A 144,179-nucleotide genomic window follows, 5' to 3' on the forward strand; every position below is an offset into this window, starting at 1 on the left:
GCACTGAAACCAATATGTAAAATATAACTCTGTTTACAGATGCTAGTAAAACGTGCAACAAAGTTTTTTTGTTTTATTCTGCAATATATGTTGTTGATGTTTTTTAAAATGCCATTAATTAAAGAAACATACACTGTAATGCTTTTATAATTTTTAGCAAAACTTAACTGGAATCCGAATGCCTGATTTTATAAAACACAGCCACAAGCTTTTCACTAATTTTGTACAGCAATCAAGACTGTAGTCATTTTGCATTCACTAAATGACTATAATTGCCAAAGTGAGCTTTTGTTTCAATAGGGAAAACAAGTGTAAACAAACATATTTGAGTATTGTTGAGTGAAAGACTAACTAACCAGCCAAAAGGGATAGCAGTGTTGTCAGCTAACATTATTAACAGCACTATCAGTGAGCATACTGATTGAAATGTTGACAAGCTCAGAAACTTAAATTCTTGAGAATTTCGCTGTCAAGATTGTCTCAAGTTTTGGTATGTTTACGTATTTTCGAAGTTTTCAGGTTTTTTATACTCCTCACCTTCTTCTGCCTTTAAGTTCATAAACTTATTAAAATAATTCTAAACGTGTTAAATTATTTACACATACTGTAGAGGTACGTGTATAAAATAAGATTGAAATACCTATCGTCAAATAACTACGCGTAACACTTTGTTTTGTTCTACCCCCACCCTAAAATCTAAAATTATCTTTCACTTGCTATGTTTGGTAATGTGATCTGATTGTCAGAGTAATTATGATACTCTCTCTACTGATGGTTTATGAAGAAATCCTCAAAGAAAGTTTAGCATAAACTACATGCTTTTGCTATAAAGTAGTCACTTGTGTAGCCTGAACATTTCCTAATTTTTACTGTAATATCACCTACATGCATGTCCATATGTCCGAAGACACAGTTAAAGGTTGGAATAAAAGTTTGCTGTTTTCTTGATTTGAACTGATGAAATTTGGTTTGTCAGCCTGACTAGTCATTTTACTAGTCTACAGCCTTTCAACAATTCCAAATAGTTGTGCACATACTTATTATATATGCTTTATCAGCACACCTGATGATTTCTCACACTGAAGCGCAAGGGTATTAGTTTTTACCATAATACTTAGGAGCTTGGTCGATTTGTCTATATGGAGTCAGGGTAATAGGTTGGGTAAACATTGCGTTATACAAAGGTGTAGCTGATGATACTTAGTATGTTAGCTTGAGAAAAACCCTTATTTATCAAACACTTTAAAGTTAAGCTTACAAAAAAATCTGTAGGATTTATCAAAATGTTTTAGTATTTTCATCGTCAACATTTGTTTTTGATGTTTTGGTGATCTGATGGTCAGGTTGCTTCAGGTTTACAATTGATAAAACGCTAGATATATCTCTATTGAAATGCTCACATAAAAAGTAAATGCATAATAATGTCGCTAGTTGTTATTGTTGCTATAACGGATGTCGTCTATTATGATAAATATGTATTATTACACATCTTTATTTTATGCGTATTTTTGTAAAGAAAATTATGTCAAAATTGCATTTTTTCTTGATCTGAGGGGTTTAAGCCGGATCAAGTTGTGTTGACTTTAATCTTGAAGCATCCTGGCAATAAGATAACCTCAAACATCAAAATTTCAGACAAATGATAGAAAAATACTGATATTTTCTGATAAAAATAGCTAAAAACTTTGTGCAAGTTTTTCTTTAAGAAGATTTGTCCCATTTATGATAGATTGATATTCTCACTAGTTTATTGACGTGGCTTACAGTCCTTTATGGCACACTTGAACTGCCACGGTATTAAAGCTTATTAAGATTTTGCGTCACAGCTTTTTTTCGGTTGACAAACTACTAATACTGGACGATTATTAATCGGCATGTTCCCCAATTAAAGCAAAACCGACCCATTTCTCTAAAATTTAAAGGAGACTCTGCTTATAATCCAAATCCTTCATGCAAACCCAACCCCACACATTTTAGAGGTGCAACTTGAAATTAGAAAACTTTTGCATTGGAAAATTAAAGGAAATCAAATGAATCCTTACTCACAAACTTAATTTGCATACCAGCTTGCTATGATGAAATCACTACTTATGTATTTATCGTGCACTTGCGTTTTTTTATGCTCAATGAGCAATAATATAAGTACTTGTTACACCTCCCACACAGCCTGTCATCGATTTCATACTACATCAATAAATCTATATGAAACAGGCAGTTTTAATGTTACAGAAGCTAGTAACTAGCTACTCTGTTAAGAGCATCCATCATACATGAAAAGTAATCTCTTAATCTTAGAAGTGATTGCATTCAAGACCCCAGCCTCAAATTCAAAACTATATTTTTCAAATATGGGCTCTAATTTCGAAATTTAAACAAACTAAATAGCTGTGTTGCCATTTACTGTACTGACTCTTCAATTTGTTTATTAAAAAACATGATGAAACCTGCTAAATATGCACGTCATTTGATTATATTTAAAGGAGACAAAAAATCTAATTTTCTCCAATCAACACAATACAACAAAGCTGTTATAATAAATTCCACACAAATTAGATTGCCGAACTTTTTACTTTCCAAGTATTTGGAAACTTTTTAATTCATTTTTTTCTAGCTGAAAGAGTAACTTTTAATACAATTAAGAAGATACCACATGTTTAAAAAAAGAAGTAGCCGATGGTCAACATTTTGAAGTATTGACTATCTTAATTGCAACATCAACTTGACTTTGCTAGACAGTGTCTGCATCAGCGAATAGAGTTGCTTTTATCCAGCAAAAATGATCCTTATTTAACAAGAGCTTTTAGACTTGTTGTAACTAATGATTTCATTTGACTAGCGAACACTATTGCAGCTGTGTCCAACCATAATCATCAAAATAGCTTGTTTGCTAACAGTGCTTCGCTTGATGGCTGTTTGCGCTTAGATTACCCTAGTTGTTGTCTGATCTCTAGTTTGTTATGTAAAATTTTAGAAAGCTAGACGATGGTTTAGTTTCATTCCGGCTCTTTTAACCGGGGTTCTTCAATTGGTTGCAAAATGGGCAGTAATCTCACACAGTAAAACGCTTGAGCCATTAAGCTCAACGGCTATTGTTCACATAAAATTGTGTCGCTGATGATTGCAAAAGATTTCCTGTTTAAGATACAATTTCTAAAGTACTGACCTCTAGATGTATGGTGTATTTTTGTAAAGTTTTGCTTGCCTCTCATTGCAAAACTTGACTTGAGCTGAACTCTTGCGTTGATCACCGGCAACTACCAGCGGTACATGGCGCATAGGTTTTCATTTCACCGTCAATAGCCCTGCCATCTTCCAACCAATGCTTGCAGCGTACATGTATATGAAAACCAGACTTTACAGGTAGTTTAACATTTATTAAAATATGCTGGTTTTACCCTTTACATCTGTTACATTTTATTCTGCCTAACATAGATAAAAAAATATTATTATGAACTCTTTATTGGACAGGTGACCGAAGTAAATTTTAACACATTATTAATATAATTTGCTTTAGTAATTCTTGTTTTAAGCTGAAGTTGCTACCGCTTCATTTCTATGAACCATTGTAACGTTTTATTAATAATTTCATTTTTGTCTCTGCATAGTGTTATACTTACATCTTTTTTGGCATTGCAGTTTTACGTTTTCAGTAAAAGGAGGTTTATCAAGGCATGAACTATTAGTGAATAAATAAAAATTGGTTTACTGCACTATCCCAACAATAGTTAGAACCTTCACTGTATTATTATGAGGTAGGAGACATTATAACTACATGTATGTCATCTATAAAATTGGCAAAAAGGAAAGATAATTATTTCATTGGAGAGTTTTTGTTGTTTGCATATCAATTAACAAATGGTTTAGTAATTTAAAACTTCACCGTAAGCAGGCAAAGTTTAAAACTCTAATGTTGCTATAAAGACTGCTTAGCTTTTGTTTTCAAAAAATGTAGCTAAATGTCTACTGAATATGCTGAATCTCAAAACAATACCCTACTGCGGTTTGTTCTGAATCATGAACCAGTTAGTCCCATCAGTGAATCAGTGTGTGAATCAAAGCTCCTTTTTCTGTAACTAAACACTTTTTATTGACCATGAGACTTCTTCATTAGGTAATTATTATGCATTTGTGTTGCTTACTTTTTCATGATGGTTCAATGGTCATGAAGTTTAGTTTCTCACTCTTTAATTCAAAGTAACAGAGTTGATCAAGGTTGACTTACTAACATTTTTTGTAAATAGAAGGCTGCATGAATAGAAAAAATCATGTTTTTGATATTTCGGCAGTGGGTAGCTACTTCAAATTTTACAAAGTACTGCATTTTTTTCAAAAGAGCTTTTTACCATCTTATCATTAGTATAAATGTGTTACTATAGTTTAATTTAGAACTGCATCTATTGGTTACTATTAAACTGATTGGTTAAGAAACATAATCAAGCAGGAAAATATGATTTAGTAGCCCTTTAGGCAATCAAAAGATGATAAATATTTAGTATACCGCTGAATATCAAAACAATACCCTACTGCGGTTTGTTCTGAATCATGAACCAGTTAGTCCCATCAGTGAATCAGTGTGTGAACCAAAGCTCCTTTTTCTGTAACTAAACACTTTTTATTGACCATGAGACTCCTTCATCAGGTAATTATTATGCATTTGTGTTGCTTACTTTTTCATGATGGTTCAATGGTCATGAAGTTTAGTTTCTCACTCTTTAATTCAAAGTAACAGAGTTGATCAAGGTTGACTTAGGTACATCAGTAAAATTATATTGCACTATATCAGCAAACTTAAATTTTATATATTTAAAAAAGGTTGATATTGTAGATATTTCACAAAACTTATATGGTAGGTATATCAAAAAATTGTAATTGCATATATGTACGCAAGTTTTTTTGATGTTTCGATTTATCAATACAACGCAACGCTAAAGAGCTGTGTTTAAATACTTTCAATAAACGTTAAACAAACTTACACAGTCATACACTGAACCGTTAAACATAAAAATAGCATGCTATGAAGTAGTGATACATTTACAAATCCAAAACCTGAAAACCCATTCATGGCTATGGTGTGGTAATATCCGTGGTGTGGCAATGTCCGCGGTGTGAGTGTGCGTGCGTGCGTGTGTGCGTGTGGGCGTGTGGGCGTGTGAGCGTGTGGGTGTGTGGGTGTGTGGGTGTGTGGGTGTGTGGGTGTGTAGATGTGTGGGTGTGTGGGTGTGTGTGTGACTTATCTCATCAAATACATAGTATATACAATTGCACGCATATGAAAAAGAAATCAGGGAAAAGTTTCAAACAATTGTATTTCAACATTCAAACAAAGGTAGAGATGATGGGTCTAGTGCAAAATAGCAAATCTAAACCGGTCGCAGGCCCATTAATGTCAACAGCGTAAGGCGTAGACATTAATGTTCACCAAGCAGAGCTAAGATGGAACCTGATTTTTGTCATAAACTCACCAATAGGTTTTATTAATTTCAAAGACGCTGGCAATTTATTCCATAGTGCAGACATCCCAGTGCTATATGTTCATTGACCATCACATGAAGAATAAAAAGGAGTAGGAAGTGAGGATGATTGAAATCGGGTGTTATAATGTGAAGGTTTTTGAAGGGTTTGTGAATGATACAGTTTTTGTGCTCTAATAAGTGATTTGTAATGATACATTTTATCAGCAGTCAAAATCTTAAAGTAGTGAAATGAATCAAAAGTTTGGTAACCAAAAGGCTTTTTATAAATAATACACAATATTTTTTTGGGAACTTAGTTAATTTTTCAAGGTGAACTCAAAAAGCATTTTCTCACGATTCTATAGAGTAACATAATTTAGATTGAATAAAAGAGTAGTAAAGCATTATCAGGATCTTTTTTGGAACAGTAGTGCTTAATCGAAAAAAACAGTTCTGAAATAGGTTTCAAGTTAATCAGTAAATGGCGTGTGTGAGGACCAACTCAAATTCTTATCAATTGCAATGCCTAAAAATTAGGTTTCATCAACCTCAGCAATATTGGTGAGGTACATCTATGGTTTGGTCATAGTTTCTGATTTTAATATTAGTAGATCTAGGGCCTGTAGTAAAGAATTTCTAGCAATTCAGTAATATAGCTCTTGCTATTATAGGGCCAAACTTGGTGGTGTGTAAACTCAATCAGCTGCCTTTAGTTCTAATAGTTTAATTGATGCTATTAGGTACGCTTATTGCACTGTAGGTTTGAACTTAATGGAGTGCCTTCTCTTTCTGATAGCTTGAAATCTTACAGCTTTGTAAGCAATGATCCGGTTACCAACTATTCTATTCACTAGCGATGTGCAGCAGAAGTTGTTTAATTTGAAGTTGTTACAATGAATAGATTAGTTGATCCACCCATGCATTCATACACTCACATGACCAGCTTTCACCTTGATAACAAAGACTTTCCTTGCTCCTTACATTAATCAAGTAGGGCACAAGGAAGTTTGATGAGTCAATCAGTGTCTACCTATTTTAGTGTTGTTATTGAAAATCCTCTTACACAATTTTCATAGCCTAAGCAGCATTATTCTTTCAAACACCTAATCTATATTTCATTGTCCACAACATTTACCAAACAACGAAGGGTTTTATTCTACTTATGTCGTTGTATGTTGCTTTTTCAGTCTAGAAAGTATCAGCGCTATGCCATGCCATGGCAAACCTTCTGCCATGCCATGTTAAAGTGAAAAAAGTCTGAAATGTGCATATAATGTTCAACGGACCCAAAGTTGCAGTAGTTCGAAAGTTTGTGAACACAGAAGTGTATTGTTGATTTGGATTAATACAGATGCAGGTGGTATGACATTACACACAAACACTGATATTAACATAAAACGAAAGCAAGTTTATTTAACTCGCAACACGCCACATATGAGCCAAACTTTTCAATTTGTACTTCTTGGTGAGTCTTCAATTTTTCTTCACTTGAAAATGCAAAACCTTTAAATCATATATGTTCTTCAAAGTTCATAGTCAGTAATTTTTAGTACCTTAGCATGATCAAATTGATTAAAAGTTTTGACTTTATGGCTTGCTGAAGTAGCTAATAAACTAAGGTGAATTTGCCAGATTAAACTTTTAGTGTGAGTGTATAAATCATTATTCATCTAATGAGAGATAAAGCAAAACAATGCAATGTGTAGTTTTAGTAGTTACTATATGATTATGGAAATGATACTTATTACAAGAATAAAAAATATCACATTATTTAAATAAATAATAGTGGTCATACCTTAACAAAGGCTAACTTCATCTTGTTTGAAAATAATAATATGTATATAGTAATTAACAACATATCCTTTGGCTTTGTATGTTAAGGGTCAGGTTTGTGTTGTCACGATATCTCAACATTTTCTGTAGCCGCTGGACTGTCTGTCTCAATACTGCCAGCCTTTTTAGGGCATTCACATATTATTTGATGAAAGAGATTTTTTGTGTCCACCTGTTAACATAAAATAGATTTTATAATTTCAATATTCGTGCAATTCTTATGAATCTTTTGAAAACAAAGCAGTTTTCAACAGGAATTAAAGTTAAAAGTTAACTTGAAACAAAATTCACAAGAAAGTTATTTGGTATCAAAAGGATCACCATGTTTTTCTTTGCTGCGTTGTAAGGGAAAAATATGTAGAAATGTGATAACAAGCTTTTAAAAGCTCGAATACGAACAGTTAATCGCAGTCATCACGATAACGCTGTAGGTTGAAATCCCTCACTAAAATGGCTCAATCAGACTTAGTTGAACATGATGTGCTTCTGTTTACACTTTCATGCAATCTCTTTGTCAGGATATTTTCACAAGTATAATTCCCACATTCAATAAAACCGTGTCTATTGTCCTTACGCATCTATTTCATTATCATTGTAGCGCTGTCACTTTGAGCACTTATATCTAAAAACCTAGTCAAAAAAGTAAATCAATTTTTTAACCTTTGGTCTAAAGAATGCATTCCATTTTCTGACAAACATGAGAACCCTGTTGATCACTGTTATAGTTCAAAAATTCTGCAAAAATTGTTCGCGCTGTTTGGCAGGAATTATGGGTCACATGATCAGACTCCGACTAGATGATTGAACCAAGCTGAAATGAATCTGTAAAGTAGCAAGCATCTATATTTGATAAAGGCTTTTCGGTAAAACCCAAAGTGCTTGTCATAAATTAGTGCTACGAAACCTTTTATATTGAGTCTTTTATTGGAAAACAATGACCACATCGAGGTGAAGGCGTCATTGAAATAAAGGGATTCCAATCAACAGCAATTTTTGTGATGGCTACGAGTAACTGTTTGTCTTTTGAGCTTTTAAGAGTTTGTAATCACATTTCCTCACAATTTTTACCTACAACACAGCAGAGTAAGACATGGTGAATCTTTTAATACCAAATAACTGTAATGTGAATTTTGTTGCAAGTCAACCTTTTTAGGGAATGTCAACTAAACTTATTTGATTAAAAACTACACAAGTACTTCATAAGCATGGTTCAGCAATTTTAGTTTCAGCAAACGCTTAAATAAAATTATATTCACATTCTGTCGGGCCTGGTAAATAACAAATAAAAACAATAAATAAAATAATAATAAAATATAATAAATAATAAAATAAATATAAATAATAAATAAAAAATACAAATAAATGCATGTGGATGTTTGTCAACATATGTTAACTTATGGAAGCCTATTTTAATTATTAGCACATGCGTTAGTGAATATTTATCATACCCACTGCTGGTATTGTAAAGCATGCTTTAGGTTAAAAATATGACAAAAGTTAAACATATAATAATTAACCTGCAATCAACGTTTTTTTAAACTAAAAAAACTTTGCAATAGTAGTCACGATTATTTTAGTTGCTATCTGCCACTGTTAGTTATTTTGATCTTTTTTAATTATTGAACTATGGGTGCTGAAAAGAAAGCTACTTATATTTATTTTGGTAGTTACTAGCGGCAGACTCAAATAAAGACTTGGAATACAATGTTGATGAAACAGCAAACGGTTAGCCAATAAAGGGAAAGAAAATACATTACAGTCATTCTTACTTACCCTGAAGTTGGAATTGAAGACAAAGTAAATAATTGGTGTAGAGAAGGAATTCGTCGTTGATAGAGCGGAAAGAATTAGCTCCACCGAGCTAGTCCGGCCAATTGCTGCTTCATTATAGTACGCTTCTGGGTTACTAGATGTCTGGCTATTGTAGATATTGTATGGAAGCCATGTAGCAAGTGTGAGAGTAGCATCTAAGATCAACATCGCCAACAGCTGTAACAGAACAAATAATATGAAAGAGAGAAAACAAAACACTTTGATGAGCACAAACCTACTTATCGTAGTGCTCACTTATTCAAGCTTACCCCATTTTCACCAATCACATCACAAAATCTTTAACCAGTGTTCCTTGTTTCAAACACGCTCTTTTTGGCATTGTTGCAACAGGTGAAACTCTGCAAGAGATTGGCCCATTTTATCTTCATTTATTCTTCCACACATATGACAAACCCTGTTTTTGTTTTGTGACTCCAGCATACTGTATTCATCGTTGTATCTTTCAGTTGGTAAATTTTGCTGTTACTTCAGCCTGCAATTCACTATCTTGAATTGTTCACAATCTATATATTTTTCTTTTCAAATTGTGTCGTCTGTATGTATATATCTACACATTCCGGCTCTCGATTTTAAAACCTTGCAATAAAGAGTTTGCACCAAAAAAGATTTGATCTTGGACTCACCTGTTCACAAGTCCGACACCCTACCTAATAGGCCACAGAGATTAATAGAACAACTCCCCCATATATGTCACTATATTTGAGCTAATACCCAACAGTTTGGCGTATGACGCAGGGTCATAGCAAAACGTCACAATAATCTGTTGGCTGACATTATTAAACTTACTAAAATTTTAAATTGGCAATGTGCCAGGCTAATAGCAAGAAACTTCCATTATTTTTCTCATTGTTTATAAGACAAAACCTTTTTCTTATTATATCTAATTTGAAAGTCGGAATGGCAAATTTTGTTATATGTTAAATACAAATCAATTTTTTATTCAAAGACGTTTCTATTACCCAGGCAACGCTGGGTAGCACAGCCGGTACTATAATATTACCATTGTTTAAAACGCTTTTGGTCAACTCACTCTATGCTTCTTGATGACTGCCTTTTCATTTTGGTTTTGGCACATAATCAAAAACGCCAATTAGTTGAAGATAACTAATATTATCAAAAGCCTAACATACATATGCATACATATATATGCACACATACATACATACATACATACATACATACATACATACATACATACATACATACATACATACATACATACATACATACATACATACATACATACATACATACATACATACATACATACATACATACATACATACATACATACACACATACATGCATACATACATGCATACATGCATACATACATACATGCATATACACACATACATACATGCACATACATACATGCACATACATACATACACATAGATACATGCACATACATACATTTACATACATACATTTACATACATACAATCACATACATACATTTACATACATAAATACATGCACATACATACATAAATACGTACAAACTTGATACACTCCCACGTTGAAGGAATTTTGGGAAATCAAGTTTTTATGTAATTTCAAAACTATGTGATTCATTAAAAAGAAGCAGTAATGTCGAACAGAAGAAATGTGTTTTTGTAGCAGAACAACACTTTTTATGAAAAAAATGGCTTTCAGTAATAAGTTTGAAACCAAATGCTCCGCTTGATATGCTATAACTATACAAATGCATGTCAAATGTTTGAGCAAGAACCTATATTAATGCAATTAGGTTGCCCAGTTTTTATTTTGAAGGTTCAGACATGTCAATGATTTACTTTGGTTTGCAAATACGCGATTAGCAAGTTTTTTTTAGCCAAGCTCATACTTTTTTAAAATAGTAGCAACCAACTCATTTTTAAAATGTTATTGCGTTTAATAGGCTAACAAAAACCTTTCTAGGTGAATCTCAAAGCTACTTGTAGAGATGTGTATTGTTGCTATCAAAATATTGCTATATACTGAAAATTCCCCTGTCATACAGCCCACGACCAAAGTGATAATGAAAAACAGAAAAGGTACTGCTGGTTGTTGAAAAAGTAGTTACAAAAGGTCAGAATTCTACACAAGTAAAATTTTTTAGTTAGATGTATAAGGCTTTGCCTACAACATCTTCTAAAGAATTTTCCTAATCAGATGAGTTGTTGTTATTATTTTGAGTAGCGTGTTGTTAAACATTAGCATTTGATGTTGATGATTGCTGTGAGGACCTTCTATTTTTCCTCCTCCCTAATAATTGGGAAACACGTGGATGGCCAGTGCGACGACATGGTGTTCTGGGAGGTTGTATGTTTATGATAGTTGTCAAGTTGTTTTGAAATGAAATTCAAAAGGTCAGTTATGCAAAACAAAAGGTTGTATAAAAATCAGACCTAATCTACTACTATTTCAAACCTATTTTTTACAACAATAAATAAATATTAATTCAAGATGTAGGCCTACCTACTGTACGTAATATAACTACCAACAGCAATAATGAAATATGTATATTATATCTCTGAAATGCAATATTAAAAGTAAAATGGCAAGCTGCCGTGTACCGTACACAGTTTGAAAGCTAATTTGAAAAGTTGAAAGTTGGTGGTTTTGAATGTGGAATGGTTTTGACAGCGATATGTAACAGAAAGCAAGCATTAGCATTAACACGTCTGAAAGTTTTCTGCAAACTGGAGTAAAATAGAGAAACGTTCTTGTCACAAAAAGGCATTGTAGTTCGGCCCTAGCTAGTAGATAAGATGTAAAGAAATCTGGCTAATGTTATAGATAATTTATTGAAACCATCGGTAATTGGACAAAAACATAGGCTGATAAACATTTTCGTACCTGTAAATCGGTGTATGCCTCAAACGGTCTACGTTAATTAAAGAAACCTTCGGCAATTAGACAATGCAATCATTATATACTTTGATGTTGTAAATTCTAACAATTATTCTTATAATTAAATATCGTTATTTTTTTATAAAATCAAATAATTAATGTGAATAATAAAGTTGGCAAAAAATAAACGATAACTTTTCAGTACTTTTACGTTAATTACAGAAACCTTTGGCAATTATACAGTGCAATAGACTGGTGAAATGTGCACGTTTTTTTTGTAAAATGCGCACGACTTAATAGTTCTACTATTTTTTTCACGGCCTTATTGGCGTTTCATTGGCTGGTCTTAATTTTAATTAGAAAAAGGTTGTCAAGTTTTTATCGCAATTTTTGGCCAAATTAATCTGTTTATTTATGTATAATCCAATCAGATGGGTTAGTTTTAGGGTCTTACGGTAAACTTTCAAAGACTTGGTAGCATATTTAAATAGTTTTATATGTGTTTTGTATCGTTATTATATTTAAACGATTCTACACAAAAATGGTTAAATTTGTTGACGAGATTTCGGAACAAATGTATGCGACGGAAAATGAATAATTTTTGCGAGTTGTGTGCACATGTGCATTTATCATATATCTCCCAACCAATCGCTCCGCTCTTGTTTGGTCGTGGGAAAATCGAATAACTTTATTGTAACTTGATAAATCAATCAAATTTGTCAAACCCCTTTGGAATTGTCTAATGGGTTGAATCGCTTCAATTAGATCTTCTTTGAAAAATTGGAAATTGCAACAATGAAAGTTTTAGAGTAACATTAGAACTCTCTGCTTAGGTATGTTATAGCAGAAAGTATTTGTGCTAGATTTTAATTATGTAGAATGATTTTAGTAGAATGAGGCAGGGCAAACTAAAAGCTGTCCTTCATCTAATCTTTTCAACTGCAAGAAGTAATTGTTAACATTACTTAGACGGTTTAAAAATAAGCTCAGCGTACGCTAGGCTTTACCAGCTGTCCAAACTAAAACAGATTCATGAAACTCCAGTTCAAACAAGCACTACATGTGAAACTTACCACAGAGCAAAATAATTTTTGTTCATTTTTGGGGGTTTTTCCTCATTTTAAAGGTCTGTCAAATGAAAAGATGAGTATGATAAAAAACACATTATATGGTTTTCCTTGGTTCGTTTCAACACCGATTACAAGAATTTATGAGTAATATGAATATTTGTATGTAATACCAAAAGGTCCAATGCTGACAACTTCTATGCACATAAAAATGAAGTCACTAAGTTACTGTATGATAGCATGTAGACACTCTCACCTTATCGATGCTGGTTTTATATTTTGTTGTCATCCTCTTCACTAGAAAGCTTCTTCGTCGTTGTTCCAGTTTGATGATAATTATCAAATAAGAAACGATCATGATGGCAGCCGGAATAGAGTATTTTACGATTTGTCCCCAATAATAATTGGCGTTACTGTAGACTCTTTCACCTTTGCAGAAGTTTATCCCTTTATTTGGCAAACGTTCCACAACTACATAGTTTAGAATCTCTGGCAGTAAGGCACATATCCAAATAATTAGAATCACGACCAGCTTTTTTCTTCGAGTGTAACGTTTGTTGTAAAGCGGAAAAAACACTACAAATGCTCTTTCTAAGCTGATCGCTGCAGAACAAATAGGGCTTGCATGTAACGCAACTAATGCAAACATTCTGTAAAGCCGACAGAAGAAAACATTTTTGTTAAAATCAACGTGTAAAAGTTCGATAGCTGTCAGACCAGGATACAGAGCAGCAAGTAGAAAATTAGCAACGGCTAAATTGATCAGCTGTAATCGTAATGATTTGCCAAATTTTTTTCCAAACCCGATAATCAAGATAGTGAGGATATTGAGTATTACACCTAGCCCTGCTGCTGTGATGAAATATGGTCCCAAATAATGTTCAATCAGCGTCAAATGTTCTTCAAATCTACTGCCGACTGTCCCATTTTCAAATACAGATGTTGTAGTATTCTTGTCTCCAAATCTGACAGCAGTGAAGTTCATCGCTACCTACTGTGTTAGTTGAGTGTAGAAACAGTATTGGACATATTACAAGCAGAGCCAGTATACATGTAAATAGTATTAGATCTTTTCATCACTCTGGCCATTCAGAGTAAAACTGCATGCTTGAGTACACTTACGTAGATCTTGTTGCTAAGTTGGTGCCTATATTAAAGCTCATAATAAGCACTCGAAAGTGTTCGTTGAGTCATGTGTAGTGCAATCTGTTTTTGGCTCTGAGTTCGCAGAGGATATGCAGCAAAGTTCTTTGCTGAAAATCGTCTCTCTTTTAAAAAAATCTCAAAAATTCTTATTGAAAATAATAGTTTTTTATTTTTTCTCCACCAACAATAGTGCAATACCAAATTCTTGTTTTTAAATATAGAAATTTCCAGAACAATGTTTCAATTGTACATATATATATATGTATTTATATGCGTATTAAAAATGCATCAAATATTTATAGATTTAGGTTTGTAGTGACTAAAATGATTTGATCCAGCTACCAGGCTGTTTTGCGCATGGCACTCATCAGGCTGTTACTCAGCTCGACAGGCTGAGACCCAGCTCGACAGGCTGAGACCAAGCCACAGTCTAAAGAGCACCACGTGTCAAATAGCATTGTATGTGGTGCAATAATTACTATAGTCAAAATTTCCAAATTCAACCACTTAACTCACAGACTTTAGGTTTCTCTGTTTACATATATACATATATAAACAAATACATATAAAACTATGTGTACTAAATAACTACAAGTTTTGTTAAAACATTTTATTACTTAAAGTTTCGTGCATTAGGCTTGCACTCTTGAGATAAAATGTTAAAAATAAATATTCCACTAGCAGTAATGTTGCATAAAAGCTAAAAGCCAGTCTTAAGTAATACTGTTTTTAGCAGGTGTCAGGGTTTGAAACGATAGATGACCAATAAGTCAAAAGGAATAATAAATTGTGGGATAACGGAACACCACAACTGCTTCAAAGCATTGCACTAAGCACTGTGATGCATCAATAAGCAGACATGAAATATATAGCAATTGCTATGCTGCTGGAAATATCAAGCATGGGAGTTGTCCAACCATCACAGCTGATGCAGTGTGAATATATGGGACATCAATTGGATTGGGAGTTGCCTGACCATTATAATGAAGAGCTTAATGAATGAAAAACAGCATAAAATTGTTACTAAATCACGATTATTATTGATCAACACCACTTAATATGAAAGAGAATAACTGGTTACAACAATTATTAATGGATATTCAGCGAAGCAAACAACTCTACAGAGTATCAGGCAAAAATGGAGGTATATCGCCAATATTACAGGAGCCAGCCAAATTTATGACTTGTTGGAGCGAAGAAGCAGCCGGCGTGCACCAGATCAGCAACCAGCCATCAGTGAAAGAATCATTTACAACACTTTATTTAATATATTTAGTTATAGCTTATAATATCATTATAGTCTAGAAAATGTTGTATTGTAGAGCAGTAGAAAAATATAGCATAATTATTCATTAACTCAGATATTGTATTTTATGAGAAAATATTGACGAAATGGTTGTAAAAAAATGGCATAATATGATAATAGTTTCTCTTGCTTTATATAAATTAGCTAGCTAGTAGCGTCTTAGGACGAGGATTACTGTAAAATTAATTTTATAATGCTGCCACTGTTAGTTTTTGAGTTATGGCCAGTTTTGTACAATTTGTTACCGGACTTAGAATATTTTTCACTTCTCATTCGCTTGTCGTCATGGAATCCCAACCACAGTAAGGAATTTTAGCTCACCGCAAGGAATCTGAAATATAAATTAAACAAAAGCTTACGCAAAGACCGCATGTAAAACACAACCAACCAATGACATTCGACAATGGCTCAAGGACAAGTATAAAAGAGGGGCAAAATCAAGGGAAGAGCAGGAGAAGCTGGCAGCGAGCCAGGCAGGAGCGAGGAGAAGCTGGCAGCGAGCCAGGCAGGAGCGAGGAGAAGCTGGCAGCGAGCCAGGCAGGAGCGAGGAGAAGCTGGCAGCGAGCCAGGCAGGAGCTAGGAGAAGCTGGCAGCGAGCCAGACGGCAAAGGGGAGCCGCAAAGAAGAGCCAAGATAGGAGGATTAACAGAAGCCCAAGATAGCCAAGGAGCCAGCAGCAACCAGCTCGCCGAGGATAAATTCAACAAACATGATTCACCCAAAAAGATGTGGCAAGCCAGGAAGCCATAAAGCCCTGAGAGAAGAGAGTTAACTCAGCCGCCCCTGTTTACAGTAAGAGCTACTGCTACACACCTAACAGATACATACTCATTTAACCTAGTAAGGCCATAACAAATAGGGCTAAACATATTGTTATTTTTGCTTGAGCTAGTAAGCCTTGACAGAATAATTGTTATTTTGACCTTTGGAGGAAAATAGAGTTCACAGATGCTTAGAAACAAACCACTGGCGTGTTATTGTCAGTTATAAGATAATTACCTGCAGAGAGTTGCCCACAAGAGATAGTAGGCCTCATAATCTCAATAATACTTGATACTTGGGCTCATCGATACAGCAACGCCTTACTGTCAAAACAAATTGCAATGATAACTATAGTAGTGCCCATCTCAATTGATTGAGTTGCTATTTCAATTTTGCTTTATAGCAACGGTCTGATTTTTGTGGGGCAGAAGTGCCACTTTGTCTGCGGTCAAAATTTGTCCTGGGAGAAATTGAACTCAAGGTCCAGAGGCTAACCATTACACATAGAACCATAAAACCATAGAACCATTGTAGTATTTCACGCAAAGGAAACTCACAAAAACGATACATTTCATATTATTATTTAAATATCAAATTATTATTATTGGCTTACTTTTTATTTTCATTATTATAAATTTTAGATAAATATAATAAATTAAATTAAATAACAAATTTCTCCCTTGACACAGGTATTTACTGGCATGAGGGCAACTGGATAGCATTTTGTTGCGCTTATTTAAAGTGGCTAATTGAGGCTTTCATATTATGTAATACTTCTCCCATATACAGAGTTTGCATTTCTTATGGTGCGTTTACACTGGCCGATTTTGTCACCGATTTTGTCGTGCACAGACAAATTTGATGAGTCGGTGTCGGTAGGTGTGAACAGAAAGATCGGTGTCGGCACCGATCTGAAAGTCGGTGTCGGAGAAACCCAGCAGTGCCCGGTTGCACCGACCAATCGGACACTCATCAGCCAATCAGAAGCTAGGAGCCTCTGATTAAATGAGCCTAGGCTTTAATGACAGTGCTAAGTTAAAGAAACGAAACGGCTAGGTTTAATGAGAGGCTAGGAGACTGTCATTAAACTTTCTCTCGTTCTCCTTTTGATAGTGAACCAGCATGGCTAGCAACGATGTGAACGCGAGAGTACCAAAAAAAATCAAGCTAGTTCTTTAATTTAAATTAATTAAAAGTGAAAAGCCAGTTGTACGACTACTACTAGTACTACTACTAGTTCTACTACTAGTACTACTGTAAAGGAATTTGCCAGCCCTTACTTGACACGATCTAGATTATGTCATACAGAAATAAATTGCGTGTGATTTCATTCAATGTTTTATTAGCGAAGGAAATTCACTAGCCGAGGAGCGTACGGCCATTTGCTCTGTCTACTAAGTGAGCGTTGCTCCCTCATATACAATAAAATTGCTCGTTCCGGCTAACGGGACCGAGTGAGAACACCGACTAACAATGTTTAAATGGCCAATAATTAGGCCTGCTAGTGCGTTGATATGACAACATAAACGACGACAATTGATAGCATAACGAGTAACAAGGCCAACAATAAAAAGGGAATAAAAAGAGAATAAAATGGACAACCCATATAATAAAATATTTACAGACATATAAAATATATACAAACATATAATTACAAGAAGTGTAAAGTGTTGGCCCGGCGTCCACCACACTACTACTACCACAAATATACATTCACCATTCAATCTTCTTCATTATTCATTTTATTTATTATAATTACTCGGACGAAAGAACTGTACATACAGTTCTTTGCTCGGACTTTCATTGCCTCATTATTCATTCATTGCTTGGAATTTAGTACATGTAGTTGCTTCTAGCGGTAGTAGTAGGAGCAGTAGTAGTAGTGTAGAACTAGTATATAATTTTCCACATCAAGCGTGTTGATTTTTATGTGTACTCGTCTTCGCGTGGTCGGGTGAAGGTCAGAACGGCGAAGTGCTGTAATTGGCTGTTGGTACCGACAAAAATCGTTTGATCGTTGCAATGTAAAGGGGGAGTCGGTGTCGGCACCCATACGTGAAATGTCTGAGGTACCTGTCTGAGTCGGGGTATTGGCACCTAATCGGAGTCGGTGTCGGCCAGTGTAAACGCACCATTAGTGGTAGGGCTATAAGATCTTGCAGTTTTTAAGATTGACCATTTGATGTTGTAGTCTAGTCCACTATCCTTTAGTTGCCATATACATTTACTTAGCTCTGTGGCATTCCTTTTTGATCTATGGTTGAAGGAAGCCTTATGGTTGGTATATTTAGTCTTGAAAGTATTTTGTGTCAAGCCGACGGATGTCTCTTCTGTTCTGTTGTTGGTGGTGACTGATGCTTGGTATATGACATTCTCTGTTAGGCGCTTGCCTTCCATAGGGCAGCTGGTTCTATCTCTACAGTTACATGTCCTGGAGTTACCATCACCACGAGTAGGTAATAACAAAGCTTTTTTGTGAGCGTTGATATGGCTTTTAATATTGGACATGCACCTTAGCTTAGTTTGATTGTGTTGGCATTAAATAGTTTATGCAGTTTATGACCAGGTGGGAATTCTGTTCTTATGATGTTCAGGAACTGCTTTTCTATGTTAGAGGCAACATTCATACTATATGGCGGGTTATACCATATTATATTCCGTCTTCGCTTTTGCTCGTTATTGGTGGTCTGGGCGGATTCCGACAAATATGATAGTTTGTAGTCGTACCCACTTTGTTGGAGTGCTTGTTGGTATGTGGGAGCTATTCTTTGGCAACAATCCTTACTGGAGGAGAGTGTTGACAATCTCTCATTTATTGCTCTAGGTATGTTCTTCAATACGCATGGTGGGTGGTTTGACCTTGCATGTACATAGATGGGTTTATCTGAAGGCTTTATATATGGTCTATATTCTCCATTTGTCAGGTTAAGTGTAATATCCAAGAAATTTACAACTTTGGAGTTGGCTTCTGTTGTAATTTTCAGACCTTGTCGTTTGAATATGGAGCAAAGATCTTTCTTGATATTTTCTACGTTACGGGGCAAGTCTTGTATGGTTCCCAGTCCATCATTTCTATATAGACCGAATTTGTCTCCATATTTCTGCTTGATAAGATGTAATAAAAAGCAGCCTACCAGTTCACATGTTTCTGCACCATCATGGCTGCCCATGGTGACATCAAATAAGTTATCTGCACTTTATCTTTGCCAGTCTTCTCTGGAATGGTGTAATATCGATTTTTTAGAGTGCATAATGATATGACGTTCTTCATCTGTGATGGTGGTATATTCAGAGGCAAAATCTAAACTCTTCAGCAATAAATTGCTCTTTATGAAAGGGTAGAATTCAACTACAGCAAAAGTGATGAATGCACTCTGGCTATTTTTGTCAGTGCCAGTGAACCATTTCAAAACTGCTGAAGTGTTTCTCCACTAGTTGAGTTTTAGAGTATTGGCTACTTTTTCGTTGATTCGCTCTAGTATAATGTGGCTTATTTTACCTATTTCAGGTCTTGTGGGGTTGATTAGCCAACACGTAGGGTAACATATGCTTCTCTTTTAGCTGTTATATTTATTCTGTCATCTAAGTCTAGATCTTTCGCAATAGCTTTTGCTTCAGTTTTGATGTTGTCTGTCTCTGTGTTGTCAACTTTCGTATAGCATTGTGTGATGCTACTTCTAAGCATGTCGTTGTATTTGTCGGTGTCGAGTTGGTAGTAATTTGATGTTTGGTCAGCGCTAATTATGAGCTTGTTGGTTGATTGGAATTTCTGCCATATGTCTTTACGGAGCGTATTTTGAAATTTGCAATGTTTGTGGCAAAATTTTACGTTCCTAATTAAGTTAAACAGTTGTGTCTCAAAGCTCTGCAGGTCGAGTATGCTAAGTGGTGACTTTTTTTAATTAAATCTATGTCTCTTTATTTGCGGTGGTTATTTCTGGGTGTAGGAAGAAGAATGCTTGCCACCTTATACGTCTGCACAGTGACTCAGTTGCTGCGATTAATGATCTCATATAAACCTTTTGTGATATGAGATCTATATATATCACCAGTTCTTCGTCTATAGCCTGTGTTTTGACATGGTATATACAAACTGTGCAGCAGTAATGTGGTTGTGTTGATAAAATTTATTACCAATAAAATCTACTATATAAACTACATATATGGCCTCTCGCCTTTTCAACGTAAGGCATTACATTTGGAGCATTTTTAGACATTCGTCCAAAAGAAAAAGTTGGCCCTATAATGCGTTGCAAGACTGTAGTCAAGCGCGAAGTTTTCTGCCCATACACGGCGCCTGGTATCAGTTGTTGTAGTTAGTGCATCTTGCTATTGTCGTCGTTTTATTTGCTGTGAAAACTCAGTTTGCCGTGCAGCTGTTGTAGCTAGTGCATCATGTTCTTTTTGCCGCTGCATCTGCTCAGAGGTTTCCGCACATCTGGCCGCTGTAGCAACTGCTCTGAGCCATTTGAATTGCTGCTGGGTCAGCTCAGCAGTTTCTGCACTTTTAGAAGCTGCAGCATCTGTTTTGGCCTGCTCTCAATGTACCTGTTTTTGTTCAGAGGTTTCTGCTCTTTTAGCAGCTGCTATTCTGTTTTGTTGGAGGCGTAGCTGTGTTTGTTCTGTAGTTTCTGCTCGTCTAGCTGCTGCTTTGCGAATTCAGCTTTTTTCTCTACGGGAATCAATATGTTCTTGCGTTTGGGCAGTAGGCTTTTTGGGAGGCATTGTACTGCTTCAAGCGTTTTTAAAAGTGAATGAGATGGTGTGCTTTTTTGTAGTATACGCTGCTTGCTTTCTTCTCAATGTCGTCTACTGCAACACTTGGAGTGCCCTTACAAGTTCTGTAGTAGCTGTAGCTCTGTAGTACTCATAGCTGAAAAAAATTAAAAGTAACTCAGCTGCGAAGGAAGTGAACATGCTTACTATCATGAACAGTTGCATATCCAACGTTGTTAAGTAGTGGAGGTGTGGCAGTTCATAAGCAATAGAACATTGAATAAGAAGTACTAGCCTTTTGGATGTAGAAATTTAGTCGGTAAAACGCAGTAGCAGCTCGTGAAAGTTCTGTAGTAGCTGTAGTTCTGTAGAACTCGTAGCTGAAAAAAAAGTAAAAGTAATTCAGCTGCGGCAGGATATGAACATGTTTACTATCACAAACAGTGGCAAGTTCAACGTTTTTAACCCTTTCACTGAAGTAGACTCATTCATGCACTTTCTATGGTTGACCACCGCAGACACAATTTTGCGAATTTCCAAGCAGTTGCTGCTAACTGAATTTTAATATTAGTTGATAGCATAACCAACGACCTTTAGGACTTTTTTGGTAGTGACAGTGTTTTCCTAAGATTTCTCTATAAAATTAGCCTAAAGTTTAATTTTGAATCTTTGTTTGAGAATTTCCAACATAAAAATGAAGATTTTTTGGGCGAGTTCACTAAATGCGTCTAAGTTAGAAAACAAATAACTACTTATGTTGATGATATTATAGCCAATTCAAATTTTTGCAATTACGCAGATCATTAAAATAGCAATAGCAGCACTGACTTTGATGATGGTGAAAGTAATGGTTTTGTGAGAGTAAGGAACAATGTAGAGGATCGTTTTAGCTTTGTAGTTTCACATGGCTTTATCAATGCATAAAGTATAGATACAATGAATTTTTTGCATAACAGTGCTTATTAACATGTTTGCAAACTGAAATATATAACCAAAACAAACATTCTAGATTGAGTTTGAAATTGAAAATAATTGTATATATGTGAAGCAATATCGGAAAAATGGCTGGCAGTAGACCAGTAGCTAAATGTGTACATGGACGCAAATGAAAGGGTTCTGCATTGGAAGTGTAGCAATTCATAAACAATGCTACATTGAATAAGAAGTACCCACCTTTTTGTTGTAGAAATTTAGTAGGTGAGAACAGCGTTTTTCCAGTGACCGCAAAAAACAAACGCTTACGTGACCTTCTCTGTACACGTTGGCAGTAAGTATTAATTGTATGTAAATTACTACACATTAATTTATTTTATTTAATAAGTAGTATATTTGTATAGCTGTATAGGCACCTTTGTACAGGCATCAGAACTCAGAATACTGCTTTTTAACATGGCAGCAACTTTGCTGTCTAAAATGGAACAGTGTCGTTGGGCACCGGCAAGAAGCGCGCTAACCAGAGATCACGTGATTTTTGTGTAACAACGATGAACAGGTTATGTATAGAGGTGCACTAACCGGAGATTCCTGTTAATGCGCCCTAGATACTTAGTAGCGGCTAGTAGTCAGAAAAGTATGGTACTCTATATCTACATCCACAGTTACATCATTATCTGCATAAAAGCAATAATTTATTTCTTAGTGATTGGCAGCCACTTTGTTGAAACAATCACCAAATCAAACTTTTTTTTCAATTTTCAGCTTTCAAATTTGTGTAGGAATTAGTAAAACAGCATTTTGTTTTGTTTATTCCTTGTAAAAAATGATGAATTATGGGTCGACTCCTAGTATAATTATGTCAATCGATACCGCTTTTTCGTAATGACCCTTTGAGCAAATGCTAATAGCCGGATTTCCTACGAAATAAACGGTCTCACATGTTTCTAAAGTAGGGTGTCGTAGCGAATAAAAAAAGTTAACTTACAGTACTAACAATTAACTAGTTGTCAAGAGATCTTAGATATACTGACTTTTGATTCTAAAATAAATATATATTGATTTGCTCTTTGGTAATTTACAAGGAATTGCCATCTAACAACAGTGGTCGATGGTACAATGGTTGATACAGACCAATGCTTCTGACAACAGACCCTCTTAGCTGGTTTATTGCGTAAACTAACGTAAATTAGGGGGTTTTCGTACGCATAAGGAATACGACATTAGCTACTGTGAAGCAGTTGACGTCTGAGCAAATACCTTCACAAAATTTGGAAAATATGCAGTATTTTTTGTAAATTGTTGAGTACATTATGTTACCATGTGTCGAGTCAGATAGTATTCAATGAAAGCGGTGTGCCAGCAGTGTTTGGGCCTTCTTTCTGTACAAGTATATTTTTGCTATGATAACTAACTACTTGTTTTATAACAAATGCCTTTTTTTATGTCAGAATCATTTCAATAAACTTAGGTTTGTTTTCTCCATAGAGTAATTATGGTTTTAGGTGCATTGTACTGAAACCAATATGCAAAATAAAACAGATGCAAGTAAAATGGGTAAATTGGTTTTTTCGCTTTATTCTGTGATATATATGTTGTTGATAGTTTCAAAAGCACCACTAATTAAAAACCAATTACTGTAGTGCTATTTTAATCATTAGCAGAACTTAACTAGAATCCGAATGTCTGATTTTATAAAACCCAGATAAAAGCTATTCACTTCTTTTTTACTCCAATCACCAAGCTGTAGTCATTTTGCCTTCATAAAAAGACTATAATTGTCAAATTGAGCTTTTTTTGCAATAGGGAAAACAAGTGTAAACAAACATATTTGAGTAGTGTTGAGTGAAAGACTAACTAACCAGCCAAAAATGATAGCAGTGTTGTCAGCTAACATTAGTAACAGCATTACCTGTGATGCATACTGATTGAAATACTGACAAGCTCAGAAACTTAAGTTCTTCAGCGTTTTGCTGTCAAAATTGCCTTAAGTTTTGGAAGGTTTCTGTACTTTCAAAGTTTTTAGGCTCTTCATCCTCCTTACTTTCTTATGCCTTTAAGTTTATAAAGTTATTGAAATAATTCTAAACGTTTTGAATTATTTAAATATATACGGAGGTGCGTGTGTAAAATAGGATTGAAATATGTATTTTCAAATTACTACAATGTAAGACTTTGTTTTGTTCTACCTCTACCTTTACATTTAGAGTTGTCGTTCTCTTGCCAAGTTTGGTGATGTTATTGTCAAATTTATTAAGTACTCTACTGATGACTCGTGAATGAATCCTCAAAGAAAGTCTAGCATAAACCATACAATTTTGCTATAAAGTAGTCACTTGTGTAGCCGGAACATTTTCTAACCTTTAATATAATAAGTTGTATGTATATCTGCTCATAAACACAATTAAAGGTTGAAATAAAATATTGCTGTTTTCTGGATTTCCACTGATGAACTTTGGTTGTCAGCCTGATTAGCTAGCATTTTACTAGTTTGCAGCCTTTCAGTAATTCCAAATAGTTGTGCGCATACTTATTATATATGCTTTATCAGGACGTATGATGGTATCCCATACTGAATTGCAAGGGTATTAGTTTCTACTATAATACTTAAAAGCTTGGTCTATTCGTCTATATGGAGTCCGGCTAAGAGATTTGGTAAATATTGCTTTATACAAAATGGTAGCTTGTGACATTCAGATTGTTAGCCTGAGAAAAACCAACAATATTCAAACACCTTAAACATAAACACGCAAAATTTTTTTATAGATTTTATCAATAAGTATTGCTTTTTATCATTAGCAAATGTTTTTGATATATTAGACAAATATATTGTCAGGTTGCTTCAAGATTGAAATATATCAAACACGATCTTCATTAAAACGCTTAAAAGAAAAGCGCATGCGTAATGATGACAGTAGTGGTTATCGTTGCTATAATTGATGTCGGCTGTGCATTCAAGTTGCAATGTCACACACTTGTTTTTTTCAGTTTTTTTGGAAAAAAGAAATTTGTCATAACAGAATTTTGCTTGATCTGTGGGTTTTAAGCCAGATCAATTTGTACCAATTTTAATGTTGAAACATCATGGCAATCAGATAACGTCGAACATCAAAGTCAGTGGTAAATTATAGAAAAATACAGATATTTTTTTACTTTGTTAAAAACTTTGTGCAAGCTTTTTCTTTAAGATGATTTACCACAGTTACGATAGATTGATATTGATATTGATATTTTCAGTATTTCATTGGCACGGCCCACATTTCTTTATATGGCACACTAGACTGCCAAGGTATTGCAGCTTATTAGGATTATGAGTCACGCCTTTTTCCATTTACAAACTCTACCAAACTAGGCTATTATTTGTCATCATTTTTACAAATTAAGGCGAAACGATCACATTTCTCTAAATTTCAGATTGCTTTAATCTAAAGCCCTCGTGTGAATCTAATCCTACATCATTTAGAGGTGTATTCACTTGAATTTAGAAAACTTCTGTTGGAAAATTCAAAGAAATAAAATGCATCTTTACTCATAAATTTAATTTGCATATCAGCTTGCAATGATGAAATCACTACTTATGTATTTATCATGCACTGGCTTTTTCTTTTATCCTCAATGAGCAATAAAATAAGTACTTGTTACTCCCACGCACTTCCTCCCACGCAGCCCGTCGCCGCCGAGTGCATACTACGTCAATAAATCTGTATTAAACACACAGCTTTAAGGCTTACAGGAACTAGTAACTAGCTGCTCTGTTTAGAGCATTCGTCATACATTATTCTTAGAAGTGATTACTTTAAGTCCCTAGCTCCAACTTCGCAACTATATTTTTTAAAGAATGGGCTCTAATTTCAAAATTTTACAAAAACTAAATAGCTGTGTTGTCGTTTACTGTGCTGACTCTTCAGTTTGTTTATTAAAAAAACCCTATGAAAACTGCTAAATATGCACGTAAGTTGATTTTATTCGATGGAAACAAAAACTCAAGTTTCGACCAATCAACACAGTACAACAAAGCTGGTATGACAACTTCCACAAAAATTAGATTGCGGAACTTTTTACTTTCCAAATATTTGTACACTTTTGAATTCATTCCTTCATAATAAGTATTTCAGTTAATAATCAAAAACATATTTATTTGCAAAACATTGACCAACTGCCCAGTTGTCTGGTTTTATGAATCAATGTAACTATAATTGGTTAGCCATTTTTCAAAACCAACTAATTTAACAAGTTTTGAGAAAATATTTGTTGCATTTTAGAAGCATTTTTTTCTAGTAAACTAAAAGGGTGAGCGTGCAACACAAAAATGTTAACGTTTCTAAGTAGTGTTTTTCATCAAAGAGCAATATAGTATCGCAACAAATTCGATCACTTCAATCTCTCACATTAATAAGTCTCAGCCCAGTTTTTTTCAGCTGAAAGCTTAACTTTTAACACAATTAAGAAAATACTACATGTTTAAAAAAGAAGTAGCCGATGGTCAAAAATTATGAAGTATTGACTAGTTTTTAGTATTGACTAATGTCTACCCATAATTATCAAAATACGCTTGTTTGCCAACACTGCTGCAGCTTGATGGCTGTTGGCGCTTGGATTACCCTAGTTGTTGTTTGATCTTTAGTTTGTTATGGAACAGTTTAGAAAGCTAGAAAATGATTTAGTTTCAATTAGGTTTTTTCAAGCGTGGTTCTTCTGTTGGTTGCCACATGGGCAATAATATCACACAGCAAATTCTTAAGGCACTAGGCTCAGTGGCTAATGTTCACATAAAGCTGTGTCACTGATGATCACATGAAATTTGCTGTTTGCTATGCAATTTCAGAAGTACTGACCTTTATGTGTACAGTGTATTTTAAAAAGTATTGTTTGTAGCTCATAGCAAAACTTGACCTAGGCTGAACTTTTGCCTTGATCGTCGGTAACTACCAGCGACTTTCCAATAGCCCTGCCATCCTCCGACCAATGCTTGCAGCGTGTATGGGAACCAGACTACAGATAGGTTAATATGTATTCAAAGATGCTGGCCTTACCCTATACATCTGTTACATTTTATTCTGCCTAACATAGATAAAAGATTAATATGAACCCGGTCATAGACAGGTGACAGAAGTAAATTTTCACTCTTTGCTACCGCTTCATTTCTATGGACTATTGTAATGTTTTATCAATTAATTTTATTTTAGACAATGAATAATTTTATACTTGCATCTTTTTGGGCACGGAAGTTTTACACTTCATGTAACAGAAGGTTGAACAAGGCATAAACTATCGGTGAATAAATAAAATTTGGTTTAGCACACTATCCTAACAATAGTTGGAACTTTTACTGTATTATGATGAGGTGAGAAACGTTATAACTATTTTATTTATAAAAGTGGCAAAAAGGAGAAATAATCATTACACCACAGTGTTTGTTGTTTGCACATCAACTAACAAATGATTTAGTAATTTAAAACTTCATTTTAAGCAAGCAAAGCTTAACACTCTATCGTTGTTGTAAAGATTGCTTGGCTTTAGTTCTCAAAAAATGTAGCTAAATATCCACTGAATATGTTGATTAGCCAAACAATACCTTTCTGTGGTTTGCTCTGAAACATGAACCTGTTAGTCTAGTCAGTATGCGAATCAAAGTTCCTCTTACTGAAACTAAACACTCTTTATTGACAATGATACACCTTCATTAGGTAATTGTTATCCCTTTATGGTGCTTGCTTTTTCATTATGTTTTAGTGTTTATGAAGTTTAGTTTCTCACTCTTTAATGCAGAGTAACAGAATTAAATAAGTTTCACTCAACAACATATTTTGTAAATAGAAGGATGCATGAATAGAAAACCATGTTTTTGATATTTTGGCAGTAGCTAGTTACCTAACCTTTTTGCGAAATACTGCATTCTTGTCCAAAAGACCTTGTTACCATCTTACCATTGGTACAGATGTGTTACTATTAGTTTAATTTAATATATCGATTACTATTAAACTTATTGGTTAAGAAACATCATCAAGCAGGCAAATATAATTTAGTAGCCCTTTAAGCAATTAAAATATGATAAATATTTAGCTTTACATTTTTCCGTTACTTCATTTTGAGATTTTAGATTCTAGATACATCAGTAAAATTATGTTGCAGTGTATCAGCAAATTGAGATCTTATATATTTAAAAAAATTAATATAGTAGATATATCAGAAAACTTAGATTGAAGATATATCAAAAAAATTTAATTGCTCATATGTCGCAAGTTTTTTGGATGTTTCGATTTATTAATATAACGGTGCATTAAACAGCTGTGTTTAAATACTGTTAAGGTCAAGCGCCTTCCCTTAACGGGCTGCTGCAATCCACCCCTGTTTCAGTCAGAGAAAGAGTGTATGAGTTCAAGTTGAATAAGTTTGTATTTGGCTGTAAGCGCCACAATCAATGTACAACAGAGGCATTCACAACTCCACTGGGAGCCTGGCCCATCTTGTCAAGTCACCCGATTTACTACCATATAAAAGGAAGGTGGATATGTACAATAACAAGTAAAAACACGGTCGAAACTGAATATAATAATAATAATATAAAAAGAAGTATAAGTATGATTAAATAATTATTGGCGTCACCGATTAAAAACGTACAGAGTAATAAGAAATAAGCATATACAACAGACAGGGGAGACGAATCACGATATTTAAAAGGACAAGACAGTATAAGGCATATAGGAGTAAATAAAGTAAATGCAACGTCCGCCACAATACTTTCAATAAACGCTAAACAAACTTACACAGTCATACATTGAATCGTTAAACATAAAAATAGCACACTATAAAGTAGTGATACATTTACGAATCCAAACCGGAAAACCAATTTATGTCTATGATTAATGCGTATGGCAAAAACTGATGACATGATCTCTTTTCGTTTTGAGCCGTCTACTTGTCATAGTCATAGTTTCTGATTTTGGTATTTATGGATCTAATTCTTTTAGTAAAGCATTTTTAGCAAATCAGTAATAAAACTCTTGCTAGTATATGGCCACTTTTTATGGCCTGTAAACTCATTCAGCTGCATTCAGTTCTAATAGTTTAAATGATGCAATTAGGTACGCTTATTGAATTCTAGGGATGAGCCTAATGAAGTGCCCTCTTTCTGATAGTTTGAAATGTTACAGCTGTGTACGTAATGATCCGGTTACCAACTATTCTATTCACTAGCTATGCACAGCAGAGGTTGTTTCATTTGAAGTTGTTACAATGAATAGATTAGTCAATCCACCCAAGCATTCATACACTCACATGACTAGCTTTGACTTTGATAACAAAGACTTTTCCTTGTTCCTCTTACATTAATCAAGTAGGGCACAAGGAAGTTTGATGAGTCAATCAGTGTCTACCTATTTTGGTGTTGTTATTGAAAATCTTCTTACACAATTTGTGGAGCCTATGCAGCATTATTATTACAGACAACTAATCTATATTTCATTGTACACAACATCTACCAACTAACAAAGGGTTTTATTCTACCTATGTTGTTGAATGTTGCTTTTTCAGTCTAGAAAGTATCAGCACTTTGCCATGCCATTGCAAACCTTCTGCCATGTCATGTTAAAGTGAAAAACTCTGAAATTTGCTTATCATGTTCAACAGATCCACAGTTCCAGTAGTTCCAAAGTTTGTGAACACAGAGGTGTATTGTTTATTTGGTTTAATACCGTACACAGGTAGTATGACTTTACACACAGACACTGATATTAACATGAAATGAAAGCAGGTTTATTTAACTCACAACACGCCACGTTGACATCAAGTTTTTAATTCAAATTTCTGGGTGGGCCTCTTCATTTTTTTCTTCGCTAGAAGATGCAATACCTTAAATCATATATATTATTTAAAGATCATAGTCTGTAATTATTAGTAGTTTAGAGTGATCAAATTGATTAAAGTTTTTTACTCTTCGGCTTGATGAAGTTGTTAATAAACTAAAGTGAAATTTCGAGACTGAACTTTTAGTGTGAGTGTATAAATCATTATTCATCTAATGAGAGATAAAAGCAAACAAATGCAATATGTAGTTTTGGTATTTTTCAACCTGGAAACAATATTTATTGCAAGAAAATAACAAATAAATCATTATTTAAATAAATAGTATATGTCCTAACTTAACAAATGCTAGCTTCCCTTTGTTTAAAAATAAGAATAGTTATACAACAATTAACAACATATTCTTTGGCTTTGTATATTAAGGGTCAGGTTTGTGATGTCACGATATCTCGCCATTCTCTGTAGCCACCGGACTGTCTGCCTCAATACTGTCAGTCTTGTTAGGGCATTCACATATTATACGATGAAAGAAGTTTTTGGTGTCCGCCTGTTAATATAACAGAGATTTTATAATCTCAATCGTTGAGCTATAATTCTTATGAATCTTCTGAAAACAAAACAGTGTTCAACAGAAGTAATTAGTTAGTAGAAGGTCAACTAAACTCATATGATTGAAAGCTATTTTGTAAGCATAATTGAGCAGCTTCAGTTTTAGAAAATGTTTCAATGAAATGATATTCACTCGATGTCAGGCCTGACAACCAAAAAAAACATCTGCATGTGGGCAATTGTCAACATACGATAATAATAACAACGCTGCTAGAAGCCTATTGCAATTACTAACAAGTGTGTTAGTAAATATAGATCTTACCTACCACTTGTAAAGCATGCTTTAAATTAAAAATACAATAAAAGTTAACATATACTAAGTAACCCGCAACAAATGTTCTTTTTAAACTAATGTTTTTTTAAACTAATAAAACCCCGCAATAGCAGTCATGACTCTTTTTAGTGCTATCTGACATGTTTAGTTCTATATAACTTTTCAAAATATAGAACTATGAGTTTGCTAAAAAGAAAACTATTTATTCTGGTAGTAAATGGTGACAGATTCAGATACAGACTTGTAGAACCATTTTGATTAAACAAAAGACTGTTAGCTAATAAACTACATGTAAAATCAGATACAACGTAATCACTTCCACATCCTTTCTTACCCTGAAGTGAGAATTGAATACAAAGTAAACAATTGGTGTTGAGAAAGAATTTGTTGTAGATAGAGCTGCAAGAATTAGCTCTACGAAGCTAGTGTGGCCAATTGCTGCTTCATTATTGTACGCTTCTGGGTTACTAGAGGTCTGGCTATTGTAGATATTGTATGGAAGCCATGTAGCAAGTGTGAGGGTAGCATTTAAGGTCAACATCACCAACAGCTGTAAAAAAAAATATTAAAGAACCTGGGAACAGAATAACTTGGTGAACATGAACTTATTTGACATAGCTGTTAAATTATTCTAGTTTACCACATTTTTAATAATTATCTTGCAAAATCTGAAACCATTTTTAGTTGTTTCAAACATGATTATTATCCACAATTGTGCCACAGCTATAAAACCTGCATGAATTTTGAGCATATTATCTGTAATTATCCTTCCACACGTGTGTCAAGCACTATTATTCTTTCTAGACATGAGCATACTATAATCGCCACTGTATATTACAGTTTGGGAACTCTCTGTTACTTCAGCCTGCTATTTTTTATTTTATACTAATACATGTATATTAATAATTATGGTAGTAACATACTAATACTAATATATTACTAAACTTTTAAAAAAATTTGTCAACTAAGTGATCGCTTATTGATGTCTGTCGTTTCAATTTTGCCATAGTCAAAAACACAATTTTGTTGACAGCTACCATTACTAATAAAAGCTTATATATACTTGCATACTTACGTACATACATACGTAAGTACGTACATACGTACATACATACATACATATGTACATATGCATGTACATATGTACGTACATGCATACATATGTAAAAATGTATGTACATGTGTATGTATATATGTATGTACATACATACGTATGTACATACATACATACGTACGTACATACATACATATGTACTTATGTATGTACATACAAATGTACATACATATGTAAAAGTGTATGTACATAAGTACGTACATATATATGTACATATGTATGTACATATGTACGTGCATACATACACACGTACATACACACATACATACGTATGTACATACATACATACATACATATGAACGTACATATGTACGTACATAAGTACATACATTGTACACACATACGTGCATACATATGTATGTATGTACATACATATATATTTATATATGCACATACATATGTATGTATGTACGTACGTATGTATCTGAACTATGAACATACATAGTTTAGATTTGAGTGTTGTTCCTTATTATAAAACGTCTGTCAGTGATAAATTAAGTATGTTAAAAAACATATATGGTTTTCTCTTGGTTTCTTAAAACATGTATTACATGAATTTATGAGTAATATGAATTTTTTTGTTTTAAGCGTTACTAAAACTTCCATTGCTGACAATTTCCATTCACAGAGACGAGGAGTAACTAAGTTACTATTCACTTGGTGTAATAAACACATTCTCACCTTATCGATGCCGCTGTTATGTTTTGTTGCCATCTTTTTTACCACAAAGCTTCTTCGTCGTTGTTCCAGTTTGATGATAATCATCAAATAAGAAACGATCATGATGACAGCCGGAATGGAGTATTTTACTATTTGTCCCCAATGATAACTGGCGTTGCTGTAGACTCTCTCACCTTTGCAGAAGCTTATCCCTTTATTTGGCAAACGTTCCAAAACTACATAGTTTAGAATCTCTGGGAGTAAAGCGCACATCCAAATAATTAGAATCACGACCAGTTTTTTTCTTCGAGTGTAACGTTTGTTGTGAAGCGGAAAAAACACTACAAATGCTCTTTCTAAGCTGATCGCTGCAGAACAAATAGGGCTTGCATGTAGTGCCACTAATGCAAGCATTCTGTAAAGCCGACAGAAGAAGACATTTTTATTAAAATCAACGTGTAAAAGTTCGATAGCTGTCAGACCGGGATACAAGGCCGCAAGTAGAAAATTAGCAACAGCTAAATTGATCAGCTGTAATCGTAATGATTTGCCAAATTTTTTTCCGAACCCGATGATCAGGATAGTGAGGATGTTGAGTATTACTCCTAGCCCTGCTGCGGTGATGAAATATGGTCCTAAGTAATGTTCAATCAATGTCAACTGTTCTTCAAATCTATTGCTGACTGTCCCATTTTCAAATACAGACGTTGTAGTATTCTCGTCTCCATTTATGACAGCAGTGAAGTTCATTGCTACCTACTGTGTTAGTTGAGCGCAGAAACAATATTGCGCATATTGCAAGCAAAGCCAGTATAAATAGTATTAGATATTTTCATCACTCTAGCCATTTACGAGTAAAGTTGCATGCTTGAGTACATTTACGTAGATCTTGTTGCTAAATTAGTGCCTATATTATAGCTCATGATAAGCACTCGAAAGGGTCCAATGAGTCATGTGTAATGCAACCTTTTTTAGGCTCTAAGTTCGCAGGTGATATGCAGCAAAATTATTTGCGGAAATTCATCCCTCTTTTGAAAAGTCTTCAAAAGTTGTTATGGAAAAGAATAATTTTTATGTTTTTTTCCGCCAGCAATAGTGCAATACCAAATTATTGTGTTAAAATCTAACATTTTCCAGAATAATGTTTCAAATGTATATATATATGTACATCTATGAATATTAAATATACATTAAATATGTACAAAGTTAGGTGTGTATTGACTAACATGGTTTGACACAGCTAATAGCTACCAGGCTGTTTTGCGCATGATGCTCATCAGGTTATGACTCAGCTCGACAGGCGGAGACAGAGTCACAGCGTCAAGAGCGCCACATGTCAAACAGCGTTTTATGCGGTGCAGTAAATATTTTAGTCAGAAATCTCCAATTTTAATCACTGAGATCACAGACTTTAGGGTTCTTTTCGTAAAGCAAATTTCTTTGAAAATAAATATATTTACTTATGTATATATACTCATGCTACAGACAGTACTGTTTTGGCTATTGAAGCCTCATCAGTGCAGCTCAGAGCTTAGGCAAAGCCCTCAAATCCCATTACCAATGAGAGTTGACTTCCTGCCATGAAACAACAACGATGTCTCACAGGCTTTGAGAAAGTCAATGTGCTGGCACCAGAGTGCTCAAATTACAAAGGTGATGAGCTTTGCGCAAAGGCTAATAGTGCCGCACCTCTCACAGAGAGCTCAACCAAACCGAAGTGAGGGAGCATATACTCATGGTACAGACAGTACAGTTTCGGCTATTGAAGCCTCATCAGCGCAGCTCATATATATATATATATATATATATATATATATATATATATATATATATATATATATATATATATATATATATATATATGTGTGCAAAGCTCATCACTTTTGTGATTTGAGCACTCTGGTGCCAGCACATTGACTTTCTTAAAGTCTGTGAGGCAACCTAGTTGTTTCATGGCAGAAAGTCAACTCTCATTGGTAATGGGATTTGTGGCCCTTGCCTAAGCTCTGGGCTGCACTGATGAGGCTTCAATAGCTGAAACAGTACTGTCTGTAGCATGAGTATATGCTCCCTCACTTCGGTGTGGTTGAGCACTCTGCGAGAGGTGCGGCACTATTTGCTTTTGTGCAAAGCTCATCACTTTTGTGATTTGAGCACACTGGTGCCAGCACATTGACTTTCTTAAAGTCTGTGAGGCAACCTAGTTGTTTCATGGCAGGAAGTCTACTCTCATTGGTAATGGGATTTGTGTCCCTTGCCTAAGCTCTGAGCTGCACTGATGAGGCTTCAATAGCTGAAACAGTACTGTCTGTAGCATGAGTATATATATATATATATATATATATATATATATATATATATATATATATATATATATATGTATATATATATATATATATATATATATTTGTTTGTTTTTGCACATAAGCAAAAAGTAAAAAACAAATATATATAAAGATATATAAATATATATATATAGTTCTTTTTATATATTTACTTTTTGTTTATACGCATTATAAAAATATATATCGGTATATATGTAATAAAAAGAACTATACAAGCATGCTCTGATTTCTCTTTCTTACCCAAAATTCTGCAAACTAAGTAGAACACTACACATAACATTGGTAATAAATTGAACCAGTCCTAAAAACAGTATATTTCCATTTAAAACTTTTCAAGAAGCTGCTGCTATTTTCTGAAAATCCTTTGTTTCATCAAAATGATTTATTTAGCTACAAATATACGAGTATATAGTGAGAGTTAGGAAATGTTTTATGAGATGGCTGAAAGTTTCATTAATCTTTTGTAGTTGATACAAAGTCTACCAAATAAGCACACGGTTATCATATCGTGGGTTGAGCGCAAAACTTTTGTAACTTCTCTTATGTTCATTAAAAAGTTACAACATTTTTGCGCTCAACCCACGACATGTAAAGCATATATACCAATACTTTTGTAGACTGTTAGTAAAATTTGCTTACAGTAAGGTCTTTAAGATTATACTAGTGAAACTTTAAATTTCGATTTTTATTTTTGCTTCAAATATTTTTACCAAAATGAGTCAAGAAGCTAAACAAAATAGCGTTTTAAGATTATACTAACCAATCAGAATTCCTATTTCTATCCTATCTTTCTCACAAAGATGCTATTATCTTGTACAGGTTATAAAGCAAAGCCAAAATTCTGTGGCTTTGCGGTTACACCTGTTTCTATTCACAAACTTGCCACCTAATTTGTTTAGTGGGGCACTCCATGCAAAAAGTTTGGCATAGGATAATTTGCTGCATGCAAGGCCCTCGGCATTTTAATCCACACATAAATGTGTGTAGAGAATAGTACACTGAAAGCACTGACATTACACATAAATTCAGCTGGTGAACTTGGCTTCGTGTTAGTCTAAGACTCATTCAAAAGGTAGCAAGGACGAAGGCTTGTTAGCTACTCAGACGTTAGAAATTTAACTTATTTTAAAAAGTGCTCTTCTGACTGTTTAAGAATGGCAGTAATATCAACAGAGTGAGGTTTCCTCACATCAAGATATTCTTGTAATTAGATAAGGGTTCCCTTTAAAACAGTCCTAAAACGTATTTTAACTTTTAAAAACTGTTAACATATCAGCTAAATATAAACTACTTCATAAATATTTATTTACATATCCATCAACATATCCATGAGTATTGAACATCCACATATTCATCGGTATTAATCACTTTATTATTGATTAATTGATTATTGATTATTTATTAAAACATTAATTTTCCCTGATTATAAATAACTGATACAAACTATTGTAAACTCAACATATTTAAAAACTGTGCCAAAAGCATGTGTTTTGACCTGGCTAACTGCACTTAACCTAGATGTGTTACTTTGGCTAAAAGATACTCTACACTGTTTTCGTATGTTTGTGTCAATCACACAGTACTTTGGTGATTGTCTCAAATAACAATGTTCACACTATCGCAAACCTATCCACATTTACATCAACAATATTCTACTGTATGGTGTTCTCATTACATGATATGACCATCAAAACCAAAAATTACTAGTCTCGCAGTGACTGTCTTGAAAGAAATATAGATTGAGTGGCCCACTGTTACTAATCATCATTGCTGAAGTTATGTACATTACACAAGCTAACTGTCGATATAGTCTCACTCTCAATCATGAAGTCTCAGTGTCTGATAATGTTTTTTGACGTATTCAGGTTGATTCATTGATGCTGTACGTTTACATGTACATTTACAACTGCAATGCCTACAATTGATGAATAATCAGCTTGAGGTTAACACTAAAATATGGCGATATCGTGTGAACCAACCTTTAGGCCTGTTTGCTTGATCATTATCGGGAAATTCCTATTTGCTCTTTTGCCCTTTTACATCAGGGCATGTCACGGCTAGTGATGATGATCAGAAGGTAGTTGAATGCAAAAGGTTGACTTGCAACAAAATTCCCGTTAGAGTTATTTGATATCAAAAGATTCACAATGTCTTACTCTGTTGTGTTGTACGTAGGTGCCCAATATGTGGAAATGTGATTACAAGTTCTTAAAAGCTTGAAAACGAACAGTTAATCACAGCCATACGAGACCGCCGTAGTTTGGATTCTCTTTCCAAAACGGCTCAAATGTGACGTAGTTGTGAGAGATGGTTTCTGTTTACCCTTTCATGCAACCTTATTCGTCGAAATATTTTCACATATATACTTCACGCATTCAATAAATCCATGTCTATTGTTCTTACGCGCCTGTTTTATCGTCATTGTAATGCTGTCACTTTTATGAGTGATATCTTATAACTTACCGTAAAAATTCATTTAATTTTTTACCCTTATATTGTAGGAGTACATATCATTGTCTGATAACTATGACGAGCCCATTGTTCACCTGTGATAATCGAAAAGTGCTGCAAAAACTATTTTCAAAGTATTGGGTCACATGATCAGATTACGACTTGACGATTAGTTCAAGCTGAAAGAAAACTGTAAAGTAGCGAGTATCTATATTTGATATGGGGTCTTCGGTGAAACCCGAAGTGTTTGTCATTAACTAGTGCTACGATAAGTTTATATTGAGCTTTTTATATATAGGCCTTTCGATTTACGTGAGAACATCACGTGACAAGAAAATAACCAAACTATTATGGCTCTGTCAGAAAAATAAACGGATTCCAATCTCCAGCGGCTTTTCGTTTTTGAGCTTTCAAGAGCTTATAATCACATATCCACATATTTCGCACCTACAATACGCAGAGTAAGACATAGTGATTCTTTTGATACCAAATAACTGTAATGTGAATTTTTTTGCAAGTCAACTTTTCATAGATTTCTTGCTTTGGGTGCCAATCAGCAATTTTTTGATTTAACTGCCCACAGTCAAGTGGGGCAGCGATTAATTACTATGAATTTAGAGTTCAATGATAATTTTCAGGGGACACAAAGATTGATATCGCAAAAATATTTGTTAGTTAAACTCTATCAACTTTTTACTTATATCAGCTTTACTTCAACCTTGACCTTGACCTACACTTTTAATATTCATATTTTTATTTTTGTTCCTTTTTTTTTGTTTTGCTTCGAAATACCAGTAAAAAACTTATCTATACCTTTGCCTTTAGGCTTCACGATCTTCATGCAGTTTGTGAGAACTTAAAAAGGCGTCAAAACGCATTCACAATTTCATTTTACAGCCATGCACTTTCTTTGCAAAAAAATATACTGTAAGAGTTTAAAATATTTGTGCAGACTTCAAATTATTGCCCATCTCCAAGTATGCACTAATTAAAATGTATTCAGCTGTTTCAACTGCAGTAGTAAACAATTAGTCATTTATTGTTTTGAAGATAAATCGATATTTGATTGTAATGAGAATATTAATGAGATGGAGCCAATTCCCGCTGCTGCTATTAGAGTCAATCATTAAAAGCTAATTGAGTTTCTCTGATGAAAAGTAAACTTTCCATTTTTAAATGCCTTCAAATCTATATCGTCAACTATCAGAAAAAGAACTGCATTGCTGACCAACTTGGGCTTAAAATAAATCATATCTTTAAGTGATTTTTCCCAGCGTAGTTTGATTCACAGGGTGACTTGGCAGCAAAATGAGCATTTATCACCAGATATATTCAGCAGCGCTTACCTCATAGCACTATGACAATGTAGGGATTACGTTCGAGTGCCAAGTTTTACTTCCCTGTCATGAAATCTTTATTGATTACATGAGCATTTGTTCTTGCAACATATATATTGGGCAGAGACACGTGAGCCCGCAGCTCAACACAGGTTTTCCGGGGCCAATTAACCACTATTATTATGTGGTGCAAATCTGTCGTCAATTCGGCTAAAAAAATTTAATGCATGATTTTAGCAACTTTCATCAAAAATTATTGGTATTTTTCTATCTTTTGAACTTATTTTTTCAAAGGTTTGAAATGATCTAACTGCCATAAGGTTTTAAAAGCTAAAATCGGCAAAGCATCTTGTGATTAATACAATCAGGTTCTAGCAAAAGTATGACTACGCCATTTATAGTTGCACTTCGTCAAAGGCACCAACAGAGTAGAGACAATTAATGTGGCAATTTCAATGCAATAGAAGAAATCAATAACATGATACACAGGCAACCAAACAGCTAGCGGCATCATTTCTGAGCATTTCGTTTGGAATATGTTAACTAAAATCAAGTTTTGTTGATTTGATTTGCCAAGACTCCCAGTATTCAGATCAACTCTATAACATCACAAAAATTGTAAATGATAAAAAGTATCAACACTTTGTGATAAAAGCTACTAAAATGCTGAGTAGGTTCGTTTTTAAAAAGCCAGTAGAATGGGCAAAGACTTGGTTAAAGTCAAAGCATATAGCAGCAAATATGTTATAACACATTTATCACTTATACCGCATAACAACTTTGCATGCTTTGCATGCCTACATTTTTAATTTGTTGCTGTGCTAAGCCTGAGATAGACAAAGCTAACAGAATAATATGAGGCATGCAATGAAAATCCTTTCAGTGCCTTTGCGAACAGTGTGTGACATTTCAATTACAGGAATTAGACCAATTATTTGCAAAATATACTTTTAATATCAAAGTTTGTAGCAATACTGATAGTTCAAAAAAACAGAGTCTGGAATGTTCTTTTTGACAGCTCCAAATGAGTAATAGACTACTGGTCGACCACACGCCAAGCCAGTGAACTAACTACGCAGCAAATTGTTGCCAGATGGGAAATAATAAAAAATGCAATCTTTTCATGCACACTGAATGGTTAAATTGTTCTCTTTGTTCTTGATTATTAGACTTTTTTATTTAACTCTCAATTCAATTGTTGGCTTAAATGGGTATTTGCATTAAATTTACTGAGCATTTGCCGTTTCTTTTCTTAAAGTCGGCCTCCCCAGCAAGCACTCGATGCTCTACTAAAGCATGGAGATTAGCCATCTTAGGCGTAGTGTTTGATCTTTACTGTAATGAGACTCCTTATCATTCATTGCCACATTTGAAAATTATAAAATGTTCTTACTTTCAACAAGATTTCAACTCTTGGGCTTCAGTTTGATAGACCAAAACTAGCTCATTCGTCATTGGGCCCTTGGCACAATGCTGAATAGTTGTGCACTTAGTTACAGGGCTATCAGGTTACTAGTCTCGTGTAATTTGAGGCTAAATATCTTTTTAGACCTATTGAAAATCAGTTTGGCCTCTTGGCTATAAATAGACATATATCAAATAACTTCAAGCTCCGCTGACTGAGCTGTTTCTTTGAAATACCATTATCGTTTAACATTTTGCAGTCAGAAAAGAAGAATCTCTCTCAGTGCAGAAATATACCTATGAAATTACCTAACAATTTTAGAAATTTTTAAAAGTTGTGATATTTTTTTAATAAAGGGCCCATTATGTAAGATTGGTACAATGATACAGTTTAAACAACATGCTAAAATGCCAGTACTTTTTTTCCCATTAACCACCATCTTGAATATAATTTAATTAACTAGTAAATATATATGTTAAAAGTTTGGTTAATAATAGTGCTTAAAGATAAACACACACGCACGCACGCGCGCATGCGCGCACACAGATCTGTTGTAGTATTTATTAGAAGTTGTTGGTACTTTTTATCATCTGTAATTGTTTTTGCTATTCATGATGATCTGATTGCCAGGCTGTATCTAGATTACACCAATTGTACTTGGATGGTACTTACATGTAGATGGCTTACCTTGCCTATGTCCTTCAGGTTAGTATGAAATGATAGTTTTCCTTAGCCTTAGCACGGCAGCATTTTAAAGCCGAATGCTGCTCTTGACATCCAAAATGGGAAAGTCAAGTCACTGGCCTGCCTCACACCCAGTTAGTTTAATAACTCCTAGGTTGCAGGTAATCGCAAAAATAGAATTGGAAAACAATATAAGCTTTTTTATGGGCACTAAATAGTTAAATTATTTTTGCTATTTTTTATTTTTTATTTTTCTGATTATTATTTAGCTGTTTTAATTGTAAAACGACTTGACAATCAGATCCTTTAAAAAATCGAAAACAAATGCAAATGATACAAAAATATTGATACTTTCTGGGAAAATCTATGGAAAAAAGTTTTCAAGTTCGTTTTTAAAATTGTAACAACTTTTCCATTGCCTTAACTCATTCTACCAGAGGTGAATCTTTTATAATTTCTTATGGAAGCTATTCTTTTCTATTTGGTTTTGCTTTTTTCTAATTTTAGGTTTGATTGTTTGTAGCAGACCTTTAACCATGAGTTTGTTCCAAAAATATACAGAATGTTTTGTGTCAACATTGACTCCAATAAATGGGAAGAAAAACTCTTTCATTCTGCCTGATATATTTATATAAACATGTTGTTTCAATAGTCAAGAAAGAAGTGACATTCTATAGATGCGCTTTAGAGGCATGGTTTCTCTAAGCCAGCTTTCCATTTTTTGCCCAATTTTCCGCAATACAATTGAAACCTGCATTTACAGCGCAATATTTATCTTGGTCTAATTTTTAAAATTGAGTAGCCTACTATTTGATTAACGTAATCTATGAACATTGAAATTACAATTTTAGCTTATATTTATAGTGTAATTTTTGCTATACTTGTTATCTGCATATTTTTAGTTTAGGAAACCTTAATATTTATCTTTCGAGTATCATGTTTTAGTAAGTTTTTAAATGTTTTTGATTGAGCCGCAATTAATGATATGCAACTGGTTTTTCTGACGTAGATCAATTTTATACTATAATTTTAAGAATATTGATCAAATTTCTAAAAAAAAGCCATCAGCGAGCTTATTTTGCTATAATATGGTACTAGATAGGGTAACATTAACAAATTTAATTTTTGATAATAATATTTTCAATCACTTTGAAAATTTCTAGATAAAAGTCTTAAGAATTTCGCCGTAACATATTCCTTTCCTCTTTAGTTTTGTTAGAATTATTAGCTACAACAAAATCATAGTCACGGTGGATCATCAGACTCGGCGCTACCTTCACAACAGCTGAATGAATGCCAATTCTAATGCCAATGCTAATAGCCTCATTTCGTACAGAGTAAATGGGCTTGCATGGCCCTACAGTTGTCTGCCTTAGCGAAGGGGATGAGTTAGCATGCAGTATAAACATTTAAAGGTTGACTTGCAACAAAATTCACATTGCAGTTATTTGGTATCAAAAGACTCACCATGTCTTACTCTGCTGTATTGTAGGGGGATGATATGTTGAAATGTGATTACAAGCTCTTAAAAGCTCAAAAACGAACAGTTAATCGCAGCCACATGAGACCGCTAATGTTTGGATTCTCTTTCCAAAACGGCTCAAATGTTATGTAGCTGTGTTAGATGGTTTCTGTTTACACTTTCAAGCAACCTTATTCGTCGAAATATTTCACAAATATACTTTACGCATTCAATAAAACCATGTCTATGTTCTTATGCGTCTGTTTTATTGCCGTTTTAATGCTGTCACTTTTAGCAGTGATATCTTATAACTTACCGTAAAAATTCGTTTAATTTTTTAGCCTTAGCTTGAAAGAGTACATATCATTGTCTGATAATCATGACGAGCTTGTTGGTCGTTTGTGATAATCGAAAAGTGCTGCTGAAATTATTGGCAAAGTATTGGGTTACATGATCAGATTAAGACTTGCCGATTAGACCAAACCGAAACAAAACTGTAAAGTAGCAAGCATCTAAATGTATATTTGATACGGGGTTTTTGGCAGAACTCGAAGTGTTTGTCATAAACTAATGCTACGATAAGTTTTATATTGAGCTTTGTATTGCCGTTTCAATTTACGGGAGAACATCACGTGACAAGACGATAACCAAATTTCATGACTAAGTCAGAGAATTAAAGAGATTCCAATCTACGGTGGCTTTTCATTTTTGAGCTTTTAGGAGCTTGTAATCACATTTCCACATATTTTGCACCTACAACACAGCAGAGTAAGACATGGTGAATCTTTTGATACCAAATAACTGTAATAAGAATTTTGTTGCAAGTCAACCTTTAAAAATAGAGACCAAGAGATGCTCGACATACAATTTTTTTGATCTTAACAAAAGATAAATAAATCTTAGCGGATAATAAGATCAGCTAAGATTTATTGATTTTTTGTTACGAGAAAAGGAAATACACTAGTGGTTTAGATGATTTTAGCTCTCATGGGAAAATCTTGACAGGGCAATAATTTATTAATTCAGTTTAGTTATCGCTGTTAGGTCAGGTCAAGCTATTAGAAGCCTGATACACAAAATCTAGTACTACCGGTACATGAGCCAGACATTGCAAAAAAACTGTCAACCCTCATTCAAAGAAGGAGGGTGAACAGGGCACTCTTTAATAGCCAAAAGCCTTTGTAAAAGCGCTGTACTGTTTTAGGATTGCACAGGGTAAGGTTAGACAAACTTATGTATCATCCAGCCACTGCAGCAGGTTGTATATTTTAGCATATCTCGACCTGTTTTTTATTGTTGGATACCATTTCCTTTCCATTGAGATAGTGAATTTAACCTGGCAAAAACCAGAAGCCACATTGGCATACGCATGCTCCTCTATGGATTAAATGACATGTGTCACTGTCTAGACTGTCAAATACTGTCTCGGTCAAAGCACTGGACAGCGTTTGTCACCTCGACTGTCTGTCAAGTTAATGAGAGGTAGTTATCACAAAAAAATACCAAGTTATTTATATTTTGCTGCATATCAAAAATCAAAGTAAAAATTAAACAAAATATACTGCCCTGAGCAAGCAAAACGTCCTATCTTGATCTTAGTAAATTGTTCAGTACAAGCACAAATGCGTTTTAGTGGAGCACGGCATCGGTATTAGCAGTATTTCAATTGTTTTTTCCTGTTTTTTTTATGGTGAGATATCCAATAATATTTACCAGAAAAGGTTTTTGGTGAAAACTCAAAATCAGGGGAGTTATCTTACTTAGGCCGTGTTGATCGCCTAAATTGACACTTTACTATGATTTCACTAGGCAATCAAAACTCCCTATCACAGTGGATAGGAAGTTTTGATTGCTTAATTGGACTGGTTTCTTATTCTCAGTTTGCCGCAAGTCAAGTTTTTTTATGACTGGATTATCAAGGGAATAAAAGTTTCAATCCTGATTATAAATCCAGTCAGCAAAATGATAAATGTTGCAACTCTTATTACACATCCAGTCAACACAAGGATTACAGCCCTTTAATAGCCATCCTTTAGCTCAAAAGTTAAGAAATGATCAAATATCTAAGGCTCATTCAAATCTGATGTTATAAAATGAAATGAGTAAGTAAATGGTGGTTTTAATATGATTGAACACTTTTATTGAAAATAATTTAAAACAACCAATTTACAGCAATAATGTCATTATTTTAAGAAAGCAAAACCTTTCCATGGACATGCAATTAAAACAAACTTCCTATCAAATCTCAGAGTCAGATTTCAGGATCTAGACCTATGTCACTTAGAGGTTGCCGGGTCATAATAAATGTATTATGATAAAAAAACATAGCAATAGGATTGATCACTTAGAAGTGCTCTAGCTTGTAAAAGCTGCCTTACAAACAACGAAATATATCTGCTTCAGTTTTGCTTCCCATTGTTTATATGCTGTGTGATTACATAATGCTGCTCATCATGCCTGACTTGGTATATTTTCAGGCCAATCAAGACGCCCTACCTACAAATAGGGTGTTTTGATTGCCACTTTATGTGTGGTAAATGTGGATAGGGCGTTTTGCACATAGTGAAAAGTGCTATTTCTGGTGGTCTCAGAAGTTTGAGATTTCGGACAAAGTAGATCACAACCTAACTTACATGTAAGCCCGCAAAAGCAAATTTTAGAAAAATTTGTCAGATAGGGCATTTTGCTTGCTTAGGGCAATATAACTAAACAGATGTTACAGTAACTCCAAAAACTTTTTTAAATTTTTTTATTAAAAATCTTGTAAAATAGACTCATTAAAACTGAAAAAATTGTGCTTTTGAAATTTAAATTAACTGTCAGCGGCTTTAACAAAATGTAGCTGAAAAGGCGCAATGATAAGTGCTATCTTTCAAATATTTTGGTTAATGGTAAATCTGTTTTATTTATAAATTCATAATAAAAATTTAGAAAAGATCTTGCTATACAACTGTATTTTTTCAAAGAGTATGAGTTATAGTTTTTGGATTGACCTTTTAAAAACCACAGCCAGATAAACCAAACAAAAATTGCCGCCTAAAACTAAACCACAAAAAATATTTTTGATGTTTTTTACCACAATTTTAATTATCTTCCATTAATATGTTTTTAAACACTGGAGTAAACATGAAAGGCAAAGTGTGAAGTTTTGGAAAAACTTCAAACTTGTTCGAAATTTAAAAACTTTAAAAAGTGGTAATGAAATAATACATTAGTTTAACTCCAAGATATAAGTGTGTAAACCAAAAAAGGCATTTCTCATACTATATAATGGAACATGTTTTGATAGAACAATTAATAGCTTTGATGTTTGCTGAGATTTTGAAATCTGTCAAAATTGCTGTTGCAATCTGGAGATAAATGGGTAGTCTCAAATACAAGCCAATAAGAACGTTCGGTTTGTATGTATTTCCTTGTGGTGCACACGGATCATTAATCCATATTTTCCTGGTGTTATATCATCAAATAGCACTCAACGAAGAAGGTTATTCAATAGGAAAATACTCTTGCAAAACCCACTCGCAAACACTCTTCTTTATTTGTTGAAATTAAATGTGACGTGCAACAGAAAGATAAAATCAATCTTCTTCCTTACAGAAGTTTACCACATGATAAGATTTGTTAAAACCGGCTATATTTGGGCTCATGCAACATTTGTACTCTACAATGCCAGGCACAATTACAAATGATAGTGCAGTGCTTTAAACATGTGTGGACAAAGAGATAGCTCGGGTAACAGATTTTATAAAAGATTTAAGCCATCTACATGTACATGTGTAGTGCAATATCAAGACCAGATTAATTAGTCTTCCATATAGAAGCACCAAGTTTCAGGTCATATAAATAATATTTTATTTCACCAGCTAAAATGCTCATGAGTTTTTGAGCATGGCTTAACAAACAATCCAGCCTCAACCAGCCAATCGGTTATGTAAGGAGTTGTCTGCTACTGTTTGCAATATTCGAGTTCTGAGCTCCAAATTGCTTCAAAAAATCACCTCTCCTTTCTGTGGAATGATAATCTGTCATCTGATGAGAAGGGGGTTACTTTCAGTAGCAAATTTTTGAGACCACTGATATTCTTTCGGAACAACCGAAAGAGTTGAGTTGCAACAAAGAACTTCTCCATTGTATCACTAATTTATTTCAGTTTTGAGAAACTTAAAAAGTCTTTAAGAGAGTTAAATTATTTTAATTTGATAATAAAAATGTAAATACAGCTGGTACAATAGCTAACTCAAAAATGATTCGGCATTGTTCAAAAGAATACCCAAGATAATTAGCAATAAGTTTTGGTTAATTTTTGTGAATGTAACTCTCTAATGTCAAGCAATACGTACTAATGAACAACTATTTTTAAATTCATTTCCATAATTGGTTCTAAATGCAGTTATTCCTGAGCTTTAGTCAAATATGCATGTGAATTTCCGCAAGTTACGAGGGAACCGTCACTTTAAATAGCCGGAAATTTTATGCATCTACATGTACCTAAAAAAACTCTGCATAACAGCATGATAGCAACAGATGGCAACAGATTGTCTCACTTTAAAATGACATGTACGTGCATGCATGAGAGGTTCAATGTAATACCTGCTGGTAGTGGTCTCAAAAAGTAGGCAGACTGTTATTATCTGACAGTGTAAAAATAGCTGTTTGATACTTCAAAAGCAGTAGCATTTATTTGTCTGAAGCTGAAGCAAAATATGCTTAGTTTATCTCTGATCTTTTTAGTAAAACAGAACAATTATTATTCAGTATGTCCTTACTTTTGTTAGTTTGGGGAATCTATGGCAGCTCAAGCTTTCACTAACTCTCAATATAAAAAATTGACTTTACCAGCCAGCTGATTAAACATTGATTGCAAAAACACTCAACAGCAAAAAGGTTCGAAATATCTCTAAAATGTATCAACAAACAGACAGGGATCGTTGTTAAAAACAAAATGACATGATCTTATTGCAATCACATGATTTTGCAATCATTTACAAGAGAAATGCAACGACCCTTAACTGGAGTAAAACATAGACGTCACGTTGTCTCAATCACCTATTGCGATGATGTTACTTAAACCGTTTCATGCAAAGTGATTGATATCAGTTCTTATAACCCTACTTATTGACTGCACAAAGTAGGGTTTAAACTATGTTGCAATTTGGCAAACGATGCAGTGAAAGAATTGCATTATGTGTAAAAAGAACCGTCCGAGTTCCTCTAAATGTTTTCTGTAGATCAAACCATTGGAATACAAGGCAATGAGAATATATATTTTGCCAATATATGTGAGTATACCTGCAGTTAATTTGCAGTGAACATATAACTAACTGCAAAGTGTGAAACTTTCATGTGCTCTGCGTTCTGTTGCTTCTTCAGGTTCTTTATTTAATTTTTTAGGCTTTATCCCTCAATTGGAAGCTGACTTGGTGGCCAACTTGAGGCTGGTTAGATGTTCTAGCAAGAGACGTGTCATCTGCCGAGTTGAGGCTTATAGCTCTGTTCTTGCTTCAGCCGCTTCGGCGTCCTCTCTCCTATTGCCCTTGGCTTTCATCCTGACAGTCGGCCACCACACTTGCACATAAAATCAAGGCATCTGTTTTGTTTCACATATCATTAAATGTGTAGGAGCAATCAAACTTCTGAAATATTACAAGCCATACAATATGTTTCGGACCTTTTAGAAAAGTGCAAAATTAAAAGTATTTAAGCAATGAGTATAATTGTTATTGAAACTAGTATTCTGGCAGTGTAGTGTATTGTGAAGGATTTTCACAACAAACAATAGAGAATAGATAAGTCCACAACTGTTCTAAAACCTGTGAATGTAAATGGTTAGTGGAGGTGGTAGCGTGCAAGACAAAATCTTAAGCGTTTGAATCCCACACAATATAATATTTTCTCAAACATCCATCTGTAGCTAAAAACAGATGAACCAAGCTCTTATTAGCACCAAGACTTGTATCCAGGCAGTCAAGTGCACCGACAGAAATTATCATGTGTAATACTCATGAGAACAACTGATCTTAAATTCGGAAAGATGATTGAGTGGCGGAGATGATGGAGTGAGTGAATGGAAATTGGAATATTTGGGTTTGATTCGAGTCGAGTGCAATAACTTTTGTATGACGCTTATAGCATGGCTTCAGATAGTTGGACAAACACAGAGTTTATTATTATTAAGTTAATTGTATAATTAGCAAGCCATTTTGGTGGTCTACATAAGACCTAAATAAAGGCTAAGTAATTTTCCCCATTGCTTTATCCATTTATCGATAATAAAATTAATTTCTGACTACATGCTTTAATGGATGAGCCTGAACCAACAATCTAAAGCAGTGGTTCCCAATTAAGTTCGCTGGATTGCCCTTCTAGACTATGACAACTCTCTTCCCCCTTATTCTATCAGGCTTCGTTTTGCTTTCAATCTGCATACTTCTTCATGTTTTGTTATTTCTGCATTCCACAGCACCAAATATTAAGTATCACAGCATTTAGTAGTTTAAATATCTTTATCAAGGTCTGGTCAACATCTTATTGGTGAAAAGGAAGTAGAATATCCCAAATTTATAGAAAGTATGATGAAACTATGAATCCCAAGATAGTACACAATGTAATAAACACCCAGTTTATTAACAAAAAACAACAATATGCAATGTGTAATTATTATGCATAGCTTTGCAAATACAATGTGCATTGTATCAGCAAAAATTTATAAATAAAGGCTGGAATTCCCCCTAAAAAATGAAATATTTCTCCCTTGGAGGAATTTCCCACCATTTGGGAACCCTTGATCTAAAGAAGAAAATCCATATACAAATCATTTTATGATACCGGTGGCTGTTTCAAACAGTTCATCATGTCTACTTAGCAGCTGTACCATTCAAATTCATGGACTCATATCTGCACAAGCAGAAGTAACTGTTCTTGTAATACTTATTTGATAGCTATCAACTTGTTTTACAATACTTTTACACACACTCAGAAGCATTATGAACTAGTCAAATTTTTTAGACAGAAAGCAATTTAGCCTTTTGTTTAGAACTTTGTGTGAAATATTTGTTTGTCTCTAATTTGTACTTTGGTCTGTTGGAGCAAACTTTTAACTTCAGCTTGCATTTAGTGTTACAACACAGCCTAAAAGGTTTTTAGTTGAAATACTTGGTTTTTGACTGACTGTCAGAAAACAGAGTTTGTCTTACTAAAATTTCAACCTGGTGCTCATTGATGCAAATTTAAATGTTTTATTGGCAATATTCATTGATTCGGCGTTTTGGCTTCATAGCCAAATAAGATTTTTCAAACTGACTATTAAAGCAAGGATTTTTGCAATTAATCACAGCATATTTTAATTTTATCTATGTACTAGCTATACATGTACTAGCTATACATGTACTAGCTATACATGTACTAGCTATACATGTACTAGCTATACATGTACTAGCTATAGATGTACTAGCTATACATGTACTAGCTATACATGTACTAGCTATACATGTACTAGCTATACATGTACTAGCTGTACATGTACATGTTATACATGTACTAGCTATACATGTACATGCTATACATGTACTAGCTATACATGTACTGGCTATACATGTACATGTTATACATGTACTAGCTATACATGTACATGCTATACATGTACTAGCTATACATGTACTAGCTATACATGTACTAGCTGTACATGTACATGTTATACATGTACTAGCTATACATGTACTAGCTATACATGTACTAGCTATACATGTACTAGCTATACATGTACTAGCTATACATGTACTAGCTATACATGTACATGTAGAAAAAAAATAAAAGATTATCATACTTTTGAAAGCTCGATAAAACCTCATTTATTTTCTTATAAGAAGTTGTCTACTTATCATGGATAAGTGGGCAACTTCTTATAAGGTTACAAGTTACGGATACAGTTATCAAATAGTTTAACTGCATATAGTTTTTATACTTATGAGCATTTGTTTAAATTTGCATCTTTGCAAATACACTGTTCTTGTCTAAAAACTACAGCTGCCAATGAGAAGCCCAACAAAAGTTTGAGGTGCAGCAATCTCTATTAATCACGTAATTTTCGTTTGATTTCAACTTGTGATCAAAAATGTAACATTGAGAGTTAATCTTGGTTTATTGTAAATGAACTACAATTAGTCTGATTATAACAGTAATGGAAGTATAGCTATACAAATTCTAAAATTCCCAATTCAATTTTGTCCTAATAAATATGGCTATATTCGTTGAATGTCTGGCGTTGCATGGCATTAAAAAACAGCTAGTAAAAAGTGGCAAGTAATTTATTTGGCATCGGCTAATTCAAGTTAGCCCGTATTCTTATTTCTTAACTTCATAATAAAAACCATAAGAGCATGATGTAGTGACATTGTGCGTATCGCAGAGTTGCTATGCATATTTTAGCCAATGTAATGTCTCATATCGCTCAATGAATTCATTGCATGTCATGTTGCTTTATGGGTTAGTTTGGTGCCTTGAGAACAAAAGGCTCCAAAATCAAATTTTTTTTCAAATAGATTTTTTATTGCTAGCTTTTAATCGCTAGAGCTGGACACCAAGTGGTGGTGACACACAGCAAAAAACTTTAAAACTTACATATATAAACAGACCCCAAGACACACAGCAAAAAACATTGAAACTTTGATATATAAAGTTGCATTAATTTTAACATGGCCCTAATAATACTTTGCGGCTGTGTATCTTGTCACTTGGTGGCGAGATACATTATATGTAATTAAAAATTTATATATATATTATATTTAATATTTAAATATTATACATATTCTCATTAAATACATATAAAATTTATATTATTTAATTTATTTATATATATGTATAAAAATATACATATATATAATATATATTATATATATACTTTTTTGTTATATGTTATACAATTTGTATTTATATATGTCATGGCTTATTTTTTCTGAGAGCTTCTGGTATTACATCATCTAATTACGTTACTCAGTCGGTGACCAAATTATAATTATGAATGCTAATGGAGTCTTCAGTAAATATCAAAAGCCTAAATAATTTTTTATCTCTTTGAATTAATAATAAGTTTAATGAGTATTTGCTGAGTTCAGAACCATAACAAATAGAGAAATCCTATCACAGGGTAAATTTAAGAATTGTGCTCTCATTTAACTGAAATTGTAAATGAATAAATTGCAAAAATACCTCATAATGCTGGCTTTTAGTAGAAATTGGTAAAGTTGAGTAAAGTTAACTGTTTGAATTAGATTACATATTTATGATAGTTAGTTTAAATTTGAGAAAATATTTTCCAAATGGGCATGTAAAACCCCTGCTGAAAACGGTCGTCAAAACTTTGAATTTCTACATACAAATATGTTTGATATATTTTAGCTGCTAATTGATAATTATGAATTATTGGCTATTTTTTCAATTTGTGCTATTACTAACAAAAATAAGTTTGTGTTTTGATGCAGCTTGCCTCTTATTATGGTTTTGCATGCAGTATTTTTAATTTTGCAGGTGTTCTTCAACTTTAACTCTGCTTCCAAATCTTTAAAATCAAGCATTTAGTATGCGTTACATTAAATATTATAGTCAGGCCGAGTAAGTTATGAAGTTTTCTGTACCTGACAAAGAGAATGCAACTTCAAAAGCAAACTTCACATTAACAATCAATCTCATTACTGGTTGGAAATATCATTTTTAATCAGAAATCATTTGTCAAAAAAGTATGCTATTTGTTGGTGCATTTTTCACTATGGAAATATTGAATAAGTTTTAAGATAATTCTACTAATCCATGCTTTTCTTAATTGTTGCAGAATTACTTTGAAGTTAGGCTGAGCCACACAACAGCTATCTGTAAATAAATAGTAAATACTTTGCTGAAAACAACAAACTGCTTGACAAAGGAAGCCTTTTGAATTTATTGATAAACTTGAAAAATTCAAAAATTCAAATTCTGAGTGATTTGTTGCTTATGCGCAACTTTTCTTAAAACAAGGTAAAATTTGAATTTTTGGTTTAAATATTTCAAATTTATTTATTAGCAAAAAAGAACGTGTAAAAAGCTGAACAGGCAAAACACCATTGAGTTTATGTTTTTGGATATCACTAGTAGGTTATTATAACTTACATTGTTAGTTATCAATGAGCAAATATGAATGCGCACTCTGTAAATTGTACTCATAAAAGAATATCAAAAATATATATTGTTCAGTAAGAGAGTATGCAACAGGCATTTGTTTAGTCTAATGTGTGTTAATAAGATGTAGAAGTTCTCAACATACCAATATTAGTTAACAATGGAAATCAGAGCAGTTTATGTATCAGAAACGTGCAAACAAGTCAAAATGAAATATTTTAGCATTGGTGGAAAGTAAGTGATCAGTTATCTTAATCTATATATATTTATATTCATAGATTAGGATAAAAATATATCCCAATCTATATACTACTTGGAAACGCCGAGTAGTACAGCTAATTACATGTGTATAGTGGTAAAATACTTGTGAATATTTTAAGCCAAGATTTTTAATTATGCATTGGCAGGCCCACATTAACGAACAATGGTTCTGTACAAAAAGACTAATGACTATTAGTTCAGTTGTATTGGTTCAAAATTAATTCATATAGAATCAACCCCAAAATAGTATGAATTAGTAGATTGGCACAATTGATCTAAATTTTACTTTTACAATAAAATATAATAATATATAATACTTGTGTAAAATTGGTCTACATGTAATTACCAGTATTGAGAGTTTGTGTCAAAATGAAGTTCCCAGGATGTGAAACTATTCAAAATATGAAGAGAGAAGTTTGCTTCAGATAGCATTTATTTATATTTAACACTATAAATTATACTACTTTTTGTATTTTTGCTTCTTTTTGCTCAAAAATTTCTCTGATTTATGTTAAATCAAACCAATTGGCTGCCATCAAGGTTGCTAGTACTAAATATATTTTATACAATTAGTATACAACTTTAATGGCTAACTGTTGCTTTTCCCCCTTTTTTTGTTTTAATATTGTTGTATGGCCTGATTTTAAAAACATTTCTATTTACGAAATAAAATTATTGCGAATAAAGTACTATATATATATATATATATATATATATATATATATATATATATATATATATATATATGCATATATATATATATAAATATATATAATAACTTTCTCTGATTTTAGCGTTAGTTTCTATTTGTCACTTTACACAAATTTGAGAATAATCATCATTGAATCAATCACACCAAATCCAAAGCTACTTCCGTGGCTATCAGAAAAGAATTGAGTTTGAAATGCTTATCGCAAAGTCATGAGAACAGTACAATATACATGTAAATTGCTAGAACTAAAACCTTTGATGTGTTCGTAATTCAAGTACTCCTTATGTGCACAAAAACTAAAACCGTTCTAAAACTGGCGAAACCTGTTATATGTTTTGAGCATACAACTACATTCATGTCTTAACAGAATTACAATTATAGCCATTGATTCAGGTTTGGAGAAAAATTCCTACGAATCACATGGCAATGGCTAATATAAATTTTTGATTAGCCATTTGTCTAATTCGTCTTTCCGTTTGGTTAATGATCCTCATCACTGACGTGATACTAGTTGCTCATCCAGCGCAAAAAATCACGTTACATATTGAAACGCACACGTTTCTCTGCACGAGTGTTGTCTATTGTTTATTTTGCAGTTTTGCAATGGTTATATAAGCATCATATATTTTCTAAAACCATTATGTCATTAGCTAACTGTAATGGAATGACAAGATGGCCAACAATGAAATCAATCATGAGCCTGGTTTTCAGCAACTTTGACTTCGCATGAGCGCGTTGCTAATTTTCGATGAAGATAACTTAGCAGTTGAACAAAAATAAGATCATAATTTCCTCATTAGCTCAGTCAAAAAATTAGGTGTTACAAATTTCAAAATATGTAAAAACTATGCCTAGTTTTTTGTATTTATTTTTCAACACATACGACAAATTTAATTTGCTATTCTGTGACATCTTCTCTTTTATCTGTTTATTATTTTTTATTGTACTTTCTACATCTTTTCAATTAATCTTTTTTGCCAATACATACATACATACATACATACATGCATTCGTACATAAATACATACATGCATTCGTACATAAATACATACATGCATTCGTACATAAATACATACATGCATACATACACTCATGCATACAGACAGACAGACAGACATACAGACAGACATACAGACAGACATACAGACAGACATACATACAGACAGACATACAGACAGACAGACAGACATACAGACAGACAGACAGACATACAGACAGACAGACATACATACATACATACATACATACATACATACGTACATACGTACGTACGTACATACGTACATACGTACATACATACGTACGTACATACATATGTACGTACGTACATACATACGTACGTACATACGTACGTACATATGTACGTACGTACGTATGTACGTACGTACATATGTATGTACGTACGTATGTATGTACGTATGTACGTATGTACGTACGTACGTATGTATGTACGTACGTATGTATGTATGTACGTACGTATGTAGGTACGTACATACGTACGTACGTACATACGTACGTACATACGTACGTACATACATACATACATACGTACATACATATGTACGTACATGCGTATGTACGTACATACATACATACATACATACGTACGTACGTACGTACGTACGTACGTACGTACATACATACATACATACATACATACATACATACATACATACATACATACATACATACATACATACATACTTACATACATACATACATACATACTTACATACTTGCATACATACTTGCATACATACTTACATACATACTTGCATACATACATACTTACATACTTGCATACATACTTGCATACATACTTACATACATACTTGCATACATACATACTTGCATACATACTTGCATACATACTTGCATACATACTTGCATACATACTTGCATACATACTTGCATACATACTTGCATACATACTTGCATACATACTTGCATACATACTTGCATACATACTTGCATACATACTTGCATACATACTTGCATACATACTTGCATACATACTTGCATACATACTTGCATACATACTTGCATACATACTTGCATGCATACTTGCATGCATACTTGCATACATACTTGCATGCATACTTGCATGCATACTTGCATGCATACTTGCATGCATACTTGCATGCATACTTGCATACATACTTGCATACATACTTGCATACATACTTGCATACATACTTGCATACATACTTGCATACATACTTGCATACATACTTGCATACATACTTGCATACATACTTGCATACATACTTGCATACATACTTGCATACATACTTGCATACATACTTGCATACATACTTGCATACATACTTGCATACATACTTGCATACATACTTGCATACATACTTGCATACATACTTGCATACATACTTGCATACATACTTGCAAACATACTTGCATACATACTTGCATACATACTTGCATACATACTTGCATACATACTTGCATACATACTTGCATACATACTTGCATACATACTTGCATACATACTTGCATACATACTTGCATACATACTTGCATACATACTTGCATACATACTTGCATACATACTTGCATACATACTTGCATACATACTTGCATACATACTTGCATACATACTTGCATACATACTTGCATACATACTTGCATACATACTTACATACATACTTGCATACATACTTGCATACATACTTGCATACATACTTGCATACATACTTGCATACATACTTGCATACATACTTGCATACATACTTGCATACATACTTGCATACATACTTGCATACATACTTGCATACATACTTGCATACATACTTGCATACATACTTGCATACATACTTGCATACATACTTGCATACATACTTGCATACATACTTGCATACATACTTGCATACATACTTGCATACATACTTGCATACATACTTGCATACATACTTGCATACATACTTGCATACATACTTGCATACATACTTGCATACATACTTGCATACATACTTGCATACATACTTGCATACATACTTGCATACATACTTGCATACATACTTGCATACATACTTGCATACATACTTGCATACATACTTGCATACATACTTGCATACATACTTGCATACATACTTACATACATACTTGCATACATACTTGCATACATACTTACATACATACTTACATACATACTTACATACATACTTGCATACATACTTGCATACATACTTGCATACATACTTGCATACATACTTGCATACATACTTGCATACATACTTGCATACATACTTGCATACATACTTGCATACATACTTGCATACATACTTGCATACATACTTGCATACATACTTGCATACATACTTGCATACATACTTGCATACATACTTGCATACATACTTGCATACATACTTGCATACATACTTGCATACATACTTGCATACATACTTGCATACATACTTGCATACATACTTGCATACATACTTGCATACATACTTGCATACATACTTGCATACATACTTGCATACATACTTGCATACATACTTGCATACATACTTGCATACATACTTGCATACATACTTGCATACATACTTGCATACATACTTGCATACATACTTGCATACATACTTGCATACATACTTGCATACATACTTGCATACATACTTGCATACATACTTGCATACATACTTGCATACATACTTGCATACATACTTGCATACATACTTGCATACATACTTGCATACATACTTGCATACATACTTGCATACATACTTGCATACATACTTGCATACATACTTGCATACATACTTGCATACATACTTGCATACATACTTGCATACATACTTGCATACATACTTGCATACATACTTACATACATACTTACATACATACTTGCATACATACTTGCATACATACTTGCATACATACTTGCATACATACTTGCATACATACTTGCATACATACTTGCATACATACTTGCATACATACTTGCATACATACTTGCATACATACTTGCATACATACTTGCATACATACTTGCATACATACTTGCATACATACTTGCATACATACTTGCATACATACTTGCATACATACTTGCATACATACTTGCATACATACTTGCATACATACTTGCATACATACTTGCATACATACTTGCATACATACTTGCATACATACTTGCATACATACTTGCATACATACTTGCATACATACTTGCATACATACTTGCATACATACTTGCATACATACTTGCATACATACTTGCATACATACTTGCATACATACTTGCATACATACTTGCATACATACTTGCATACATACTTGCATACATACTTGCATACATACTTGCATACATACTTGCATACATACTTGCATACATACTTGCATACATACTTGCATACATACTTGCATACATACTTGCATACATACTTGCATACATACTTGCATACATACTTGCATACATACTTGCATACATACTTGCATACATACTTGCATACATACTTGCATACATACTTGCATACATACTTGCATACATACTTGCATACATACTTGCATACATACTTGCATACATACTTGCATACATACTTGCATACATACTTGCATACATACTTACATACATACTTACATACATACTTACATACATACTTACATACATACTTACATACATACTTACATACATACTTACATACATACTTACATACATACTTACATACATACTTACATACATACTTACATACATACTTACATACATACTTACATACATACTTACATACATACTTACATACATACTTACATACATACTTACATACATACTTACATACATACTTACATACATACTTACATACATACTTACATACATACTTACATACATACTTACATACATACTTACATACATACTTACATACATACTTACATACATACTTACATACATACTTACATACATACTTACATACATACTTACATACATACTTACATACATACTTACATACATACTTACATACATACTTACATACATACTTACATACATACTTACATACATACTTACATACATACTTACATACATACTTACATACATACTTACATACATACTTACATACATACTTACATACATACTTACATACATACTTACATACATACTTACATACATACTTACATACAGTAAATATTTGTTTACAAGCCCCTCATGTGTAGAAAGCATCTCCAGAATTGAGTTTCTTGAGCTACTGACTGTAGTAATACTGCGTATATAAGCCTTACCAGATGATTTTCTAAGCATCTAGCACAATTAACCTAACCTAGCCATACGAGTCATTCATAAAGTCTACTGGATTTGCCAGTAATTACACCCAGATAGTTTGAAACGTCAAAAACAATCACAAATGATAAATATTTTCTTATGAATTCAAATAAAATCTACTGAAACTCGGTGGGACTTTGTATTTTAAAAATTTTATAGTTGTTTCAAAACAAACCGGTGTCCTCATCAAACATTTATTTAGCCCAAACTTAGACTAATTTTTATATACATCTATTTACTTTCTATCTATTGTGCATGTGTCTTTTTAAAGTGTTTAGTTTCACAATCGTAAAACATTGTAGTCAGCACACTGATGAGATAATATATCATCGATGTGGTGACTATAATGTTATATTATAGATTAATAGATAATAATAGACATATTATAACTGTAGAGCCACGCAATGGTTGGTAAAAGTTTTTTGCATTTTAATAGCTTTTATAGTTTTAACTGGGGTAATTGATCCCCTTTTGAAATTTTCCACTTTTGATGATTTCTGCCTAATATTTTTTAAGCTTGGATACTTGGATGCTTTCAACATGACAGAGGATATCTCTAGCTATAATTATCCCATTTTCAATGAACTGTCAAATTTATGCATTATTTGACTTCAACTGAACCGTGTTAATTTTTAAAATAAATATTATCAGGTACTACTTGGATTACCTTTGTTAAACTAGCTTCACAAGAAAAGCCACAGCGGCATAGATTCAGTTTTTTTATTCATAGTTTCCCAAAGCAACGCAACTCAAAAGTATGCAATTTTTTTTGTTACACATTGCAAGGTATATAACTTGCCACCATGAACATGCTTGTTCACCCTTGCTCTAACAGCCAACTTTTTCAACACTAATCTTTTAAAATTATGCGCAATAATAAACGTATTTTAAGGATAAATTGTGTAATATCATTGTTAAAACCAATTTGAACTTTCGACCCAAATGATTATGCCATAGGCATGTGTCATAACTAACAGTCTAAAAAATTTATCATCAATAGAACTATTAACTTAATTAGATCTATGAATAAACCTTTAATGATCTTTTAATTAGCCGTAATAAAGCTTATCCAATCAAATTTCAACAAACCATATGTAACAAATATTATAACAACTCACATGCAGATCTAATAGTGTTGCAATAACGTAATTCGAAAAAACTTGGCAGAACATGTGCTTATGACTACTGTGTCTAGCCAGTTTATTACAAAAAGATCACGCGCTCACATAAAATCAGCTGATCGACGGAATTAAATTGGTTTTTGGTTATGTAAGGCTCTGTAATGTGGTGGCGCCAAACAGTTACTGCGTGCAGAAAGGCATGAAGATAATGAGGCAACTTGTCGAAAGTTTTTGCTACTTGACATTTTGAAGCCTAACCTTTGACGTGCAAGCAAGTTGCTTGATTCTAGACTGCATTGAGAAATTTCAAACAATTATAAAAGCATTTAGGATGGCACAACTCTATTTGATTTTCCTCCTTTGATTTAATCCACAATGCTTGTAGAAAGACCAAAAAACAGAAATGAAATGTAGCAAATGGTTTTTCACACCTTTTCAAAGGTGTGATGTTTGAGAGGGAACTGCAGAAGCCTGATGGTTAATATACGCTAGGCCTCATAGTGTTTTCACATTCTTTATAAAGAAAATGGCAAATAATTTTGGTGTCAAGTTTTTGTCGTTGCCAGAAGGTTTATTGCTTTTTTTCTATTTTTTCGTTCTTCACTATTAGAAATTTCAATTGGAAGTCTTTTGAGGAAGTCATGTTCTGGCAGCAGCAATTGTTCATTTCTCAATCAACTAAAAGGCTCTTAGAATTTTGTTAATATCTCAGCAACTAATTTTTGAATTGGCTTGAAAATTCTGTATTAAACAAGAACATATGTTGCCTGAAGCAACAAAAGTTTTGTAAGCTTGTGAAAATTGAAAATTAAAAAAACTTTGCAGCTCATTTTCTAAAGGGATAAGATCACATGGGGAAACATTTTACCATTCTTTTTGAGCTGAGGTTCATTTCTGGACCAGTATTGGAAAAAATGGAAAAAGCCCAAAAAGGTTAACTATAACACATTAGCTTCCATTTATTAAAGGAGATCAACATATTCCATGTGAACTTGTGTCTAAATCTCTAAAATCTCTAAATAAAACTTTGAGGTCCAGAAGCAATAGGCAATTTTATCATGTGTATAAGGGGAAGGGCGGTGATTTGACTGGCGTGTGCCTAAACCCACTTGAGCAATTCACCAACAAACGACATCATGGTCATGCTCACAAGCTGCCAATGAAAATGTGTATCATTAGTTTCTTCGGGGCTGTTAATAAATTTAGGTTAGTCAAAATGGTGCCGTCTTGGCAATGACGTAAACAATTTCCCCTTTTGTTATTAGGCCTATCTCACTTTCACAGATTCTCCACTACATGAAGAGCTAAAAACGATTATTGTATTTTTACTAACAATATTTTATCACTTTATATATATGTTACTTTATAGTAGTTATTTCATTTAATATATAAAAGTTTCACCATTCTCATGATGGTCAACCTAGTCAACGATTGATTCCAAATGTTGGTTTCTGACTAACAATTTTTAGTTTTCATGTGTTATGTTGTACAGGACTGGGAGTGATTTCAATAAACTTACAAACAATTCAGTGTTCGTTTTGATGATGTTTCAGTTGTAACAAAATAGCAAAATTCTGCTGCTATACGTTGGTGAACATCAATAAAACAATGATAACTTGCCATAAACTTGCATTCTGGTAAAAACCAACCAATCGAAATGCATCTCGCTAGCGATAAAGTTGGGATGTGAATTTCTAGCATTATTGCTCTGCATGAGCTCAGTGAGCAAATTTTGGTGCAGATTAGCGCCACGCAGCGTGATATAAACTGTTAAGATCGAATCATGTTAAACAAACTTATTGAACCGTAAAGGCACATCGAGCCGTACAAGCAGTTACATCACTAAGTCTAGTCTAGCAACCAAGATTGCTCAAGAGCTTAGCATTAGCTACCACTCGTGTACAGAGGTTAGCCTCAGCCACCACTTCCATCCCACACCACTTCCAATTCTTTCTCTTAGCCTAATCTCAGCGACATCTCGCTTTGTAGACCCTAATCTCAACAACCATACTTGTCACATAGCATAGTTTCTAATATCACCTGCATCACAGACCTTAGCTTAGCAACAATTTTTCTATGAAAGTGTAGCTCCAACACCCATTGTTGTCAGTGACCCTAGCTTAAGCACCAATTTTTACCACAGATCCTAGTCTGAGCATCAATTATTGTCACAACGACTGACCCCAGCTATGACTCCCATCGCAAAGCATTGCTTCAACACCAATTTCTCTCATTGAGTATAGCCCTACCTAAGCTACCACTTTTCTTACTGAATTTTTGAAAATTCTATAAACTAAGCTATCAAACTATTAGAATTTTTACCACAATTTCCCCTAATTTAAATTTTTCTTTGTAACACGTTGTAGCTACACCAGCTTGTTTTAAAATATGACTTAGATCGAGATGAGTTCAAGGGCAATTACAACGTCTTTTAGGTCACTGATCATGAGAGCAACCCAATTTTTATTTACGGTCTGTTGCATGTAACTCATAATCTTTCTGTTGACTCATGACACTGGAGCTCTATTATAGGTACATCAATATTGTGGTATGACTGATAGCTCGAAAACAACTATTAGATTATGAGAATTCTTCCCAGAATGCTTCTGTTAGCGGAGATTCTGACTGCCGTCACTACTTGACATCTTAGGCAGCTAAATAATATACTTGACACTAATAATGCTTACTCTGCAGGCACTAGGCCATTACAGTTTTACCACCTCACAGAGAACATGCACCACACGCTACACTGAAATATGATGATTCAAATAATACTTATTCAGCAAATTTATGAGTATATTAGCAATTACTAAACTAGAATTCTATTTTATAAGTTTTAAGGAGTTGAAGATGTAAAAAAATCGTTGCGTTTTTGTGGTGCTGTGAGCCTAAAATGGCACTTTTGTCTCGTTTAATGGTTTTGTAAGTCTCTTTGATTTATCTGTTTTAACCTTGAGTTTTAATGCTTGTTGGTACGACCATATATAATGACTGTTTTAGCTAGATAAAAAAATCATAATTTACTGTTGTAATTGTTTGTATCTGAGAGTATATTGTTCAATGTATGCAGTGGACCTCTGTCATCTCACATTTATTAGTTTCAGTGTTGGCACCATAGAGAAGAATATATGAAACCCATATTGAAACATATAGTAGTTATCTAATCCCAACACCCGCTTATTGAACACACCCAAATTTAATAAATTTCTTGTACATAATAAAAATTGATCTCACAGTAATATATTAACATTAGTACTATAGTTACCGACAATAACTTTATTGTATTTAGCAGTTATGATCTGCAATAACATGTAACACTACAATGTGTTATGTGCAGTACACGACATAGAGAGTTTTTACCTTTGAGACAGACATATAGCATAGACAGGGAGTTTAAATGTAAATGAGTTTAGCTTACTTACTCACTTAAAACTAAATTTGTATATGTATTTTGCTAAAGTCAACTTCAATGCTGTTATTGTCTTAATCTTTCTCATCTGATACTAGTTTTTTTTGCAATATAAATTTAGCTTTAACGATTAATTCTGATCTGAAAAAGAGCAAGCATCATACTTCTATCAACCATTGTGGGAGGGATTTTGACAAATAGCATATCAACATATATCAATATCAACATATCAACATCTCTGTTATTCTAGTGTACTAAACAAACCAACTATTTAATTTGAATTTTTAAAGATATTTTTGGTTGATATCGTATAATGGAAAAGATTTTGTATTGAGAAAGTGAAGAAACATTTTGTTCTATATCAGAATCAAAATATCGTAAAACTGGGAGTTTGTAATCAGGGTGTGCACTATATATTGTTTGTATTAAAGCAGTTTAAAAAGCCTGACTTCCAAAAAACAAGTTGGGTTTCGATTCTCGCCAAAGACCACTGGCAGTGATAAAAACGAAATTTTACACATAAAAACCCTTTGCAGTCAAGCACTTCTGCACATTCCTTGCTGCATGGCTCAGACGTTTCTAGCCAAAATTACAAACATGTAATGTTGTTTGCCCAAATATTTGCAGTGAGCATCATTTGTGAGTGACAGAATTGTGTGCTATTGGAAACAAATAAGATCTTAAGACGCGAAATCAGAAGCCTGGTTGAAAAAAAGTCATGTACATGTATTTATATACGTTTACATACCACAATACAAATTAAAAAGAGTGTGTGACTTATCAGTTAGAATTTCAGTGTAGTGTTTGCTTAGCTTACTACAAGAAAAGGCTCTGTGTGTCGTCTGAGAGTAACGCTGCACACACCTTTGCTGCTATGAATATCTGATCCCAGGGTGAAGGAACCTTGTTCGCTGGGAGCATGCTTAGTTGCAAAAAAAAAACGTTTGAGTTTCATTTCCTTTATGACCAAGAATATTCGTGATGGAGGGGAGTGGTAGCAATTAAACTATGGTCACTGTATGAAGGTCAGGTGTTTTAGACCCTTAAACAACGCAACCCCTAGTCAACTAACCCGATTGACCCTTTGACCACTTGACCACGACTACCCTTCGAGGTAGTAATGGTGTTTAGAACTTGCCTTATTGATTGGTTTTGCCTTACAAACCATAAAATTTAATCAAGTTGACTTAAAAAGTAATTTATATTTCAATTGATCAGTTTTAATTTGCCAACAGAAACTCAAATGCAGAACCTTTACCACTTAATTATAAAATGTCAGGCATTGGCCATCCGATTATAAAATGTAAGAAATATACCGCTAGGTTATAAACTGAGATTATTGCAAGCCAATACTTATGAGCACGACAAGACATTAAATTTTAATCGAATGTCACAACTATAATTTATTGCAGCATAACCATTCAGATTTTGAAGTGGTAGTCTATTGATTTCAGTGCAACCTAACAAAAAATTATTTGGCTGGTAGGCATCAACAATGCTTGAGTATATTGGATTTTCTCTTTGAAGAAGCATACCACAATTTGCTAATTTGATAAAAGAGTACAAAATTTGATCTCATTGTCTTTTTTTGCCTAATTCAGAGCCTGTCAAATGAGTCATGATATATTGTGATGTTTTACAGCAAAGCAACGTCAAAGTTGTCTGAAGATTCATCACTCATTCATCTGGTGCTGTTTCAGATAGTTCCAAACAGAACCAAACACGCATGCACAAGTCTCAGGAAGACCTCCATGCATCTAGCAAGTTTTTATTAAATGAAGGCAGTTTCGCCTAAAAAAAATCTTTTTACATTATTATCAAGAATTGTTGAGCACCATTGATTTAGAAAGAGCTGTCATAGCTACCTTTTCGATTGCTGACTTTTAATCATAGGCTGTTTTTATTGCTCTGTTTTTATTCTACCTATGATCATGGCAGTCCCTGAAGCATTTCAGACTCAATCTATCCATATTATTGAGTTAAAGGTTTATGAAGTCCAAGTAATCACTTGACTACTGTGCATACTAGACTAGCAGTTTTGTTTCCTTCAAGAAATTACCTATATTTAAAATCAGGGTTTAAAAAGTATGTATATAGTCATATAAATTGTTGTCTCCCTCCTGCTAGTATAAGTGAGTCATAATGCTTAGTCAAGCTCTGTTCTTCTCTTGCGCACTTGTGTCCAGATTTTAGCGGTGTGATATTGTTGGTGTTGTGTTGATGTTGTGTAGGCTTAGCCATATTTGATGTGCAGGGGTAATGGCACTCAATAATAGTAATAATGGCATGCTTCTGTCATGTAGTGACAATGATTGGTAGTGTTCTCTAGTAGAGAAACACACCACCAGGACTAGTTTTTTATTAGCTACCTTGGGTAGTCCTAACACTTATCAAGGGCATCTTCTGGAATTGTCAGATTAACCTGAAGGGATACATTTTGTAACACGTCCAGTCTGACAGAGCCAGGTAGCCATTTCACTAGTCCAATGTGCGAAGGACAGAGGTGGATTTTTAACGTGCCCACATTGTCATTGTGATACATGGGACCTCCAAGTTAAGGTCTAGATCCGAAAAACCAAACAATTTAGGGTTGAAAGCTTGATGAAAGCTTTTTGTCAAATTGGCATTAAGCAGGGCTCAAACCACCAACTCCATGGTTGATAGTCAAAGATGATACCACTAAGCCAGCCTGACACCTTAATGTCACTCAATACTCTAATGAATATTGGAATCATATCGCTCTTACATGCCAGCACTCTTAAATCTCTTTAACAAGAAGAAGATATTTCTCCACTTCTTTTCATTTTTTGGCTGAATATGTGGCAGTCATTGGGTTCTGCTATATTTATCAAAATAGCCCTCTTGCTATACTTGTCCATTTTTGCATTATTTACCACGTTTTCAAGATGTGATTATTTGACCAGGTAAAGCAATCTCATAAGATCTCAACACATTGCCTGCTTTCCACACATAAGTTGTTCAACACTTAGAGCTTGTTATCAATGTATTGGTTCCTTAAGGCCAAACGTATTGCATACATGTTGCACGCTAGTTTTTTAACAGACTGTGGTATTGCCATTTGGTGTAGGGCTATGATTTTGGCTAGTTGCTGGTATCTGCTAATGATGAGTTGTTTCTAGTACATCCGGTAGATCATTTTTGTCTATTTGATCTGTGATGGAAGTTGCCTTTTGGAAGCTCTATAGCTGTCATGCTTAGCAATTCAGTTAAAACCTCAACCAGAAAAATGTGACTAAGAAATGGTGAAATATGCATTATGTCTTGTTTAACTACCTTTGTTTCTGATAAAGGTTGCCAACCTCCAAAACTCAGTGGTAGGCATAATAATACACAGTGGCAGGAAATACACATAGAACTCAAAGAGTTCTATGTGTATTTCATAGGATTTTTGTGTCTATTGTTCATATAGATCATGTTACAGTTTCATCGCATGATACTGTGTGTATACTGTGTACTGTTAGGATTAATTGTCGTGATCGTGCTAGCTTATCAACTCAGTTGAACAAGCGTCTATTTGCATAACCCTATTCTCACATCATTTTAACTTTTAAAGCTCTGAAGCTTCTTATATAATCATATAGACGACATGTCGTAGCAGGCTCTTGTCCAGAGTAATAACAGCTGAATAATTGATATAACAGATTTTTTGGATAGAGCGATTAATCATTTTATCCCTGACGGCATTGCGTGGAGTGCGTCAGAAGCCTTAGCAACCAGAATACCGGCATTCACAGGGCTTTCTTTCCAAAAGCTGTTTCTAAGTAACAGCGTAAACCAACCAACATATTAAAACTAACATTGACTAAACATCTGTAAAATTTGAATCTGAAAATTGGCTTACGTTGCAATTTATTGAAACCAACAAAATCAACAAAAAAGATAAAGAGTGAATTTTTGTAATCAGATGTTTTAACAAACCTGAACATTTTACTGAAATGATCTTAATCATTCCATAAATTCATTAGAACGATTGCATACATATTTATTTTATTTTTAGATACTAATATGTATGCATTTGTTACACATATCATAATTTTATCAAAATTAAATAATGTTATATATTTTTTATGTGTAAAATTGATAGTAGCAATAAGAACGTAATATAATAATGCGTACAAGTTCGATTTGTTTCAATTCAACTCATGAAGGGTAATTCAACTCATGAAAGCGCAAAGAAAACAAACGGAAGCTATGAACATGCTACTACTAACAAACTTAAAAACTTATATGACAAAGCCTACCAAGAAGCTTATAAAAATAGTGAATTCATTTCTAGAAAATTCACCAAGTACCTTATCAGGATTCCTTATAAACTTTCATATAGCCTGTTAAGCTGCTACAAAAGAGCTGTTGCACTGATAAGCAGTGTATTACATAATTAATGTGCATTTAAAGCTCAACATCCACAAAATTTTAGTAATTTTTTATAAAAAAAAGTTTTGACGTTTGTGGTAATCAAACTGCTGGAATGTTTTTAGATTAAAATCAACACAACTTGATTGCCGCTAAAAGGTTTTGATTTGAGCAAAAGTGCCATTATGACATCCGGTTTGCTCATTGGTATAGAGATTAACCAAATAGAAATGCGTATTTCTGCAATTTGTACGCAATAGCTGATGTAAATAAAAATGAAACAGGCAGCAGCAAACTAGTGATCCCATTTTTGCACCCAATCTTTTTTCTTAGCCTTTTAACTACATTTAATTTTTGTCTCAAAACATCCTGAAAGTCAGATCACCTCAAACATCAAAAGCAAGCTCAAAGAGTACAAAAATTATAATACTTTCTAATAAGCTCTACTAAAAGGTTTTTCAAGTTCCTGGCAATTGTCAAAAAATTTGAATTAGATCTACATTATTTCAAAATAGCATTGAATCACTTAGCTTTTTAAGTAACAAAATATCAATACTAAATATTAAACACTGATAAAATGCTGAATGGTGGTTCAAGTAACGACGTCGTAGAAGGAAACCGACTTTAGAATTGCTGGCTACTTTAAAGGCATTAGGTAAAATGTGAGCAGACACTTTTAACCAAGTAGCATTATTTAAGAAACATACAATAAATAACTCCACAATGTCTGGTCACATCACCATTAGACTACAGAATCAGTAGCCAAAGGTTACTATGAGTATTAGGCAGACCTACATCTACTCACATTAGTCATATTTCTAATTTTCTTTCATATTCACCTGGGCCTTAGTAGCTGCTTAGCAAGTTTCTTTGGCTATATCTTTTTTATTTTGTGCAAATAAATACTTGTAAATTAATAATATAATATTACTTATAACATATAAAAGCAAATAAATAGTTTGTCTGTTTGCTCTGACACTGAGAAGTCATAAAACTATGAAAAGTCAAAGACAGCAAATGAAGAAGTTGCATGACATTGCAAATCTTTGATCAATTTTTTTCGTTATTCACTTTGGTCAGAGTTTTTTTAAATAATTAGCAGATGCCGTGTTGTTTTTTTTACGAATAAACATTTGTTTATCTTATGAACTGTTCAAGTTGCTTTGCAAATGAAACTTTAAAAATGTGTAATATAGTTTGATACACATTTATTAAATTAAGTTTGGATGCATTAAGTGAGTATAATGACAGTCAAGAGGAAATAGTTACAATGCATTTTTATCGTGAATTAAACAACCTTTCTTTGGTGTAGAATCAGAAGCAAAAAGCAGACATACATGTACTTTTGTACAGTTAGTATCAAATTATTATCTTTGATCTCAGGTTGGTACAGGCTAGAACGTAGTTCAATCAAACTTGTCTGGCTGACTTTCTGTAATGCAAGTTCATTTAAAGTGGGCAAACTTTATGGTTTTTTTTCCACAACTTTCCAAGCTGTACTGTAATAAATCAAAACATGTTTTAAACTGCAAAAGATTTAATTGCAGATGTATACCTATTGGTTTTGTGACAAAACTCATGACCTCACATAATTTCTTTTGGCACTCATGAAGAAGTCTGTTTTGTTTAGATTTTATGCTGAAGTTTGCACCAATCATCCTGGATAAACAACTTTTAGCAAGCCAACTTTGTACAATCATCTTTGCATCAAAGATCTACTCCAAGAAAAGTTGCTAATGCATCAAATACTTTGGCAGATCACAAATTGAAAAAGATTACATAAATTCAGGTTTAGTTACTGCATAAAAAAGCAATTTTGTAACGGCAGATTATTAATGATGTCATTGTTTCACTGTTAATCCGCTTTTAGACACGCAGTTCTGCTTTTTGGTTGCAGACATAAGCTTTAGTGTTTGAGTCATGCTGCTTAAGGACTAAAGCCCTTATACTATTTTTCCTGACTATGTAATCAAAGAGTTTTTATCAATATGTAACCAGAGATACTGCATCACAAGGAAAATATGGTAAGTACAGGGAAGCAGTTATTTGTCAAGCCTATAAATTCAGATCATTGCTATATGTAGAGATCAGCTTCAAGGAAATTTCTACTGACAAAATCACAGACATACATTATCATGCTGTTGCCATGATCAACAGACGTTTGAGCTTCATTTTTGATGAGAACCGAGAATATTTAAGTATAAAGATTTATGACAGCTAGAAATCTCACAATTTTGGATAACGCCTTGACATTAAACATCAAATAACAAGGAAAGGCCTAGTGACATAATCGTAGTCCTAGTTGATCTCAGACAACCAGCATTCATAGTGAACTAAATTAGCTACAGAAAATTGTAAAGTCTAGTGAATGCAAATCTAGTTGTTTTTTTTTCTAAAAAGACATTATTACCAGGTTAGGATAACAACAAGTAAAATGCTTGGTGTCTTCAAATAACAAATAAATCAAAAAGATTGAGGAAAAAGTATATTGTCATATTCACATAAACTAGGAGCTAAAATATGTAAATTAACTTTTAAATTCAAATCCTGATAGTTCATATATACAATTTGCTTCAATATCTTTGAGCAAATTTTTTTATAGTTGGAAGAACCGTGAAGATAATTAGAGTGAATATTGTTGAATGACCATATCTAGAGAATTTGGCTTAAAGTCAAAGTTACAGGTTTTGGCTAAGTCAAGGTCAAGCCTGTTTTTATGCCAGCTGTAAATGCCAATGTAAATATGCTACCAAAATTCACATGACTGGATCCTACACTTGACCACTTCTATTCATGAACTTCTAGCAGTAAATTCAAATATAACAAATATAACTTTAAAATACTTAAAAATATTATTATAAGTTTATGTAGCAGAAAGTTTAGAATATCAATTAGTTTGCATCTTTAAAGTGAGACAATTAGGATACTTGGAGTGTATAAACTGCGTGACTGACATCCATCATATCTGAAATAAAAAAATTGCTTTTAGAAACTGTTGGTGTTCTATAGACATTACTAACATTCAATGGTAGACAGAAGATCAAAATAGATTTAGTTTTTATAGCACTGTGCATCAGAAAAAACTAATGTAACCCTAAAGTTATATAAAACGAACTTATGTGGCTGTTGCAGAAACCAATCATGAACCCTAAGTCTGTCAAATCATACAAGAGAGCATACAACAAAACAGAGGTCAAAGTTAATTTATCTCGACAACTGTGATTGACATTGCGATTCACACAAAAAACAAAAACCGCTTGAGTCTAGTTGAGTATAAAAGAATTTTCCCAAAGTTAAAAGTTAGTACAACATAGAGCAAAGTGCATATTAGTATCAAAATATTGTACAAGTCAATTTTCATTGAAAATCATATTACCCACTATGTGATTCATAATACGATATAACATAATACAATCAATGAAATACAATCTAATCCAAAAGATCAAATAATCTAAGAAGTCATAGTATAAAAGTTGTTACCAGGTGGATAATACAAGTAATGCTGTGATTCTCAAAGTGATATCAATTTTAGGAACTCAGTCTACATCCATCAATTTCTATGAACTGATTGAGCCTTAGGTAACGAATGCTAGTGTTCATTAGGGGTGGCAAACGTTAGTAAACATTACAAATCATTCAAGTAATTGTTTTCATAAAACTCGTCTTGTTAATTTACTAGAACAAAAATGCGAGAAATATCTATTATTGTCTAAAGTGGAGCTGACAGTGTTAAAAGTTAGGTTTGTCTATGGAAGAGTGTGTATCATTTTTACCACATTTATGAATGATTTGCTAGACCCCTTGTTGCTTTCTTTGAAATGTTTCTACAGCAGACAACTAATTATGCAGAGCTAATAGTTAAAGGCCTTCAACCATGCTAGGATGTGGAAAGCTGCTTACATATCGTGGCCATATTGTTTCGTTTTACTTATTGAATAATTTTGCAAGGAAGCGTTTTTCTACTCTCATTATTATTTTCCAAAGTTATTCTTATAGTAAATTTTGAAATTGATTTTCTGACTAAAGCGGCCACAAGTCTCTCAACGGGTGTGTTTTTATAACCTGAACGCACTCACAATTAGCCTAACTGTTGTAAAACCAATCAGAACTCACAATCAAAAGTATCAATTAAACTAAAAACTCAAACTACTAGCATATTTTTTGCTAAATACAATTATCAGTTTTGTGGTATGGCTAAGGTGTCTTTGAAAAAACTCAATCTCTAATATGCTTCTTCAACAATTGTAATGCCAGGTGTCAAACAAAATAGGTGTTCAGATCCTCTTGCCGTCAAAGTATGAATAATTCATGGAAGTAAGGAGAATTTGTTTATCCAGAAAGGTTTGCTTGCCAAAAATCTACCCTAAACCTCAATTAAGTCCTAAAAGCATGTCCTATTGGCATAAGAAAAACATTAATTCACATATGGCAGGTTGGGAGTCAAGCGACCAAGATGAAGTCTCAAGCAGGCACATGACAGCATGAGGAAGTGGCTTCATATCAATTATGTTCAACTCAATCCCCAAATGATGAGACTGCCAACCGGGTTTATTGATAATGTTTTTTAGCAAAACTAGTGGGTTAGTAGACTAGTACAACTTTGGCTATTGAAACATGAACAATTGATTAACAGTAAAAATATTTATTTTTGTCAACAATGAAGCGTTTTCAATTGCTGCTAAATCTAGAGTAGGCAATTACCTGCAAATCCTCAGCTGAAATTGTGGGCAAAACAGCAAAATTGGTTATGCAGCACCAAGCTGCAGTGATGCCACTCTAACCTCCTCCTTGCTATTAGCCTGCACCCGTAGGATTACATACCAGCAATATAGTGCTTTGCACAATAGCTACACCTAATCTCCAATAAGTACAACAGTATGCTCTGCCAACACCGCTTCATAATGAATTGTGATCATCTAGACCACCTCAGATGGAAGGTTTTTTTTTAGCCAAAAGAAGAACGCGTCAACACATTTAATCAGCTCACAAGTTCTTCTCTTTATTTTACTAAGATTTCAACTACTCACTGAGTCATAGTTGTTTATATCTGTAGAGTTACTAGTTAGTTCGTTTGGTTTTTGTGCATGCCAGCTTTGTAATGCCGGTTAGTTACACAAAATCCAAGTTTATCAAACTCATTGAAATGGTTAATATGAACTGGCACTACAAGTTACAAACACAAAAAAATTGCCATAAAATTATGACTTTCTCAATTAGCTACATGATGTCCAACGAAGGTTTTAAATAATACATGTATATAAAACGGCCACGGTTTGACAGTTTTTAAACTGAATTTCATTAAAAAGTGGCTATACTTACAGTATGTACTACACTACCTAAGGAACTACATTAGCTATTCTGGGTTTACCAAGGTGCTCTCAAGTGCTAGAAACTTTCCTGATACATACCACCGCAACATTGAAGAGCACTTATTCAAAAATATGTGTTTGATTTAAGAATAGTATTATCTTTTAGATTGATTATATAATTATGTTTTATTGTAAAACTTTCAGCATAGTAGACCATATCACATTATCAGCAATGATACAATCCAACATGCGTACATATGTAAGTAAAAAGTAAGTTAAAAAAATAGAAGTCAGGGATATCATGAAGAAAAGCCTAGATATTGACATGAACTTTGCTTGCCCTTATAAATTTAAACCTATATTATAATAATATTGGAATGTGTGTAAAATACTCTATCAAAGCCATACATGTACACCTTCCAGTAGCAGTAGTCATTTATGATAATTGGCACTTCCACGCGTTTTGGAAAGTTGGCACTTACAGACCTTTAGGAATTGCAGCATTCTATGAATACCAAATTTTCCGTTTCATTTTATAAATACCCAGCTATAAATCATTTGTTATACTTTCCATCACTGTCATGTCTTAGTAGCTGAAAGCTTTGCAAGTTCAACAAAGTGTGTGTTTAAATCCAAATCGCTTTAAAGCCCGGCTTCCATATATACCACAAGCACCAATGTTTATGATTATGCACTCAGCCAACTGTAACCATTTGAAAAGATTTTAATCCTGGTGTTAATTTATTTAGACATTCATCCAGATTGCAACTAACCCTACTGCTATATCAGTTTTCCGATGTATCTAATAGCTTTCGAGAGAAAAATCATTGAAAGCGCAGCAATTTTCAACAATAACACAAGTTTACCAACTTTAAAAGCAGAACTGATACAGCTTTGTCAGACTCTTTAGCAATAGTTACTAAACCTTAATCCTGATTAATTGACAAAATACTACTATTTTGGCTGCATTCGTGGTGGTTTCCTTATTTCCTTATAGCAACATAGTACTGTTTGGTTTGTGGAGAAACGTCCAGCTAACTATAGATTAACTAAGAACTTGGAACTTTTTACACTCCAACTACAATATATTTTATTGATCAATGGTTTTGTCTTTGGTATTATAGCGAGTTACAAAATGATATGCTAAATTTAATGTAGTAATCTGGTAGAATCCCAATTGAAACTTGAATGATATTGTAATGGATTTGGTTAAATACCATAATTTTTAATTTCAAAATCACTGACTATAACAAGACAATAAAAAGAAACTTTTTTGCTTCAGTCAATATAGACAAGAAGAAAAAGTTCAATTGTCAACTAACTAGTCTGAAGAAAGTATTAACAAGATGTATAGCAAAATACATTTTGTCACATAGTGTTTTATGGGTAATGCTATGAAATATAAATGCTATGGTATTGTCAACATAGTATTGTGCAATTCAAATATAACATTCATTGCTTTAGTCTGAAAATCTAACATTCACTGACTTGCTTTTGAAAATCTATTTTCATACTGAAACATGTGTAATTGTTACCACAATACATTTGCATCAAAAACAATACTAAAAACTGATGTCAACTTTATTTACAGCATGTACACAGCTAAATGTCTTATGTACACATTCTACAGTTCAATTTAAATAATAGGAATCATATGTGCATACATTATAATCATATGTACAAACTTGCTAGTCACTTGTCAATCAAATTTTCCTACAATGCACTTACATTATATATACAACCTGAATATGAATTCTTGAATTAAGTATTATATATGTTGAATAAAGTGGGAAGTAGGTATGTTAGATGCATCCACACTGACTGGTATTGTTGTTTGAGAGGTAGCTGTAGCAGAAAACTCTGGCTCTTCTGTTGAAAAACAAGAAAATTTGCAGAGAACTCTCTGTATCAGAATCTTAAGGTCCATCTGTCAACAAAACATTTAGTAATGTACAATTAATGTTTATTCACTATTTTAGTCGTGATAAAATACATCTAAAAATGGAGAGCAGAGTTGGTGAGCTGATTAAAGCTAAGCACTACCAAGCAACGAGTCGGGTTTTTAAACCATGCATTTTGATGCCAAAAAGGGCATCCGGCCCCAAATTTTATTTGCACTAAAAAAGAACCTGACAAAAAACATGAGGCTGACAATGAGAAATCTCCTTTGTAACTTTTCAATAAAGCTCACAAAGTATAGAAGATCATTGTGATATAAATATGTCTACATGTACTGCAGAGTACTGCATTCTAACATAAAAAAACCATATATTGCTCTGAATTTATTTTTTATATATCTTTTGTCACACTGAATGTTTCTCTATTAAGTTCTCAATGAATACTATTTATAAACAACATTTAAGCTTATTTCCACTCACTTTATATAAATAATTTCATACACCTACTAAAAATTGTTTTCAAAAAGTTGTTGTCACTATCTCCTTTGATAATGTTTTATCTAGTATCCGTTTTGTATTATACAAAAGTGTTTTAATTGTAAAATGTTAGACCATTACCAAGATTTGATTGGGCGTAGCTCTTTTTAAAATTTTTGCAAATTATAACATAGAATAATTTTTTTGTTTGAAATTAAACTTTTTGCAATGAACTATTTAACAAAAACAGTATTCAACATTTTAAGTGGCGTTGTTTGTTGTTTTACTTACATGAGTCTAGCTACAAGGAACTTTTTTCTACTCAGAAAGTGTCATAGGGAGACATGAAAACAGTGTGGCATCAAGAGTACTAATCTTAAGACTATGCCTAAGTATGCATCAATAGCTAAGGATTGGCTTAAACTGGCAGCTTCTAGCTGAACTTGCTGGAAGCCAAATATCATGAGTAAAGTATGATGTTGGATCTCCTATTTGAACTATAAAATATCCAATCAGTAAAGTACATCAACATCCTATCAACTACATCAGAAATGATCAAAGTCTACCAACTTGTTGTTCAAAATAGTTCCTTATGTTTTTAACGCTCAATCCAATGGACCTCAGATTATGTTTTAATTACATTTTCCTGACAATTAATTTAAATAAAAGAAATGCTAAAGCTTGCTTTGTCTACTGCTTAGTCATACACTACATGAAACTTGCCACAGGCAGGTTTAATCAAAAGGGTTTGCCATTCGAAAATATTAGCAACTAGAAAGTTTCCTGTGCACTGTAAGAGATTATCATAAATAATCAGTACATAAAAATTATTTGATGATGTTGCTGGGACCTGAGTGGTGTAGTGGTAGGACACCTGATTTTTTTAATCTTTCACCGTGAGTACAATTCCTGGGCAAGACAATATTTTTGGAATGCTTTTATAATAACATTGGAAAGATAGAAAAACAAAAACTGTCATTATTATAATAAAGGTTGCAATCAAAAATTACATGAGCACCAAAAAAAGAACTGATCACAAAGAAAAATTAACAAGACAGTCATATTTTGATTTTAGTCATTGAACATGTTGTTGAAGTATTTCACAGTTGAAAATATCACTGTGAAACTATAAAAAGCATTGAGTTGTCATAAATTTTAATATTGATTCCAAGCATTTGTCAGCTGCTTTGTCATCAAAGCATATCTTGTTAAAGTGTCTTTCATCTCTAAATTCTATTAATCACAAAGTGAAAACTGAGGTGAAAGCAATTGCGACTACATAACACTCCAGTCAACACCTTCATAAACTGCTACATATACTATTCACGAGCCTGAGGCACGTTTTTCTTGCTGATGGGGTCGAAAAGTATAATACCGACGGTTGTTTTTTTATCGATCAACCTACGGTTGCAGACTTTTCTCGAACTTGTGATAAACAACATGCTATTAATGATAGCTACAAATATAGCTCAGGGTTCACAAAAATGGGACCGTAATCATGCAGTTTAGTTGAACCGATGCTCCTCTGATAAGGAAAATTAGAAATAATATACTAATATATATTAAATAGGTCATGTTTTCATTATTTGTGAGCAGTGTTCTTATTTTTCCCATATTTTATAGACAATGTTGAAAGGTATGCGTATTTAAAAGGCAAAAGGAAATGACAAGAATATTGTATTTTTCAAATTCACAAAACGGCGCAAAAAATAGCGAAGTTCACCGTTGATATAACAATGTAGTTTGACAAAGAATCGTACTGGCAGAAATATAATCGAGGTGTATACTTAATGATGTTTATTTTCTTTATTGCTGATTTCTATTTTCTCATCAATGAGTTGTTTTTTATCAAGGTTATCTTTAATCCCATCATGTAAGCCAATATAGCAAGAGATTACTGTGTCAAGTTAACTTAAGTATTTCACTCACCCTAAAGTTAGAGTTGAAAATGAAGTAAATTATTGGAGTGGAGTAAGAATTGCTTGCCAGCAGGGCAGCCAGAGACATCTCTACATTGAGGGTTTGTTGATATCTTTCAGGGCTGTAAAACTTTTCTGCATTGCTGACTGTGAAGGAGTTGTATACATTGTATGGCAGCCAAGTAGACAATGAGAGAAATGCATTGACCAGCAGCATCACCTGCAACTATAAATTGGAGATGTATAAACTCTTTGCGATGATGATAAGGCTTAGATTTTAACACCCATTGGACACAAACGACAAAATTTATTAACGTTATATTAACTTTAACATAAATAAATTAAATTAAATGATTTTTTATAAGTCGATATGCTGCTAGTATTTCTGCATTGTTTTGGAAATTGATGCAGATATTGTTTCACTGTAATATGTATCTTATTAGACACAAAAGTTTCTACAAGATAAGTATAAAAGTGTTAATTGAATCCCCTCTTGCCAATTTCTGATGATTTCTTTCATTGAGAGAATGTGGTGAGTTCATTATTGCCATGTCAATAGCAATTTAGTTTTTCCATCTTGAAAAAAAAAATTAGAAATTGAACTGCTTAGCAAAAATATTTTTCATTGGTTGCACGTAATTAGCAAACAGGTTGTTTTGCTGGAGACAAATTTCGATTGGTTCAGCTAATGTGTAGGCTTCTTGATAAAAAAGAAAATTGAAACCGACACATTGGCTCACGGTCTGTAATTCTATTACCTCGAAAGTCGATACAACGGCTTACGGTACTCAAAGAGTTAACTAAAGTAATGTATGTTATGAACAATGATCTTTACTGTAACGCTATATTAGCTTTGCCAAAAATGCCTTCATCTTGGCTGTGAATTTTTATGTATAGAGCAGGTTAAAGCAGATTGTAAAGCAATCACTAAAAGATCGAGTAATTTATTGGCCTTGCTTGTTGCAAGCATAGCTTGTGACTGCTCCTAAATCACTGCTGCACAAACGTTAGCTTTTTCATCTTGATAAAGTTATTGGAGCTGTGGCCAAAGAACAACGGCTACTGAAAACAAAGAATGATTCAAAGTGGGATGCCATTCCATTACTACCAGATGTTTTAAAAGAGACTGACCCTCAATCTGTTGTTTGCAGGAAAATAGTCTAAACCAATTGTCTAAACCAATAGTTTCAACCACTTGTCCACAGCTGATTTCGTGCTTGTCTAAAGAGAGCATTCGGACAAACATTTTTTTAAATTTAGTTTGTTCAAATGTTGCTAGACTCATTGGTTGTAAATAGAAATGCTATTAATTCATTTTGGAAAAGTGATTTTAGTTTATGACTTTTCCAAAATAAATTTACTTGTTGACATGACTCTTAAAAGATTTACTCTAATCTCAATCTTCTGTTGTTCCTACTTTTTACCAATAAATTTAGTTCACTTAGTATAGTTAACCAAAACTCAATATGCTGTTATAATGTAGCATAGGTAGCTAATATAGCTGAACATCACTTACCTTGTCAATTTTGTCTTGTCTCATCTTTGAAAGTGTGCTGTTGCCCACTTTCTTTCTTTTTCTCAAGCACAGTTTGATGACAATCAGGGTATACGATACCACTATTGTGCTCGCTGGTATGAGATACTTGACAGTTTGTATCCAGTGATATATTGAGTTTTCAAATAGTCGTTCACCTTTGCAAAATTCGATCATCTTATTTTCTGATAAATTTGTAGCTAAATAGCTAAAAAATTCAGGAAAGAATGCTAAAGCCCAAGTTACATAAACGATTTTGTATAGCGTAACACGAGTAAATACCTTTGATTTAAATGGATAAAAAACAATAACGAAACGTTCAACACTGATGGCAGCACTGGATATAGGGCTAGCATGAAGAGCTGTCTCAGCTATAATTCGATATAGTTTGCAGATTGATCTTTGTCCATCAAACGTATATTGGTAAAGCTCCGTCATTATAAGCCCGGGATACAAGAGAGCCAATAAGCAATCTGCCACTGCCAAGTTGATCAATTGAATCTTGACTTTCTTCCCAATATTTGTTCCAACGGCGAGGGTTGATATCGTTAGAATGTTTACCAATACTCCAAAACACGCAGCACAAACAAAGTATGGTCCTAATGAGCGATCCAGAAGATACTCTGCCTTTTGCTGATCGTAAAAGACAGTCAGGTTGTTCATCATAATCTGCAGCTAATATTTCATTTCTTTACAGATACTCTCAACCTGCTCAAAATAAACCTTGCAAATGATGCAAACCCTAGCTTTGCATGCTCAGATCAAAACCTGTTGGCTTATGGTAATATCATTTGTCAAACAGTTAATGATGTGTGACGACAAAATTTTTGCAACAACAACATTTGCTTACATCATCAGTGCATAGGAGAACTATATACATGTATTTTATACACGATATCTTTCAGTACATCAGTGTTAACTAGACGGAGAGTACACAAATATATTTTAATGTGAATGAAAAGTACTTCTTACCAGTTCCTATTTCAAGCATAGACAAAAATACTTAATAGGCAGAACCCATAAACTTCCTTTAGCACTTTAAAACTTAACCCTGCATAGACAATCAATTATTTTGATCCTTTACTGTATTAACAGCTAGGATAAAGCCATTATTATTGAACTAAATTGATATTTGAAGGTCGAACCTGGTAAACTAAATGAAATAAACATAAGTTGGTTATATAGTAAATAGTATATTACTCACACTTTGGAAAATTGGATTTTTTAGAAGTAACTGCTGAAGCAACATTTTTAAAGTGCAATGTGTCTAGTAGAGTCAGTAATTTTCATATAAATAAAAAAGAACGAATAGTTTTTGGTACAAAACTTTTGCTTCTGAGACAATTTGGTTAAGTGTTTTTTTTATTTCCGTCTTCAATCGTGACATTTTTAGTCAGTGTATCATTAAAAGATTATTTTTTTGCAGGCAGCCATTTGTTATTTTTTGGTTGCTAACTCTTTGGCTGGGTAAAAGTCCAGAACAAACCACCGGAAATCATGTAATTAATTCACAAAAATTCAATAAAATCGCTATAGAACATACATAGCTCAAACTGAAGTTTATGTTTATTACCAAAATATGTTGTACATAATTATGCATTTACATATGTACTACTACAAAATATCTATGACTTTGTACAATTGTTAATGTATGAAATGCTTAGAAGCATTTTTTGGGAGAGCCGAACGCCACAGCGTAGCCAACGCAAGTAGCATCGTCTGAGCTACCATAACGATCACTTCTCTTTGTATAATCAAAGTCTTTAGAGTTTACATCACTACCATCATCTGAACTATTATGATCTTAAATAGACAAAAGATCACCAACCATCGCGGGATCAAACATATTTTTATTTTCTCTTGTTTTGAATGCCTAGCCGTATGTGAACTGGTTTTTCAAAATTCCATTAGAGCAAAAGATTCGTGATTTATTTAGCTTTTAGCACAAAGTAACGCTTCTCAGATAATTGTTTCACATTGTAATTCATCGACTAACATTTTGTGGATAATACTCAAGATTTACTATTTTTTATATCCTCTGTTTATTGTTACCAGGCAAGAGCTTTATAAACGTCTGTCAAAGGTGATTGAAAAGTCGTTTTCCACGAAACCGATACACGACATTTTGGTAGTTTCCTTAACCAAAGGATTAAAGGTGCCCATATAATTTGACCACTCTCATATCTGAGATAGATATAAATGTTACAGGACAAAGGAAAAGAATTATTTCTATAACAACAAAGTTGGAGAACATAAATAAATAGGAAAAGCCACTCGCCCGTATTACCACTTTTGCCAAGGAATATTGTCCCAATCAGTCAACATTTGCAACTATTATTAAAAACAAGGACGCTCTAAGTTGGTATGAAAACCTTACTGTATTAGGCTCATTGAAAATAACTATCCAAAAGTTACAAAGGTTTTCACAGGCGGTGTTATGCACAATGTTAATAAAAGGCGGATCAGCTATTTCAGAGAATTTCTGAGGAGTCGTCAGAAACAGACATTTTTGGATAGTTTTTTTTTATAAAAAGTGTCAAAAACACAGATGATAACAGCAAATCTAACAGAAAAAGCTAAAGATAAAAACGCACTTGAAGAAGTTTATTACTGTTATGTTTTTGAGAAGAACTTTTAATTTCAAATGTTTTATTTGCTGATGTGTACTGGTACATAAAACGATACCGTAAAATGCATGTATAATATATACCCCTATTTATCTTCTTTGTGAGTCATGTTTTTTATGTTTTATTCATTTTATTTTATATTTTGTTTCATTTCTTGTTTACTCATGTTTTTGCAAGTGGGCCTGTTTTCTACATGTACTATATGAATTCAATTCATTGTATGTATGTAACTCATATATAACTAACTACTCAAGATGGTTGGCACATCCACATAACCTTCTAGCACTTGATATAGCCTTGCTCTATTTGGTATATATATATACACAAACCAATGTATGTACATGTATGCTTACATTGATTCTTGTGCACATTTTATACGAGACAAACTACAACCTTCTTTGAATTGTTTTGTAAGCGTATGCTAGCAGTTATTTGCATTGCACCAGAACTTACACTGCCCCAGCAAGCATCATCCTCAATGAGTGATTAAGTTGGCTATGTTCTACATTGCACCAAGTTAGCTGGTTTATTTGATCACACTCTGTACCAGCAGGAAAGCTGGATCTTCCTAGCTCTTTCTGTTTCTCTGGGCTTAAAAGTGGTTGACTTTTACAATTGAAACCAGTATAAATATTGGAGCTGCAATTCCTTTGACAGGATTAGACAACTTCTTTTAGCAAGTTAAAAATAGCCATTTCATTATGAATTAAATTTTTTTCTCGTTTTCAGTGACATAATTAGCATTGATACGTTTTCACCCCTTTTTGCTCTACACTCTACATGTACCAGCTGAAGTTACATTACTGTAAAAGTATGTACTGTATGTACAGTATACAACATTAAATGGTCAGTTGTGTGAGAGGCCGTTTTGGAGAACTGCATCGTTAAGCCCTTCTTGTCGAAGTCGAAAAATGTTTTAACCAGACACGCTAAATGTTATACTGAAACAAAAGACAGAAAATAATAAGTGATAAAATATTATTGATAAGATGTTGAAATTTAGTAACATAGTTAAAAGTACTTACTAAAGCTTAGCTTTAAGTGTGTGTTTAGTAAGCTAAATTTGTTTGAAGTGAATTCAAAGTTTATATTATACATACGTCTTAAAAGTGAGAACTCCTTACCTTACGTAATGCGTTTGGTACCCACATTATATATAATGTTGCATTTCATTGCAGATCTTAACCTCTAAATACACTAACTACAATACAGTTAATGTCATTAACTATAGCTACTAAAGATAACACACTATTTTTTTTCTAATTTCCAATATATACAACATTTTTATTAAAAAATTGACAGTTTTTATTAAGGGATGTTGGCATTGTATTATTACAATGATTATTATACCCCTACATACGAGTTTTTACCATGCGATGCCACTTCTGGAAAGAATCAACCTTGTATCCTAAAGGTGCACTGTATTGCACAACGACCCTAAAATTTTGTATTTCTACAAAAAAGAAAGTACAGACAAAACAAACTATTTTTTTCTTGACAACCATTTTTACTTCACAGTCAGCTAGAAGTGCTTTTGTTATTTGCTAATGTCTCAAAAGATAATAATTCAATCAACCTGAAACTTGGAAATTTTACTGGAACAAATCATTCAAAGTTTCATAATTTAAAATTAACATAAATTATCAACAAATGCACAAAAAATTGCAAATGCAAACCACAAACCAGGTTTAGTTTGGCGAAGGATGCAATGTAAAAACAATTCCCTTGTTTATCTCATGACTCATGGTTCAAGGTGTTAACCAAAAATCTTTTGTGTATAACTTTTTTTTATGATTGAAAACACCAAATATCTATCAAGCATTTGAGAAAAAAGTTTTAACGCTTGAGCCTTGTAAACAATAAACCAGTTACAAAACTGCAGATCTGTTAATTTAAAAGGTAATCAAATAATATAGATCTTTAAATCATTAAGCTAAGTGACACATAGTCTGAGACTGCAGACCTAGTTAAGTTTTAGCTGTTCATTTTTGTCATGAAAACTTTTTTACATAGTTATCATACAGAGTGGGCACTTAATGCAATTTCAAAATGCATGATATATGTAAAATGATAATTAAATATGCCATGATTTTGCACAAAGAATAAAAATTGTTAGCACAGAAGGAAAGTATTTGGAAACAATATATTTGTATTTATGAGTAAACATGTTTTTCAAACAATTTGCCAAATTCATAGAACTTACGCTACAGTAGTATATCATTTGTTCTAATTTAGGCCTTCATTTAAACACTCTATGAACATTCAGCTGTTAAATTTTTCCTACTTTTTGTTAGCAAGTGGCAGCAACTCCAAAATAAGTAGGATCTTGACATGGGTAATTTTGTTTGGCAACTTTGTACGCTGAAATATTGTTAGGCATGATTTTATTTTAAACTAAGCAGCTAACTAGCATGTATTAAATCTGAGCAGCTTGTTTTTTCACTGTTTACAGACTGGCTGTTATTTTAGCATGAAAGACCATTCCAACAACAAAGGTAGCAGTAAAACTTTGACAGTTGCTGTCTTGACAGTATAAAACTGCCTTCTACAGGTATAAAACTTCATTCGCTAAAAATTCTACTTCCCAGCCAAGCTGAAGGCCAAAGTTGGAGCTACCCTGTCAATATATTTTGGAGAAGCGTGGATTACTAAGTAAAACATGGATCAAACATACTATACCAATAACTAGCTGTGAACTCAACGATGCATCAATTTTTCCAATTTCAATCAAGTAGCCAGCAAGTTGGTGTTAAAACAGCTCAAAAAACCAAAGAATGTTTTGAAACCAAATAGTTTTTAAAAACTAGCAAAAGGCAGAGAACCTAAAGCTGTAAATTTTGAGTAGAATTGGTTATAGGTTTTAGAAACACATAGCATTAACACTGACTAACTGCCATGTATACATGCATGCATGCACACGTTGACAAAGACAGATTTATTAATATACAGGTAGGTAGCGCTACTGCCGTGTGGCATGACCCGATTTATAGTGACCAACCTCCTGGTCATCAAAAACACCAGGACAAACCTTTACACCACAGGCGAAGGCTCGGTCAAGGATGGGAACACTCTGACTATTGACTAACACAAACAAAAAAATGAATCTCCTGTCAAAGTCTAGATTTTTCATGATTGCTTTTTTGTTTTTACATGACAGTTACACATTCTCAACTCACTTCAAATTATTTGATATGAACGAATTGCATACAGCCACTACAAACCACTTTGAAAATGTAGTATTCACCTTGTCAACAATCTTCTACCTAATATTTGTGCTCATAGCAGAAAAGGCATCTTAGATACTATTTGTCAAATTATTAATTTGATTTCGATGTCTAACCACTTTGTCTCTTTTTGCACTTTTTGTCTCTTTTCTTTTGTTTTGTTATTGTTGTTTGGCATCTTTTGAAAAACATTTATATTTTAAATGAAATTATCGCTAATAAAATAATTTTTGTCATATACAGCATATGGTTTCAACTTTCACAAAGCTTTGTAAATGTAAATCAAAACTGCCATAGTCCTCCCAGTTTTAAATCAGCCAGTGATACTGTAAAGTGACTGCATGATGAGCCTTTGCAATCAACACTGTTATAGCTCTAAAGAGTCTTATCCGGGAGTAAAGTAAGTTTTTAGACCTATGGACTGGCTACAGGTAGTCATTTTTGATGTCATTTACTGTGTTTCATAAGTTTTATCTACTTTAAGAAACTTGTAGTTTAATATTACTTGTTCGTTCTTGTAATAAATTTTTTATGTAAACAGAAAATTCAGAAAGGTTCATTGCATAACGATTGCTGACTGTCAAAAATAAGCTTTTGAGATGGATGCCTATAGTACCCGTTTTGGATTTGTATTGACCATTTAAAAAAGTGTAATTTAATATAGCAGCATGTTTTATTAATCAAATGTTTTTTTTTTGATAAGTTGTGATAGAAGCGAAAATTTGCTGGGCTCCTTTAAACAAAATCGAGTTCCGAACAAAATATATTTGGGAGCTTGTTAGCTAAAACATGGAAATCATATTCTAAATTGCCTAAATTTTCTAACAACAATAAAAAAAGTTCTTTTCAATTTAGCAACAAACAAATCTTACTTATTTACCCAAAAATAAAAATTGTAACAAAGAAAAATGAATAAGCAATATCTTTAAAGTATATAATAAGTTATATAATAAGTTATAATAATAATGAAAAAAACTTTTTAATCAGTGAAAATGGGGAATATTAAAAATGTAAAGGAAACAGTATAATCAACTGGGGTACAAAGAAGTACATGAGTAACCATCAGTTCAATGACTTTGTGATGGAGCAAAAAATGTAGGACTATTACGTAGGACTCTGCTCAGCTCTGACACTAGATGACATAGAAAACAAATTCATTTGAGTATAATCTTATATAATCTTTTGTAGCTTCTGTCAATAAATATGAAAACTGTTCTATAATGTTACAATTTCTTTTGACGTTTGAGCTGATCTCATTTCCATGATGAATCTGAATTAGAATTGGTAAAATTTGATTGGGACTAAAATGAGTTTCTCACAGTGCACAGAGCTGTCGGCGTACTGATAATATATTATTTTTAAAAATGGTGTATTATCTTTTTTAACTTTGCCTAGAGTAGGCAACTCCTAATCCAAATTTTTGCAACCAGTGTTAAACATTTCGCTTTAAACTAAGTTCAAAGAATTGTTAATAACTTTTGTTACTGAAGTGAATTTTCATTCTGTTAATCCAAGGATGTGCTACCACAGACAGGTGGTTTGTGCTGGCAAAGATGCTGCAGGTAAAGTAAATTTTAGTGAAAAGTGTTTATGAAAAACCTACAGAATGAAAATAAGTTATATCCTTTCCATTATAAGCAGGAGTTTCTTGATTAATGCGTGTTTTAGTTACATATTAGTAAAAGCACTCAGATTTAGGTAATATGTACTGAGTCAGATATCGGTTCTGGAAGAAAACAGGACTCATTTTGACAAGGAATCCAACAACTTCTACGATTTAAGATGAAAACAATAAATGCAGAAACGAAATTCAATGACCTATTCATCTTAGACACAAAACACAGACTACCCAAAGTATTTCATATGCTAACTGGACCATAAAACCACAAATCACTGTATCTCACCATGATATATGCATTTATTTTTATACTTATTCAGATTCAACATATCGCATCAAAATATTGCATAAACATCAGAAGTAAAGAGTGAGAGTGGAACCGCTTTCCAATACGACAAAAAACTTCTGCAGAGCAGAAGAGAGCCTCCATGTATAGAGGAGGCGGGGAGCGCATTGGGACAAAATTCAGACATTATTCATTCAAATGGGCCATTTTTTAGCAATTTTGATGTAACTCAAGTAAATTATGAAGTATTATGTTAAGCATATTTTGTTATAATAATAATACTTTTGGATGAATATTTTACAATTTATTATCATTTTTCTGATACTTTTCTACTGTCCCAATGCACCCCAATACCGGGGTGCATTGGGACAGCAGCAGGGTGCATTGGGACTATATATTAAACAACTGTAGTAGCTCTAAACAACAAACACATTTCTATTTTTAGATGTCTTTTTTAAATCGTAAATTGCTAAAATATTAAAAAACTTTATTCGTATGAAACAATTAAAACAAGTACATTTCAAATATTTTATTTTATTTAAAACATACTTTGCATAGGCACAAATATGCCCATGCATTTAGAGTTATGTGGTTCGCATCTAAATGTATTGACTTAAATCAACACCAAAGGAAAACTGTTTTGCCGGTCTCTGAATACCACCGTACTTAGTAGGCGGGGAAGATCATGATAACTCGTGTATCATCAACATTGCATCTTTCATCAACATTTATAAAGTATAGCATCATCCCTTGTCTCAAAAGTTGAATACCTCAATTATGAGGTATATGTTGATGTTTGCCTAGAACTTTGACTTTTGTTGATGTTTACTTCTTCAGATCCTTTAGCTAGACTAGAAAGCAGAATGATCAATTTAACACGATTTTTGTGGTTTCCTTTGCGAGCCGGTATCTTCGGAAACAAGCAAAGCTGCTCTGGTGTAATTGATGTATCTCGATTAGCTACTCGACTAGCTGCTGAAGTAGAAAGTATGTTTGGCTTACTAGCTGTCCGTAAAAGCATCGTTTCCGCCGTGCTGTTGGATTCAGTCACTGGAAATTTTCTGTCAGTTACACTTGCTGCCAAAATGTCTGATTGTGCAAAAACATCCAGGCTATATGGTGAAATTCCAGTTGCTTTAAAACCTGCAGCTCTATTTGCAGATATATTCTGGATATCGGGCCTGTTCAATTGCATTCTTTGCTTTGGCAATATGAGGCGAAATTGTTGACTTCTTGAAGTTAAAGTGGGTGGCTGCTACTCGCAATATAGATTGTTCATCTAACACCAGTGGTTCAGCAGCTGTAATATGCTCATCTCTATGACTAATGCATGTGGTTGGTTTTCGATTGAGACCCATCATTCTCTGTAATAAAACTTTATAATATATTTGTAAAGCAAATAACAATTACTGATCCCTGTTACTTATAGCTAAGGCGGACATGGCCTTTAAAAAGTGTGCAGTACAGTATTTAACTTTCCTTGCAATGTAAATTAGCTATGCAAAAAGGCAAGATAGTTCATGGGGTGCATTGGGACACATGGGATGCATTGGGACATGTTCTAATGCACCCTGTCCCATAGTGCCCTGACAGCAGTCAAAAGATTTAGACTATTCCTATGGAAAAATTTTACAAGCCTAATTCGATATTAATGTTTCGAGCTGAAGTTCAGAACGGTATGTTTTCATAAACCAGCATTTTTTACTCTGCTGTATTTGTTTCATGCTTAATTAGCAAAATCAATTCAGCCTCAAAGTTTACTAATACTAGAAAAAAATGAATAAGTACTCACCAAAATTTTCTCCTTCATGCAAAGTGGGCAAAATTAATCTGGCTGAGCAGTGATGCCATTTCTCCATTCTGGTGAGTAGAATTACAACTACACGATGTGTTGAAGTTTGAATTTTTGCCCCGTTCCAATGCACCTCGTGTCCCAAAGTGCCCCCGCCTCCCCTACATCCCCTACAACAAAAATATTGAGTATGTCACATAAGAAACAACTGCAAGGCTTGAGCTTACATTTTAATATATGTATTTTATGCTTTTTATTTTATGTTAGTTTTAAACTTTATTATTTTTGCTGATTGTTATCTTAGAAACTATCAAACTCATAAAAAACAATCATTTTAACAATGTCTCCATACATTTCCATTTAATCATAGAGTTTCCCAAAAAGCAGGCTTTTAGCAGTAAGCAGAGCCTTTGAAAAATAAGATTTAGTAATTGTTTATCACTAAAATATAAAAAAGAAGTAGTTCACTTAGCATAGTTAACCAAAACTCGATATGTTATTATAATGTAGCACAGGTGGCAAGTATAACTGAACAACACTTACCTTGTCAATTTTGTCTTGTCTGATCCTTGAAAGTGTGCTGTTGCCCACCTCTTTTATCTTTCTCACACACAGTTGGATGACCATCAGGGTATACGATATAAGTATTATGCTCACTGGTATAATATACGTACTTGACACTTTATATCCAGTGATATAATTGAGGCTTTAAACAGTCATTTACAGTAAAAAAAATCTATCATCTTATTTTCTCATGTAATTGTAACTGAGAAGCTGAAAAGTTCAAGAAAAAATACCAAAGCCCAAATTAAATAAACAGTTTTGTATAGCATGATAAGACAGAAGATTATATCTTTAAGTGAATAAAATATAGATATAGGGCTGGCATAAAGAGCTGTCTCAGCTAAAATTCTATAGAGTCTGCATATTGATTATTTTCTATTGAACGTATGAAAAGGCTTGTCGAATTCCATTTAACATGTAGTTTCACTTAAGTTCATCGTAAAATTAATACCGGCTGGAGTGAAATATTTCCAGGATTTTTATAAAAAACAAGAAGAAGAAAACAAAATACATACTCTAGAGTTTTTTGTAATTATAAGTCAAAAAAACAAAAGAGATAGAGACACTTTTAAAAATTCCACGGTCAGAAAATTGGTTAAGTATTTCACACATCATGGGCTTTCCAGAAAGATGAGCTCAGACACTCCACCACAGCTGATTGGTTGCAATATGTTTAATCAGCAATTGCACAACGTTTTTAAAATGCTGACAAGAAGCCAATTGAAACTTATTTTTCTTAAATAGCTTGTATATGAGTGGCCTCTGACAGTGATTTAATCAGACAGGCCAATAAGCGGACTAGGGAAGCAACGTAGGTAAAATTGTAAAACCATTTTACTACTATTTTTACCACGAGGAGATAAGGTCATTTGGCTGAGTACTACGAGTATTCTGATACTTTTTTGGGAACAATTTTTCACTGATCATTTTGACAAGATATAAATATAAATTATACTGTGAACTATTTGAAAGAGTGGAGCTTGTTATTGCTAAATATACTTCATATCAAAGCATGGGATAGGCTAACCTATCTTTGATACGACAAGACATTTGAGTTAGCATACAAAATTTGAAATTGATGCCCGAGAGGGGCTACATACAATCGTAGCTAACGCCCATACTACAAAGGATAAGAAATTTGTGCCCAAGCGAGACAAGCCAACTACTGAACTGAAAGATAAGTATGCACACATTCAGGAGAAGACAACTTGTGTCGGAATTACAAATAGGGTATATAACAAATCATACACAAATTCGCAGGATTGACTTGACAGTCTGCTAATATAACAAATAGTTTTTTTACCTTGCAGGAAAAGCCACTTTGCCAGTTCGAAAAATGTATTTTTTACGTGATAAATGAGTCAGAATTGCTACCTCACACAACATTTTATAGCACTACCCAAAAACGCGATTGCAGGTTATAATTTCTATTTTATTAAATTTTAAACATAAATTTAGAATTTAAATCATTCTTTATATATATTTATAATACCTTTAATATGGTATATTATTTAATTTTCTCATGTACAAACATGAAACTAAAAAGAGCTTAGCGATTAATAAACTGTGATATTTTAGCTATGACAGGATACGCCTGTCCATTCAGGTTTTGACTTTTTAAATATATCATACAAATCATTGATTAGGGTTTCATGCCTATGATAACTTGGCTAATCGAAATGAAGTGCTCAGATGGCAGATAACCAGCAGTGTGTGACTCAATATTTTAAGCAAGATTGTTTATACTGCTCCAAGTTTTAGCGCCCTACATGCTAAAACTTGGCCTAATCAACTCCCTTACAACGTTACAGAACAGTTGTACAGATAGTAATTGTCTGTCCTTTATCCACACATCTGATGATCTCCCACAGCAAATTATACCGTCTTAGTTTTAGTATTCATAATAGAAAAGCTGTCAAAAACAGTAGATCCTCATTTTTTCATTTTGTTTCACAGCGATCACATCGCAAATTTGCCAAATTATGATTTGTGAAACATTATTGTCCAATTAAACCTATTGTTTAACAAAAAAAAACGCATAAAAATGCAACTCGAGCGCAAAAACAGCATAAACTATTTTTAAGGTAACAACTAGTGAAGTCATTTTGCACAAATTCCTAATCTGAGCGATTTAACCGTGTTAAGTTTGGACGATATTGATTTTGAAACATTTTGTTGGTCTGATCACTTTGATCATTGGCAATCAAAAAAATAAAAAATATCAATATCTTGTGATAAAACATACTAAAATTACGTACAAGTTAAGCTTTAACAGGCAAATATGTATTGATTAGTATTGATTAGTATTGATTAGTAAAACTCTATAGTTTGTTTTGGGACCAGTAAAAAGCACATGGGATTAACAGATTCTTTATAGTAGGCCAGAGTTAAGCCTGGAGAATTAATTTTCAGCTTTTGAAAAAATGATCAAGTATTAAAATCAAGCTATGATCACCTATTACAGGAAGTTGAAACTTTTTAGTTTGTATAATTGGTTCATTTTCAGCAGCAAAAATATTTTTCAAACTGAAAAGCATTTTTAAAATGCTCCTAACTGCATGGAAATATTTCACTTCAGCCGGTATTAACTTTACGATGAACTTAAGTGAAACTACATGTTAAATGGAGTTCGACAAGCCTTCTCATACATTCAATAGAAAATAATCAATATGCAGACTCTATAGAATTTTAGGTGAAACAGCTCTTCATGCCAGCCTTATATCTATATTTTATTCACTTAAAGATATAATCTTCTGTCTTATCATGCTATACAAAACTGTTTATTTAATCTTTGGAATGTTTTCTTGAATTTTTCAGCTTTTCAGTTACAATTACATGAGAAAATAAGATGATAGATTTTTGCTACTGTGAATGACTATTTAAAACCTCAATTATATAACTGGATATAAAGTGTCAAGTACGTATATTATACCAGTGAGCATAATACTTATATCATATACTCTGATGGTCATCCAACTGTGTGTGAGAAAGATAAAAGAGGTGGGCAACAGCACACTTTCAAGGATCAGACAAGACAAAATTGACAAGGTAAGTGTTGTTCAGTTATACTTGCCACCTGTGCTACATTATAATAACATATTGAGTTTTGGTTAACTATGCTAAGTGAGCTACGTAAATGTATTGGTAAAAAGTAAGAACAACTAAGGATTGAGATCAGAGTAAATATTTTAGGAGACGTGTCAATGAGTAAATCTATTTTGCAAAGATCATGAACTAAAAACCTTTTTCCAAAATGAATGAATAGCATTTCCAATTGCAACCAGTGCGTCTAGCAACATTTGAACAATTTAAATTTCAGAAGAATGTTTGTCTCATTGCTCTTTTTTAAAAAAACATGAAATCGGCTGTGGACAAGTGGTTTAGACTATTTTTCTTGCAAACCACATATTGGATGTCAGTCTTTTTAAAAAAAAAGCATTTTGTAGTAATGGAATGTGATTCCACTTTGACACACTGTTTGTCTTCATTATTCGTTGTTTTTTGCTACTGAGCTCCGATATGTTTATCAAGATGAAATAGCTAATGTTTGTGCAGCAGTGCTTTAGGATCAGTCACAACTTCTGCTTGCAACAAGCAAGGCAAATAAAGTACTCGATCTTTAGTTAGTGCTCTACCACCTGCTTTAACCCGCGCTATACATAAAACCATCACAGTCAAGTTAAAGGCATTTTTGCAGGGCTAATATAATGTTAAAGTAAAAATTATTGTTCATAACATTCTTTAGTTAACTCTTTCGCCACTGTGAGCCGATGTATCGACTTTTGCGGTATTAGAAGTACAGACCATAAGCCGATGTATTGGCTTATAAATAGGGTTTCATTTTATTTTTTATCAAGGAGCCTACACATGAGCTAGACCAATCAATTTTTTTCTCAAACAAAACAACCTTTGTGCCAATCACATACAACCAATGAAAAATATTTTGCAAAACAATTAAATTTCTAATATTTTTTCAAAATGGAAAAACTAAATTGCTACTGGCATGGCGATCATAAAATCACCACATTCTCCCAATGAAAAGGAAGCGCCATAATTTTGCACAAGTGTAATTCAATTAACAATGCTATTCTTATCTTTTAGAAGATTTTGTTATGAGTAAGATACATTTTACCGTTTAACAATATCTGCATCGATTTTTGAGACAATGCATAAATACTAGCGGCAGCATATCGGTTTTGTTATTTATTTGATTAGCTATACTAAGTGAACTAAAGGTGTTGGTAAAAGATAAATACAACCTAAGATTGAGATTAGAATAAATACATGTGGAAATTGCCCATTATGTGTAATGCTTTTTATTCTTTAAGCTCCAATTTTCCGGATGCGCTACTATCAGTCTTGATGCTAAAGCAGTATGGCTGCAAGCTTAGAAAACAGTAAATAAATAAGTAGAGCTCGATCGGAAACATCATAAAATTGTGAGGCTGGTGATCAATTTGGTTTTGGAAAATATTTCATAGGAACTGTTCATTTTAAAACGATTTAACAACTCACTAAAAACGTTAAATATTATTAGTCAAGTTTGAAGTGCTGATAAAGCTGAGAAATGTGATTTACTAAAAAAGAAGTTTTGTAACAACTTTGCAACAGTTTTTATATAATGATGTTACCACAAATTGTAGAAGAAATAATTTGTTTAATGTGAACCACTTTTAATGTGCAAACAAATATCTCAAGGCTGTTATTCAGCTTGCAAAAATGTGTCACAAAACATCATGTCACAATTAACCACATAGAAAATGTATGACATACATAAGATAGGGCTGTGTAGCAAAAAAATAGGAAATTTGCAAAATTATTAAATGCGCTGCGCAGCAACTTATTATTGGTAAATATTTTTAGATTGATCGAAACAATTTGGTTACAGGTATATATTTGGCCAAGCCAATAGCTATTAGGACAAGACTGTTATTGAGAGAATATGACAAAAATTATTCAATTCTTCAAATAATATATACCAATATTAATTATGATGAAAATACTTCTACACTGAAGATTGATTAAGCCTGGTAGTTCTCATACAAACTGCGAGACCTCGGTGGTAGTCTCTTGTTGAAAAACATTTGCAACACCAAGCTCAGCAGCTTATCTTTATGTATGCCTGTGTCACTGAATACTGCAAAAATGGCTGCTCACTATGCTGTTTCGAAAGTGCTGACCTGTATTGCCATAGTGAATTTTGGGAACGCTTTGCTTGCAATGCTTTGACAAAAAGTTGAACGATGCTGAAATCTCCTCGCAACTACCGGTAGTACTCGGCTGTTGGGTTACCATTTCACGACTGATAGCCCTGTAATTCTGCAAATGGTGCTAGTGGCGTATATGGGAAACAGGCTTTAAAGCAATTTGGATTTAAGCATATAATCTGTTGAACTTGCAAAGCTTTTAGCTACTGTGACAAGACCGTGATAGAAAGTTTAACTAATGATTTATAGCTGGGTATTTATAAACTGAAGGAGGAAATTTGGTAACCATAGAATGTCACAATTCCAAAAGGTCTGTAAATGCCAAAATTCACAGAAGCGTGGTAGTGCCAATTACCATAAATCACTATTGCTACTGGAAGGTGTACGTGTATGGCTTTGATAGAGTATTTTATGCACCCTTAAGGTAGGGCCACACGAGACAAAATTCTCACAAAATCGGCAAAATTGGGACAAAACGATTCGTACGAATTGACATTTGGACGAATTCGTCCATCGTCGGTTGCGCACGATGAACGAATCCTGAATTGGACGAAACGTGAGAAATTCCTACGAATCGTTGTTTGATTGGTCGGTTGAAAAGGTTAGTTGAATGTTGAAGGTCGTTTTCTTTTGCGCATGTTTGTACTGAAGCAAATGATTGAAACGGAATCAACTTCAATTTATCACCGCGTTCTGATTGGCTAGTTGAAAGTTAGTTTCGTACGAATCCGTGGTGGGGAAACTCCGTGTGGCAGGTTAGAAATTTCGTACGAATGGAATTTTCCAGATTAGTTGAAATTACCCGATACGTGTGGCCTTACCTTTAAATATTATTGGTCAAGTTGTAGCAGAAGTTTATATTTATAAGGGCAAGCAAATTTCATGGTAATGTCCAAGCTTTACTTCATGATATCTCTGGCTTTGAATCGTCTTAACTTATCTGAAATGTTAGATTGTCTCATTGCTGATAATATGGTATGGGTTCACGGTGCTGAAACAGTTTACAATAAGACGTAACTGCACAGCCAATCTAAAATATAGTATTATTCATAAACCAAATATTTTTGTTTGAATGGGTGCTTTTTAAGGTAAGTGTAGTATGCAGCAGAAACAGTTTCTAGCACTTTAAGAGCATTTGAGTGAATCCAGAATAGCTAATGGCATCTTTTAAGTAGTATAGTACATCGGTGTGACAAACTTCTCAATTGGATGAAATTTAAAAAATGTCAAACTGTGGTAGCTTTGTATATCCCAGTTTAATACCCTACTAGTTTTGCTGAAGTATGCGTTCAATAAACTTGGTTGGCAGTCTCATCCTTTAATAACTGATTTGGACACCATTGACTTGAAGCCACTTCCTCGTGCTGTCATGTGTCACTTCTGACTTTTTCTTGGTTGCTTGTCTGCCAATCTGCCATATATGAATTAATGTTTTTCCCATTTCAACAAGATGTATGCTAAACAGTTGATTAGGGTATAGGACCAATTTTTGGCAAGCGAGAGTTCCTGGACAAACCAATTTTCCTTCTTTCCATGAATAGATCCAACATTGACAGCAAGAAGATCTGAATATATATTTGGTTGACACATCCTGGCATGACAATTGTAGAAGAAACCTTTTGGACACCAGACTTTTGCAAACGCATCTTAACACAACATCTTAACACTATAACATAAAGTTTATGTTTGTATTTAGCAAGAAAGATGCCAGTAGTTCAAGATTTCTGTTTATGTGAAACTAGACTAACATGATACATTTATTTTTGCACAGTTCGCCATGCCAATCCCAGTTGTAGAAATAAATCATCATCAACTTTTGACTTGGAGTACGCTGGCTTGTTTGAATTGGCAAAATGGTTTGTCATCATTTTCTGTGGTATTCACATAAATTGTCTTTATATCACTATAACATTATATTATATTTAATGCTACATTACATTCTTTCGAAGCAAACTCCTTTGGTAACCAAGTCGCTTCTGTTTCTCTGTCTATCATTGAATGTAAATAATGTCTTTAGAACACCAAAGGTTTGTACATGCCAATTTTTAATGTTAGGCACACATTTTAGGCAGCCATACTCACCTAATCTTTTACTTGAAAGATGCAAACTAATCAATACTTTGAACATTCTGCTAAATGACTTTTAATAAATGTTAAGGAATTTTAGAAGTATGTTCACACTATCATATTTTACTGTATGAAATTCTAAATATAAAACAGTTTGCCCAATAATTGTGAAGCAAGAGTTTGCATGAATTAAAATTGAAAGTGTTTTTAATTCAGATGTATCCTAACCTGGAAGTACAAGCTTTTTAAATAAAAATAAGTAGATCTGAAATCACTAGACTTTACAATTTTCTGTAACTAATTTAGTTCAGGCTAGTTGTCTGAGATCAACTAGGACCATGATGATGCAACTAGGTCTTTCCTCGTTGTTTAATGTTTAATGTTAGGGTGTTTCCCTATACTGAGAGATTGCTAACAATCACCCATCTCTATACTAAAATATTCTTGGTTCTCCTCAACAAGGAAGCTCAAACATCTATTGATCATGGCAAGAGCATGATAATGTATGTCTCTGAGTCTGTCAGTAAAAATTACCTAGAAGCTGATCTCTAATATTTAGCAATAATCTAGTTTTATCGGCTTGACAGATAACTGCTTCCCTATATTTAACATTTTGTTCTTGTGATGAAATATTCCTGGGTACATAACCATAAAAACTCTTTGATTACATAGTCATGAAAATAGTATATGAGCTTTAGGCTTTGAGCAGCTTAGCTCAAAGACTATAGCTTATGTTTGGAACCAAAAAGCAGAGCTGTGAGTCTAAAAGCAGATTAACAGTGAAACAATGACATCACTAATAATCTGTTGTTACAAAATAGTATTTTTTTATGCAGTGAAAAACCTGGCTCTATGTAATCCCTTTTCAGCTTTATAACTGTGCAAGTAATCGTTACATTGGCGACTTTTGTTGGGGTAGATCTGATGGAGTAGATTTGATGCAATGACTATTGCGCATAGTTTCCTTGCTGAAAGTTGTTTATTCAGTCAGAGCAACCATACGGCCCTAATACTACAGTGCTGAACAAAAGGTTGGACTCATCATTACATTTCTAAAGGTCTTTACATGCATTAGTTCAAATTGTCATATACAGATCAATTTTAATCCTATAAAGGCAATTAATAATTTTAAATGATGCTGAGTTCTTACTGATTACACAATACATATTACATAATAATATACATCTTACACTAGAAATTATCCTGTCATACAGCTAATGACTAAAACCAAAATGATAACGAAAAAAAGAAAGGGTACTTCAGGTTGTTGAAAAAGTAGTTGTCAGCAGGAATTGACAGAGTATACATGTAGTTTAAATGAGAGTTGTTCGAGATGATTTAAAATAAATTTGAGGGAGCACAACTTCTAAAAGGTCCAACTAACAATTTCAACAAATATAGATAAGTTAGATAAGTGCAGTGTTCTGTTAAAGGTCGTGCAATCTAGTCTAATCTATTTTACGTTGTAGGATTTGGACATTGATAGTTAATCAAGTGATGCGCTTCTCACCAAAGTTGTTAATAAGTAAGTCATTAATGTTTCGAACTCGAGAGAGAGCAACAAACGATATTCCAGAGGTCATTTTGTGGTGTCCTATATCAATGACAGCCTTAGCAATGGTAAGGCCTTGACTCTTGTGTATTGTCAAACCCCATGCTAGATCGAAAGGAAAGCTTGTACGGCTAAAAGTGGCATGGCCAGCTGTCCAAGTATGCTTGATAGGTCTAACTGGAAAACTGTTGAGGTGTGCGGGAAGAAAGGTTGGACCAGTATAATCTGGAAATAGGCAGACAACGAAAGCAGGTAATGCTGGTTGGCTCTGATTTGCACAGTATATGATACGCCAGACAGTACCAATTGAACCATTGACTAATCCCTTTTCAACCTAAATATTTGCTCTAAGCATAACTCGCATACCGACTGATAGAAATCCAGTGTGTTGAAGACCGCATGCAAAATTAGAAGATACCAAGTGAGCATTGTGGCCAGCGTGTATTGAGTTAACTTCAAGCAATGGGATTGCCAAGTAGTAAAAGTCTGTTTGAGTTGCAGTCCTGTACCAATTCACATGTTGGAAATAGACGAGTAGCAGTATCAAAGACGGGGTCATAATCAGCAATGCCAGGAAATCGGTGCGACAGGAGTTCATAGTCTTGCTCGGTCGACCCTCCATCACAGAGTCTTGCTAATAGATCGCCGAAAATTAGATCGTTTGCTTGATGCATACATTGGGCTAAGAAGAACGCAGTATCAAAAGTTCGGTAAGCTGAGTGGCCATGCAAACAAACATTACTTTTGATGTTGGCTGAAACATTCTGGCATCTAAAACAGGCAGAAGTTGACCAAGATCGCCAAACATGATTATGGAGCAGCCGACAAAAAGCTAGTCAGATTTTTCAGGGAAGGCTTGTCGCAAACGTTTATCAATTGCATTTATTAGACAGCAGCCAATCATTGAAAGTTTGTCAATTATGATGTATTTAACTTGCATATGTTTAGCTTGAAGAACTTGTAAAGCAGGGCCATTTAGCTGCCGAATGTCAGTAGGTTTAGCAAATTGTAGGAAAGAATGAATGGTCGAACCAGAGATGTTCAATGCCGCAACGCCAGTAGGAGCCAAAAGTTTGCAACGCTGTCCAAGTAGTTGATGCAATGCTTGAATTGGGAAGCTTGTACCTGTTCCAGCAGAACCAAGAACAAGTGCTTTGAGGGGAAGAGAATTGGGAAGTTGGGAATGATTGTCTATGCGATCATAGACACACCTTTGGTCATCATTGTTTAGTTGGGCAACATAAACAAAGAGTATTTCACTAGGAGGTGGGTTGTTGTTGCTATTGTTTTGAGCATCAATTAAAAAAGTAGGCGCGTGTGAGACAAGGTGTAGGAGATCTTGGCTATCGGCAACTCAGTCAAAATCTGGATTGAATTGTAAAGCGAGTTGAACAAGAGGCAAGTCCCCTTTTTAGTCAAATAGGCCTATCCAGGGCTCACGTTTATGGGGAGGTTTTCAGGAATGCTTTCTGCATCTTGAGCAAGTTGGGCCACCGCTTGTTCCAGTGCATTTTCAAGTGGTTGATCTTGGTCAGCGAGTCGGTGGTTTTCATGAATGAATTGTGCGTAAGCATTGACTGGGTTCTCAAAGCCTGCGAGCAATTGGTTTTAGTGGGTGAAAGGTTTATGCAGGACTAAAAATTGCATGCAATACTTGGCAAATGTGTCACTAACTGGATCTGAGCTGTATGTGGAGAAGACTTGCATGATTGCATCGCCACCGGTACAGGCATGAGCTGTAAGGAAGTTTGCATTACGGTGTTGGATAAGTCTGAATGATTTTGTGAATGCAAAGAAAGACATGGCGTGGAAGGCAGGATGATGGGCCATGTATTTTTGCATATCAGAGCCTCCTTGACCAGGTTTATTGTCCTGTATTGTTTGACTATCAACTTTAAGTGACAAAGCTACGAGAAGAGTGATACTGAGGTAAGCTAGCAATGACATAAAATGCTTCTTGTGTGCAAACATCTCTAGCAATTGTGTTGAGGAGTAAAGCAGTTGCAGTGCGTTGTATGTTGGCTTCAGGAGGAAGCGGTTGTGGGATAATTTGATGGTAAGCCTGTGTGTAGTCAGTACTTGCGGTTTCAGCTTTTGAAGTATATTTAGCAATGTATTTGGCTGCACCGGTTATGTCAAAAGCCAATGAAATGTCATGATTTGCAGTCCATGTAACCATGCATCTGTGATTATAGTTGTTCAAGAGAGGATCATTATTGGCAGATTTTATACCCATAGATGTTCTATGACCTCGTTTATCTAGAACAAAATCAACAGATGTTTGTGCTTGGAGTTCTTTTGGAAAGCCAAATCGGCTTTTTGAGTGCCCTCTGGCTGTGTTCGCAAGCAGTGCCTCGGATTGCAACGTGTATGTTTATGACAAATGTTGACGAAGTATTTCAAGTAGTTTTTCAAGCTATCTACATTGTGATTCCTTACTGAGCAAGGGTGGTTTTGAACATCCTATAAAAGTTAGCTGGATTTTGGTTATGTTCAATGGCAGCATTCCGAGTGCATACATATTTATCCCAATAGGAAGTTAGTTCAAGTCGTGTACAATTTTGTGTGTTTGGGGCATTTTGCAACCAAGCTAAGCCATGTACATGCAAGCTGCCTCGATGTTGCCACTCAAATCTGTACAAGTAGTCATCAATTAGAAAGTAAGGTGTAAGGAAATGTTTGAAGAACGTGTCAAATTTAATACCTAGGTATGAGTCAACAGTAAGAGGTGAGTGCGCAATTGCTTGAGCAATGGTTTTATTGTCAGTGTCAAGGAAACGTGCAAGATCAGGCCACTGTATGTCAGCAATTGAAAATGTGAAGAAATCAGTAGCATTTCTGAGTTGTTTGTTCTTTGCCAGGAGTTCATTGCATCAGCTATACCAGTATTGAGCAGTACCCCTGATTTGGGAGCCAAACCTAAAAATTCTGTTGCTCAAGTTTCGTTGATTTTCATTGACAAGTTGGCGAATATCTGCAGCAGACATTTCACATTCATTTGGGTTGTTCTGTACGAAGACTTGACCCACTTGAATAGATTGCCAGAGGAGTGTACTATTATAAGCAAGGAAAACAAATCTAAGATCAGCTTGACATTGACCATTTTTGTAGTAAAGAAGATGTTTGAAGTAGTCATGCGCGGAAACAGCTTTAGCAGGGGGTGCACGTAAATCCGTGGCACCAGTCGGGAACAAAGCAGGAAATGCTCTTGCTATGTAGCCAACAGTGTTGAACTCGTTGATAGGTTCACCTTGTCTTGCAGGCCAGTCAATTACATCATTGTTATCAATTGCAGCCTGAATAGCTTGATGCTCATTTGGTGCGAGCCTTTGTGCAGGTGCATATGTATTTGAAATGACATGGTCATTTGGAATATTTGGTTGACGTTGCAAGTTAGGTTCACTGTTGGTGACTTCATTTGGGTTGTTGGCGCCATTATCTGGAATAGGTGCTGGAGGTAGGTCAGCATTTAACTCTTGTACTATATGATGGTCAGCTAATTCCACAATGTCATCAAGCAGCAAGGCATCTATGTTTTGCTGGATAATGTTTATGTTACGATGAAATTCGTTGTGAGCTTTAGGCCAAATGAGTGCGGCAAGAACTTTTTGACGACGAACTGTAAAGAGATTGGCTGGCAAGGCTGGTTGGTCAATACGTCGACAAAGGACAATGATGTCAATTTGTTGTAATTGGCGAGGTAAATTTATAACAAAGTCATTTACATTCTTAGGGAAATTGATGACATGACCTCTGAACCCAAATTAGCCACCACGCAGAAGGCGGAATATTGACATTGTAGGATTAACCTGAGCAATGAGTAACTGTTCTATAAGTGTTAGAGAAGATAAAAATTTCATCAATGGTCTGAACCCATCTGAATATCAGTAGATCATTGCTAGCGTATTACATTCAAAATGGTTCTGAAGCCACTTCCATGCTACATTAGATGCTTTCATAGTTGTTATTATGTAGATAAGTTCAGTACTCACAGACAGAATTATTATTAAAAACGCCTTATGATACCTGGATTTAAAAGCAGTTTTCTGCGCTTGATCAGCTGAATCTTCTGGGGCTTTCTCAGTAGCGTCAACAATATTGTATAGATACTTTACTAGCAAAATGTGTTTCATCTAAAATGTTTGATAATTCTCACAATCCAACTTATCTATTATTCATTTATCACTATCCATTGTAGAATGCGAGATAGAATCTGACTCCTGGTTCAGCAGTCCTTGATCAGTCAGTATAATATCCTACCATTTTTGTTCTAGTTTCTGGTATTAAGCACGTGTACAGCTCCTTTGTTTGCCTATCTGGGCCCATGACCTGTTAGATTTTAATATTCAATAGCTGAACAGTAACTGAGAAACTACATATATAAGACAAAGGAGTAAAAATGTAGTTTTATAATAATTATGTAATGAATACATAATAGATAGGTGACTAAACATGAACAAGTAGTCCGAATGGCTATATAAAAAACAAACAAATGACCAATCAATGTCAAAAACTAGTGCATTTTACAAAACAATATACGTATACACATATACACACTTTTATACATAAGTAAATATAGTTTCAGAAAAGGTTAAGGTTACTTGGCTTATTTCCAGGTTGATGTTTCTCTCTTATGTCACAGTAGGTCTGTTTCAAGCTTCTGCACTTGTCATGCTACTTGTGCTATAACACAAGTCAGCTGACAATTTATATGTACACATATGGATACATATATTTAAATATATATATTATATATAATATATATAATATATTATATATAATATATATTGCTATATATTATATATACTTGCACTAAGAAGCAAATATATGTATATATATATTTAATTTGTGATTTTTACTGTGTAGCTTCAATTTCAAAATATATATGTAAATATATTTATAATTGATGTGGTAGCCATCTTGAATTTCACCTCTTTCGGGTTAAATCAGTATGAGAGTAGATCAAAATCTGCTTAAATGAAATATGCAGTCACTAATCAACAGCCGAGCTCTCTCCATATTTCAAACAACACTATGCACACAAATTTATGAACACACACATACATACTCACATTCGTGCCCACACACCCATGTATACACACTCATACCACAATATAATTCACACAACACACATAGACACACAGGAAGTTGAAGAGTGCTTGCATGTAAGAACAACTATAATTTTAGTAGTTACGGTAGTATTGGGTGCAATAGCGCCTGCTTATTAAATTTACATAGCTTTTCTAAATACCAATCAACAATTGAGTTGCAAAAAACCCAAAGTTTATAAAAACAATTATCTTTAGTTTAGTGCTCAAAGAACCAAGAAAAAACAATTGTTTATACACAAGTATATACATGTGTACACCACAATATAAAATATAGTGAGTTACAATGAGGCTACTGGTTACTGTACAAAAGTTGGTTTCTAACATACACATCTTTTTTTATTTATATTAACAATTTTCGAGTCTATCAAAGTTTTACTCTGTTTTATTACTCTGCTTAAGTATATAAAAAAAAAACACGCATCATAATTTTTCTGTTTTATGTCACATTTTCCTTCTTTCGAGTGTCTTTTCTTTCTTTAACTTCTTCAAAGAATTTCTGCAACAGAAGAAAAATACAAGTCAGCAACAAGATAAAGATCAACTATCACGCCAATTGCAATTAGGCTATACTGGTAGAGATTTGTGTACTCTGGAAACCAAGGAAGTGACAACTAAAGGATGCACAGTAATAGAAAAGTTTATGGGAAATTAATAATAATAATATAAAGTGGGTTTTTCTCAAAATTTTAATGAGTTCCCTCATATTTATTGAAAACTCACAATCTCAACTGCACTCATGGTTGATCCTAGGTAACTATCTATATTGTTGTGCAAAGATTTGATCCTAGAGAAGATGTATGTCAGCTTATTAGATTTAATTATTCCACTTGTTTCTTCTTCAAACATTTGACTGCTCAATTATTCTATTTGTTCTTTTTTAATTGCTTCAAAAGTTGTTTTCTCTTTTAAATCAATTATATATTTCTTTGCTGATATTTGACAGAAGATTTTAATGGCGCCAGATAAAAAAAATTTCAAATGTTGAAAAAGAGTGCTTAACGTAACGCCTAAGACAGATTTTGAATCATTCTTTGCGTTACATTAAACTTTATTATTTATAACACTCATTTTTGAGTTAGTATCTGTGATTTTACTATTTTTTAATTCTGTTATTGGTTTTAATTACTCAAGCACAATTCCAAATAAGCAATGCTGAGAAGTTATATTTAAGCACAACAAAAAGCTAGTTGTTTAAAAACTTACAAAACTTCCAAAAAAAATTAAGCTGCATATTGCGGGTTGAATCTTTATCTCAAAATAAGCTGGATTATCTATTTATGAATATGTAGTTTGTAGCTTTATTACAACTGCTCCACAATTAGTAACAAAAAATATACAATAATGAATCTATAGCATTAATAATAAACTTACACAAAAATTTAGTAGACCATCATAAATCTTTAGTAGTTTTTCATATTTTTGCTGCATACGTATTTTGGTGTTGGTAACGGTCTGACAGCTAGAATGAGTCAAGATTATCATCAGCAAAGTTTCATCGTGAATAGGATGCTCAAATCAAGCAAAAGTGAGTTCATGACTTTTTTAGTTGCAGAACGAGTAACCAAGTAAAGACACATACATATCACTGCAACTTGAATGCAGTAGCCAATATCAGCTATAGCAACAATAACAACTAGTGACATCATTTCAACGTATATTAATATATTTTGGTTAAAATGCCCAAATCAAGCAAAAGTGTGTTTATGACATATTTTGACTTTTTATTTACAAGTTGACTTATTTAATCGAAAGGTTAACTGTTGTTAACTTTTGTTAATCATAGTTAGAAAAACTACCCTCAATGATATACCAAAAAATACTTTTCTCATTCAAAGACAGATAGACCATAACATCAAGTAGCTATTTTTGCACCCTGTACAATGGCTTTTCCAACCCATTATCATTTTCGTTTCAAAAGCACAGTTTCCACGTAAGCACAGATATGCTCCACACTTTGGACACCGGTGTTCCAATATTTTTCCATCACAAATTTTTGGTTCACCACAATGAAAACATTTTGCAGTATTTGCATCTTGGTAGCGTTTTAAAAGCATATGAGTAGAAAGAGATGTGTCAGCAATGTACGACTTCAAGCAATCAATGATGGGCCACCACTTTTCACCACATTCACACTAAAATTTAATAGCTCCAAACGCCTGACTTACATTACTCTTCTGCAGCTGCATTCTGTAATCACAGGTTTGCCTTCATTTAGGGTCTACAAAAAACAATATCGCTTCGGTTCTTAGTTTGTTATGGAAAGTATTCTAAAGAATTTTAGACCACCTAATTTAATATGGCATTGGTTGGTCAACTATCTTCTGATCAATGGCGTACTATAAGGAGTTCTTCTGGTTCAAGAACTCCTTATAGTGAACTTCTTAGTGGTGAATGGTCATGATCCCCTTTTGAAATGGTGGAGAAACTGAGGCAGGATCAGGTGTAGCTGAGATAGTCAGAACTCTGGCAGCTACACAACATCTAGCGAATCCTCAAACTATGACCAAATAAAGTATTTTAAGCCAGCACATTCCCTAATACCCAGCATTGGTGGTGCAGAGTCTAACCCATGCCTATCAGAGAAACTGATCAAGTCAACTAGTCATTATTGATCATTATTTTTATTCTGACATGACATTATCAGCTGGATAATCTTTGGTGGCTATTTAATCAATTATGTATAAGTTTGCCAACTCTTTTATTTTTTAGAAATTTGGACTATCTCTTACCGTTGTTGTGGATGAATGTGCTATCTGTGTGAACAAGCACAACTTGGTAATTACCCCTCATACAGTGAACACATAGCTGCCCAGTTGATGTTGCACCATGTACTTCACTTGGAATATGTAAATACTTCAGAAGTCTACTCTATCTTCTCGAATTTTTCTTTGGTATGCATGGTGCCATACCTAACAACAAACAGGCTTGCAAATTCTTAGATATCTATAACGTTTAGCTAACAGCAAACTAAATATGCTTCCTATACAGTATAGGTTTTGAGTCAGTCAGTCAGTACTGTTCAATTAATTGGAAGCTTTCACTTATTATCAAATCACATGGCAACAACGATATTTAGGTCTGTATAGCACTAAGTAAAACCAGCATGTAAATTGAAGAGAAGAGTTAATAATTTTAGTCAAATCATATTGTTATAAACACCATGTTTTTTTGTTTTCTGTCTCGGTGCATAAGTATATCTTCAGCCTGATCAAGTCAACTAGTCATTATTGATCATTATTTTTTGTTCTGACATGACATTAACAGCTGGATAATCTTTGGTGACCATTTAATCAATTATGTATAAGTTTACTTGGTGATTGGCTTAGAAAGCTCAAATATTGTTGTTATTTTTATCAAAGTTTAATAGTAGGTCATAATTTTACCACTGCTTTGATTCATTTTAGAAAAAATCTATCATTATTATATTTTGTATATATCAAAAGAATAAACCATGGAGTATACTCAAATTGCTATATTTGTTTAAGCTTGGTTCTCCATGGCAACCGTTTCTATCCGGTAACCTGCAGTTAGTTTTAGTGCAGTTGACCTCACTTGAAATTGTTTGAGGTGTTCATAAACCCCTTCCTGTAAAGCATATATTTAATCCATAGTCTCAGTCTATCTGATATCATATGGCTCACCGTTTGCGGGCGTTTATTTGAGCATCCAACATCATGGCATCAGTGTGTGGTTACACAGGCTAACAAATTTGTTATGAAATATGGTATTACATAATCACTGAACTCCCTATGACCTTTGATATTGCAACTTTGTTATTCAACGTCCTGTATTAATCATTGTTTTCATTGGACAATGATATGCCACATTGGACAATGATATGCCGCATTGGGAACATATATATCACCATTGAGGCCAAAGTGAAACATTTAGTGACAGTATGATATATCACCTTAGGTGTTACAAATATGCCACATTATGATTTACAGTGTAGATAGTAGACAGTAGCCGGATACTCATTCTACTGTATATTGTGGTGTAGTTTTCTTAAATATTCATTATTTTCATATAAGTTATATAAGTTCATTTATGTACTTATGAATAATTCCTTTTTTTCTTTCACCTCAGTTAATCCACATAGGAGCTAATGCCTACCTATGCTTGAGTTTCTAACCAGACTTTGTGGCTTGAACAGTCCCCTCAAAACTTAGTTTTTTCTAACAGTGTGCTTTTCTGCAAGTTACTTGTGTTGACTGTTGCTAGTTTTAGGGCCAGCTACACGTTATGTGAAAGTATTTTTGCTCCAAATGTTACAATGACTACCGCAATTGTAGTTTTTCCTACATGCTAGCAGTTTTCAACCTCCTATGTATGTGTGTGTGTGTGTTTTTTAGTAGGTAGGTGTGTGTGTGTGTGCATGCGTGTGTGCGTGCACGCGCGTGTGTGCGCGTGCGCGCGCGTGCGTGCGCGTGCGCGCGTGCGTGCATGTGTGTGTGTGTGTATGTGTGTGTAAAAACATGTGTGCATACTGTACACTGTAAATCATAATGTAGTCACAATACTGTCACTACTTATGATTTACGACCATTATGATATATATGTTACCAATGTGGCACATCATTGTCCAATGTGGCATTTCGTTGTCCAATGAAAACAATGATTAATACCAGATGTGGAATAACAAAGTTGCAATGTCAAAGGTCATAGAGAGTTCAGTGATTATGTAATACCATATTTCATAACAAATTTGCTAGCCGGTGTAACCACACACTGATGCCATGATGTTGGATGCTCAAATAAACGCCCGCAAACTGTGAGCCATATATTATCGGATAGACTGAGACCATGGATTAAACACATGCTTTACAGGAAGGGATTTTTGAGCACCCCAAACAATTTTAAGTGAGGCCAACTGCACTAAAACTAGCTGCAGGTTACCGGATAGAAATGGTTGCCATGGAGAACCAAGCTGAAACAAATATAGTAATTTGAACATACTCTATGGCTTATTCTTTTGATATATACAAAATATAATAGTGATAGATTTTTTCCAAAACGAATCAAAGCAGTAATAAAATTATGATCTACTATTAAACTTTGATAAAAATAAGAAGATTTGAGCTTTCTAACCTAATCACCAAATAAACTTATACATAATTGATTAAATAGTCACCAAAGATTATCCAGCTTATAATGTCATGTCAGAACAAAAAATAATGATCAATAATGACTAGTTGACTTGATCAGGCTGAAGATATACTTATGCACCGAGACAGAAAACAAGAAAACATGGTGTTTATAACAATATGATTTGACTAAAATTATTAACTCTTCTTTTCAATTTACATGCTGGTTTTACTTAGTGCTATACAGACCTAAATCTCGTTGTTGCCATGTGATTTGATAATAAGTGAAAGCTTCCAATTAATTGAACAGTACTGACTGACTGACTCAAAACTTATACTGCATATGAAGCATATTTAGTTTGCTGTTAGCTAAACGTTATAGATATCTAAGGATTTGCAAGCCTGTTTGTTGTTAGGTATGGCACCATGCATACCAAAGAAAAATTCAAGAAGATAGAAGTAGACTTCTGAAGTATTTACATATTCCAAGTGCAGAACATAGTGCAACATCAACTGGGCAGCTATGTGTTCACTGTATGAGGGGTAATTACCAAGTTGCTGCTTGTTCACACAGATAGCACATTCATCCACAACAACGGTAAGAGATGGTCCAAATTTCTAAAAAATAAAAGAGTTGGCTATGTATTTCATATGTGTGAGTACAGTTGATTCAAAGTCACAAGCTTGGACGGGCCCAAACTTATCTCAGGACAAGTTGGGGCTTGCCCAAGCTAATTAATCACTAAGTATTGGTAACCTGGTTATCCTATGGTATTCAAATCATCACCAAGGACAGTAAAATCATTACTAATCATAAATGTTTATTGGTATACCTTGCAAAATATGCCAAATGTCACAATCAGCCTACCAGTACAGTGTAGAGCATTTTGAAAGCAGTGTGAAGGTGGGCAGGCCAAGGGGGCAATTCTAAGTCAATTGTAATAGACTGTGATGTTTTCAGAATTGTTCAGTGTTTTATACTAAATTTGAATCAACTTACCTCCTTGTTAGTAAGGGTGTAGAGTCTGTGAGATTTTTTTCTCAGAGCCAGAGGTAGGTATAATAAAGCCTTCAATACTTCTTCCTCTAAAAAAAAGTATAGTTTATCACATCAGGCATGTGAAAATTTGTGTCGGTGTTAGAGTTTTTAGATTATAGTATACATATAGACTATGTTCACTGATAGTTTGATTGAATTAAGTATGGCCTATTCCATAGCCAAACAATTGATGCTGTGAATACCAGAAAGTTTTAAGAAACACAAATTGAGAGGGTATATCAAGGCTTTAGTATTGTGTGGAACGAAAGGTTGTTGTTTTGCTTTGAAACAACTAAAATCATGCAGATGAAACCTTTAATATGTTGTTTTGACACCAACAGTGGTTCAATCAAAAAAGCTTTGGTCACCATAACTCGATCCAATACATAGTATAACAAGACCACATACCATGACTAGGTGGTAAGTTTCGAATGAAGCTTTTGATGACTTTTGCCTGGGGAAGTAGCTTGCATCTCTCTTCCAATTAGATGGACAGGGCAGACAGATTTTTTTTATTGTGAAATCAATGTTCAGGGTAGGCACGTTCAGGGATGCATAAAATGCTTTAATCATTTCTTTCCACTTCCAAGTGATATGAAATAATCCATAATCATACATATACTTTATGCAAAAAATATGATAAACCACAAGGGCTAATTGAGATTGAGGCGGCCAATTGAAATTGATAAGAATTTTTAATGCAACCTTTGAAATTGCAACAGCAGATCACAGTAAGGCAAGGCAGCCAAAAACACCAAAACACGGGGCACAACTCCTACAGGCTGTGTAACGCATGTGTTTGTTAATATTGTTTAGTAAGAAGGTATACTATTACTTCTTTTCTATGGTTGCCGATGAATGGTATCAATCCTGATACAACACTGCACTGGCTGTCAGATAGTAAAAAGGAGGATTCCCGTTTAATTTGAATATACGTGCATGTACACTATCCATTTACATAATGCTGGTCTTTGAGGGATGGTCAGTGATCAAAAGCTTCAGACGCTATTCCATTCATTCTCTCCTTCCTAGAACTTCTCAGCATAACCATTGTTCCACAACCAGTATCGACAGCTTTAGAACTAACATATTGTGACTCAATCTATTGGACAAAAAATAATGTCAGTTAACAGTCAATCCAATGTGGTTCAATGTGGGGTGAGGTGAGCATTTATACTGGCTAATGCATATAATGTACATCTGCATAAATAAATGCTGGTTCATACACATACATGTAGCATGTGCGTACGAATGTGTATGCATCTACATGCAAACTCTTACAAATGCAAGTTATCATTGATATAACACTTAGATTGAGTTATTTATTTGACTGCTGTAAAATCTGGACTCCTCACCGTGATGCATGTTTTGTGTCTGTCAGCAAGCCCATTTAATCATTAAAACTAAAACGCCAGTCAGCTTAGCTCAAGAAGAATGTCAGTATATACCTATTTTGTCATTTCCTTCCGCTTTGCTGCTTGGTCCTTCCTGCGAGATTTTATTGGAATGAGAGTGGTGAAGTTTGTCTTCCTTTTGTACTTCTGATTCTTTGAGATGGTTGAGTTCAGCAATTCAGGAGGAGGCATAGTTATGATAGAGCATCTCATGTGACGAAATATTGACTTTAGTCTGGCCAGCAATAGGTCACTAAAAATAAGAGAGTAACACAAAATTATGGAACTCTTCAAGAGCATAGATGCGCTATCCTCTTTCACCTAGAATCTCACTGGTACGAGCGCGCTTGGGACTTAACACCTCTTCCCCACCCACAGCACAGTGAGGGCATGTTAATAGGCTACAGTGACACATCATAGTCTCATATCATAAACAGTTATAAACAATAGTAGGAATGTATGATATCATCTTAGTTTAAGCCCTCAGACTTCAAATGTGTGGAGTTGCTGGCACCCACTATCCAACTCCAAATAATGAGAGGAGTTGAATAGTGAGCGCCAGCAACTCCACACATTTATAATTTTTGATTCATGGCTGAAATATTGATGATCAAAATCCAGATCACAAAACAGAAAGCAGAGCAGATAACATAGATAAATTTTCCTAAAATCAGAAATAGGATGAACCCACATTTTTAGATAAGTAGTTATACTAGACAAAAACTCACCCGGTAATCGCTCTATTGCCCTCACACAGTGTTGAACCCATTGTTATAAATCCACAGTATAATTCAGTGTTTGTAATTTCCTCTGTAATGATCTTTATCCACTAAGAGGTGAAGTGTTAATATATCAGTATATGTAGTAAGGAAAAGCGATAGGAACGGCGCAAAGTCGGAACCTTGGGTTGAAAGTAGTAGATCTTACAGTACAACTGTTCAGTTGGCTGCTCATTTGTGAAATGGCTCTGTTAATACTTCGAATTTTCAACAACATTAAGTTTCACACCTGCCACTAATTAACACACCTATGCAATGCACAAAGGAAGCCTAAATATCAAAATAAAATGATTATGTAATACTGTCCTTGACTTTGTAAAACAACAGAAACCCCAAATAACTTTGGTAAAAAATTGCAACATACATAATTCTATTCATCACAGTTAAAGTTTTCGATGGAAATCCTTTTTGATACTAAAAAAACGATATTTGGCATTCTTCATTGAATAGTAAAAACAACTTATAGTCAGCTTACTACATATGTAGGCCTTTAGTATTACATAATACACTGGGTGTGTTGCTGCTCATATTTTCATTTCTCACCTTATATGGTTTATATCACATTGAAATATTTGGTTTACCACCTGGAGTTGATAAACATAGGTGCCATATGAGTTTTGAGATGTTGTATTGAAACATTAAGTCAATCCGGCATTTATCACATTGGTTTGCCACATTATGATTTACAGTGTAGCATGAAACACATAAAAAGCTAGACTGTTGATCAGTCACTACAGATTGATTTTTGATAGATTTGGGCCTGCTCTCACACTTTAGTAGAGATGGAATTGAGGATGGCTACCACACTCAATGGTAGTTCTTTCAGCTATCATTTAATGAGAACAGATTTATATATGTTGGAAACGGACTAGTAGCAATTGACTGATATTAAAGATATTAAAGTGTGATTTGTATATATATGTATATATATATATATATATATATGCCGATGTGTATAAATGTAAATAAGTATGAATATATATCGCCAGTTGTATATAAAACCGTTACATTTTATATTTGCATACTAACAACTACATATACCCAAAAATATATATATAAATGTATATATATATATATATGAAGGATTATCGCATTGTATGAAAAAGTGCTCAATAGTAAAACTAGAGCTGACCAAAATCAAATTTGAGTAAAAGTTTTTAAAATAGTTAAAGCATTTTACTACTAAATAGTTCTGTGCAGAGTAAGTGCACTATTCAGCTAAAATGACTAAAGGTTGGTAAAATGACCAAAGGTTGGTAAAATGTATGAATGTAAGCTAAACAGTTATAGATTTAAAATAGGATTAAAAGACGCTATAAACGAAAGTTTTATGGTAACATAATTTATGTAATGTGACCCAGTCTGTGATTTCGTGCATGCCTACATGTCCATATCATTTCTACTCCGTTGTTTAATGTTGATAGCTGCGGCCCGTGAACTATATAGAATTTTTCCCATTGACTAAAAAAGAAGTTAATGTCACTCTCTTTCAGCTTCCATATGTATTTGCTCAGTTTGGTGGATGTTTTCTTGTTGGCAGAATAGAAAGAGGATTTGTGGTTGGACTATCTATTCTTAAATGATGTCTCAATCAGCACTACACATGATTAATGTGGGTATTGCGCATTGTCTGTGCTCACAATAGCTTGGTATATAACACTCTCTGTTGAGCATTTTCTATTTAGTAGGCATTGACCTGCGTTGCAGCAACCACAGTTCTTTGTAAGTGTTGAAATTGGTTTGGACACCTTCTCATTGTGCAGTTTTTAAAAATCACGGAAGTTCAAATGGTTAAAAAGAAACAACTTAATATTTATTTCTGGCATGGAAAATACACTGCAGGTAAAAGTAACAATATCTAAAAACAAATTTCTTCAAGTACATGTATGACATAAAGAATAGTGAAATGCTATGAACAGCTTAGAGATGCAAGCCAGCAACAATCACAATTTTTTACCTAATGCTAAAGATCATAAGTCATTGACTGAACAATGAAAGCCGTCGTCAATAAAACCAAACACTTTTCACATTTGTTGATTTCTGTTCAGAAACATAATTTGTAATTCACTATTACAACCATTTTTTTCTGGCAGCAATGGCCACTTACATAAAATACCTATTTGCACAATTGATGGCAGCAGACCAAACTTCAAGCAGCAAAAAAGGCAAAACAACTCCTAACTTACATTGATAGTAGAGTATTTCAGTTCAGCCTACCATACTTGTACTGAAAAAGAAAAACAATCATCGAGCAACGGCCATGGGTTCAGCAGCTTTTGTCTAATGCCGCATAGCTGCCCCTCGCAATGTCATCAAATGAACTGGCATCATCATCAAAATCCCTTCACTTACTACCTCTAAAAAGGGGCCATAATCTAAAGCCATCAATCAATGCAGACCATGACAAGCTTAAAATTGGGTAATTTTTAATGAGATCTGAATATACTAGAAGCACCTTAATTTAAAATTATGATAAAATGTGACACACAAAACATAGATTTGCTACCTCGATAAGCCAAGTAACACATAGAAACATTCACATTATTAGTTACACAAAATTAAACAAGTATTCTCACCTGATTAGGTCGATATTCCTACCAAATTAGCCTAGTGTTACTGCTACATTGGTATAGTAATATACTACTACAGCATGGAAATTACCACAGAGTATAGAATTCACTTTAGCACGATTTTGTTAGGAATTTGAGAGTTTGCTAGTGCTGCAACGGAGATGAGCTGCTAAAATATAGCTAGTAAGTATACACTGCTGAATAGAGGTTTTTGCAACAAAATTTGACGTTGCCAACAGCATCAGTATTCCTACATTGTGTTTTCATTGCTACTTATTATAATAACTAAATTGAGAGTTATCTGGTCTTGTGAAAAGCATACCGATATTTTCGACTTACCAGGCCATCTTGTGAATAACAATGAGCTGCAGTTCACAGCAAATACCACGCATTGAGCCAAAAACAATAGCAGGAGTTTTAACAAACCATGGTAAGCAAAGCAGTAAGCTGTATTAACTAATTTAAACAAATAATTTGAAAATGTTTACAGAACGACATTGAGATTAGTCATTGCAGAGGATAGGGGTGGACTGAGAACTAGCAGCATTCTTATCTCATGGCTCGAGTTCAGCCAGCATTTACCAACTGTAAACACTATAGATAAGCCATAGGTGGCAGGTAGGACTCCAAAACAAACCGCATGATACCAGTTTAGTTGAGAAAAAAGCGAGCTATCCCTTGGGTTACTTCTGTCACCAAGTGTTTTGAAATGAAGGTGATGATGCATTTGTTAATGCAGAACATAAGTAAAAATAGATGTAACTTCTTTGTCAGCATTTATGCAGGATGTTTTCAAAGAAGATGGATGCATTTCATTCAATTTATATTGTACAGTAAATCACGGTGATTACAATCGATGAATCTGTTTTCTTCTTTGAGACTAAAATAGTAATCAAATACTAAACATTATCACAAAATTAATTAAAAATTTGTGCTAAAACTTACACTTGCAGAACATAAACGAAAATGCTAAAATTATTGAAAACTAATCTATTTTGATGAACGGTGCTACACTCTTTCTGGAACAGGTATCATTTTGAAAGAAGAAGTCATCAGTAACATTGAATGCACTGCTCCAGAATACGGCAGCATCTCGCGAATGTATGGATGGATCGCGTGGAAAGAAGTTGAATGGAACCAGTGCGACTGACAGAATTTTTCCAGGAATGGTAGTTACAGGAAGGTCTTCGTAAGTCGGTAAATGAAGAATGCCAACTGTAGTCCAGGCAACCAAATCAACGTCGTTAAGACTTGCATCTCCTGAGAGAAACTCGTCAAAACTTACTGCAGGCTCGTATGGATCGCCTTGAGTGAAGTAGGAGGCCGTCGTCTGCTCATTATCATCGTGTTTGGTGACAGCTATTTGGTGCTTTGCCCAAGACAATGCACCCTTTAGAAGAGGCCAATCCTCGGGAATGACGACTTTGCTAAAGCTGTTTGACTGAACTCTATAGCCTTTCTTCTGGGTAGTTTTCGGATAAACAGCTTTGTCATTGTTGTAGAAGACATACTGTTTGGGCTCATTAAAGTCATATTTGAGTGCTGCCTCAGATTCTTTTGTGATCTCTTTCTCTTTTGTTATCATTTGATACCAGGGCTGGTTATCGGAGAAATCAGTTCGTTGTCGTTGATCAGTGAAACTGATAGTTTTGAAGTTGTTGTTTACACCAGCAACATCCAGGTCAAACTTGAAATTGAACAAATGCTGATGAAGATTAGCAACTGCATTCAAATCAGGATTTATTATAAATCCACGATCAGTGGTTGAGTCAGCAATATTAGTAGTTACTGCCACATACCCTGTTGATGCGACCTTAACCTCTATGGCGCCATTCTGATGAAATTCATAGTCAAATATATAATCATAGTTCCAAACATTGACAATTTGACGAATGATCAGCACAGAATCAGGCATACTGAAAGCATATCTGTATCCCCACTCAAAGAATTTAGCGGAATAATGATGACGCAGAGGAACAGAGTTGGTATGCTCAAAAACACATATGGCGTCTTTCAGTACAGTTCCATGGTCTTCCCCGACGGCATAAACAGAGCTATTCATGTAGAGTGCATGAGAAGGACAATCAATACCTCGCATCAGTGGAAAGTTGCTCCTGCCAATACTCCAGCCAACATCAAAGTAGTTTTTAAAGTAATCGTCGGGTTTACCTCCAGAATAAATTACGGCAATGTCTTGCATGCTCAGTTCGTATGCTATTCTCTCCTTGTCGTGTTTAACATTCATAAGTTGAATTCCAGTTAGAGTTCGAGAATGTATATCGAATTCCCAGTTCAGCCACTCAACGTGTTGACCAGCAATTGTAAATCTTGCGCCATCAGGATAGTACTGCTGCGGAGGTCGTTGCGTTTGGTCGGCACTTGCTCCATCGAATACATACTTTGGGGAGCCGTAAGCGTTCAAGTGTTTCTCAATGCTTGGATACTTGTACACACTCTCGATATTCTCTAAATAGTACGAAGTTAAATCTTCCAGTGAGTCATACTTGTCATTGCCAAAGTAAACCGCCACAATTTGGTAGCCCGATTCCGAATTATCAGAGGTAGACAATACAATATAAAAAGGGAGTGCATACATGTAATAGTCGGCTATTTTTTCTGGACTCATAAAAAACCAAGCAATGACATTACGATCTTGGGAGTTCACAACAGTTCTTGGTGCCAAGTTAGCATAAAAACAATTTTCGATCTTTTTGCATGTTCCATCCGTAAAACTGTTAAGATAAACACCCTCCGCTTTGTCTTCTAGCTCCTTCAAAATAAATTCCATTATGACCGGGGCTTCTACCCTATTGCAAACTGGGCGAGACTTCCAGCTTAACTCTTTATTTCTTTTTCTGTTTACATAAGCAATTTGCTTATACTTGGGCTTAGGTATCGGCCAAACTAAGTAATCAGCTACCTTTTCATCTTCTCCTTGAAAGATAATAACTCGCGCCTTGCGCTCGGGTTGATTTGAGGTAGTTCCATCAAGATACTCTGTAACCTCTTTCTTTGTAGGCAGGTGATTTTCCACGGTATAGATGTAGTTGCTTCGAATCGTGGCATTAGCTGCAGGTACCAGCTTAAGACTTTTGTTTGATAGCATAAACTGGACGACTTCGTCAATTTCTTTCATTGTTAAACTATCAAACATCTTATTTCGTCCACTAGACATCTTGATCGATGATGCACAATTTTTAGGTTGATCATCAGTTTGCTGCTCCGAGACAGTTTTTATTCCAGTGCAGCTATTAGATGTTGATGGAGCCCCGTTGCCCGTCATGACTGCAGCAACCACACCAGCAATCAAACAACAAGAAATTATTATGAATATGATGGCCACGATTGTCCAGCTGCGAATCTGCCAAAACTCGCTTCTAGAAGGTTCTTTGTTATGGTATTTTGACGCGTCTGCTCCACGAAGCTGTAAAAAAAATAATGTTTTTTTTGTAAGCTGACACAAGTTTGAGGTGAGTATTAGCAGTTACTTTTAGCTGCATTTTATGTTTGATTGACAATCTTTTAGTAAACCACACAAAGCATCAGTATTAAAAATTTGCTCTATCTACGGAAAAAAAATTTTAGTTTCCTGCACAATAAATTTTTCATTCATTGATGAACGCTACTCTATTATACCACATGAAATTAAAGAATATTGTAAACTGATGCCTTAAAAACGCAGAGTAACAACCCAAAGCAGAATTCCTAAAACAAATTGTAAATCGAGTATTATCTACGTCCTACGAGACAGCTTGTATCATTTTTAAAAATAATCAGTCTGACAAGCTAATTTTTAGTTTAAATTATTTTATAAGATGAGAAAGCTCTTCTAGTACTAGCAGTTTTACATTAAATTAATGCTAGCAAAACACATCAATGCAGTCACACTCATTTTAGAGAAGCCAAATGTTGTATGAACTCCATCAAAAATCTTTCAAATGCGAAAGAATTGAGTAAAACTAATAAAAAAATATGATGGCCTTAAAGCTACTTCAACAATTCTCAATGCGTTTTATGAGCAAATAGCTAGAGTCTACTTGTGAACACATATCCAAATTGCTGAGAAGATGCAAAGGTGATGCTCATGCCGCAAGTGTATTAAAAAAGAACTCTACAGCCCATCATTGGCTCTTATCAGAACATATTTGACTTAATTAGAAGTGATGCAACGTTGGAGCATTAGGAATTACATGAAGGAAAGTCTCTTTACACAATATTAAAAAAATAGTGCAAACAAGAAGCTTTAAACGGTGTAAATGCTAACCTTTGGTTCCGGCCGTTCACTTTGTTCTGTCATTGCTGTTAACTCAATAGGTTCCGAAGTGTCGGACATCTTGGCAGCCATTGTTTACAAATCACTGACAATTCTTCAAGGCCACGCCTGTACAGCTCCTGAAAAACCTTGATCTGTCCACAATCAAATACATCTTCAATTACTTCACACTGCCTGCTTTCTTAATTTGACTCACTTCGCCTGCACAACCATCATTTGGCAGCACCTACGTTAAGCATCACCTTCCGACTCACGCATACACTCATCTGTCGAATTAGCCTGACTCCTTCAAACAGATTTCAATTACTCCTCTCGTTAATCAAGTGTCAAATAAGCTCGCCAAGATAAATTACGGCTCAGTAAATCTGTTGTTTTCTTAAAGATAAGCCATATATAATTTATTGACACTGGCCTGGCTTTTTGTTAATATGTACCCACCCAGATTGTTAACATGTCAAGCTAATTATTTTTAAAATATGCTTGAGTATAGCTGCCGAACAAAACGTTCCGATGTTGTGCTGCAGTTATTGCTTCAAACAGCCTTCAAATCTATCAAACAGAAGTTTCCATAATGACTATGTCAACTTGATTAGGCTTTCAATGATAGGTGAGCAAAGAAAAGTTGGTACGCTTATCCACACTCCATTATGCTTCACACTTTACATGCAAACACACTTTTGTTCTTGTTATTTAAAAATACAGTAGTAAAGTACAATGGTAAAGTAAGCAGCTGGCAGCCAATGGCTGACCTACCTTACTTCCGTTTGATGTTCAACAATGACTAGTTTCTAGTCAAATTTTAAACTTTTCCAATGATCAAGAAGGAAGCTACAAAATACAAGAGAGAAATGAAAATGAAAACAAAAATAATTCGTACTACTCAAAGAAAGAACTTAAGAGGGTAAAACCTTGCCAAGAAGCTGAACTGTTTAGTTACCCACTACAGCTATAAACCGATAGTCTTTGAAACTGGATGGCGTTCAAACAAGAGAACAAGATGGTTTCTCAAAACATTAATATAATTGTAGCAATTTTTGGCCATGTTGATATTGGGGGACTGATACACGTAAGTTAAAGTTCTCAAAGGCTTGAAAAGTACCGGTTTAACTTTTACCTAAATAAATATTAATAGAAAAGTGTATGATTGCCAACCTTGTGCTTTAAAAACAGGAAACATCTGTAATACAATTAAGGCTTTGCCAGTGACTAATGCCGCAGCAACCTACACACAGAAAATACACTACACACTTGTCCTGGCTTGGTATTACTCCTATTTTATTGATCAGAAACCAATAAAACCTTTTTATAGTCATTTAATTAGATAATCGTAATGCATATCTGGCTTGTAGTGTAAGAAAAGGGCTCAGAATTCTCCAAACCTGGAATGACTTGCTACTCATCACTTCTACCAGCACAGATGTCATACATTTAGTAAGACAACTTCTATGTTTTAGCGACAACCAAAGTGTGTTTTTGCAAATAATAGATGTATATGGTAGCTTATAAAAACTGCAACAATTTTTGATGACTGCTTTTGTGAGTGTCAGTGTCACTGTCAGCAATATGCGATATCAACATGGTCATGCGCTACAATTATTTTTGGCGATGGCAAGATAGAGCTATACTAGCAGAACCACAGCATAAAATGTTAGATTTTATAAGCACATACCAAATTTCACCACTAGTTAAACGACCCCGTTGCAAAACAAACATGACTGAGATGAAATGCCGCTAACGACAAAAACCATACTATATACAAAGCTATAAATGCCTACCTGTGAAAATCAAGTTCACTTGCAGTGATCACCACTCCACTACCTCCTACTGTTTTCGCACCCTCTATTTTATGCACTGTCTATTATGCTATGCAAGAACTGATGAAAGCTTTTAGAAAGCTTAGAAACAGATAATAAGACTAAATTCATCAAGCCACACTAATTCAACTATGATTATAAATAAGCCTACTAAAGAGATAGCCAAGTAATTAGTTTTTATTTGGAGAGGAACGCTGATTATAAGTCAAAGTAAGTCAGCACGAACATCAAGTGACAAAACCAAATACAAATAAACCAAGTCCTTGTCTTTAGTATTTAAACATCATTTGATAGAGATATCAGCAGTCTGAAAAAGTGGGAAACTTGTATTTCAGAAACCATGATCGAACTGAGAAATGAAATAGGTAAATAATACACAAGTTGTAACGTTTACGTTCATTAGCACTGCAGTTTATTTTTGAGTGGAACAAGAAAGACTTGAGCCACTAGGCTACATACAGTGTATCCGTGTAAATAAAATTAAGCATAAATACAAAAACTAGAGTTTATAAAGATTAAATGCAACAGCCGCTATTTACTACTGAACCTCTCTTTATGATAACATAAAGAATATAATATATCTTCATGTTATCATGTTCTTCAATGTACAATTCAGAATAAAATGTAAGCTGATAAAGACAAGCTTGAAGGCAGTATAACAAGCATAACACGATTGATAACATTTCTCAACTGAAATTTATCAAAGACACTTGAGCCTCAGTACAGAATAGGCAGAAAGGCCACATCAAACAAATAATATTGATAAAGTAAATTGTACATTCATTTCAAAAACTAGTAGTCTGGTTAGTGACTTCTGACAAAGATAATAAACATAGTTGAGATTCTAATGTAAACGCAAAGTTTCAGGCATGAAACTGTAAAAGTAGATAAAATCTACTTTGACAGTTTCGTGCCATTGGATTTTTAGTTTGTAAAAACCGTTTTCCAAAGATTGTAGTTAAGAAACATCAACAAAAGCTTTTATAACTGTAACCTGGTTGATTTGATACAAATTAGTAGAGAATAAGAGTCAATAAAAATGACACAAAGTGTTGCTCAAATAACGTACAGTATAGGAAGTAAAGATAACTTTTGTCTAACACACAACCATAGATGTATAACAGATCGAAATGCACGCCCCTAGAGGTCATCCAAAGGTACCATTGAGTCTCCAGTCACACTGTACTTGTTGTATAAAACCTGGCCAGCACTGACAGACAATATACCTTGCAAAAGGAGTGCTAGCTTCGAGTGTTTTGGTTTATTCAGGTAAGGCAACATTCACCTAGTAACACGAAGAAGGGAGTGTTACAACTCGTTAGCGATCAACATAGCCTTCAGATGTGATGCCAAGAGATGACAGCTCTGCATTCAGTTGCTATTAGTTGTATTAGGTGCTATAGAGGAGTAGATATGGAAACTAACCAAAAGCTCATTTGATCACCATGCAGAGTCAAGTACAGTGCGCCCTCAGGATACGATTTTAATCTGTTCCAGGGTTGGCATCACTTGGTGAAAAAGTTGTATGGACGGGTATAAAACCAATGGAATTATATAATGCAAACATACCTTGGTAAAACTCATCAAAATTTTATACAAATACTAGCTGAGCTACCCGGCGTTGCCCACGTATTAAAAATCAGCTTATGAACAACGAAAATTAATGAGAGTTGCCTGCTACTTGCTTATAGCCTAGCACATTGCCAACAGATAATTTGAGTGAGCTTACTAATAAGAGCTATCCTTATGACGTTACGGCATCGCTTTACGTCATGACCAAAGGCAGAAGCCTATTTAGGCCAATATAATGACATATATTGCCTAATGAATCAAGCTCGCGTGGTTTAGTTAGTAATTTATCTGACTGACAAACGGGAGGTACTGAGATCAAATCTTCTGCTTTATGGATTCTTTATTTCAACATTTTAATAGCTATAGCTGGACATATAATACGGCGGAGGACCAACTCTGAGAAATAAATAATCATACTAGCTGTGCTACCCGGCATTGTCCGGTTAATAAAAAAGTCTTTGGACAGAAAATTGATTTTTATTTAACATGTAACGACATATGCCATTCTAACTTTCAAACTACATATCATGAGAGAAGTGTTTTGTGTAGTTAAAATAAATTAAAATAAAAAATAAAAAAACTGTAAAGGTTTTCAAACTTTGTCAAACAACTGTAAACTTCAAACTTCATATCATGAGCAAAAGGTTTTGTACAGGACAACTAAATTAAAAATAAATAAAACGATTGTGAAGGTTGACAAACAACCGTAAGTTTAAAATTTCATAACTTGAAAGAAGTGTTTCTTTGAAATAAATTAGGAAGAAAAATAAAACTGTGGAGGTGTTTAAATGTAAATGTGAAATCATTAGCAAGTAATTGCTAAATATTTTCTATTTTGATTTGATTACGATCAAAAATTATTTGGTATACAATTATATGATTTTAGTTTGTTTCGGTGTAGGTATGCAAAATTAACATGCCAACTTTTGCATGCCAATTTCGTAGATAAAATTTTGTAGATAAAATTGCATGCCAATTTCATAGATAAAACTGGCATGTCAATTTTATCTATGAAAGTAGATTTTAGCCTACAAAAATATCATAGGCTATAGACGTACACAGAGTGGTATAAAAACACATAGTCATTATGTAATGCACTCACTTCCTGGTAAAAACCATCATCATTAAAAATAGTACTAAAACACAATGTTAACCTTAGCAACTATAGGTACCTGCAATGGCTTTAGTGCATTTTGTGATTATGATATGCAAGATAATATAACATTACAATGTGCTACGTGGAGAGTTCTTACTTTTGAGACAGACGTATAGCATAAACATTGAATCTAGCATAAATGAATTCAGTTTATTAAACGCATACTTAAAAGAAGTTGTATTATGTATTTTAGTAAACTTCAAACACTTGACAAAAATATCATCATGTATCCGTTTGCAAATCATTTTTATTATAATGGGTACCAGATATACTGAATATACCGGATAACAGATATGTATAACGCGCCATGGCAAGTTCAGCGACATATGTCTTGTAATAATGTATATAATCAGTACACAAATCGCCACATTTTAAGTTCGAGACTAATTATTGTTGATATCGTGGAGCAGAACATATTTGCCCGGATGAAAAAAGACAAAGAAGCATCGTGTTGCATATACTTAGGTCCAAAAGTATTTTTTAACAGAGACATTGTAGCCGGTGGGTGCAATGCTAAAATAATAGCTATAGTTTGACGCGCATAGACACATATACACGCAAATTAAACTAACTATAATAATAGTTATTTTAATTCAAAGAAATAATTTAAAAGTCGTAAATAAATAAAACAAAAGGATTTTGTTCGTATTAAATGATTGTGGAATGCAAGGTACCAAATGAGAATCAAGGAAGCATAGTGTAGCTGAGAAAAAAGTTTCTGAGCAGCTGCAATAAATTAGTAGAGAACTAAATGTAGATATGAAATAAATAATTTCCAAGTATGTAAACTACCAATGATTCAATTTATACAAAATGCGCAAACCAAATAAAAATCGTTATGACCAAATAAAAAGCAGTTCAACAGCCGCCAAATATTTATTTTAAGAGAAATGTTGGTTGAAATGGTTAGGCGGAAAGCAGTTTGTTTTATAGGGGCATAGTAACCCGTAAGGGCAATGTATCAATAAATGCGTCATTTAGCTGAAAATTCAAGATTTTTTATAGTAAAATCCAATTTTATGATCATACTTACCATACAGTTACTATATGCTTAATTGTTCGAATTTAGCTTTTGGCGGACAAAAAAAGCTTTCCTTGACCCATCCTTATCCGCTTCCAACTACGCAAGCTCAGTTTTGTGAGTCAATTTGCACGCAGAGAGAAGGCAACTCCCGTGGGGAGGAAGGGTGGGTCTATAGTAACTGTATGGTAAGTATGATCATAAAATTGGATTTTACTATAAAAAATCTTGAATTTTATTTCACATACTTCCATACAGTTACTATATGCTTAATAGAATCCCACAGACACAGGTGGCTGGGCAGGAGTTGTCTTGTATGGAATTCACTAAGCGGATTAAAATGTAAGGGTCAAAGGAGGGGATACTAAAGGATATCACCCCGAACCCTTTTCTTCGTAAGGTGTGATAGGAGGGGAAAACTCCTCACCCAAGGAATTTATCTACTCGTGGAGTGTCTGATAGTATGTATCAAAGGACCCAATCATCATGGTAGGGGTCTTGGGTATAAAGTGATAAGAGTGTAGATTAGAGCTTCAACACTTTATTAACAACCACCAGTGACTTAAATTGAGACAGGTCCCACGGTATATCTCTTTTATAGTGTCCCAGAAAGGACCACTTGCTTGACCATAGGCCAGTGGCTAAAATTTCATCAACATTATTATCATCTGAAATGAACATAGAGGCAGCTATAGCCCTAACCTCATGGGCATTGGTTTCTGGTAGAGAAGACATATCTAAAACTTTATAAGAGTCTCTAATAGCACAACAAATCCATCTTGAAACAGAATCTTGAGTGATGGGTTTATGAGGTCTGATGTAAGACAGAAACAGATTACCATTATTGTCACATAAATCATTAGTAACTGTCAGATATTCTAGTAATGTCAGATAAGGACACAGGTTTGGATTTCCTGGGTTAGCTCTAACGAGGATTTTCAGTTCCGGATCGCTTGCTTTCTGTGTCTTGGCCATAAAGCCGCGATTAACTCCGAGTTGGATGGTATCTTCAGAGATGTTGATGGACTCTCTAGTGAGGGCATGAATCTCTGATCTCCTCCTCCCAGTGCTCAGGGCTAGAAGAAACACGCATTTCAGGGATAGCGACCTGAAAAATAATACAAGTTATAACTTGTTGTGTCAGCACCAAGTTAATACAAGAGCTCTAACAAGCTGATAGAAAGCAACAAGCAAGCAGTGTTAGTGTGTAGTGTGTACAACAAGCGTTGTAACATGCTGATAGAAAGCAGCAAGCAAGCAGGATTAGTGAGTATAAGGCAACTAGGATTACCTCAAATCTGAGCTTGACTTAGAGAGGTGGTGGAGGATGACCGTGAGATCCCACTTTGGTAGTTGTCTTCTGATGGTTTTATGAGAGCAAGCGGCAAAGCCTCTCAGCATCTCCTTGATTATGTCCTCGGCCCCTGTCGGGAAAGATCTACCTAGAGTATTGACCAGTGCAGCCTTGTAGCCTTTAATTGTACTCACTGACAGCTTTCTCTCCTCTAGCAGATAGATAAGGAAGTCAGTTACATCATAGATAGTGGGCTCGAGCGGATTTCTCTCCTCTCTAATACACCAATCAGAGTACACTTTCCATTTCCCATCATAGACGGCTGATGAAGACTCCCTGACGCATTTTGTGGCATAAAAGGCTGCTTTTCGAGAAATGCCTTCCTTGCATCTTGTCTGCTGGACAGCATCCAGGCGTGAAGTTGCAGTCTGTCTGTCCCCTGATGGTATACTCCGTTCTGTTTCAGGAGCTTCGCCATTGTAGGAAGTTCCAGTGGTCTGGATGCCAGTAGGTTTAACAGTCCTGTGAACCAACTCCGTCTGGGCCAGTTTGGAGCTATAATTATGATCTGACAATCTAGGGAATGGAGAATTTTCCTCAGTACCAGGGGAAGCAAGTTTATGGGAGGATACGCGTAACCCCACAGTCTGTCCCATGGTTGACTCAGTCCATCCACTCCTGCTGCCTGAGGGTCCTTCATAGGGCTGAAGTATATCGGTAGCTTGTTGTTCAACTTGGTTGCAAACAGATCCACCATTGGAGTGCCCCATTGTTTGAAAATCATCTTGACCACCTGAGGGTGTAGAGACCACTCTGTTGGTGAAGTCACCCGACTCAACACGTCTGCGATAACATTCCGTTTGCCAGGCAGATGACATGCCTTCAGTGTGATCTTCTTCTCGTCGCACCAGTGCAGGATTTTCCAGATTAGGGTACATAGCTGTGGCGATCTGGTCCCTCCTTGTTTCTTTACATAGGCTACGACTGTTGTGTTGTCTATCTGGCACAAGACCACTTTTCCGAGCAAACTCTTCTGAAAAGTTTGAAGGCACTTGTAGAGTGCCAGGAGTTCGAGAACGTTTATGTGGAGTTTTCTTTCCTCGACTCCCCACCTTCCTTGAGCTGTTTCCTCGCCGACTATACCTCCCCATCCTGAGGCAGAGGCGTCTGATTGAAGCACGCAATCCGCTTGAGGTGGATTCATTTGAGTGCCTATCTGAAGGTTTTCTGTGGTCCACCAGACTAGGTGCTTTTTCATGTAGTTGGTTATAGGCACAGGATCTTGTAGGTGGCCTCTGGACATTCTCCAGTGACTCAGTAGGTGGAACTGCAGTGGCCTCATTCGAAGCCTTGCCCTCCACGATGTCGTAGCACAGAAGTTCATCAGACCAAGCATCGCTAAGAAACTTTGAGCAGTTATCTCCCTCTTCTTTGCTATCGCCCGACACATGGTAGTCAGTCTTAGGATATTCTCCTGAGATGGGTGAGCTAATCCTCTCTTGGTGTCTAGATTGAAGCCTAGGAATGTGCATACTTGTGTGGGATTTAGCATGCTCTTTTCGTAATTGATATGGAATCCCAGGTCCTGTAGCAGGTTGGAAGCGGTCAAAACCTGGGACTGTAAGACCTCCCTTGACTTGCTGTAGATCAGCCAGTCGTCTAGGTATGTTATCAGCGTCACACCCCGTTGTCGTAGGTGAGCCGCTACTGTGGAGATGACCTTCATGAAGGTGTGAGGGCTTATAGATAACCCGAACGGTAGAACCTTGAACTGCATTGGTCGTTCGTTCATCATAAACCGTAGAAACTTCCTGCTGTCTGTGTGAATGGGTATATGGAAAAAGGCATCGGTGAGGTCCAGCTTTACCATCCACATCGATTTGTCCAGAGCAGCTAGTACTGTTTGTATGTTGTCCATCTTGAATTTGGGTGCAGTGAGCCACTTGTTCAGTCTGGATAAGTCTATAATTATTCTCAACTGCCCGTTTGTCTTCGGTACTGAGAATATTCGGCTGTAGAAACCCTTGTGATCTCCTGTGACAGGTTCTACGGCACCTTTGGACTCTAAAACCATTAACTCCGATACCAAGTTCTCTGAGAGTGTTTGTGGTACTGGATAATTTAAAGGGGCTTTTGTGTTTAAACGCAAACCGTGTTTTAACAGATCTATTAGCCAAGTAGAGGCACTGGGCAGATTGTTCCATACCTGCCAGTAACTGGTGAGACAGCCGCCTACTTTTTTTCGACGGTCTTCTTGGGTATCTTGAAGGATTTGCCTTTCTGTGGGGCCTTTCCTTTACTTTGAAAACTATACTTTTTACCAGTGTCACCTTCTTTCTCCGATTTTGGTTGAGCTGGTTGTAGTGACCATTTCTGCTGCTTGACTATAGATATCAACGCTCTGTTGGATGCTGTCGATGCATCCTGTGAGGTCAAATCAGCCAACTTTCCTTCAAACAGTGATGAATTAAGCGGCATGGCAAGCTTTAGCAGAGAAGACTTAGTGGCAGAGGAAAGAGCAGAGGTAGAGACCAACTGATCTCGCCTGACATGCACCAAATTAGCAAGTAAGCGTGCAAGCAAAGCAGCAGTATGGGATTGTGCAAGACATAAGCTCTCAATCGATCTGATGACTGCATCTGTATCACCCTGTTGCAAAAGCGCAACAGAGCTGCCAAGGACCCAATCTGAATGGCTAGCAACGAGCATCAACTGCCTTGTAAGGGTTTCCATCTCCTCAATATATTTGCATGGAATGAGGGCCTTGTTAGATGCCTTACCCAGAAGTGCAGCGTCCTCGTCAGTGCGGCTGTAAGACGATTTGAGCGTGTCCCCCTGTACTTGGTAGTTCGAAACATGGAACCCTCTTATTCTGGGATATTTCGCTGTGAAGGCTTGTTTCTGGTGTTTGACCTCTTCTATGGCTAAAGTCATGACCTGAGACAAGGGCAGACTATAGTCTGTATCGTCATCGTCTTGTGGTCTGTCTTGAGATAGCATCTGTTCGGCGATAGTCTTGGCTCTACGAGAACAGAAAATGTCATTATGTACTCATAAATATCTATTCACTAGATATATATCATGTACATCTATAAGACAATGTAACCACTATATCTATCATGATATCGACATGGAATATAACCAATATCAACTAGATATACATAGAAGCTACCATACCTCTTTACTTTGTGATCTGGAGGGGGTAGTATGGAATCCGGGAGTACTTCAAAGATCTTCCTTTTCAGCTCCCTCAAGGACATGTCTTTGCCATCTTCCCCTGTCCCGTTTTCATCATGAACGGTCACTGGTTGAGGCTGGTCTTCTGCTTCTTGATTGTCTGTCAAGAGAAGAGAAGGACCTGACATATTCGTTAACAACAAAGTAACGACCACCTTCTCAAGTTTCAAGACACAGCGGTACGGAAACTTGATCAAGGAGAGCCCTGACAATCCATTATAAACAGAGACCTTTCAGTTAGGTATTTCTGATATAACAGATATCCCACCAATAGCTCATGAGGAGGCTTACACATGTGCTCCGAGCTAAAGAGGGTGAGACAAGGAGATTCCGACCTGGGTATCCCCTTCCGAAAGGACAGGGCAAAGGTTAGGTCGGGTGCAAATCAACCGAGTCAAGTCAAGGTAAGAAAATGTCAATTTCGGAGTATAAAAGAACTCGTCCATCGACTACCCCTTTACAGGAAGGCAAGGGGTATGCTGTCCCTCTCAAGGAGGGACAAACATGATACGTACCTGCCATATTTAAAGCTGGAAACTGAAGAGAGAGAATTCTGTGAAACAGTGCGTGCTCCAACTTCAGTTGACGAACAAAAACTGAGCTTGCGTAGTTGGAAGCGGATAAGGATGGGTCAAGGAAAGCTTTTTTTGTCCGCCAAAAGCTAAATTCGAACAATTAAGCATATAGTAACTGTATGGAAGTATGTGAAATAAAATTTATCATTTATCTGTTTGTGGAACCATTTTTATCATAATGGATAATGCTGAACTGGCCATGGCGAGCAATGTACATTTTTTAATAACGTAGATTATCAGTACACAAATCGCCAAATTGTAAGCTCGAGATAAAATAGCCCTAACGAAAAAGTACGAAGAAGCATCGCGTTGCATATACTTAGGTCCCAAAATATTTCTTAACAGGGGTATCGGTAAAATAATTACCTTAGCGAATGCTTTACTGTAAATGGTAACTACTCAAGTCATTACGCTTCGTATGGCTCAGTGGTAGAGTGTTTGGATTTTAAACTCGGTGGGCTTTTAATTCTAAGACTTAAAATAGCTATAGCTGGACATATACAACGACGACAAACTGTGAGAAATATATATAGGCCTATATAGATTGTACATATTAACTATAATTACCTACAGTAATTTTAGTATACATGTATTTAGTGTGTTTAATGGTTATGACCAGCATTAAAATGTAAGTCTGCAGTGTGTACTGTAGAGAGTTCTTACTTTCAAGACAGATTTACGTATAATGTAAACTTTGAATTCACTTTAAATAAGTTTAGCTTACTAAACACACACACAGAGTTAAGTTTTACTATGTATTTTTAACTATTTTACTGAATTTCAACTTTTTATCACTAAATTTTTTTTACTCATCAGTTTCTTGCGTCGTTTTCAATATAATTTTAGTCGCTCTCATTAAAATATTTTTCAACCTAATTTGGCAAAAAACCCGAACGGTGCTGTTTTCGTAATGATGTGGATTTTTGTTAGCAGATTAAAAGAAGTTGTCTGACCACTGACCTTCCGTTTGAAAAAGTTGCAAATCCAACTTGTTTTAGTAAACAACATTTCAGCGTCTTTGTTATTTTGGCGTAAGTAATAAGCATACCGACTGCCAAATTTGAACTCGGGCAAATATTTTGTTGAATTCGTATGGTGAAATAAGATTCATATGGTGAGGTGAAAAACCATCATGTTCCTCTTTGTAAGGTGAAAAATTTGTATATCAAGGTAATCGTATCTTGAGGGTGCACAGCGTATAGCCAAAAATGCACTTCAACCTCACAAAGTACTTATTATTAGCTGCATTAGCAAGGACAGCAAAAAAAGTGTTGGCAGGAAGCCTAGCTGGGGCTGGAGGTGATCTGGGCACAGGTGGTAGTAAAAGGGGGGGTTTACACTAAGCCATTGAGATGTAATTTTTTGCGGTCAAACCACTTGAGCACACCATGACAATTTAAATGTTTACAAGTTTTTCATAATGCAAATTTTAATGCGAGATTTGTTTATTGCTGGTGTTATCTAAAACCAGCAATAGGTATCTGCAATCAAACATGGAATCACCAATAGAAAGAGAAAAGGTAATGACTGGTATGTCGTAGTCAATTTTACAAATTATCATAAATGATTTTGAATACTAGTATGAAAAAATGGTGAAATAAGAAAACAAGTGAATATAAATGTGGGGATGATAAGTCAGTCAATAAATTTTTTGATGTAGCTCAGTAAAAGAGCTACAATCTGTCAATGTTTAACTTTTCAATTGCACTGACCCATTTTCATAAGTTGACAGACCAAACCTTATGTGTTAAATCATCTATAGCAAACTTAGCAAACAATTACACCAAATCTAATTGCATAAGAAGTTTCATTCAATAATTGAAATAATTCAAATATAGCACAGGATTTTTTTAAATCAACTAACACGATTCCAAAATAACATATTAGAACACGATTAAAACAAAAATATTTAGAACTTGTCAACATAATAGCTACACAAATAATGCTAAAATCTCTGATTGTAATTAATAAAGATAACATATATTTAAAAATTGTGGCAAGTTTTGCCGAAGTGATTATAAAAAGATAAAAAGAAATGATTTATGCCTACGGTTAAAAAAAGAGGAGAAGAGTGCATGACAAGCCTGCAGGTTTTAGAAACGGATGAGAAAAAATGAGATCATTTGTACGCTAAGAGAGAACTGAAGTTGAAATTTTTGGATGCTGGATAAACTAAAGGAGCAGAGGGAACAAATAGCAAGTCCAACTTCCCTCCTTAAATGTGTCACCTACTTGACTGCAGCAACTCCGTTACTTCCGAATTTACTGTCATACCATTCGAAGAGCTTAGACACATAGACTTTCTAATTTTTAAGAAGGAAAATAACTTCCTGATTGGAAAAAAGTTTTGTAGCTGCATCCAGTGCTTTTTCAAGGTTCTCTGCATTGTATGCTGATATGGCCGGACAGGACTGAGATGAAGGACATTCATCATCACACCGTACATGACATATCCTTTTATGATATGGCTGAACAGAACTGAAATAAAACATAGAAGTCACTTCATTTAATATTTCTTGAAGCAGTCACCTCTGCATAACCCCACCGTCGTCATGGATCGTGACCGCCGGCACGTTCAGATTCATCACTATCGCTACCGGTTTCTGACACTACATCGAAATCATTGGCATCAATATCATTTCCACTGGAACAAGATTCATCAGTTTCAACCACATAATCAGCAACATCTTCCTCGTAGTTTGTTCTAGCAGCAATTTTTCGACGCGGTTGTTTTGTTTGACTTGCCATTGTTTCGTTTCGATAGCAGTTTTAGGCGTAGTAGTAGTTCGCGGTAGAAGATGTTTCGGTGGTAGTTGATCTCCGTAGAATCAAAACTAACATAAGAACTTTGTTCTTTTGTTAGGTTTGACTGATTATTATAGCAAACACAATAATATTATGTTTAGTAATATAAAGCTGAAAGAATATTTGAAGAACTAAACAAAAATAGCCAATAACAAAACGGCTGATGAATAACGGCTTTTGAGATTTTCCAAACGACATACGTGTAAATGTCTCTTTGCTCAAAACTCCGGGGGACATTAATGTCGCATCGCTTACGAAAGGGTTAAGAGAGGAGATTTAAAAGTACTGGCACATATGAACAATTGTAATCGAAGTGGTAATGAGAAAATTTGATCCAATAAAACTTGTGCATAAAACATGGATTGCCTACATACTGGCTACAATCAACATACAGCACTTGTAGAAAAAATGTGCGTAGGAATGATTAAAATTTTAAAGTGAGTGCTTGAACTTTTAGGTCTGTAGTAAGAAACCTTATTTTGAGCAGACATTGCCAATCATTTTAGTTAACACAGGGAGAAAATATTTTATATACTTGTATGTACACAGTTGGATGAGATGGTTTTGCTAACTTTCAGCTACTGTCAGTTTCACCAATGCATTTTATTGTCTCATTACGTATTACTGCAAAACTTTGCTACTAGGGGACTCATGAAAGGTAGACTGCATTCTTTAAACTGACAGAAGTTGGACTCTAAGCACAAACTATTCATCAAATTATTTAATTTTTTAGCTCCATAATTTGTGTGAGCACTCTTTATTAGCTTTACTTAAGTGACTACTTTCTATCTGTTTCAGCAGGTAATATAAAACAGTTTAATATCCCAGTTAACCAAGTAGATACTAAGTCTACTCAAGCTAGGGCCAGGTATGAGAGTTTTGAGAGTTTGAGTGCTTGCCTCAAGAACTTAGCCACCTTCCTCCTGATATGTACACAGACTACAAAAATACGGCCATCACAAATGTCTTTATAGCCGAACCAAAAGAGAAATAACAAAATAAGTTCTTGGCCAGCTGAATTTTTTTCTTGTAATGGCCCTGAAAATTGCATAAACTTTCAATATTTATAAAATGTTAGCAGGATCAGTAGTAAAGGCTAGTGGTCATGTAAAAGTTATTCAAGAAAATGACAACCAGCAGCAACTCTCTCATAATGAATGACTGGCCACACCAAGTTAGTATGAGCTCAGCTACACTACTGACAGTACTAAACGCACATAATCATCAAAAGCCAAAATGTGAATTTTAAGAGCAGTTTATAAATGGTTGCTACTTAAAATTAATTAAGAAAAATTCACATTACCCTCAAGCACAGGAAAACTATATTGCGCTGCCAACTAACAGTAAGAAAAACAGTCAAAGCGGTGTAAAGAACATTATGGTAGTTTTAACACATTTCTGCTTATCTGCTTAGTTACTGTCTATGTGTGACTAGTCGGAGCATAAGCAATTAAGTAACCACTTTTAATTTCTTATGAAGACAAGCATCAAATTGTTAACTAAGAATACAGCATATATACTGCTGGTAAAAAGAAGTATGTCATCAAGACTAGCAAGACATGCAGTACAAGTGAAAGCCAGAAAAAGAAAATGTGATGGAAGGTGCATTACCTAGACATAAAGTTGTTTTAACCCAATTAAATAAATTGTTAGTTGAAAAGAAGAATGTGAAGTCAACAACCCAGTGAACAGACTATTATATTTTATTAGTATTTCTACATTTTTAAAAATTGATTTCTAAAAGAAGAGTTGAAACAATAAATACCTTCAACAATAGTAAAGTAAATGTTTTACATTTTACAAGCTTCCTGTACCCTTACGGAATGAGTAGGTGGTTAAAAGTAAAAAATGCAACACTGCAAACATGTTGTTGCATGTTGCGACCAAGAATTGCATAGTCTGGGATATAAAGCATTTTTTTTATTTAGATTATTAAGTTAAAATTAAAACTTTTAAAACCTTGTCACCTTTTGAAGGTGACAAGTTTAAAAGGTTGAAACTGTTTCACTAAGCAATTAAAGCCTTGAATCTTATTTGTATTTAAAAAAATTCAATCTGCAAGATCTGATGAAACTCAGGACTATCAAATTAAATAAAACCAAGAATATCTGTAGCTCATCTAGGTGGGAAAATGTCTCACATATGGTAACATTTCAAAGATGCCTTATCAAAGAATAAGCTAACTTAGAAACCACAATATGACAAAGAGGTGATAAGTTCTAGATTGTAAATAGGCAATACAGTAATGTCATAATTTCTAACATGACATAAAAATCATAGTTTTATGATAAAAAAATGCTTCATACGCATTCATATAACAAAAGGGAAAGCAGATACAAATACGCGCTAGACTCCCTTCCAAATGCATTTTTTACAACCTTCGGGTTTCAGTAGTACTAGCACACATAGACATATACCTAGAGAACTCACTTAGTTGTGACACTGATGAGAATCATAAAAGGCTAGTCATTCAAAACTCCTTTTCATTTTCTATATATTTTACAATTTTACGTTAATATCATTACACAATCTCACCAATTCTTAGCTTTACCTTTTCACGATTTAGTTTGTCTACTAAATTCTTTGTATTTCCACTTTCCCGTTTTGCAGCATTGCCATCAAAAGTACCATGGTTTTAAATTGCAATGCTAAAACATTGGCACAGTCTCTATATAGAGGTAGACTGAAAAACATATTTTAAAGTTTATAGCAGTTTATAGGTATAGGTTTATAGCCTAAGTAAGTATACTTATACATGTTCTTTCAACAACATTAAATTTTATAGCCAGTCGAGGTTTTCGGGATGAAGCTAGAGTTGTATAACTTTAGCTAAGAAATAATAATTTGCTCTTGATACCGCAAATTGCTGTTGTTCTAAAAATTGAAAACTGTTCATAATTATCTCAGTATGTACAGAAACATATAAGTAATTAAATCGGTAACTGCTCAGCTTATAATAAAATGTATGCTTTAGACTAGGTAAAGTTGAGAGTTCTTTATATTAGTTGCGGAAGTCATCAGTATTGGTAACAAATTAAGTTTATTTGCCCTAATTTTAATGTATATAAGAAGTTCTTTATCATGTTGACATTTACTGCATAAGTATTTCATTCTTGCCTAAAAACTATGTTTTACCGCAATTAAATTACGATTTAAAATGTTAATTATAATTGTGCGAAAGCAATAAGTACATCAGTCAGTGGATTTAGAAATATTTAGAAATATTAAGAATAGTTGGGTTTTTTTTTAAATCATTAATATTTCATTATTGTGCAACCACTGTAACTTTTGCAAAAATTAGGTTCTTGGCAGCCAATCATAGATTTCGCATAGACATACATAGGGCAGTGAGAAGGTCAAGCAACATATACTGTTACGTTTAGCATAACAATCATCATAAGATAATGTTAAACATTATGCGTAGCGTAACGATCAACCGTGCTAGTTGATAATGCCAAGCGCTTTAAGATGAGCATTTCAACTGATGTAATAAATGTAATCACAATCATGTAGTGTAGTTTGACACTGTAAAGTAGTAAATTAGGTTGCTGACATGCAAAGCTAGAAGCTCTGAGATCAAACATTCTGCAAAGAAATTGTTATTACTAAAACTTTATCACTATAACTGGAAACATGGACAACATACCAACAGACAAAAGACACGTTGAAACTTATAGATAGACAATACTGGAGCAATAGAAGATCGCTGTTGAACATAAGAAATATTTTTTTTGCACTAAAGGTTTTTGTGATTCAAGACAACACTTGAAACCATTTTTAAAAGTAAGATTGAAGTAATTTCAGGCATTTATATCTAAAACCTGCATATTTTAGCTTATCAAATAATACTTTGTTACTTGAACACTCCAAAGCTTTGCTGAAATCCAAAAACAATGAGAAACTCTTTCCATCCTTTTCTTTAAGATCTAAACATTTTCGATCAATTTATCAACAGCATCAGTGCAAGAGTGAGTCTTTGCTGGAACCACACTGATAGGGATGTAAAATATTCTTTTTGGACAAATGATAGTAGATGTGAATATTTAAGTGTTTTTCAAATCCTTCGGAAAAACTCGGGAATACTATGATAGGGCAAACACTTGATGGGTTGCTAGCATATCCTCCTCTAAACAAAAGAGCAAGTTGTGCCAAAGTAAAGCAGTCATCAATCGATATTTTATTACATATATCAGTAGCAGCATAAACAATGAATTCAAGTGTTGTTTTTAACTTCTTCACATTTTCAGATTTCTGTTGCTTATGAATCAGGCGTGTAACTCATGTATTTTCAAATATTATGGAGAGTAAATATTAAAAACTTATTCAATGTGTAGTCGTTGAATCAGTTATTTGCTAAAAAATGCAAATTAGATGATGATAAGACTGAACTTGAATATTCAGATGTGATGGACACAAAATAAGAGTTCAGCTCAAAAGCTGTCAAACAGTGTCACAGTTTGAAGTTTCTTATCTTTCATATTTGAAGTTTGGCAAGATTTTTTGTGTATCACCAAGCTTTGGCTGTTTAACCTGTTTGCCAAACTTTTTTTTTCTTCAATGTGCTTTAAGAAAAAATTGTGCCGCTTGTTGTTGGCAGTCTAAGGTCGGCAGTTTTTCAGATTTTTTCTTAACCTGATAATTAACTGTACCAAGCCAAGATTTCTCAAGCCAGATAGGCGAGAATTTTGAAATAGCCTTTCTAGTTTTAAAACAGGCCAGCTTATTGACCGCCAAAGAAAACTTTTGATTGAAATGAGTAATCAAATTATTAGCGCTCTTTTACCTAATGCCGGAAACCTAGTTAAAATATTGTCTGACATGAATCTTAAGCAGTCCCTCCCTATACGTGAGTTTTCATTAAACTGGGTTTTGTGCAAGACCCAATTTTGTTACAATAGATACCTAGTTATGATCATAGACGATTTGAGTAACCTAAGGAACTTGCAGTGAAAAGCAAAAGATTTTTCATAAACATGACCAAAGGTTTATAAAAAATTATAAAATTATATAAAAATATAAAATTTTTATATAAAATTATACATGTACACAAATTTTATGTCAAAGGGTGCGTAGTTTCTCTTGTTGGTTTAATAATCAGCTGTTTTAAAGCCAAAGGATTACACATTTTGCTTGTTCATTTTGATCCCTGCTATGGCTCAACAAACTGACATTGAAATCCTCCAATAGCAAAACTTCTTCAGTAGTACTGTCACACTATTTTTGACAAAGTTTGAAATTTTGTTATCCAACTTATAGTTTACTTTGAATGTTTATAAAAAACAATATGTAAGGTTCCCAATAGCTGGAATTACCTCAATAGAAAAATCGTTAGCATCAATTTTATAGATTGCCAATTCTAAGTGCAAAAAATTAATTGATTTTTAAATACAACATAGCAAGCCACCACCCAGGTTATAGCAGTTTGTCTCATTTTTATCATAATGTAATCGGTAACTTTATAGTAACCATCACCATGTCTAGCTTCAAAATTTTTTTCAAAAATAAGTTAATTTAAATATATACTTAAAAACGAAGTACTTAACTTCATTCGTGTTGAAAGGTAAACTTCTAATATTCAAACGGGCAATGAAAATTTTTTTAGGGATATTCATCATTTAAGAGGTTACTTATGACATAGCAAATAAGCATTTGGTGCACTTATTCTATGCAAGATGGCATTTTGGTCAAGGAGATATAAAGAAAACATGACCTTTGATGGTCTAAACCTTTAACCATCTTTAAACAATATTTTTATTGATATCTCATAGTCAGCATATTAGATGTCTTGATTAATGCTGTGGTCTACGTCCAGTGAGACACCTTTTCCCAATAGCAAAATTATATTTAAAAAGTTCTGATCAATGGACAGCTGCTAAGATGATCCACCAAACAAGATCAAAGAGTTTCAAAGACCCGTACCTTCTTTTTCACCACCCAAAATTGTTTACACGATAATGAGACTATAGGCTTAGTGATTCTTAGAAAATCTATATATTTTGTAATTTTTCCTTTACAAAAATATTTACAGTGGTTTTTCAAAGATAAATGTTATAACTATTAACCAATACTGGTAACTGATATTGTTGTTTATGTTTATATATGGAGAGTATGATGAACATGGTTTGTTCGGAAACTAAAGGGGGACAGTGTTACATCATCTTTACTATAATAAGAGTCATTTTTATTTACTCATTCTTCCATCTGCCCGAAGCAATGCTAAGAATGTTAAAAAGTTGCTCTGCATGGGAATAAAACCAGCATATTCCAAATCTTAGCTTGGAATGATGCTACAACTATATGAAACTATTTATTTTCAGCTCACTGTGGAAAAAAATTGTTTCAACATCAGGTGCAAAAATACATCTACTAGTGTTGACTAAATAGACCATGACCAGTGATCTAAACTGGATCATAGTCCTAAGATTTTCTGATTTGTAAGTGTAACAAGTTACGAGTTCCATGATATTTTGCCCATACGGCTTGGTAATAGATTTCCATATAGGGTTTTAGTAAAATTATATATATGGAAAACAATTTATTCAAATTGAAACCACGATGCTGTTGTTTCAACAAAAAGCAGTTTTCTATTGTTTAGTTTGAGCTGGTTGCTCATTATCTCTGGCTGGAATATATTGATCAACATTCATTAGAGTAGGATTTATCACTTTAGGCATATTTGTTGTTATGTTATATACTTTTTGGGTTTGAACTCAATGTAGTGTTAGTTGATTGTTTCCTTGGTAGCTGACCATAGACATAAAGATTTATCTTCCTCGTATCAGCATAAGTACTGTTAAGTGCCTAAAACTAATCATTATTTTGCCTAGCTAGTGCTTGTTATCTACACAATTTGATGACCCTTAGCAATAGTTTATGAATTCAGTTTTAAGGTTCTCTGTGGAGATTGATGATTATTGTAGCTTGTCAATTTATCTGTCTAATTCCGCAACTCTAAACATTAAAGTTTCTACCTTAATACACAGTGTCAAAACACTTCTTACATGTGTATAGAAATTTTTATAAAGTAGTCTATGACACAGGTGTTGAGCTTTCATGATTATCTACTGACAGAAATAGGGGTTTTAGGCTGAGGTTTGTAAGACCTAGAGATTGTAACACAGACATTGTAAGCTTTAACACAAATATTTCATTCATAGTATTAGAAACTTCACAGTTGACAGCTCTAAAATATTGGAATTTGCAACAAGACCAGAATACACATTTTATTGTCTTTGATCAACTCTGCTTTATATTTGGGCAATACATAAATCACGAACCAAAGTACAAAACGATGTAACTGGCAGCAACACAATTCATAACTATCTGTAGAATTTCAGGTTTACCCAGAATGTTAAAAGTAGTTGTAATCATTTGATTATGATCTATATTCTGATGCAAAAAGTTGAACTTGAATAAGATGTATGACAGTTTATTTGATTTCGTTATTCTGTTTGTTTCTTTCCCAGGAATTTGACTGCTCAATTATTATATCTGCTTTTTTCATTTGTATCCGAGGTTGTTTTGTCTTTTTTTAGATTAATTACTTATTGATTTACTGAATGTTTCCAAATATTTAAAGCGCAAATGATCAAAAAAACATTTTGCAAATGTCAAAAGAGAGTGCTCAATGTAACGTTTAAAACAAAACTTTAACTATTATTATTGTTACATTAAACTATTATTTATAACACTTCTTTTTAAGTTAGTATTTTTGATTTTAATCAATCAAACACAATCCCAAACAAACAGTCTTGAGAGGCTATTTCTAAGCACAACAAAAAGCTAGTTTTTTAAAAGCTCATCAAAATTCCAGAAGAAAGTTTGCTGAATGTGGTGGGTTGCCTATGAATCGTTAAATCAAAATAAGCCAAATTACCTATCTGTGAACAGGTAGTTTTGGGCTATTTAACAACTATTACACAATTAGTTAAAACAGATATAAAATAATGAATCTAGCATTTAAGATAAACTTACACAACATTTTAGCAGATTTTGTCAGAAATCAACGGTGTTTTTCTATTTTTTGCGATTGCCTTTGGTGTTGGAGATGGTCTGACAGCCGTGATGCATGAAGATTAACATCATAAAAACTTTATCATGATGAAGACACCCAAGTCAAGTGAAACTGTGTTTATGACTTTTCTATTTGCAAAGAGAGTAACCGAATAGAGACACATATCGCTGTAATTTGAATGTAGTAGCTGATATCAGCTATAGCAACAATAGCAACTAGTGACGTCAGTTCAATATATTTTCATATATTTTGGTTAAAATGCCCAAAATCAAGCAAAAGTGTGTTTATGACTTCTTTTTGACTTTTTATTTACAAGTTGAATAATTTGATCAAAAAGTGAATTGTGGTTAACTTTTGTTAATCATAGTTTGAAGAAACACACAAAAAAAATCATCGAGACACAAAAAAAACTTTTCTTATTCAAAGACAGATAGACTATAACATCAAGTAGCTATTTTTTGCACCTGGTACAATGTTTTTTCCAACTTCTTTTCATTTTTATTTCAAAAGTACAGTTTCTACGCAAACACCAATATGCTCCACACTTTGGACATTGGCGTTCTAATATTTTTTCATCATGAATTTTTGTTCCACCACAATGAAAACATTTTCTAGAATTTGCATTTCGATAGTGTTTTAAAAGCATATGAGTGGTAAGAGATGTGTCAGAGGTGTATGACTTCAAACAATCAATGATGAGACACCACTTTTCACCACACTCACACGCAAATTTAACAGCTCCAAATGCTCGAGTTACATTTTTTCCACAGCTGCATTTAGTAATGATCACAGGTTTGCCTTCGTTTAGGGTCTACAAAAACAATTTAATTTTGGTTCCTAATTTGTTATAGAAAGTAGGCTAAAGAATTTTAAACCATGTAATTTAATCTACATGTATCATCGGTTGTTCAATGGTCATCTGATCAAAAACGTGTATATATAATGCCTTGTATATAAGGCGTGTATATATAATGCCTTGTCTCGCTACATGTACAACAGAAAAAATATTCCTTTTACAAAAATTTATATAAAAGCTTGCACACTACTTACCAATACTACATTCTAGTGTACCACACTACATATTTTATCATACATAGCCACATCATACACATACATACATATACATCATATTAATCATACATACTCTACCACTAACAACTTCCCATCATTGAGTATATTTTCTTATTCCAAATGCGCTCATTTCTACATTTGTGGTACAAAATAAACTACTCAGAATATTTGCACTTGTCTTACCAAACATATAACAAACATTATTTTCTATTCCTCGGTGTCAATATACTACATAAAATATTGCATGTTTCAATTTTTAAACTTAATGTTACTAAAATTTTATTATCCTCTCCTCTCTGCAATAATATCAGACCGCCAACTTTTAAAACACTTTTGTTTCACTCTTTAATCATTCCTGTATTTAGTCTTCTTACATTCAATTTGGCATTTAATAAAAAACATCATCTTGTTGTTGATTACAGTTGCCAATAACATGATATATATGTATTTATTTACAACTACTGATACAGAAGCCTTTACCAGCAAAGAATCAGCCAGATGTTTCAATGAACTCAAATATTGAATATAACTTTAAATAATATTGCGTCAAGAAGCTGTAATCTGCAACAGAGTTGGAAAAAAAGTGTTTTTAAGCTATTGAAAGCCTGGAAAACGGATTTTTGCCATTCATAGCTCTGGTTAAAAGCCTACCCATCCATTCTGAGATGCAATCCATTGCATTATAGTCTGACCATTGGGTTCCGAAGCTGTAGTCTCAGCGGTATTTAGTAACCAATCGTAGGTGATGCAGACATCTGCAATCTTACCAGCTGTGAGGAACATATCTATCTGTTTTGATGAGAACTCTACCAGCTACAATATAAGGGCACATTTCAAATAAACTTGGTATCGTGCCAACAACCAGATGATAAGTTGGTTGTTTATCTCAATTAGTTGTTTTTATTGATTTGCAATAAAAGCAGTTTAGAAGCGTTCCCATTGCTTCTAGCTGCGTGTCGTTTTAAAAATAATACTGTTCAATGAAAATTCAACATGCACTTTTATAGCATTGAGATGTGTGAATGCATTGCTGAATTTAAATATTAGCTCTAGACATATTTCAAATGACATAATTTATATTTCTAGACATTGTTTCAAATATGAACAAAATCTGCAAAAGCAAAGATAAAACAATTTGTTTTTATTCAATATTACAGTATATGTTTTAATAATATATGCATTTCATAGCATAAACTTTATGTAAATAATTTTATGATATTTTTTGCTTTAAAAAGGTAAATAATTTCAAATAATACTTTCTGTCAAAAAACTCTCAATTTTGATTTTTCTCACAAGAATTTTGTATTAGACTAAAGATTTGAGTATTTTTTGTCACACTTGAAAGAAAATGACATGCATATAGGGTTTTTTCTAATATATACACAAAAGTCCTCGCAATCTAGTTTGTTGTTAAAAATTAAGAGTCTCGCACAAAAACACAGAAAATCGGATGTCACACAAGTACATAAACGTGGTTTATTTTTACAGACGTTTGAATGTCTATATACCAAGCTGAATTCCACAAGTTGTCAATCAAAGAAAACTTGTCAGTTAAAGCCATTTATACCAAAATTACTGTACAATCGCTTAAAATTGAAAAAGTTGAGTTCAGCTTTTTTATGGAAAAGCCTAGAAGAATAAATTTGAAAACATAAAATCACTTTAAAATTTACAGTTAACACTTTATGTAAAGTTAATTTACGAATTAATTTTAAATCATCGAGTAAGGGCAAGTTCTCTAATTTTGTAAGAACAACAAGAGTTTCATAGCTAGCCTTAAAATATTGCTTTCTTACTTGCCACACTTGGAAAAGGAAATGGCCTATAAAAAAGGTCCTAAATTTATTCTGAAATTAAAAAACCTAATATCTGAAAATTTTGAAATAAGTGTTGTTACTTTAATTAATCAACAAACAAGTTTTCAAATCATTCAAGGCTGTACTAAATTTATTTTTGAAAGTTTTTCGATGTAAACCTTTTTGAGGATATGAATTTTTATTTATAAAACATCACAGATGGTGAATACAATACTTAACTAAACCTATATTGGAAAACTTTCAAACTCACACTATTATGCTAAAAAAAACTTATTTAAGATTTAATTTTAGGTTTCTGAAAGGTGATGAACAATTAGAACCAATACTGTTTTGAAGAAGGATTATCTTCAAATATCTTTATCTGTGATGTCATTAAACAGTTTAGAGAAAGCCACATTTACGTATTTATAATATTACCTGTGTAATCATGTTATGGTCCCGCTAGGAAAGTGAAAGGAAAGCGCAAAATTTGCAAGATATTTGGTTTTTTGGAGATGTTGAACAAGAAACCGCACACCTGCCTCTTCAGTTTCTCCTAAAGTTCAAATTACTTTTTTTAATCACAAGATAAATGCTGTAGAAAAAAAATTGTATTTAATATCTTTTGAGTACTCTGGCTTTAAAACTAAAAATTTAATACGGCTGTTATTAGATTCAGCGCTGCTAAAAATAATTTATCTGCATATAAAATTTTCAATGAACAGTTGCTAGAATCAGAATGCAGCTGGATGTATGTTTTTTTACAGAATGCCTTAAAGGTCTGTTTTTTTTAAATTCTGGAAAAGACACTGAAGCCTTTTTTGAAATTCCTACCATCTAAATAAAAATATGTAAAGTTCTTATTGTGTTGAAATAAAAATTTTAATAAAACACATAAAAAAGAAATATATTCTAATGAAACTATAACATAATAATTAGAGTTATAAAAAAATAAAACTTTTCTATTATTACATTTGTTAAAATAATTTCTTCCAAAAACGAAGTAAACAATTTTATTTTGTTTCTAAAATGTGTTTTTGCAACTTTGATTTAAAAGTTTTATTATGGTCTAACTGAAAAACTTAATTTTTGTGATAAACTTTTTAATTTTCAAGTTAAAAGTAAACTGTTTTTATACAGTAATTTTTTGACAAATTTTGAGTGTGTATAGTTTAAATGTTTAGTCATTTATGTAACAATCATGGAAATGTTGCAAACATGATTATAAACAAGTAAATAAAACAAATAATTTTTTGTTAGTGACTAAAAGAGTTATATTTTTAAATTGAAAAACTATTTTAATCAAAAACAATACATGTAGTGAAACCTTTTTCTAAGAGTTCCAAGATCTAAAGGAAAACATACATGTAAATAAAAAATCATTGCTTCAAGAATAATTTTGTTATACATATTTAATCCCTGATTCAACAATTTTATTCTGTTTCAGACAAAGTAAATTTGTTATTTTAATAATCTTTTTCAATTATACAACGTGTTTAACTAGAAAAAAATGTTATCAGTTTGTTTTCATAAGCTAAACCAACATAATTTAAAATACCCTATAAAAACCTTTTGAGTTTTTCTAATGTAAAACTCAAATCGTGAGTTATATCAACTTTTCAACTGTTTGCTAAAAGAATTATAATTTTTTGTAAAAACATTTCTAACCATAAAATTGTGTAATACAGCAAAAGTGAACCAGGCACAACTTGCTATTTGTACAGTATACTTTATAACCATGCCTCGACATATTTTCTCAATACTTTTTGAGACCAAGCTTGAATGTCAATTTTCCTATATCCTAAACCAATTATTCTAATATGGAACAATTAAATGCAAATTAATTTTTTCCAGCTGAAAAAACATCAAAAACCAAATGCTATCATGAGAAAGTGTGCTAGTAAATGTTCTACATAATTCACACCTTCTATTTCACACCACTAGTTCAGTACTTACGCCAACAAAGTAGCAAATATCTATCTAGTAAGTATGAACTCCTGTAAAACATGACATTTTTTTGCCCTGTGCTGTATGCCTTCGAAGCAAACGCTTGCCGCTAACAGCGGAGTAAAAGAAACTGGACAGCAACACAAAAGGATTGCTACACTTTGCTGGCATTACGTGAATAAACTTAGCTCACTATACACATCATTACCAAAGTGTTAATTTAATGT

General features: G+C 34.0%; 2 protein-coding genes across 2 annotated transcripts; both read right to left on the minus strand.

The window, feature by feature from the left end:
* Nucleotides 1–20,567: 20,567 nt before the first annotated feature.
* On the minus strand, nucleotides 20,568–79,126 carry LOC137397059 (growth hormone secretagogue receptor type 1-like). Its single transcript, XM_068083343.1, has 3 exons — nucleotides 78,446–79,126; nucleotides 76,940–77,149; nucleotides 20,568–20,771 (listed from the first exon to the last, which is right to left on the minus strand). Exons 1-3 carry the CDS (start codon nucleotides 79,124–79,126, stop codon nucleotides 20,568–20,570), a joined length of 1,095 nt encoding a protein of 364 aa, XP_067939444.1.
* Nucleotides 79,127–114,362: 35,236 nt separating this feature from the next.
* LOC137397060 (diamine oxidase [copper-containing]-like) lies at nucleotides 114,363–117,722 on the minus strand. Its single transcript, XM_068083344.1, has 2 exons — nucleotides 117,642–117,722; nucleotides 114,363–116,801 (listed from the first exon to the last, which is right to left on the minus strand). Exons 1-2 carry the CDS (start codon nucleotides 117,720–117,722, stop codon nucleotides 114,363–114,365), a joined length of 2,520 nt encoding a protein of 839 aa, XP_067939445.1.
* Between the last annotated feature and the right edge of the window lie 26,457 nt (nucleotides 117,723–144,179).

This window comes from Watersipora subatra, chromosome 5 (genome assembly GCF_963576615.1).
Source record: "Watersipora subatra chromosome 5, tzWatSuba1.1, whole genome shotgun sequence".
NCBI classification, from domain to species: domain Eukaryota; kingdom Metazoa; phylum Bryozoa; class Gymnolaemata; order Cheilostomatida; family Watersiporidae; genus Watersipora; species Watersipora subatra.

What these genes read in the sequence shown, in the direction of transcription:
- LOC137397059 (XM_068083343.1), bottom strand. Translation starts at nt 79,126, where the DNA reads ATGAACAACCTGACTGTCTTTTACGATCAGCAAAAGGCAGAGTATCTT. An exon ending in GACAAGACAAAATTGACAAG is followed by an intron (nt 77,150 to 78,445) that starts GTAAGTGATGTT and finishes TTATAGTTGCAG; the next exon opens with GTGATGCTGCTGGTCAATGC. An exon ending in TTTTCAACTCTAACTTTAGG is followed by an intron (nt 20,772 to 76,939) that starts GTGAGTGAAATA and finishes CATTGAGAGCAG; the next exon opens with GCCAAAACAGATGCTGCAGC.
- LOC137397060 (XM_068083344.1), bottom strand. Translation starts at nt 117,722, where the DNA reads ATGGCTGCCAAGATGTCCGACACTTCGGAACCTATTGAGTTAACAGCA. An exon ending in GTGAACGGCCGGAACCAAAG is followed by an intron (nt 116,802 to 117,641) that starts GTTAGCATTTAC and finishes TTTTTTTTACAG; the next exon opens with CTTCGTGGAGCAGACGCGTC.